Source organism: Amblyraja radiata, chromosome 21 (genome assembly GCF_010909765.2).
Source record: "Amblyraja radiata isolate CabotCenter1 chromosome 21, sAmbRad1.1.pri, whole genome shotgun sequence".
NCBI classification, from domain to species: Eukaryota; Metazoa; Chordata; class Chondrichthyes; order Rajiformes; family Rajidae; genus Amblyraja; species Amblyraja radiata.
Genome location: NC_045976.1, coordinates 37,826,163 through 37,970,341, shown reverse-complemented (window position 1 = coordinate 37,970,341; position 144,179 = coordinate 37,826,163). Strand labels below are relative to the sequence as shown.

Below are 144,179 nucleotides of genomic sequence, written 5' to 3'. Positions count from 1 at the left end.
GTTAGCTCTCCATCGGTTCATGAAAGTGATAAAATTTGCCGTGCATAGATTGGTTCGTGTATTCAACCTGAAACATTGTTTCTCTTTCTCTTCCCGCAGAGGCGCTCTGACCAGCTGAGTATTTCCTGCATTTTCTGTTTTTATTTCAGATGTCCAATGCCTGCAGAGTGCTGATTTTTCCATGTCTGAATACTTCATTGTCTGCAAAGTGTTCAGTGGCCTCCAGAGGTCATCAAAGGTACCGTATCAAGTTCAGTCTTTATCTTTCCAGTGACAATGGTTTATTTGATCTGTTTCAGAACCACTCGATGTGGCACTGCACAAACAGCTTGTGTAAAATCACAGTGGAAGCAAAGCTAGGCATGCATTTTTATTCACTGGCTTGCCAGAGTGTTTTGCAGCCACTGATGAAATATTGAACTGACGGCATTGTTGATAAAGATTTGTCTTTCGTTACATCTTCCTCCTCCTCCAGCATATTAAAATGTCAATGATGAATCTCTCTCTGCCTGCCTCTCTCTGCTTGTGTTGGAAGGAACTGCAGATGCTGGTTTAAACCGAAGATAGGCACAAAATGCTGGAGTAACTCAGCAGGACAGACACCTCTGGAGAGAAGAATGGGTGATGTTTCGGGTCGAGACCCTTCTTCAGACTGACAGTCACAAGAGAGGGAAACGAGAGATATAGAAGATGATGTCTCTGTTTGCTTTTCTGCCTGCCCGCCAATCTCTGCTCACCTCTCTCTGCCGTTTCTCTCTTCCCACCTCTCTCTCACCACCTCTGTCTTCCCACTTCTGTCTACCCACCTCTGTCTACCCACCTCGCTCTGTGCCTATTTGTCTGCCCATTTTACTCTGCCCACCTCTTGCTTGTTTTTCTCTCTGCCTGCCTCTCTCTGCCCAGCTCTCTCTCTGTCCGTTTCCCCCTCCGCCGATCTCTCTCTGCCCATCTCCACCACTCTCTCCGCCCACCACTAGGGTTGCCGACTTTCTCACTCCCAAATAAGGGACAAACGGTCAAAATAAGGGACAAATTCCTGACGGCAATTCGTTGACCGACTCGGCCGTGGCTGGGTGAATGATGAGTTGGCCCGGGTGCTGGACTGCACGCAAAGCCCAGCCGGCGGGCCAGCTGAGGAGTTTTGGCCCAGGCCGTGCGACGTCGCGCGGTAAAGTCCGGCACAATGATAGGCACAAAATGCTGGAGTAACTCAGCAGGTCAAGCAGCATCCCTGGAGAAAGGGAATAGGTGACATTTCGAGACTCAGGCTGAGAGTCTCAATCATGTGTAGTCTTTCAGCGGACTGGATAGAACACAACAAAAAAGCTTCTCACTCTACCTCGATACACCTGACATTACTAAATTAAACTAAACTAAACTAAGTTTGGATTTGCACAATGTTTCAGCAAATTTTTCCATCCATTACTTTAAATTGCAGCCATCGTGGTGTGGAGAGATATAAAGATTACTAGACCAAGTGCAGACCCGTTGGGTCTGTTCTCCCAACGTGCGGTTCTGGGGAGGGGAGGGCAGCATGTGGCGTCACCTGCGAATAGATAGCACAAAAAATGATGACATAGAATGTAACAGAGCCATAGCGACTGGTGTAAGCATTGGTTATCTGAGGCACAAGACTGGCTGGTGAAGTCTAGCTTTATTGGTTCAATGACTTCTACAAGGCTCGGCAAAAACAAAGTCTTCATTGTTTCCTCACTTGCTATAAATCCAAGGAGATAAGGTCTCAAACTCGGTTACTGGAAGGGTTTGTTCAAAGCCAAAGGCACAGACATGGGAAAACAAGAAGATATTTGGTGCCAGCACACTTGGGAGTGTTCACTGACCTCATGTTCAAATGAACAGCTTGTAACATTCTCTTACACGATGTCAAATGGATCTACATGAGCTCGGCTCTTAACATTGCAATCAATGCTGTTTGGCTCATGTTTATCTTTTTGAAGTACAAACATTGGAGAATGAGGACATAGGTGACCAGGGGATGTTTTCACAGTTCAACGGGTTATCCACATGGCCCAGTGGCGAGCTTGGTTAAAAAAATTCAACAGGGGCAGAATTAGGCCATTCGGCCCGTCCAGTTTACTCTGCCATTCATGTGGAACAGCATCCCTCTTCCCATCAGAACTGCCCCGTCCATCGACTCCTTTAAGTCGAGACTTAAGACTAATTTCTACTCCCAAGCCTTTCTTGACGCCCTCTGTATGTATGTAGTGATGTATTTAATCTATGAACCACTGTTGTATAACGTTAGTACCTCCACCAATGTAAAGGACTTTGGCCAACGAGAGTTGTTTTTTAAATGTGCAATATAAATAAAGGTGACTTGACTTGACGACTTCAATCATGGCTGATCTGTCTCTCCCTCCTAACCCCATTCTCCTGCCTTCTCCGCATAACCTCTGACACCCTTACTAATCAAGAATCTATCTATCTCTGCCTTAAAAATATCCATTGACTTGGCCTCCACAGCCATCTGCGGCAAAGAATTCCACAGATTCACCACCCTCTACCGAAATTCTTCCTCGTCTCATTCCTAAAGGAACGTCCTTAATTCTGAGACAATGGCCTCTGGTCCGAGACTCTCCCACTCATGGAGACACCCTCTCCACATCCACTCCATCCAGGCCTTTCACTATTCGGTAAGTTTCAATGAGGCGTTCCGTAATCTTGTTGCCTCTGTATTTTCTGTTGGTAGAGTCGGAAGGGGGGAGAGTTAGTCCAAATGCTCGGTATAGTGGATTCCCCATTTAGTACCCATCCTTCAAAATTCTGATGGGTTGAATGCAAAGTTCTGGAGTTGACCCCAGCAAGATTCTGAACCATGCATTTCCCATCTTTAAACTCTTGTTGTTGGCGTAAGTCCATCTTTAGTTTAGTTTAGAGATACAGCGTGGAAATAGGCGCTTCGGCTCACCGAATCCACACCGATTAACAATCGCCGACTGCGTACACCAGTTCTATCCTGGACGTTCTCGGGACAGAAGCCAATTAGCCTACAAACCCGCACGTCTTTGCAATGTGGGAGGAAACCGGAGCACCCGGAGAAAACTAACATGGTCACGGGGAGAACGTACAGACAAGCACCTGTAATAATAATAATAATGGATGGGATTTATATAGCGCCTTTCTAATACTCAAGGCGCTTTACATCGCATTATTCATTCACTCCTCAGTCACACTCGGTGGTGGTAAGCTACATCTGTAGCCACAGCTGCCCTGGGGCAGACTGACGGAAGCGTGGCTGCCAATCTGCGCCTACGGCCCCTCCGACCACCACCAATCACTCACACACATTCACACACATTCACACACAGGCAAAGGTGGGTGAAGTGTCTTGCCCAAGGACACAACGACAGTATGCACTCCAAGCGGGATTCGAACCGGCTACCTTCCGGTTGCCAGCCGAACACTTAGCCCATTGTGCCATCTGTCGTCCAAAGTCAGGATCGAACCCGGGTCTCCGGCGCTGTGGGGCAGCAACTCTTGAGAAAAACATTTTTCACACAGAGAGTGGTGAATCTCTGGAATTCTCTGCAACAGAAGGTAGTTGAGGCCAGTTCATTGGCTATATTTAAGAGGGAGTTAGATGTGACCCTTGTGGTTAAAGGGATCAGGGGGTAATGGAGGGAAGGCAGGTACGGGATACTGAGTTGGATGATCAGCCATGATCATATTGAATGGCGGTGCAGGCTCGAAGGGCCGAATGGCCTACCCCTGCACCTATTTTCTATGTTTCTATGTTTCTACCGCTGCACCACTGTGCCGCCCACTATTGTGATACCACAAAAACAAAAGCAAAAACATCTTTGAGCAGTGATGGTGCAGCATTGGTGTTGTCCTGTTTGGAGACGGGAGATGCTGTCCTGTTTCATCCAAGGTTGCTTTTCCTGCTGCGGCTGCCTAGGCCCATCCTTGACAGGCCGACCCACCCATGGTTTCCACAGCTGAAGCTTTCTCTGGTATCCTTGAGCAGACCGCAGACCAATAAGTGTGGCATGGGCTGCCTCTTGCCACAGTCTCATGTACTGTAGCAAAGTCTTACCTCACAGCATTGGCTCTTGATCATTTGGCTTGGGTACGGAATCAGCTGAGGGCCTTTCCAGCATCCATTATCCTCTGCCACTTCGGGAAGATCGCCTGCCTGCCCACGCTGACCCATGAAGAGCCATAGAGTCATACAGCATGGAAACAGACCGTCAGCCCAACTAGCCCACACTGACCAACATGTCCCAGCTACACTAGTCCCACCTGCCTGCATTTGGCCCATATCCCTCCAAACCTGTCCTATCCATGTACCGGCCTAATTGTTTCTTAAATGTTGGGATAGTCCCAGCCTCAGCTACCTCCTCTGGCAACTCGTTCCACACAACGACCACCCTTTGTGTGAAAAAGTTACCCCTCAGGTTCCCTTGGATCTTTCCCCCTTCACCTTAAACCTATGTCCTCTGGTTCTCGATTCCCCTACTCTGGGCAAGAGACTCTGTGCGTCTACCAGATCTATTCCTCTCATGATTTTACACACCTCTGTAAGATCAGTACAAGAGGTGAAATGTGCTGGTGATATCTGGCATTGGATAGTAATTCTGTGTGGATGGACTCCGATCCAACACAATGCAATGTCCTGGATCAAGCACAGACAGTCTCATCCGTGAGCGAAAGCTATTTTGTTGCGTGCTATCCAGTCAGTGAAAGACTATGCATGATTACAATCGGGCCGTCCACAGTGTACAGATACAGGATAAAGGGAATGACGTTTAGTGCAAGATACAATCCTGTAAACTCCATGGGTATTTCATGCCAGCTGGGGTCCAATGCTTGACAGTGGTGAGGGACTTTGAGGGTGAGGTACTGAGCCATCTTAGGTCCTACTTCAGCACGAACCTCTTGCAGAATGATCAGGTGAATGCTACCAGGATTCAAGTGCTCCTGTTCCCCTTGCCTCTGATATTTCCCTTTGTTTAAAGCCCCCCCCCACCCCCACCATCCCCCACTGTTTCTTAATAGGATTGCCATTTTAACATTGCTTTGGATGCAATTACTAGCACTGCTTAGACATTGCTTAATCTTGCAAATATGCTCCAATGTTCTCGGGGTGCTTGCCAAACCATTTCGTTCTTACTCAATCCATTCCTCAGATCTATTCCTCTCAGTCATGCTTAACTCATTGCCTTCCTCAGGCAATCCAACAGTCTTCGATGATCACTATTGCCAATCTATCCCCTTTCTATCTCATCTACTCTTGTGACATCAATCCTGATGAGCCCACTCAGAAGAGGCATGTATGATACATTGAGATTAACATTCACTCGTCCCAGCTCAATTGAGTGCAGGCTGAACATTAAATAACCCCTTGAGTAAATAACCCCGAAATTGTGTTCAGAACTCCTGTCGTGACCTCACCAGCAGCATAATCGAGGACGGGTCGCACCCAGGCCACTCCCTCTTCTCCCCTCTCCCATCCGGCAAGAGGTACAGAAGTGTGAAAACGCACACCTCCATATTCAGGGACAGTTTCTTCCCAGCTGTTATCAGGCAACGAAACCCATCCTACCGCAACCGGAGAGCAATCCTGAATTACCAACCACCTCACTGGTGACCCTCGAACCATCCTTGATCGGACTTTACTGGTTTACTTTGCACTAAATGTCATTCCCTTATCATGTATCTACAGTGTACTTTGTAAATGGCTGTTGGTGGTGGACACAGATACAACAGTGGGATTTAAGATGCTTTTAGATAGGCATGGGTAAATGCAGAAAATAGAGGGATATCGATCAAGTGCAGCCTGATTATCCTGCAATCGTGTTCGACACAGACATTGTGGACCGATGGGCCGGTCCTGCTCTATGTTCTACAGTATATTCTAATTGCTTGATTGTATATCTTGGAAATATTCATCACCTTGAGTAGTATGAAGATGTTGAATTTCTTTCCAGGTCAAAAGACATATAACTAGACTATGTGGGACCCATTGGGTCCCTCTCACACGGGAGGCCGGATCCCCCAACGCAACCCGTTCCCCCAACACAATATTCCACCACTCACCCATAGCCCCCAACTGCGCAGGCGCGGCTCATTTCCCCTCAATCGAAGCACTCTATCCCCCTCCTCTTCGCCCTCCCTCTTCTTTCCCCTCTCCTCCTCCCCATCCCAAATCCCTCCCTCTCCTTTCCCCTACCCACAGTCATTCCCTCCCTCCTTCCATAACTCCTCTCCCCTACCTACCCCCTCCTATCCCTCTATCCCCCTCTTCCCACATTCTCCCTCCTCACCTTCCCCATTTTCCCCTCCCTCTCCCTCCCTACCACCTCCTCTCCCTCAATTTCCCCACTCTCCCTCCTCACCTCCCCAGGATTGCCGCTCCTCTGACCGGAGGCCACGCCGGGCAACGCCGGGCAGAGGCAGGCGCTAACGGTGACTGATAGCGGACGTGGCCAATCAGTGCACCGATGGTGCAGGAAGGGGCGTCGCCATCCCTATAGGAGGAGGGGGAGGAGGAGGAGGACTCAACCAACACCAATCACCATCAGGGGCACTGAGGTGGAGGTGGTCGCCTACCACAGGTACCTTGGTGTGCAGCTTGACAGTGAGCTGGACTGGAAGAGTCATATGGAGGCGGTGTACAGGAAGGGACAAAGTCGACTGTATTTTTTAAGGAGGCTAAGGTCATTCAACATCTGCCAACCCCTGCTGTGCAGTGTCTACCATTCAGTGGTGGCCAGTGCTCTGTTTTTTGCTGTGGCCTGTTGGGGAGAAGGCGCCCGCATAGCGGACAAAAACAGACTGGACAAGCAGATCAGGAAGGCCGGCTCAGTGGTCGGCGCTGAGCAACTAACGGTCCAGCAGGTGGCAGAGGCCAGAACTCTGAACAAACTGGGTTCATTAATGACCAACCCCACTCACCCACTCCACGCCCTGACGGTGATCAAGAGCAGCACCTTCAGTCAGAGATTGATTGCACCAATGTGCAAAACTGAGAGATATAGGAAGTCTTGTATACCAGCTGCTATAAGGTTTTACAATGCACAAAAATAACTTTGCACTTTTTTAGTATTCATTCATTGTATTTTAACTTATTAAGTATGGAAGCTATCTGAGGAAATGTGTGGTGTTATGTCTGTCTTGAAGCTGTTGTGGCACTGTAATTTCCTGTAAAGGATTATTAAAGGATCTATCTATCTATCTATCTATCTATCTATCTATCTATCTATCTATCTATCTATCTATCTATCTATCTATCTATCTATCTATCTATCTATCTATCTATCTATCTATCGTGACTGACAGGAGAGGAGACCAATCTGCGCATGCGCGGTTTTTACGATTTTAAAACCTTAGTAACTTTTGAAATATACAACCGATCAGAACAAAACTTGGTGCATGGTAAGTAAGGTGGCGAAATATTGTAGCGCTATCTTGTACTGCTTATGTGCAGATGTTAAAACAACACAAACTGGAAGATAACAAGATGAGAGTTTTCGTCAAGTATATATAGATAGATTAGATAGATATGTCTTGTAGCCCCTGTTGAGATCAGGTCCTTCCATCATTGTCACTCATCTTTTCTATCATTTCAAGTTCTCCTTTTCCACTTCTTTGGTCAGAGGCTGGTGAATCTGTGGAATTCATTGATAATGTCCAGTGAAGCCAGATTATAGATAGTCCTAGCTTCTCCAGTGAGGTGGATGGAAACACAGCACTGCTCTCTGATGGTGAGAGGAGTAGGCAGGAGAATGGGGTTAAGAGGGAGAGATACATCAAGCATGATTGAATGGCGGAGTAGACGATGGGCCGAATGGCCTAATTCTGCTCCTATCACTTTTGAAGGACGGTTCAGTTGCCTGGAGCATGAACGACTTGCAGCGAGTCTCTGAGCTCTCAGAAACGCTAGCTTTCTCTGTGTACCACAGCTGGGTAACCACACATCAACCTGGATCTCAATGGCTGGACAGGTTGAAGAGGTCCCCCAGCCATGGGCTGTTTAAGGCTGCTTCCTTTCGAAGTAATTCAAAAGCAGGATGGACACAAAAAGCTGGAGTAACTCAGCGGGACAGGCAGCATCTCTGGAGAAGTCAAGTCAAGTCAAGTTTATTCGTCACATGCACATACGAGATGTGCAGTGAAATGAAAAGTGGCAATGCTTGCGGAAATATGCATATTACATATTTGTGGGAAGAAAAAGGGAAAAAACAGCCCTTTTAAAAAGACACCACTCAACAATAAAATGGTACAGTTAGTCCCTGGTGAGATAGGAGTTTACAGTTCTAACGGCCTCTGGGAAGAAACTCCTTCTCATTCTCTCCGTTTTCACAGCAGGGCAACGGAGGCGTTTGCCTGACCGTAGCAGCTGGAACAGTCCGTTGCTGGGGTGGAAGGGGTCTCCCATGATCTTGTTGGAATGAGTGACGTTTCGGGTCGAGACCCTTCTTGGCTTCAGCTCCCTGCTAATTCTTTCTTCAGTGCGAAAGATAATTTACAGGCATTGGACTTTGTGATAGTAACTTAAAAAAAAACCCCACATGGCATGTCATTTGTTGGCCGGCAGTCTTTGCCCTGATGCACATCATACAGAGGGGACATAGAACAAACTTTGGAAAGTTAAATCGTCGAATCACAAAGAGCCTAATAAAACTCGGTAATCGGATTTTAAATCAATTTCACTTGTGTGCGTACACAAAAGCAGTGTAGCATGTAAAAGAATGTTTGGCTTCTGCAGGAATGTATGCCTCAAGTGCTTCCAAATAACTGGAATGAATCTGTATCAGAGGAGTTAATAGTTGCTATGATCTTCCCCGCCACTGGCAATGGTAATTATAGACCATATTGAAAACTCATTGTGAAATTCCTTTGAGACCTTCATCAGGAATCTTTGCTGAGTGGATCTCCTTGAGTTTCACATTTCATAACAAGTCAGTCACCTGTAAGCTTCTTTGTGTGAACAGTCATCTAATTCTTTTGTGTTCTGGTTCACATACATCTCCCGAAGCCTTTTCTGGGAATAAATCAAGTTGTTTCTTGTGGGAAAGGAGATTTCTAGCCCTCTGCCACTACAGGTGCTAATTGCGAGCTGGTTTCTCTGCCCCGAATAAATGTTGTTGTTGTTGTATTGTTGTTGTTGTGAGTATAGAAGTTGGGATGTAATGTTAAAATTGTACAAGGCATTGGTGAGGCCAATTCTGGAGTATGGTGTACAATTTTGGTCGCCTAATTATAGGAAGGATGTCAACAAAATAGAGAGAGTACAGAGGAGATTTACAAGAATGTTGCCTGGGTTTCAGCAACTAAGTTACAGAGAAAGGTTGAACAAGTTAGGTCTTTATTCTTTGGAGCGCAGAAGGTTAAGGGGGGACTTGATAGAGGTCTTTAAAATGATGAGAGGGATAGACAGAGTTGACGTGGATAAGCTTTTCCCACTGAGAGTAGGGAAGATTCAAACAAGAGGACACGACTTGAGAATTAAGGGACAGAAGTTCAGGGGTAACATGAGGGGGAACTTCTTTACTCAGAGAGTGGTAGCTGTGTGGAATGAGCTTCCAGTGAAGGTGGTGGAGGCAGGTTCGATTTTATCATTTAAAAATAAATTGGATAGTTATATGGACGGGAAAGGAATGGAGGGTTATGGTCTGAGTGCAGGTAGAGGGGACTAGGGGAGAATACGTGTTCGGCATGGACTAGAAGGGCCGAGATGGCCTGTTTCCGTGCTGTAATTGTTATATGGTTATATGGTTGTATTCAATTCATTGTCATTATCTCATAAGAGACAACAAAATGGATTTTCCTTACAGTCAAGTAACACAAAAATAAATAATAAATAAATAAAACATATTAAAACGGCGATCCCCGGTGAGGCATCGCCCGTCCCGCGATGTATCCAGCGCTGCGCCGCTGCTGCTGCTGGAGCTCTGGTCGGTCCCAGCAGGAAAGGCCGCGCCAATCCAGTAGGTAGGCCGCGGGGGGGGGGGGGGGCGGGGACGCGACTCGAATAATAGTCACATCCTCACCAGGAAGCGACTGAAGGACGGTATCCCCCTTACCGTACTCCCTTCCCCCACATAAAGACATTTAAAAAAAACACAGAAAACGCTCTTCGACATAACAAAAAAACAAAAAGATACCGGACTGAAGGCGGAGGCAGCTAGCAATGGCGCCACCGGATATAAATGCCTGTTATATCACTTCACCTGTGGCCTGGATGATTGGCCTTGAGTTATTTAACCAGACCTATAAAGCAGGATGGTTTTGGTAATTATTGAGATTGCGTTGCCTGAATTTGTACAAAATAATACATTTGGGTTTGGCTTGAGTAAATGTTGGCAGCGTTTTGAAGCACAAGTTATAGCAGGATTTTTTTCTTATTCATCTGCTAGGCGGTAGAGTTGCTGCCTTACAGCGCCAGAGACACGGGTTCAATCCTGACTACGCGTGCTGTCGGTAAGGAGTTTACACGTTCTCCCCTTGACTGTGAGGGTTTTCTCCAGGAGCTCTGGTTTCCGCCCACACTCCAAAGACGAACAGGTTTGTAGGTTAATTGGCTTTGGTAAAAAAAAAATTGTAAATTGTCCCTAGTGTGTAGGATAGTGCTAGTGTAAATGGACCACTGGTTGGTGGGGACTCAATGGGCAGGAGTGCTTGATTCCGAGCTGTATCTCTAAACTAAACTAAACTAAACTAAACTAAAAATCTACAGATTAATCACTTGGGTCCCAACCCGAAAAGTCATCTATCCACGTTATCCGGAGATGCTACCTGACCTGCCGAGTTACCCCAGCACTTTGTGTCTTTTTTTTTTTATAAACCAGCATCTGCAGTTCCTTGTGTCTTAATAATTTTGCTCCTGAGTTATTTGTGCTATTAGGGTGAGAGGATTTATTAATGTTAATATGTTGTCTCAGATCAATAGAATCAACTAAATCATTGCCAATCAGGGATCGATAAGAAATATTGGCCTTGCCTTTGATGCCAAGATGAGGAAAAATGAATAAGAAGAAACTAATAGTTACCAGTGTGGCAAGGTCTTGTGATTGTTGCTTGATATATTAAAATCTCTTGTTCATATTCCCACATGGAGTTTTATATGATGTGGTGCAGAGGAGGATTAGCAGAATGGTGCCTGGATTAAGGGGATATTGGCCACAGGGTGGGATAGACTTGGATTGTTTTCTCTGAAACAGAGGAGGCTGAGTGGAGACTCGATAGAAGTTTGTAAAATTATGAGAGGCATAGATAGGGTCAGAACCTTTTTTTCCCAGAATGGAAATATCAAATACTAGAGCGCGCAGCTTTAAGAAGGGATGGCCATAGTTTAAAGGAGACAAGCATGGACCCGTTGAGTCCCCCCCCCCAAAGCAATATTCCACCACTCACCCATAGCCCCCAGCTGCGCAGGTGCAGCTGACGTGTTCCCGTTGTGACGCCAGAGATCCCCATTGTGAAGCGAGTCAAAATGGCAGCGGATCCGGCAACCCTCTCCCAACTGCGCACACGCGGATACCGGGCACGGCAACCCTCCCAGAACTGTGCAGGCGCGGCCAGCAAGTCGGAGCGCGACTGCCAGGTTTATTAGAGTTTAAAAAGTCAATAACTTGTAAAATATAACATCAATCTGAACGAAACTTGCTACTGCAGGACAATGGTGAGTAAGGTGGGCCTAAAATTGTCACGCTGTCGTGTGCCATTTTGGCTGTATTTCAGGAACAAATATGAGAGAGAGAGAGAGAGAGAGAGAGAAAGATTTTTTTACACAGAGGGTGGTGGGTGCGTGGAACATGCTGTTGGATGTTGTAGTGGAGGTGGACACAATAGTAGCATCTAAGAGGTGCTGTCTCTAATGGAGTTTGTACATTCTCCCCGTCACTGCGTGGGTTTTCGAAGGGCATGTTCCTGTTCTGTATTGTTCCATGATCAATGCTGACTGAAGTGATTATACCTTCTGAAATATGCATAACTGAATTTGTGACATCTGTTTTCTCTATTTCTGAATACTTTTGCACATGTCTCAAATCCTCTACACCAACATAAGTGTTGCTTGTGACACCTGCACGCTAAAAAGCATGAATTGTAATGGATTACCGACTCTTCCGAGATGAACTGATCAAATTAAAAGTCCTGGTGTTTTGTGAAGGATCCTCCCAGCTTCGTCCAGCTCAAAACCTGCTGGAAAATGAAAAAAACAGAATGTGTTCAATGTCTGCATATTCCTCAGACTCATCCTCAAACACTTCAAACGACACTACGGGTTCTTGTTGGGAAGAGTGTACATTTGATCCATGCTTTTTCCAGAGTAGATGGAAGATTATGTGTGGGTGTCAGGGATTCAGGGAACCCTTGTTACTGTCAAGGGGTTCTTTCTGAACTTGAAGTACATAATATGCCGTTATATGTATATGTAACTCTTCTCCAGCTGGAGCCTTAAGGGCCTGTCCCACGAGCATGTGACTCCATGCGGCAAGCGCGACCTAAAGGGCCTGTCCCACGAGCATGCGACTCCATGCGGCAAGCGCGACCTAAAGTGGTCGCATGAGCCGTACGGCCTCGCGGGGCCGGTCCCACTTCGATCGCTGGAGCCGTATGGAGTTGTGCGGAGCTGGTTCCGACATCGCGCGGGGCTCCGAAAAACTGACCGTGTTCAATAATTCCACACGGCAACGGCGTGCCGGCCCGCAGGCACCTTGACGCCGTACGTCACGCGCAAACTTCCCGCGGACTTCGCTCGAACTTCATGTCACTCACTCGACCTCCGCGCGGCCCCCGCTCTGGACAGGCCCTTTAGGTCGCGCTTGCCGCATGGAGTCACATGCTCGTGGGACAGGCCCTTTAGGCCACTAGTTATCCTTGTAATGCGAGTTAGAGCCATGAAGTCACACAACATGGAAACAGGCCCTTCAGCCCAACTTGCCCACCCCAACCAACAAGCTCCATCCACACTAGTTCAACCTGCCTGCGTTTGGCACCTGGAGAAAACCCACCCAGTCACAGAGAGAACGCACAAACTCCGTACAGACGGCACCCGTTGTCAGGATCTAACCCGAGTCTCTGGCGCTGTGAGGCAGCAACTCTACCGCTGCGCCACCGTGCTGCCCTGTGTGCATGTGTTCAAGAATGCAGCTCATCACCAACCTCACAAGAGCGATTAAGGGCTGGTATAAGTGCTGGGCTACCCAATGTTGCCCATATTCCCAAGATAAATAAATACGTCTTTTTAACATTAAGGACAGTGGAATGAAAATAGAACTTTCGGTCAATGAAAGGTCACAGATGAAATAAAGTGCAGCTGATTGAAGGTCTAAACCAAATGTTATTATTCCAATAAAATACCTTCTGAGGAAACCTCGTTGTGCAAATGATGATATTAAACGGAAACTTAAAAGAACAATAGAGCACTTGTATAACTTTTTTTAAGAACGACCAGAATGTAATTAAATTAAATCAATATTTTTTTCTTTAAAGTACTTACGACACATCTGACATTTTCAATATAATTTTTGAAGGGCTTTTTATTTAATTTGTCTAAGTGCTTGGCTTAGGGTGAACGAGCAGAGAGATGCATTATTTTATCTCCGGAAATTCGCCTAGTAAGTTCAAGAATAGCAACTTGAGAACAACCATCAGGCTCTTGAACACTACACAGTATGAACCTCAACAATGAAATATGGACTGCCTTTGGTTGCACTAAGGAGTTTGCAGTTTTTTGCACCAGTTCATAAGTTTGTAAGTGATAGGAGCAGAATCAGGCCGTTCAGCCCATCATGTCTATTGTGTGCAGTATTGGTCCCCTAATTTGAGGAAGGACATTCTTGCTATTGAGGGAGTGCAGTGTAGGTTTACAAGGTCGATTCCCCGAATGGCGGGACTGTCATATGCTTAGAGAATGGAGCGACTGGGGCCGTCACAGTTTGGCACCAGCGCTGTCGCAGGAGCTGCCAGAGCGAGGTTGTAGACAACGATGAACTGCCTTAGGGGCTTCGACTCCAGATTTTCTTGAGGTTTACTCCTGGAGCATTTTCCATGGCTGGATATGGCCACAAGGCAGTGGAGGTTTTAAATCAGAGTTTTCCCTCTCCTAGTTGGACTGCCTTCCCAGGCTGACGAGCCCCATCTGCCCGAGACTCGTGGGGGCAGGAGCGTCTACCTTCCCGTGCAGGTCTATAGCACCTGCCCACTGCCCATGTTGCCCTTAGTGGCTAAATCATTCATTCAACTAAATTAAATTAAAAGCTGCAAAACATAAATATTTAACATGAAAATATTCACAGCCGTTCGGTGTGACTCTGGTGCACAGTGGGTGCTTGTGAATCCATTTAAAAAAAGAAAGATAATTTATATTTTATATTAATTAATATCTTCTGCTTGTTTCATCATGAGCAGCGGGATTCAATGGCAAGGCTGTTACTTGATGCTCATTGCATCTTGCCATTGAATGGCAAGTGGCAAATTACCTTCTTTAACTACACTGTCCAACACCGCACCATGATCAGGAAACTTTTTGACATGACTGGTGACCTCGACCTGTGCCAAGTCAACAAAAGCCTTCTCAACAACAGGCGCTTCTTCGTTCAACTAAACGACAAGAAGAGCAAATGGAAAGCCCAAAAGAATGGCCTACCACAAGGCAGCGTACTGGCCCCCCTCCGCTTCAACATCTACATCAACGACCAACCACTTCCCTCACAATGCCGCCGCTTCATCTATGCTGATGACCTCTGCATCACCACCCAACAGGAGAACTTCCAGAAGATCGAGTCTGTCCTGGAAAGCGCCCTCCAAGAGATGACAACCTACTACAATAACAACCACCTGAAACCCAACCCATCAAAAACCCAACTATGCAGCTTCCATCTTAAAAATCGAGATGCAGGAAAACAGCTGAGCGTCTCATGGGATGGCCACAAATTCTCCAACCACTTCCACCCCGTGTACCTCGGAGTCACACTCGACAGGACACTCTCTTTCAAAACCCACCTTCAGAACACATAAGCCAAGGTCAACACTCGCAACAACATCCTGCGCAAACTGGTAAACTCAAAGTGGGGCGCTGATCCACCAACCATCCGTGCAACTGCCCTAGCCCTGTGCTTCTCCACAGCTGAATACGCGTGCTCAAGCTGGAGCCGCTCCCACCACACCAAACTGGTTGACACAGCCCTCAACGACACCTGCCGCATTATCACGGGATGCATAAAGACAACGCCAGTCCCGTGCCTCTACGCCCTAGCTGGTATTGCCCCCCCCCCCCATATCAGACGATCCATCGTCGCCCAAGACGAACGGAGAGCACAGGAGATCGATACCAGGCACCCCCTGCACAGACACACAGCACCTCCACCCCGACTGAAATCCAGAGCCAGTTTCTTGCAGACAGTCCCACCTCTCCAGACAACCAAAGAAACAGCAAGGACCAACATCTGGAAAGATGAATGGAACCAGCTCAACACACGAGCCCACGACTGGATGGAGAGAGGAATCACTCCGACTGAATGCCTCGCCAGCGGGCACGACCTCCCATGGCCAACCTGGAAGACCCTCAACAGATTACGAGTGGAGCAGGGGAGGTGCAAAGCACTTATGAAAGCATGGAACTACCAGGCAGAAGACACATGCAACTGTGGAGCAGTACAGACAATGTCCCACCTACTGGAGTGTGACGACGCCCCCCAATGCAGCCCCCAGGACCTGGCTGAACCGACCCGACCAGCTGTGACCTGCGCCAGATACTGGCAGAACGACATCTGAGATTGCAACGGACTCGAAGAAGAAACACAAATTATGCAGTTTGGTGCAACTAACTGAGCGACTGGGCCTTTGATCTGACCGTACTGGGTCCATGCACATAGAATGTAGAACATAGCAAGGTACAGCACAGGAACAGGCCCTTCTGCCCACAATGACTGTGCTGAACATGATGCCAAAATAAACTGACCTCATCTACCTGCACACGACTGAAGGGCCTGTTTCCACGCTGTATAACTCTATGACTCCAATGGGCCTGTCCCATGTAGACAGTCGACTGCTGGCGACTGTTATAGTCGTAGCAGGTCGCCAAAAAAATGGCGACTGGACCCCCTCCACGACAATGTCGACAACAACCTACCACCTAGTCGACGCCAAACTACGGCAAGCCACCGACAACCAGCGACCCATTAGGGCGTCCACCTACGACCACACATATGACAACCTAGGCCAACCTATGTCCACCCGCGACAAGCGAAGACAATTCAGTCACCGGTACCTGTCGCCGGTTGACGTAGGTAGTCGCCAATGGAATTCGCCGAAGTCAGCATCGGCGACAACCTACGTCATCCAGGTGACAACGTGCGACAGCATCTACGCCAGGAGAAGTCAAGCTACGCTCATTGGCATCAACGCAACTGTCCCCAAAATGTTTTGAACATTTCCAAATCCAGCGGCGACCAAAAAAACGCTACGATTCTTTAGGCGACTGAGGAGACGACTCACGACCATACTGGCGACACCCCGGCGACAGCCTAGTGTCCTGTAGTCGCCCAAAAAATTGCCTAAGTGGGATAGGGGCATAAGACTCGACGAGCCATATCTCACTATTTCCAGCATATCAGTGTACATATTTAAAAGCCTCTTAAGCACCGCTATTGTATCTGCCTCCACCAACACCACTGTCAACACGTTCCAGATGTAAAAGACTTCAAATTTTACCCCTCTCACCTTTAAGCTCTGCCTCCTAGTCTTTGACATTTCCACCCTGGGAAAAAGATTCCGACTCTCTATCCAATGCCTCCCATAATGTTACATACTTCTATCGCATCTCCTCCCAACCTCAAGTGTTTTAGCTTTAGTCTTTCCGTTTTAGAGATACAGCGGGGAAACAGACCGTTTGGCCCACCGAGTCTGCGCTGACCAACGATCACCCATACACCAGTTCTATGTTATCCCAGTTTTGCATCCTACATGCTCAGGGCAATTTACAGAACCCAATTGACCTACAAGCCTGCACGTATTTTTCAATGTGGTTTGAAACCGGAGCACCCGGAGAAAACCCACGCGGTCACAGAGAGATCGTACAGACACCGCCCGTGGTCAGTATCAAACCCAGGTCTCTGGCGCTGTGAAGCAGCAACTCTACCGCTGCACACTGTGACACACCTGAGAAAATAATCCAAGTCTGGCCAATCTCTCTTTATAAGTAATACCCTCTAATCCAGTCAGCATTCTGGTAAATCTCATCTGCACCCTCTCCAAAGCCTCCAACTTCTTCCAGCTATGGGGTGTCCAGAACTCTGCACAATACTCCAAATGCGGCCTAACCAAAGTCTTACAAAGGTTTTAAGCGCTGATGGAGAGCAGATTTACCCAATTTGAGAATCATCAGTGAGCAAGCTTGCTTTTTAACATCAACCTAGTTTCCAATGTCATGTTTATTGAATCAACTGAAAGTGGGAAAGTGGGAAACAATGTCTTGTTTTTTGGCAGTATAGAACTTATCTTTGTGGCGTTTGTCCGAGTCCAGGTGCCTGAGATGCTGCTGCAAGCAAGATTTTTCATTGTACCTGCACCTAACCATATATCACATTAAACTCGACTTGACTTGACAAGTATGTTGATATGCAAGATATAGACACCACCAAGGTAACAATGATTTTTACCGCGATAACATTCAGCGTTCAAATGTGTTGATGATGTGCTCAGTTGTGGTTTTGCTAGTCTGATCTGAAATTGTTTTCAACATGACAGCAATGATGAGTCTAGTCGTTGAAACATTATTCGCCTCATGTGGTTTTTTTGATGAAATGCAGATTTTTATGATTGTTTTAAAAGCTTATTTAGACTCCAGACTTTACAGTGCTGTAACAGGCCCTTCGGCCCACCGAGTCCGTGCTGACTAGTGATCGCCCCGTACATATAAGATTGTTAAGGGTTTGGACACGCTCGAGGCAGGAAGCATGTTCCCGATGTTGGGTGAGTCCAGAACTCGGGGCCACAGTTTAAGAATAAGGAGGAAGCCATTTAGAACGGAGACGAGGGAACACGGTTTCTCACAGAGGGTGGTGAGTCTGTGGAGGGCAGTGGAGGCGGGTTCTCTGGATGCTTTCAAGAGAGAGTTAGATAGGGCTCTTAAAAATAGCGGAGTCAGGGGATATGGGGAGACGGCAGAAACGGGGTACTGATTGGGGATGATCAGCCAGGATCACATTGAATGGCGGTGCTGGCTCGAAGGGTCGAATGGCCTACTCCTGCACCTATTGTCTATTGTATTGTATCGCCCCGTACACTAGCACTATCTTACACACTAGGGACAATTTACAATTTTACCGAAGCTAATTAACCTACAATCCCGTGCTTCTTTGGAGGGTGGGAGGAAACCGGAGCACCCGGAGAAAACCCTCGCTTTTAATCATGTCTTGTCTTTCTGCTGTATGGTTGGAACGCAAAAACAAAAAAATTTCACTGTACCTCGGTACATGTGACAATAACCTAAACTGAGCTGAAAACCCATGCGGTCACGGGGAGAACACACAAACTCCGCACAGGATCGAACCCGGGTCCCTGGGCCTGTAAGGCAGCAACTCACCCGCCACCCTATTCTTTGCTTGCCGGGAGCAATGCAACTGAAGAAGGGTCCCAACCTGAAACGTCGCCTGTCCAATCCCTCCACAGAGGCTGCCTGACCTGCTGAGTTACTCCATCACTTTGTGCTTTGCTCAAGATTCCAGCACCTGCAGTTCCTTGTATCTCCAGTGCAACTCCAGTGGTGTGACTTGGGTCCAATCAACTTGTAGTGTTTAATTGGTGCCCCCCCTTGTGGCCAAACAAAGTATAAAGTATTTGAATGGGCGGTTTACCAATAAACATGGAAAACACTTTAAACATTCCCAAATGCCACCCCTTCATCCTCAAAAGCTTCACAGTTTGCGATTCCTGCCTTTATCCTCTACCTACGAGTAGGAAATTACCTCACAAAGATTTTCAAATCATAATAAACACAAAATGTAAATCTGTAGAGGTTGTGGGTGAGACTGTTAATAATTTAGTTATTTTAGTTAATTTAATTTAGTTAATTTAGTTTAGTCTAGAGATACAGCACGGAAACAGGCCCTTCGGCCCGCTGAGCCTGCACAGACAAAGTGATCCCTGCATATTAACACGATCACACACACACACACACACACACACACACACACACACACACACACACACACACACAAAACACACACACACACACACACACACACACACACACACACACACACACACACACACACACACACACACACACACACACACACAACACACACAACACACACACACACACACACACACACACACACACACACACACACACACACACACACACACACACACACACACACCAAGGACAATCTTTTTACATTTACACCAATCCAATTAACGTCCAAGCCTGTGCGTCTGTGGAGTGTGGGAGGAAACCGAAGATCTTGGAGAAAACCCACGCAGGTCATGGGGAGAGCATACGAACCCCGTATAGACAAGCACCCTTAGTTAGGAACAATAGACAATAGGTGCAGGAGTAGGCCATTCGGCCCTTCGAGCCAGCACTACCATTCAATGTGATCATGGCTGCTCATCCACAATCAGTACCCCGTTCCTGCCTTCTCCCTATATCCCCTAACTATGCCATCTTTAAGATCGAAGGGAGAGAGAAGGGGGGGAGAAGGATTGGAGACACTTTTAAGAAGTTTAATAAAGTTTAGCGGGCATTTTATCTACTGGTAGGTCTTCCTTGGTCGTGAGACTCCAATGAGCCAATCAAAATGGCCAGTCAGCAAAGGAGATTGCCTACGGCTGCCCTCAACTGCCTGTAAGTAAATAGTGACCCCACTCCACTGCACTACGAGTGAAAAAGAACCATGCCGACCAAATTTTACTCGTGGAAAATTTTTCAATATGCTGAAAAGTTTTCCGCGACCTAGCTGAGGCGGCGAATATGCGGGAACCTCCCTCGAGCATAAAGGAGAGTTCCAGCGACCTCATACGACCTGCTTGGATCTCGTGTCGAGCATGCTGCGAGTTTGAGTCCAGTGCAAACTCTTCTATCTGCACCCATGTGGGACAGCCCCTTTAGGCAGTAGCTCCACCGCTGCGCCACCGTGCTGCACAATAAGAAATAAACTAGTACCAGTCTTTGCAATATTTCACAGCACTCAGATGAAGGATGAGGTATAATTAGGTTTTCAGTTACAGCTTGTTATAAAATTCAAACAGGAATTTTCATTGATCAGGATCAATGCTACAGTTTCAGTTACTGGAACATTAATTGCATTTGATTGCCTTCCTGGAATCCAATAATGACTTCCTGGGGCACCTTGGTCGCTTGGGCAGGCTGTGGAGAAGGGCCTGTTTCCGTGCTGTGTGGCTCTATGACTCTTAATTCCATTTTCTTTGTGCAGGAGAGAACGTGTCAGCAATGACTGAAAACTGGCGATTTAGGTCTTCAAAGGCATAAATCACAAAAGGTTAGCAGCCATGTCCAAGTAGTTTTGGGACGGGACGGTGGCGTAGTGGTAGAGTTGCTGCCTTACTGTACCAGAACCGGGGTTCGATCCCGACTACGGGTGCTGTCTGGCTGTACGGAGTTCGTACGTTCTCCCCGTGACCGTCGTGGGTTTTCTCCGATATCTTCAGTTTCCTCCCAAACTCCAAAGTCGTACAGGTTTGTAGGTTAACTGGCTTGGTATAAATGTAAAAAATGTCCCTAGTGTAGGATAGTGTTAATGTGTGGGGGTCGCTGGCCAGTCCGGCCTTGGTGGGCCGAAGGGCCTGTTTTCCTGCTGTATCTCTAAAACTAAAGTCTAAAACACAGGGAAACATAGAAACATAGAAAATAGGTGCAGGAGTAGGCCATTCGGCCCTTCGAGCCTGCACCGCCATTCAATATGATCATGGCTGATCATCCAACTCAGTATCCTGTACCTGCCTTCTCTCCAAAATTCAAAGACAAAGTTCTTTGCGCCTATTTTATTGTTAACAGGGAACTATTTCATGAACTTTTTCATGCAAGTATGCAGTGAGAAAATACAAAACAGAGGGAAGTAGAAACAAGGAACTGCAGATGCTGGTCTACAAAGAAAAAACAAAATATTATAGTCAGTCAGCGGGTCAGGCATCTCTGTAGAACAAGGATAGGTGCTGTTTTAGAAACATAGAAATTAGGTGCAGGAGTAGGCCATTCGGCCCTTCGAGCCTGCACCGCCATTCAATATGATCATGGCTGATCATCCAACTCAGTATCCCGTACCTGCCTTCTCTCCATACCCTCTGATCCCTTTAGCCACAAGGGCCACATCTAACTCCCTCTTACATATAGCCAATGAACAGGCCTCAACTACCTTCTGTGGCAGAGAATTCCACAGATTCACCACTCTCTGGGTGAAAAATGTTGTTCTCATCTCGGTCCTAAAGGATTTCCCCTTTATCCTTAAACTGTGACCCCTTGTCCTGGACTTCCCCAACATCGGGAACAATCTTCCTGCATCTAACCTGTCCAACCCCCTAAGAATTTTGTAAGTTTCTATAAGATCCCCCCTCAATCTTCTAAATTCTAGCGAGTACAAGCCGAGTCTATCCAGTCTTTCTTCATATGAAAGTCCTGACATCCCAGGAATCAGTCTGGTGAACCTTCTCTGTACTCCCTCTAAGGCAAGAATGTCTTTCCTCAATTTTGGAGACCAAAACTGTACACAATACTCCAGGTGTGGTCTCACCAATACCCTGTACAACTGCAGTAGAACCTCCCTGCTCCTATACTCAAATCCTTTTGCTATGAATGCTAACATAATATCTCACCAGAAGAGATAGTGAAACAAGAGGGCAGCATTAGGAGTCGTATTTATTTAATGGATGGAGGCATTTGAATGTCAATGTTACTAATCCACACCACTTGCATGAAGACTTGCACATTGGCTGTGTTTACAGTCAAGCTGCCCACAATTTTCCATCCATTAAAATTGAAATGAATGAGTGGAAAATCTTAACAAGCGTTGTTAAGATTCTCCAATATATATGTCTGACCTTCAAACTTCCCACTTAGTCCTGCAGGACCATTTCTTGACCTCCTAATGCGCAGTTCTTTTTATTTATCGCATGCTTGTCTTTTAGATTAGGCTATTCTGACCACTGGACATTTTCCACTGGCCACTGTGCATTGCCCTGAGTCTGTGGTTGGGTGGTAGACTCCCGGGAGGGTTGGAGTGAACGTGGGGAGCATAGAAATTGTGTTCATGTTGAATTACTGTAAACGGTTGGTCGGTCAGCTCGGACTTGATGGGCCCTTTTCCTTGCTGCATCGATCTGGGACTCAATTGCTGATGTCGGACCACAGGCCATAGCCTCAGAATAAAAGGATGTACCTTTAAAGCCCTGTCCCTCGGTACGAGTTCATTCCAAGAGTTCTCCCCAGTTTGCCCTGATTGGAACTCGGAGATTTACGGTAATGGCCGCTCGTCGGTACTCGGGGCTCTCGTGGGCATTTTTCAACGTGTTGAAAAGTCTTCACGAGTCTTCCCGAGCTTACCTGCCGTTAGCGAGTCTTCCCGAGTACCTGCCGTTAGCGTTACGAGCCGCTAAGAGGCGTCCCCGAGCTCCGACATACCCGCTACGTTCATTCTCCGTGCTTACCACGTGTTTAATTTTTTTTAACTCGGGAGAGCTCTTGGAATGAACTCGTACCGTGGGACAGGGCTATAAGAAAGGAGATGAGGAGGAATTTCTTTATCCAGAGGATGGTGAATCTGTGGACTTCATTGCCACAGATGGCTGTGGAGGCCAAGTCAATGGATATTTTTATGGGGGAGATTAATAGATTCTTGATGAGTACAGGTGTCAGGGGATTATGGGGAGAACGCAGGATAATGAGTTTAAGAGGGAAAGATAGATCAGCTATGATTGAATAGCAGAGTAGACTTGATGGGCCGAATGGCCTAATTCTGCTCCAATAACTTATGAGCTTATGATGTGAATGAGAAAGATACTTGGGAAGATAAATGTTGACAACTAAATGCATTAACAACTAATGAATAAAAAGCAAGCTGATGCTAAGAAGCACTTTGTCACGTGAAGAACAATCGATGCCTGGAGTCATTTCCTGAGTTTACTATTAGAGGCAAAAAAAAAAAAAAACCTTGAACTGTTCAAGGAACAGTCAAAGGACATGGTAGCACAAAAGGACACAAAGTGCTGGAGTAACTCAGCGGGTCAGGCAGCATCTCTGGAGAACATGGATAGGTGACATTTCGGGTTGGGACCCTTCTTCAGGCAGCAGAGATTAGAAAATAGCGTATGTGCAGAAAATGGTCTTGTGAGATATTTACTCTTCAATCAACACACCTTCACAGATGATCTGGTTATTTTCACATATATTGAGTATTGGCTATTATGTTTTCAACTTTGCAACAGCGGCTCAGAGCAATATTAATTTGACTGTAAAGCGGGTAATGTTAAAGACACTACTTCTCTTTCATTGATAGGAGGAGTATTACTAGCAGTGCAGAAACAAGGAACTGCAGATGCTGGTTTACAAAAAAAAGGCCACAAAATGCTGGAGTAACTCAGCGGGTCAAGCAGTATCTCTGGAGAACGTAGATAGGTGACGTTTCGGGTCGGAACTGTTCTTCACAGCAAGTGTAGTCACCACATTGCAATGAAATACTTAGTGATAATAACAATATTGTCCATTGTTGAGTCTTTATCACTGGTAGGATTTGCAGATGCTGGTTGACAAAAACAAAACACAAAGTGCTGATCGGTACTTATAGGCGACAACTGCGGCCGACTTCTGCGGCCGGTATCTCGGCTCACCAATGCCGTGACCTCTGTTGATCCGGCAACATTGATAATCCAGAAAGGCTCTGGAACCCATGGTGCCAGAAAATCAGTGGTAGACCTGTACCTGTGTACGAAAGAACTGCAGATGCTGATTTAAATCGAAGGTAGACACAAAATGCTGGAGAAACTCAGAGGGAGTAATTCTCTGCCTCAGAGGGCGGTGGAGGCAGGTTCTCTGGATGCTTTCAACAGAGAGCTAGATAGGGCTCTTAAAAATAGCGGAGTCAGGGGATATGGGGAGAAGGCAGGAACGGGGTACTGATTGTGGGATGATCAGCCATCATCACATTGAATGGCGGTGCTGGCTCGAAGGGCCAAATGGCCTACTCCTGCACCTATTGTCTATTGTCTATTGGTACAGGCAGCATCCTCTGGGGAGAAGGAATGGGTGACGTTTCGGGTTGAGACCCTTCTTCAGGCCAACTGTTGGAGCTGGGCAGAGGTAAGGAAGCATTGAGGTATTGGTGAGAGGGGGGCAGTGGGGTGGGGCGGAGGGGGGGTGGTGGTGGGACGGGACGGGGGAGGGGGGGTGTGGACAGATGGGGGGATGGGGGGTGGGGTGGGACAGGGAGTGAAGGTCAAGGTGAAGTCTGGGGGCAGTGATCAAGTAAGTGGCTGGGAGTGTAACGGATCAGGTCAGGTGTTAGGCGCTTCCCCCTCCTGGTGAATGCTATGTACTTACCTTTCTCTGTTTCTCTCCCAAGTGCAGGCCTCGTGGCTGTGAGTCTGGAATCGAGGGGTTAAAGGCTCCTGTACCCGATTGGCCAAGCTGCGTCAGGTGACGGGTGACTCATCTGAAGTATAAATACCAGAGCTTCACAGGATTCTCTCTCTTCTTCGTAGACCCTGACTGATGAGCAGACTGCTGGTGTGGGCCGAGGAAAGCCTGACCACATGGCATAGAACTTTGTGTACTTTCACCATTCCTTGTTAACAGAGATTGAATTGGGACGGATAAGGGCTGACCTTAGAGTTTTCGTGTATTTTGGTTTCAGGGTTATATCTCTTTAGGCAGGTTTTAGAGTCTCCGGTTCGATGGCCCATTACGTGGCTGGCTGGAGCATTGTTAAATTGTTTGTCAGTTTATCCATATCCCTGACTGGGTTGTTTAAAATCAGGTTTGGGTTTTGTGTTCCAATGAATAATTAAAACTGTTTTTGAACTTGAACCTGGTTTTTGACTTGTGTTACGCGGCTCTGAAGTACTTGCATTCGGGAGTCGGGTGTGGACAGATGGGGGGATGGGGGGTAGGGGTGGGACAGGGAGTGAAGGTCAAGGTGAAGTCTGGGGGCAGTGATCAAGTAAGTGGCTGGGAGTGTAACGGATCAGGTCAGGTCAGCCATCGAGATCGGGGTCTTGGCATGGCAGAGATGATCAGGTGTGGGGTGGATTGAAGAGCATGACTTTCATTGTAGTCTATTGTTGGCAGGGATAGTCTGTGTCATGACTGAGGTGAAGCAAATGGTAAAAAAGTGAGGAATTGCTATAAATGGGGTCCCAGCACAAGATCTTCTATCTACCTCATTGGACTCCTTTGAAATATCTTCTAGCTTGGTTTAGTTTAGAGATACAGCGCGGTACCAGACCCTTCGGCCCATCGAGCCCGCGCCAACCAACAATTTCTTTACACTAGCACTGTCCTACAGGCTCGGAACAAGTTACAATTTTTATCGAAGCCAATTAACCTTCCAACCTGTACGTCCTTGGCGTGTGGGTAGAAACCGGTGGACCCAGGGAAAACCCACACCATCTTGGGGAGAACGTACAAACTCCGCACAGGCAGCACCTGCAGCCTGGATCGCACCTGGGTCTCTGGTGCGTTAAGGCAGCAACTATACTGCCTCACCACTGTGCCTCCCCCCTTTAATTTAATCTTTCATTGGACTTTATTAGACCTGAATGTTAAATATGTGCACTTGTTGTTACTTGTGGTCGGAGCACCAAGGCAAATTCCTTGTATGTGAATACTTGGCCAATGAACTGACTTACTTACTTAAATGTTGTACCTACCCTTTAATCTTTATCCGTGCAGGCCTGATTGTACTTGTATGTAGTCTTTTCGTTGAATGGATAGGACGCAGACAAAAGCTTTTCGCTCTGCCTCGGTATACGTGACAATAATAAACTAAATAAAAATGTGGCTGCTTGCAGGATGTGTGAGTTTGTTTCACTCTCTGTGACCCAGCAGAAGAGCAGCGGGGGAGCAGGGAGGGAGAATGAAGGAGGAAACAAATGGAACTCACGCTGGGATGTGCTCAGCTGAATCTTGAGAGAGATGCCGGAGCGATCAATATCAAGTCTCGCTCTGTGGGAAGTACACGCTCAATTGCTTAAAGCTGAAATCAAGAGCACTGCACAATTTAATATCTACACTGTAGGTCACGTAGCTTTCAGGCAGCAGCAGCCTGCTTCTCCTGCACCACTTGATCGCTGACAGTCAACCCAAGGATGGCCACTGGGCAAGGTGGACTATCGCTGGCCATGACTCAGTGATAACTGCACCATGCACCCACCCGCACACGCATACATGCGCACGCATGCAGCATGCACATGGCGAACACCAAAGGACATGCGATAGCTCATTACCATCATAGAACACAGAGCAGTACAGCACAAGAGCAGGCCCTTCAGCCCACAATGTCTGTGCCGAACATGATGCTAAGACCATCTCGCATCTACCTGCACATAATCCATACACCCGGTCTGAAGAAGGGTTCCGACCCAAATCGTCACCTATTCCTTTTCTCCAAAGATGCTGCCTGACCCGCTGAGTTATTCCAGAATTTGTGTCTACCTTCAGTTCCAACCTGCACACTCCCTGTATATTCATGTGTCCAACCAGAAGTTTCTTAAATGCCTCCTTCAGGGAGCACCTTTTAATCTCATCTCCGTCGTATTTTCCACAGTGTCTTAGATTGTCCTCAAAGGGAAATATCCTCATCCCATTAACAGACACAAGGAACTGCAGATGCTGGTTTACACAGAAGGACACAAAGAGCTGGAGTAATTCATCCTCGACATAGGGGGGCTTTTGAGAGGTAGATGGTTAGAACAAAGGGCAGAAGGTGTGAGACGGGCAGATTGAAGAGTGGTAAATTGTGAAGCCAGAGGAAGGAATGGAGGTGGAGGGAGAGAGGGGAAATTGGTGCGAGTCTAGGTGGGCCACAGGGGAGGGGGTTCAAAGCATGGAATTCTCCAATTTAAGGTACCCTGAGCATTTTATGTTTCAGTCAAGCCTTCTCTCAGTTTTCCACTCCAGTGGATTGAATGACAGACTGGCCACTTTCCTTTTCAGACCACCCATCTTGAGCCTTGCAAACGTTCTCTGAATTGTTTCCATACATCTTTCCTCAAATAATTCTCCTTACCATTCTTAAATCGAATGATTTAATAGGAACCTGAGGGGTAGCTTTTTCACACAATGTTTGGTGGGTGTATGGAACGAGCTGCCAGATGAGGTAGTTGAGGCTGGGACTATCGCAATGTTTAAGAAACATTTAGACAGGTACATGGATAGAATAGGTTTAGAGGGACATAGGCCAATTGCAGGTAGGTGGGACTAGTGTAGATGGGATATATTGGCCGGCGTGGGCAGGTTGGGCCGAAGGGCCTGATTTCACATTATAAGACTCTATGACTATTCCTTCACACTGTTACATTTAGTTACTGTAGCAAGACTTTGGACAGTTTTTCTGTTTCTTTGTTAAAGTTACTGTCTACACTAGACAGTAACAGATAATGTTTTGTTACTATTAATGGGGGTAACATACTTGATCTATGTTACAATTTGGGCGCAACCTTGCTCGGTGGTGCTTCAATATTGCGTTATGGAATGGCTACTGTTCTCGTGTCAGTTAAATAAACACACAGAACTTTTGTTGGGCGATATTTTGGCAAGAGTTGCAAGGGTGATAAACAGAATAACATTTAACTAGTCTTCGAGTCTCTGAGGAGTTTCATTCATGGATTGATTTACACCTGTGAAGGCCAAAAATGTTTCATAAATGCTTCCAAAAACAAAAACTAAATCTCAAGGTTGGAGATGAGAGGCAGCTTTGCTCATGCACTTCACTCTTGTCCTCATGAGGATAACATTAGTGGTGGGACGGTGAAACTATTGTGCGTACAACAGTGCCTTCTCAAGTACACAAGCTTTTCTTGGCTGCCTGACTCTTTCAATGTGCCACTGCCACGAATTGTGGCCGAACAGAAAGGCTCAATTGTGTTTCCTATTCCCAAGGGATACAGGCAAAGAGACTGGTCATTCATTGTGGACAAGAAGTCACCATCCCCTCCTCATTTCTCATCCCCTCCCAGTTCGTGAAAACCATGTCTTATAGCCCTTGCCAGCAAATTTTCCATGACCAATCTCGACGAGAAATAGACGTTAGACTTCAGAGATACAGCGCGGCCCACTCACTCCGCGCCGACCAACGATCACCCCACACAGTAACCTACACACACACACTAGGGAAAATTTTACAACAGGTTACCAAAGCCAATTAACCCACAAACCTATACGTCTTTGGAGTGTCGGAGGAAACCGGAGCACCCGGGGGAAAACCGATGCGGTACAATTACAACTTATACATGATTACAATCAAGCCGTCCAGTGTACAGCTACAGGATAACCCTTCAATGTACAGGTTCGATGGTTAAATGGCTGTTGTACGTTATTTTCTGTGCCTTTACTTATTTCTAATCAAACCTCCAAATCTTGGCCAATGATTTGCTAAAAGTTGGAACAAAACCATATTTTGGAATAAATTAGGCTGAGGTTATTTATCACTGATCAGATTTTCTGGTGCAGAATGGATTTAAAGAATTTGCATCCCCCACCCCCCCCCCTCCACCCCCCCCGGGCTCTTGTCATCACATTTCTGAGTTCACAGCTTTTGTGAAAATAAAAATCTCTTCCAATTTGAAGTCTTGCCTGTTTTTTTATTTACTTTACTTTGCTATTCATAGTGTCAAGTCTATACCATTCTTACATCCACATAATGTGTCCTCAAAACATCTCAGAGATCAGTCACCCTTCCCCTAACTCTTCGTTTATCTGACGGGATTTTCTTGTTGTTAACCCTCTTTGTCATTCTTCGCTGAATGTTTGCCAATACTTTTTGCTTCTTTCTGACGAGAATCGCAGCTTGATAACGTCGCCTGCAACAAACCTGAAACTCACCCATAAAGAGAGCGCGATTGAGCAAGGGAAGAGCAGGAACCGAGTGGCGTTCATATCATTGTTTAATGATGTAATAACTGATATGGCAGCTTATCGTGTGCCAGGGCAAGGACACCGCTTGTACACTGTGACCCAACATAAATGTCAACCACTTGCAAGCCAGGTACAGCGTGCGGTCAATCTGATTTGAAGCAAAGTTTTGTTTCACCATTCTTCACAATGAAAACAGCCTCAATGTATATGGTGATCTTAATAATAATAATAATAATAATAATAATAATAATAATAATAATAATAATAATAATAATAATAATAATAATAATAATAATAATAATAAAAATAAGCCCATAGTCCAAAATATTGAACCAAAATCTGAGCCAGAAATTGAGATATTAATGCAGATGTTCCTCAAAACCATAGAAATGTAGAAACAAAGAACTGCCCAGGTATTTAGTTTGTTTTTAGTTTTAGTTTGGAGATACAGCGTGGAAACAGGCAATTTGGCTGACCGAGTCCGTGCCGACCAATGATCACCGTACACTAGTTCTTGCCTACACACTGTATTCTACTGCAGTTCTACTGCAGTTGTACAGGGTCTTGGTGAGACCACACCTGGAGTATTGCGTACAGTTTTGGTCTCCAAATCTGAGGAAGGACATTATTGCCATAGAGGGAGTGCAGAGAAGGTTCACCAGACTGATTCCTGGGATGTCAGGACTGTCTTATGAAGAAAGACTGGATAGACTTGGTTTATACTCTCTAGAATTTAGGAGATTGAGAGGGGATCTTATAGAAACTTACAAAATTCTTAAGGGGTTGGACAGGCTAGATGCAGGAAGATTGCTCCCGATGTTGGGGAAGTCCAGGACAAGGGGTCACAGCTTAAGGATAAGGGGGAAATCCTTTAAAACCGAGATGAGAACTTTTTTCACACAGAGAGTGGTGAATCTCTGGAACTCCCTGCCACAGAGGGTAGTCGAGGCCAGTTCATTGGCTATATTTAAGAGGGAGTTAGATGTGGCCCTTGTGGCTAAGGGGATCAGAGGGTATGGAGAGAAGGCAGGTACGGGATACTGAGTTGGATGATCAGCCATGATCATATTGAATGGCGGTGCAGGCTCGAAGGGCCGAATGGCCTACTCCTGCACCTATTGTCTATGTTTCTATGTTTCTATGACCCTATGAGGTTATAGGGAGAAGGAAACGTACAAACTCCATGCAGACAGCACCCGTAGTCTCTGGACACTGTAAGGCAGCAACAACACCGTGCCGCCCAAGTAAAGATACAGCATGGAAAACGGATCCTTTGACTGATTGAGTCCGCGCCGGCCAGTTATCCCTGCACACGAACGCTATCCTACACACATTTGGAACAATTTACAGAAGCCAATTAACCTATAAACCTGCAGGTCTTTGTCAGTGTGGGAGCAAAGCGGAGCACCCTGAGAAAACCCGCGCAGGTCACGGGGAGAATGCACAAAATCCATACAGACAGCACGCGTAGTCAGGATCGAACCCGGGTCTCTGGCGCTGTGACACTGTGCTGCCCAATGTATATGAAAGCTTCACAGTTAAGTGAAAGTGAAGAGGTGTTTTAGCAAACACAAGGTTCTGCAGATACTGGTGTAAAACACACAACACGCACACACGTATATGCACTCGCACACACATAACACACAACACACACACACACACACACACACACACACACACACACACACACACACACACACACACACACACACACACACACACACACACACACACACACACACACACACACACACACACACACACACACACACAGTGCTAGAGTAACTCAGCAGGTCAGGCAGCATCTCTGGAGAACATGGATAGGTGGTGTTTTGGTTACCTCACCTATGCATGTTCTCCGGGGATGCTGCCTGATCCACTGAGTTACACCAGCACTTTGTGTCCTTTCAAGTTGAATCGTAAATGGACATTCAAAAAGAGTTTAATGGAAGGTCATACATTTTTTGCAAAATGTAAGGCTTGGGTGTAAAGAGCCAGGAGTAACATGAATACAAAATTTGTGAAGAGAGATGAAATGGTGGCAATCACTTTTTTTTAGACTGGATGGAGATGTACATTGGAGTTCCCCCTTGGATGCAGTGTTTGGACAACTGTTTTTTTCAGATTCACTTGAAGTTGACTTGATTGCGATGGGAACAGGGAGTAATATACAGTTGGCACAAACCTGGATAGCTGTAAACAATGAGGAAAATTGTAGGCTACTTGAAAAAGACATCAAAATATGATGAGAATTAGAAGGTAGATGGAAGACAAAATTCAGTGCAATAAAATGTGGGAAGATGCGTTTTGAAAGAGGAAGGCGGTTGATAAATGCTACAGTTTTAAAGAGGGTGCGTACTTTGGAATGCTTGAATAGAAATTTTCAAAGTGGAAAAATTAGTGAACAAAACAATTATGAACCTCAGATAGACACAATATCAATAGACAATAGACAATAGGTGCAGGAGTAGGCCATTCGGCCCTTCGAGCCAGCACCGACATTCAATGTGATCATGGCTGATCATCCACAATCAGTACCCCGTTCCTGCCTTCTCCCCATATACCCTGACTCCGCTATCTTTAAGGGCTCTATCCAGCTCTCTCTTGAAAGCATCCAGGGAACCTGCCTCCACCACCCTCTGAGGCAGAGAATTCCACAGACTCACCACTCTCTGTGAGAAAAAGTGTTTCCTCGTCTCCGTTCTAAATGGCTTACCCCTTATTCTTAAACTGTGGCCACTGGTTCTGGACTTCCCCAACATCGGGAACATGTTTCCTGCCTCCAGCATGTCCAAACCCTTAACAATCTTATATGTTTCAATAAGATTCCCTCTCATCCTTCTAAACTCCAGAGTGTACAAGCCCAGCTGCTTCATTCTCTCAGCATATGACAGTCCCGCCATCCCGGGAATTAACCTTGTAAACCTACACTGCACTCCCTCAAAAGCAAGAACGTCCTTCCTCAAATTAGGGGACCAAAACTGCACACAATACTCCAGGTGTGGTCTCACTAGGGCCCTGTACAACTGCAGAAGGACCTTTTTGCTCCTATACTCGACTCCTCTTGTTATAAAGGCCAACATGTAATTCACTTTCTTCACTGCCTGCTGTACCTGCATGCTTACTTTCATAGACTGATGAACAAGGACCCCCAGATCCCGCTGTACTTCCCCTTTTCCCAACTTGTCGCCATTTAGATAGTAATCTGCCTTCCTGTTTTTGCTACCAAAGTGGATAACCTCACATTTCTCCACATTAAACGTCATCTGCCGTGCATCCGCCCACTCCCCCAACCTGTCCAAGTCACCCTGCATTCTCATAGCATCCTGGAGTAACTCAGCGGGTCAGGTGGCATCTCTGGTGAAAAAGAATAGGTGACACTTGGGTTGAGATCCTTCATCAGACTGAGAGTCAGGGAGTGGGATTCTGGTCACATGATCCTGGACTTCCTAAATGGAACAAAATGTTAGGAGGTTATGTCAAAACCCATTGAAACAATAGTTTGGTTTCTTCTGAGGTTTTGTTTCCACTTTAAGAAAGGACATGAAGTTTTGGGTGGTCCACAGAAGCGATTTACTCAGGGAAATTGTGCAATGGGATTGAGTCAAAGAGGAGATTTGGTTGAGGCATTTAAAATCACGAAGCGTTTTAAAGGAGGAAAATGCTTACGGTGGCGGGAGGGTCAATAAGGAAAGGTCACATATTTACGGTGCTTGGCAAAGGACCATGGCAGGAGGGTCATTCTCTTCACCCCCTTCTCCAGGAGGTTGTTGTGATCTCGAATGGACTCTATGATAGCCTGGTTGACACATGTTCAGAAGCAACCAACAAAAGATATTTGGATAAATATTTGAACACATGATGATCGGCTGAATATGGGGGAAAGAGCAGGGAGTGAAACTAACTGTTCTGGACTTTGAAATATTTGAGTACGATCCAAGTGAACTTCTGATGTTCTGCACCATTTCATGTGCCTGCAATAAGATATTTGGAGACCTCTTTTTATCCGTTCGTTGTGATCTCAAGTTTAATCTCCCTACTGAGTCTACGTTTATTTTATCAGTAACACAAACTAGATTTGCAATACAAAAATAATGTTTTGTTGATTAAGTATTTTACTTGAGGCAAGTTCCTTTCTTTTGTGATATCATGTTCACTGCACAAATATTCCCTGATCACCAAATGGATATTTACACTGGTTCTCCACAGTTCTGCTCCGGTCTACAGCTGTGAACGGACAATAATTCTTTACTCAACTTTATCAACTTGAAGTATATGATCTCTTCAGCCAATACCGATCAGTACATTTTGTGCAAAATATCTACTTAGTTCTCACTACCATGGAATTAATTGAACTACCTGCATTTACAGGGAAACAAGAGTCAAGAGTAGACACAAAATGCTGGAGTAATTCAGCGGGACAGGCAGCATCTCCTGAGAGAAGGAACGGGTGACGTTTTGGTTCGAGATCCTTCTTCAGATTCATATTCAGTCTTAAGAAGAGTCCTAATCCAAAACGTCACCTATTCACGTTCACCAGAGATGCTGTCTGACCCACTGAATTACTCCAGCACTTTGTGTCCTTTAGTCACTCGTCTTTTTAATATTCAAAAGCTAATGATCTGAGCCGGTGTATTTTATTTTAATTTTGGCGTTCACACCTGTGAGGTTCATCTTTTCTTCGTTTTAAGTGAAGAAATCCAAATTCATAGTTACCTCACACAAACTTTGTGACACTGTGTAAGTTTCCTTTCATTCTGTTACTGAATCTTACTGAAGAAGGGTCCCAGCCCAAAATATCACATATCCTTGTTCTCCAGGGATGTTGCCTGACCCGGTGGGTTATTCCGGGGTCTTGTGTCTTTTCTTGGTAAACCACCAGCTGCAGTACCTTCCTTGCTTCCACAATATATTACTCATTCACTCAATGGAATAATCCATGTGGTATGTGGATATTCATTGTTCTCTCCATTTAACTGGTCTCATTAAAGTTCAATTCAAATGCCTGTTTTGGGGATCACTGATGAGATTGTATTTAGGTGTATTTACTTAAAACCTGATTATTTTCTGCTTTCATTTTATAAATCTCATGAGAGCATTTTATCACAAGAGGAATAGACACACAAGGTCTCTTGCCCAGAGTAGTGAATCGAGAACCAGAGGGCATAGTTTTAAGGTGAGGGAGGAAAGATATAATGGGAATCTCAGGGGTAACTTTTTCTCATAAAGGATGGCGGGAATAAGGGGTAGGCTATTTAGAACAGAGATGAGGAAAACCATTTTCACCCAGAGAGTTGTGAATCTGTGGAATTCTCTACCTCAGAAGGCAGCAGAGGCAGAGAATCTTAAGGTAGAGCTCTTAAAGATAGCGTAGTCAAGGGATATGGGGAGAAGGCAGGAATGGGATACTGATTGTGGATGATCAGCCATGATCACAGTGAATAGCAGTGCTGGCTCGAAGGGCCTGATGGCCTGCTCCTGCACCTATTGACTATTGGGTATGGAACGGGCTGCTGGAGGAGGTAGTTGAGGCAGGGACTAGCGCAACGTTTAAGAAGCAAATAAACAGGTACATGGATAGGACAAGTTTGGAGGGATGTTGGTCATATGCAGGCAAGTGGGGTTGATATAGATGGGACATGTTGGTTGGCATGGCTAAGTTGGGCTGAAGGGCCTTTTTCCAAACTGTATGACTCTATGACAATTGCAATCACTATGGTGAAGAAATGCAAATGCTATTGACACACTGTACTCTATTTGTATCTGAAACAAAATGCCTTGGCAAGCTTCTTCAGACAAGATAGACCCCTGCAGCCATTATCACATAACTTGCTGTTGCATATATTTGTCATTTACTCTTTGCAAACGACACCCTTCAGGGAAGGTATAGTGTAAATTCCTAAGATTCATTATCTGTTTTTCTAATTTACTTTTGCGTGAATCAAATATGAAGTTTGCAGAGACGAAATATAAACCTAAAGTACATGCCAAAGCTATGTTTCAAGAATTTGTTAGCAGGAACCATTTGAACCTAATATTATCATCAACAGCCAAGGGAGGTTGGATGTTGTTCAGCTCTAATTATTCTTCTATTCCCTGTCAGCACATAGTTTATCTGTAAAAGCATGGAGTGCAGTTCTAAGTGGCATAATAGCATTTGGGATGGTAAATATGTGGGTATGTCACACTGATAAATGAAACACATGAACATTAATTATTGAGTTGAGGACTGTGCCGTCTCATACTCATCAACCACACCTTGAAGCCAGCCTGATTAAAGAAAGCATCCGAACCATAAGCATGAGAAAACAAAACCAAAATCTTTCAAGTACTGGGAATATGAAGTAAAACGACAATTGCTTGAAATACTTAGCAAGTTGGGCAAAATGCATGCAGCCAACAAATAAATACTATGCTCATTGCATCCAGATGCGTGTACCAGACCGTTTCCCTTCCCAAAGATACTGAATGATCTGTTGGGTATTTGTTTCTTGTTTTGCTTTGGGACTAATTATACTAAATCTGCTTAAGAAGGAACTGCAGATGCTGGAAAATCTAAGGTAGACGAAAATACTGGTGAAACTCAGCGGGTGAGGCAGCATCTATGGAGCGAAGGAAATAGGCGACGTTTCGGGTCGAGACCCTTCTTCAAGATACTCGATACTAAATCTGCTTATAGGTTCATAAGTGATAGGAGCAGAATTAGGCTATTTGGCCCATCAAGTCCACTCCGCCATTCAATCACGGCTGATCTAGCACTCCCTCCTAACCCAATTGTCCTGCCTTCTCCCCATAACCCCTGACACCTGTACTAATTAACACATTTTATTTTGTTATTAGTTATGATCCTTTACAATTTAATGATCTGGACCATTTATGCTGCATGGCTGTGTGCAGTGGAAATGGGCAGTAAGTGTCTGGACTGCATGTCTCTGTACAATGGAGTATAGGTTTGTATAATGAGTCTGCACTGTATGCCTGTGCAGTGGGGATGAGGAACACATCTGTGCACTAGGCAGCATGCCTCTGTGCAGTGGGGATGGGGAGTATGCCTGTATGCAATGAGTTTCATGTCTCTGTCTAATGGGTTAGATGCATGTTTTACTTGTCAGTGCTGCATGTCTGTGTGCAGTGGGGATGGGGAGTGTGCCTGTATGCAAAAGACTGCATGTCTCTCAGCAATGGGTTAGACGTCTGCTATACATGTCAGCGCTGCACGCCTCTATTGCAGTGCGGAGCTGCATGTTCCCATGCAGCGGGGATGGGGAGCATGTCTGTATGCAACGGGCTGCATGCCTGTGCAATGGGTTAGATGTCTGCATTACGTGTCAGTGCTGCATGCCTGTATGCAATGGGTTAGACGTCAGTTGTACATGTCAGCGCTGCACGCCTCTGTTGCAGGGGGGTGGGGGTGGGTGTGAGGTGCATGTTCCTCTGCAGCAGAGAGCATATCCATATGCAATGAGTCATAAGGCCACAAGTGATAGGGGCAGAATTAGGCCATTCGGCTTACTAAATCTACTCCGCCATTCAATCATGGCCGATCTATCTCTCCCTCCTAACCCCATTCTCCTGCCTTCTCCCCGTAACCACTGACACCCGTACTAATCAAGAATCTATCTACCTCTGCCTTGAAAATATCAATCGACTTGGCCTCCACAACCTTCTGTGGCGATGAATTCCACAAATTCAGCACCCTCTGACTAAAGAAATTCCTCCTCATCTCCTTCCTAAAGGAACGTCCTGTAATACTGAGGTTGTGCCCTCTAGTCCAAGACTCTCCCACTAGTGGAAACATCCTCTCCACATCCACTCTCTCTATGGCTTTCATTATCTGTAAGTTTCAATGAGGTCCCCCCCCCTCAACCTTCTTGTCCGAGACTCGCCCACTGGTGGAAACGTCTGAAGAGGGTCTCGACCTGAAACGTCACCCTTTCCTTCTCTCCAGAGATGCTGCCTGACCCACTGAGTTACTCCAGCATTTTGTGTCTACCTGCAAAAAAAAGTGACGATGATTTTGTCGGGTGAAAATGAGAAGCTTATGCGAATTGGGAGGGGGAGGGATAGAGAGAGAGAGAGAGAGAGATAAGGAATGCCAGGGCTACCTGAAGTGAGAGAAATCAAGACACTTACCACCAAAGTTCATAGATCTTACCATAGATCTTTGCTTACCACTGGGCCACCTACATTAAAAGTCTGTTTACACACCACACCACCTCCAGGTCCCTCAGATCGGCCGACTTGGGGTTACTGAACGGTCTAGGCATAAGTTCAGGGGCGACCGTGCCTTTGCAGTTGCAGCTCCTAGACTGTGGAACAGCATCCCTTTTCCCATCAGAACTGCCCCCTCCATCGACTCTTTTAAGTCGAGACTTAAAACTCATCTTTACTCTCAAGCCTTTCTTGACGTCCTCTGAGCGAGGGCTATATATATGTATTAATGTATGTACTTAATCTATGAACCACTGTTGTATAACGTTAGTACCTCCACCAATGTAAAGCACTTTGGTCAACGAGAGTTGTTTTTTTAAAAGGTTTTTTAAAATAGAAATGAAAGTGACTTGACTTGAAGGTAGACAAAAATGCTGGAGGAACTCCGCGGGTGCAGCAGCATCTATGGAGCGAAGGAAATAGACAACGTTTCGGGCCGAAACCCTTCTTCAGACGTTGCCTATTTCCTTCGCTCCATAGATGCTGCTGCACCCGCTGAGTTTCTCCAGCATTTTTGTGTACCTTCGATTTTCCAGCATCTGCAGTTCCTTCTTAAACACAAATGACTTGACTTGACTTTTTTTTTAACCTTTTTCTATGGTTTGTATGGAAACTTATTATTTATAGAAACATAGAAAATAGGTGCAGGAGTAGGCCATTCGGTCCTTCGAGCCTGCACCGCCATTCAATATGATCATGGCTGATCATCCAACTCAGTATCCTGTACCTGCCTCCTCTCCATACCCCCTGATCCCTTTAGCCACAAGGGCCACATCTAACTCCCATCTAACTCAAAATAACTGTAAAGCGCTTTGGTGTCAATGCGAGTTGACTTAAAACGTGCTATATAAATAAAACTTACTTACCTACTTGACTTGGGTACACAAAAATGCTGGAGAAACTCAGCGGGTGCAGCAGCATCTATGGAGCGAAGGAAATAGGTAACGTTTCGGGCCGAAACCCTTCTTCAGACTGCTTAGAGGGAGACAGAGGGAAGAGACAGAGACTTTAAGATTTTGCCTTCCACCACAGTGAGGAGGTGTTTGGTGAACTCACTGTGGTGGATGTTAAATTTGTGTTGATTGTGTGTTTTTGTCATTTTTTAAATTATATGTATGACTGCAGGGAAACAAAATTTCGTTCAGACCGAAAGGTCTGAATGACAATAAACGAATCTAATCTAATCTAATCTAATCACTTGGACTTGGGCTGTTTGTGAGTTGCCCAAGGGAAAGATGCGAGGCTGCTACTCTCTGCAGTGGCGCCGGTCGGCCTGCGTGGGGCAGCAGCGAGTCCGGGCCGGCGGGGGTCACGTGGTGCGGCCGCCGAGCGGAGCGGAGCCGCTGGTGTAAGATGGCGGCCGCGCTGCCCGAGCGGAGCGCGTTGACCTACTGCCTCCACAAATGGTCCAGCTACTCGTCTACCTACGTGCCCGAGTGAGTATCCAGCCCGCCGCGCTAAGCTGTGTCTCACCAAACCCGCACCGTCCCCTCTCCTCTCCTCCTCGCTCCGGCGCGGCCCAGATGCCGCCGAAGCCTCGGCCTCGAGTACCGCTGGAGGCCGCCCTGACCCCCCCCCCCCTCCGCCAGCCCCGGGTGGGACTGAACAAGGGTCCCTTCTGTAGAAGAAGAAAACGGCGCCAGAGACGCGGTCTGTCCCGCTGAGTTACTACAGCAGTGTGTGTGGTGTGTGTCTGTCTGTGTCTGTCTGTGTGTGTCTGTCTGTCTGTCTGTCTGTGTGTGTCTGTCTGTCTGTCTGTCTGTGTGGTGTGTGTCTCCACTCATCTCTTTCTTCACTCATCGCTTTCTCTCTTCACCATCTCTCTCTCTTCACCCCTTCTCTCTCTCTCTCTCTTCACCCCTTCTCTCCCTCTCTCTTCACCCCTTCTCTCTCTCTCTCTCTCTCTCCACCCCTTCTCTCTCTCTCTCTTCACCCTTCTCTCTCTCTCGCTTCCTCCTCTATTCTCGTCTCACCCCTTCTCCTCTCTCTCCTCTTCTCTCTCCTCTCCCTTTCACCCATTCTCCTCTCTCTCTTCACCCCTTCTCTCTCTCTCTCTCTCTCTTCACTCCTCTCTTCTCCTCTCTCTCTCGTCTCTCTCTCTCCCACCCCTGTCTCTCTCTCTGTCCTCTTTCTCTCTACTCTCGCTTGCCACCTTCTCTCTCTGCTCTCTTCTCACCAGTCTCTCCTCTCTCTTCACCCTTCTCTTTCTCTACACATCTCTTTCTCTCTCTCTCTCTCTCTTCACCCATCTCTCTCTTTTCACCCATCTTTCTCTCCATTCACTGTCTATATCTAGTACATCAGTGGAGTTTCTTGTACATCAGTGGAGCTGCACACTAAATCTCGTTGCACTGACGTGCAATGACAATAAAAGATATTATTATTATTATTATTATTATTAGTGACGTATTAAAGAGTAGAAACAAGAAATTTCAGATGCTGGTTTACAACAAATAAACACACAAAGAAAAATAAAGTTCAGCAGTCAGTGATGTACTCGAGCATTTTCATGCTTAGGAAGTTGTTCACTTTCTGCTGAGAGCATCATTGACGGGGCTGTAAGCCTCTGCCCACCTTTCTGTAGTTTTCATTTCAGTCCCCCCGCCCGCCCGCCCGCCCGTTCCCACAACACCACCAGCACTTGTGATACACTGCAACAGGCAATTTCTTGATTTGCTGCAATGACATGACCAAAACTTCTATACTTATCTGCTAGCCAAGTATGTATCTTAAAGCTTAACAGTCAAGTGAAAGTAAAGAGATGTATTAGTAGACACAGGAACTGCAGATGTTGCTTTACAAAATAAAAGAGAGAATGTGCTGGAGTAACTCAGTGGGCCAGGCACCATCTCTTGGGCACAGATATGCAATGTTTTGGGTCGGGACCCTTCTTCAGACTTTAGTGGTTTGAAATTGTGTGGTTTCTAGTCTTGAGCAAAAAGAGATTTGGAATCGGTTATCATTTGTTTTATTTTATCAGTGTATTGTGAGACAAGCTGAATGAATGATTTGTTTTATAATTGTTACAAGGAAGCCGTTTTATATATTTGTGGCTTGAAAATATAAGATGATGATATTTTTTTTTAAATTGAGCCTTGGATCAGTCTGGGGTACTTTGGTTACTTCATTGTGCTGTTGTAACACCATTGACAGGAGCGCAGAACTTTTCGTTGGAAAGTTTGTACTTGATACTACTGTTTGCACATGATCTTTGCAATGTGTCAAGTATCAGCAAATACTGTCATCCTCTTCAAATATTTGGGAATGTTGGATATGCAGTATCTTGTGGCAAATAAAGCCACGGCATTACTGTCAAACACAGGTTGTGAAATTATGTGGCTGGCAGATCCTTTCTTTGACATTATCAGCTGGACAAAGTTTGGCTTACAACTGCAGGGTCTGATTTTTGTCAACCTTCGATGTGGCTGAGATAAAACTCAATGGAATAGCAAAACTTAGCTGAGTGTTAATTAAAAAAATTGCTTTGGTTTGGTGCTGCCTCTTAAAAGAATAGTCCCACTTTGCCTGTAACTCCACAAGTTATTTTATTTTCAAGTATTCATTCAATTGCTTTTGAGTGCTACAGTAACTTTTGTATCCATCCACTGTGCAATGGATTCCTGATCATAAGTGAAATTTTGACGTGAAATTTTGACTGACTTTGTATTGACCATAGACCTTATTTAACTTATAGACAATGGGGACAGGAGTAGGCCATTCGGCCCTTCGAGCCAGCACTGCCATTCACTGTGATCATGGCTGATCATCCACACTCAGTACCCTGTTCCTGCCTTTTCCCCATATCCCTTGACTCCGCTATCTTGAATAGCTCTATCCAACCCTCTCCTGAAAGTATTGGCCTCCACTGCCTTCTGAGGCAGAGAATTCCACAAATTCCAGGGTATACAAGCCCAGCCGTTCCATTCTATCAACATATGATAGTCCCGCCATCCCTGGAATTAACCTCATGAACCTACGCTGCACTACCTCAATAGCAAGAATGTCCTCAAATTTGGAGACCAAAACTGCACACAATACTCCAGGTGTGGTATCACTAGGGCCCTGTACAACTGCAGAAGGACCTCTTTGCTCTGATACTCCTCTTTTACTACTCCTCTAAAACATTGGAATTATTTTGCTCTTTGTTACAACTGACCTATTTAGATTAACTGTCAATATTTGTCCATTTTTAATGTAAAAATATTGTTCCGTGTGATACAGAACACAGAACAGTGCAACAAAGGAGCAGGCCCTTTGGCCCATTCATACCCATGGTAGAGGTATCAAAAACAAGGCGATATAGGTTTAATGTGCAGGAAGGAACTGCAGATGCTGGTTTACATCGAAGATAGACACAAAATGCTGGAGTAACTCAGCGGGTCAGGCAGCATCACTGGAGAGAACGATTGGGTGACGTTTTGAAGGGTTGAGACTGAGCTCAGTCTGAAGAAGGGTCTCATCCAGAAACATCACCCATTCCTTCTCTCCAGTGATGCTGCCTTACCTGCTGAGTTACTTCATCATTTTGTGTCTATCTTAGGTCTGGGTTTATCTTAGGACTGGTTGATGAGAAAGAAGATTTTACATATGATCTTGGGAGGGAAAGTGTCAAAGCAAAATGAATTTATTGTGTGCAAATAGGATTAGTGTAGATGGGCATAAAGACTGGCATGTATGTCTTGGGCAGTAGGCCTGTTTCTGTGCTGTAGAATTCTGACTATGATAACTTAATGTTCTGGATTGAAACACTAGATTCTGGAGCTACCTCAATGCTTATTACAGTTGCTTTGAAAGTTGTCTAAGAGACAGATAGTAATAGTTTAAGACAGACCTTTTGCTTATAGGTCCCATTGCAATCTGAAATTAATAATCTGCTTATTTTTATGTTATTATAGTCATGAATTTATTGGCTTTTATATATATTATCTTGGAAGGCAAGAAATAACTTGCACCAATGCTTTGAGATAATTTTGAAATTATGTTTTAATACTGCTATTATGGAATGAAGGCAACTTGATTTACTGTGTGCTTTGTTTAATCTAAAGTTGCAAATGCTTCTGTGAAATCAATTATGCAGTAGAGCAAGTGCTGTTAATGTGATGGGAATTTCACATGCAGCATCATTCAGCGACCATCTGTGACGTGGAGTGAGAGAGAGAGTACTTTGGCTTTATTTCAAAGAATGCTTTAAAATCTTCATTAACTCACTCCAGTGATTTCTACACTAAATATGGTGAATTTCCAAGAAACTAAATACAGGTCGTCTGCTTATGTATACCTGACTTCTGTAAAGCACATCGATCAAAAGAGTTGTTGAGGAAAAATTATTACCCTCAATCTAATATGACAGAACATGTATATGGGGTGAAATAGATTGCTGCTTCAAATACTTCTGACTGGCATTCTCGCACCAGTGGTCTTATGGAAATAACTTTGTATAAATGCTTGTATTTGTACACAGGAATATGTGGATATTAGGGAGAGGAGTAGGCCATTTGTTCCCTGGTGCTATCCTATCATTTGATAAGATCATTGCTTTGGGGGCAATCACGTGATAAACGTCCTATTTGCCACAACTTGCAACAAACGGCAATGACTTTGGCATAAATTGGCAGAATAAAAACACAAAAAATGCCAAAAGACACTAGGTCAGGCCACATGTGTGGGAAGAGAAACAGTTAATGCTTTGGATGAGACCCAAGAAACTGCAGATGTTGTAATCTTGAGCAAAACACGCAGTGCAGGAGGGAATTAGCGGGTCAGGCAGCATCTGGGGAGGGAATGGACAGACATTTTGGGTTGGGACCTTTCAGTCTTAATAAAGGGTCCCCACCTGATCCTTCGTTTGTCCATTCCCTCCAAAGATGTTGTCTGACCCACTAAGTTCCTTCAGCACTTTGAGCAAACACAGTATATCTGGCATAGTGGCTGTGGCAGATATGACTTGACTTATTATTTCCAGAATTTTCTGTTTAATTTGGATTTCTGGCAACTGCAGTTTTTTTTTTTTTGATTTTCATTTGAGCTGAGAGAAATTTTTTTTTTAACATTATGTGAAGTAATGACGTGGAATCTTAATTTGCCTGCCAACCATTCAAATAGACAGACAGTTGCATAACTGCATAATATTTAAACTGACTTTCCAAGAAGGATATATGGTGCAGTTAAGACATTGAAGACATTTGTGCCCAAGTAATTTATTTTTCAGTCGTAACATGTGCTGAAACCTCTCAGGCACATGGGATATTGGAAGTGTGAAGCGATCAAGCAGCACCTATGAAAAGATAAATTGATTTCATGTTCCAGTTTGACCTTGCAGGAAAAATGGAAAATGTTATTGAGCTGAGGTTTTGAGCAGATATAAGAGAAGTGAACATTTGAGGGAACATCTGTATGGCAAGCACAAGTCACTAATTGACAGGCACAAGACGGTGATTGTTTATATAATATTTTCAATTCAGGGATGTGGATCAGATGAATCCCTCAACAGTTGGTCTTTTTAATGAACTTTTACACTGCACATTTTGAGAAGTGAGGCAAATGCAAAGTTGTTCCTGTCTGTTTTCTCAGCATGTATAATAATGATTATCTGTTTCAGTGCTGGACTAATAACTTGCATCTTTGACTCGAGGAGATAGACACAAAATTCTGCAGTAACTCAGCAGGACAGGCAGCATCTGTGGAGAGGAGGAATGTGTGACAGTATAATGTGGATAAATGTGAGGTTATCCACTTTGGTGGCAAAAACAGGAAAGTAGACTATTATCTAAATGGTGGCTGATTAGCAAAAGGGGAGATGCAACGAGACCTGGGTGTCATGGTACACCAGTCATTGAAAGTAGGCATGCAGGTGCAGCAGGCAGTGAAGAAAGCGAATGGTATGTTAGCATTCATAGCAAAAGGATTTGAGTATAGCAGCAGGGAGGTTCTACTGCAGTTGTACAGGGTCTTGGTGAGACCACACCTGGAGTATTGCGTACAGTTTTGCTCTCCAAATCTGAGGAAAGACATTATTGCCATAGAGGAAGTACAGAGAAGGTTCACCAGACTGATTCCTGGGATGTCAGGACTTCCAAATGAAGAAAGACTGGATAGACTCGGCTTGTACTCGCTAGAATTTAGAAGATTGAGGGGGGATCTTATAGAAACTTACAAAATTCTTAAGGGTTTGGACAGGCTAGATGCAGGAAGATTGTTCCCGATGTTGGGGAAGTCCAGGACAAGGGGTCACAGTTTAAGGATAAAGGGGAAGTCTTTTAGGACCGAGATGAGAAAAACATTTTTCACACAGAGAGTGGTGAATCTCTGGAATTCTCTGCCACAGAAGGTAGTTGAGGCCAGTTCATTGGCTATATTTAAGAGGGAGTTAGATGTGGCCATTGTGGCTAAAGGGATCAGGGGTAATGGAGAGAAGGCAGGTACAGGATACTGAGTTGGATGATCAGCCATGATCATGTTGAATGGCGGTGCAGGCTCGAAGGGCCGAATGGCCTACTCCTGCACCTATTTTCTGTGTTTCTATGCTCTGTTTCCAGAGCTGATCGCAGAACTTTAGTGTACTTTCCAAGGCCGCAGGAGGTGAGTTCGCAGACTGTTCACAGCCGTCAACTTTCCCCATCACCTTCCACTGTCGCCATCTAGATGCTGCAGTTTTTTTTAACTACAATATGCATTTTTAAAGCTGCAAAAAAGGATGAAGATATTGCAGTTTAAAATAGAGGTGTATAAAATTAATGATGTATAAATGCTGTTTAGTCGAAGGGTAGTTAATCTGTGGAACCCATTTGCACAGATGGCTGTGGAGGCCAAGTCAGTGGATATTTTTAAGACAGACATAGACAAATTCTTAATTAGAACGAGTGTCAAGGGTTATGGGGAGAAGGCAGGAAAATGGAATTAGGTGGCAGAGATCAGCCATGATTGAGGGAGTAGACTCGATGGGCCGTATGGCCTAATTCCACTATAACGTGGACTTGCGTAATTCCCTTTCAGTTTCCAAGCCAAATAAACTCTTATACAGAAGGATCCATTAGTAAGTGAATAAAACGAGTGAACGATGTGATGCAATAGTTGAGAAAGCTTTTTTTAAAGTAATTTGACTTGGAAGTAACAGCATGTACCAAACAATCGATAGATTAGAAAAATAAACAACTTTGAACTGCATAGGGCAATGTTGAGGTAACTTTATTTTGTAGTTGCATATTCACTGAGATCTGAGAGATTTTTTTACCCCGGAGAGTATTTTTCCTCAGTATTGGATTGGACGGATGTGTTAAGGACATAATCCTAACTTGCTGCATTACCATGTTCTTGGAAATGTTTTGTTTTAGTTATGCCACCACAAGTTCTTTTCTTTTGAATGAAAATCATGAGGATAAATGCACTATCTTTTGCCTTTTGTTTTGATTTCACTAATTTGTTTGTGTTGATGTATTGAATTTGGTTGAATCACCATCCCTTAGGCAGCACGAATAGATGTTCAAAATGGTTAAATGGATCCAGATGAGGTAGACTGTTTTGGCTTTGGTTATTTCATCCAGAGACTTGCTGCATTTCAGCATTTAATTTCTTGGATTCACAGATTTTGTTCTTTGCTACTGTTCCTGAAAACTTTTCCATTTGTTGAGTGTTTCTTGAGGAAAAATTCCCAATATTAGTCCTAAAGTTTTAAGATTTAAAATCTTTAAGATTAAATCTGTTTACTTACAACTCAAGTTAAATGGTTCTTGAATTGTCTTTGAGATTTCTAATACTTCTGCCAATGTTTTTCCAACAAGATTTGTCAAATATGTATTTGAGCTCTTTTGGTTTGTTCATATGTGTCAAGAACCCTTGTATAAGCTTGAGATCGTGGTAGCTCCAAGTCCAACAGGTGTTGTGCTTCCCTTTCCAGACAAGGAATTGGTTATATTTGTTTTCCATAGTATGTTCCATACACTAATGGAATTACCTTAACTATAAGCATTTTGGATTTTGGAAACCCATATGATACTGCTTTCTGTGTGCTTTGGACATAATTTTGTTTTAGTTGGTGCGGCAGGGTCTTTTTGCATATCAATCTACAATGATGACTCTCTGTTAGGTATGATCTTAATCAAATTTCTTGTGAATTGTAGTGCTTGTGTTCCATGTAAAATAATATACTGGATTGTCACTCACATGTATTTTTGTTTATTACGTGAATCTGCTGATATATACTGGTATTCCTTCATTGCTTGAATGTGTGACAGCCAAGAAGGCACACCAATTACCTCCGCTTTCTTAGGAGACAGAGCAAATTCGGCACGTGTCCAATGATTCATACAAACCTTTACATATATTCCTGAGTCTGGTGTGTGAACTTTCAACCTTCTGTACCTTTGGGTACCTTCTACCAAGGTCCAGAAGCTTGAAAGTACACACACCAGACTCAGGAACAGCTTCTTCCCCTCCATCAAGCTTGTGAATGGTCCAATTCATCTCTACCCCCATAGTGGACATTGAATTTTGTAAATGGAATTGGTGCGCCACTATGTTGAGAACTATACTCTGGAGTCTGCATCTTTTCCTCTGTTCACCCTATTGTACTTGAGTTTGACGATTATAGTTATGTATTGTATTATCTAATCTAATTGGATTGCATGCAAAGCAAAGTTTTTCATTTTACCTTGGCACAAATGACAACAATAAATTGATAGAAATTATTTTTTTGTGATTTAAGTACAATCAAGTAAAATCATACTATACTTTAGTTTAGTTTATTGTCACATGTACTGAGGTACCGTGAAAAGCTTTTGTTACGTGCTAACCAGTCAGCAGACAATACACAAGCTTAATCATAAGTACAAGAGGGCAATTATTGTAGTGTGAAAATAGTAGATTTCTGCCCAGTCAGTACACAGTCGCCACGTTTCTTGTGGCATCTTGTACCTTTCAAGTATCAAGGTCTCGGCAATAACTAGTCTTATCTTGGCGCTAAGGTCGGTGATGTAGGGTCGCCCTGGCCACTGGTTCTTCTGCCATTCAACTCTCCTTGCTGGATCCACTAACAACTTTCCTGCTCTTGCTTAATCCTTGCCCCACACCCCTTCCGACCCGCTACTTCATCTGTCTGCAGAATGATCTGAAATGCCACCTGTCCATTTCCCTCCACCGATGCTGCCTGACCCGCTGAGTTTTATAATAACATAAATATGCTAGGTTAATTCAGAGAAGGTTATTGCAGGGAATAAACTAACTGTAGGACAATGCTGTTCCTGTCAGTCGACATTGCAGATATTATTACTAAAGTTTTACAGAATCTCTTTGGTTGAAGTGCTACCATGTTCAATTCTAAGCAAAGCTTAAAAAAACTGCAGCTTGCTCCCTTACATGCCAGACAAAAATTTAGGAAAATGCTCTGCAATTTTAGCTGCTCATTCCAACTACAGCTAATCTTGTCATCAGGAGTTCATCCCACTCGCGTCATTAAGCTCCAGTGGGACAAGGTTCTTCCGACAGGATCAGATGACGTCAAAGCAGCTGATCCTCCAGCTAATCTGTCAATATTTCTGGCTGGTAGCAGGATAAAATCAGGTTGTTCGTGGACCACGTCAGGCTATGGTCTTCTTAGTGTCATTTTGACACTTAACGTATATACTGAGAACACTTACTCATAGAAGACGGAGGATTCTGGCTGGTGGTCTGACTGGCGGTATCCTGCAGGAATCTGTGTTGGGGCCGCTGTTGTTTGTGATATATATATAACTGACTTGGACGTAAATGGAGATGGGTTGGTCTTTAAGGAGACGCAAGGAACTGCATATGTTGAAATCTTGTGTAGAACACCGTGTTGGTCAGGCAGCATCTCTGGAGGACATGGGTAGACAATGTTTCGGGTCGGGATCCTTTTTCGAACTGAGCAGTAGTGGGGAGAAATCTCGTTGAGAGGAGGGGGCAGGACAAAGCCTGGCAGAACGTGGTCGAACAGCAGGAAAACAGCAGAAATCGCATGGGGTGCAGTGAGAGGGGCTCACAAGCTCCGTCAGAGAGAGGAGGTGAAATTCTTCCAAGTAAGCATTTAGTGTCATTGCGTATACCCTTCAATGAGTGCTCCAGTAGTTGAAACACATGAACATATTCCTTTGTTGAAATTTAATGTATGAAACTCCACGGATTTAAAACATACTCCCACATGCAATTGAACATACAGCTGTTATTCAAATTGACTTCACTGTCTCCAGAGTTCAATCATACAAGTGCTCCTGAGAGCACAATATACTCAATTTTCAATCATGTTTCCACAGTTAAAGCCATTTAAAAACACCAGTACTGTTTTCAGTATTAAGAGTAGCATGAGATGTTGAGCAGCTGCAAAGTTTTGAACTGCAACCTATTAACCTCAGTTGCTACCTTTCCTATCCTTTATAATGCGTATTAAAAAGGTTACGATGACCTGCAGCAACATTTCTCAGTAAATTCTTTACACTGTGTAACCGTACGACAGACTCTCACCACCCATAGCACCTATTATTCTGAGGAAAAATCAAATGATATAGAGAGCCCATCCATCAGTCAGAATCACCTTTCATGCACTGGAACAGTTCCCCATCAACTTTCTTTATCCCCCAATTGAGTGATGAAACTTAAATTAGCCACGTCAACTGCCTTTCACAATTAAATGGCCTTTTGCTCTCCTATGAGCTAAGTGAAACGACTCGCGCATCATTCTAGCCTGTAAATGTTTTTAACTTTGTGTAAAAATAATGATTTGAGGTGTTTTCTAGTAATTCCAATAAAAACAAGATGTATGCAAAAAGCTTGGATCAGAAATTAGATACAGTTTGAAAGCAAAAATGTGCATTGGTGCGTGTGCATATTTCAAGTTCGAAGCACAGTCAATGGGATTAGTGTAGAAGCGCAAAAGGAACAGCATGGATGTGGAGGACTGAATGGCCAATTTCAATGCTGTACAAACTCTTATTCATTGACACTATACACAGAGAAATCAAGATAACTGTCTCTATCTAACTGTCAGACATATCAGTGCTGAATTGGAATTAATTGGAAAAAATAAACCATAAATTTTCCTTGAAGCACACTTGCGCAACAACAAATTTAGCTGGATAAATTTAGTAGATTGAGCAGTGTCTGCGGATGGAAATGATTGGCCAATGTATCGGATTGAAACCCTGTATCAGGAGTGAGAGTGAAGACGGAAGATAGCTAACGAGGGGAGTGGCAAGACCGAAGCTGGTGTTGATATGAAGACCATGAATGGGTTCATGATAGACAATAGGTGCTGGAGTAACTCAGCCGGATCAGGCAGCATTTCTGGAGGACGTGAATAGGCGATGTTTTTGGCCGGCACCCTTGTTCTGACTGATTGTACCATGAGAGAGAAAGCTGGAAGTGGTGCAGAACATGCAGACTCTCTGCCTGTTTCCCAGAAGAGGGTCTGTTGTACTCGTGTATAGTACATTTTGAATGGATAACATGCAGAACAAGCATTCCCCTGTTCTCTGTACTTGTGACAATAAATTAACTAACTAATATATAGTAACAAGGAACTGCAGATGCTGGTTTATACCAATGATAGACACAAATTGCTGGAGTAACTCAGTGAGTCAGACAGTATTCCTGGAGAACATGGATATGCGATATTTCGGGTCTGAACCCTTCTTCAGACCAATTAACATACTTCAAGTTCCTTTGTGTAAATATCACCAGCAATTTGACCAAATCCAACCTCATCGATGATCCAGCCGAGAAAGCAAACCCACATGTCTACTTCCTCACAACACTGAAGAAATTTGTTGTGTCTTTAGTGTTTCTTACCAAATTCAACAAATGCACCACTGAAAGCATCCTCTTGGGATGCATCACAGTTTGATGTGACACTGTCTGCCTATGACCGCAAAACATTGCAGAGAATTGCTGACGCAGCCCGGCAAACCAACCTCCCCATGGATTCTGAATGTTTTCATGAGAGAGTTAGATTTAACTCTTTGGGCTAAAGGAATCGAGGGATATGGGAAAAGAGCAGGAAACGGGGTACTGATTTTGAATGATCAGCCATGATCATATTGAATGGCTCGAAATGCTGCATGGTCCATTCCCTCACCTATTTTCTATGTTTCTATTACATCGGTCCTTCTCGCTGCCTTGGGAAAACAGCTGACATAATCAATGACCACTCATAAACCATCATTCTCTCTTCTTCCCCTCTCCTGTTGGGCAGAAGATCCACATACGATACGATAAAATAGAACTTTATTTATCCCAGGAGGGAAATTGATCAACGGTGATAAAAACACAAAATACATGAAACGTGAAATTAAAGTGACGAGTGGGGGGGGGGGGTCAGTCTCAGTCTACCCCACGACAGAAGGGGGAGGAGTTGTACAGTTTGATAACCACAGGAAAGAAGGATCTCCTGTGGCATTCTTCCCTGCATCTTGGTGGAGCCAGTCTGTTGCTGAAGGTACTCCCCAGGCTGAGCAAGGTTTCTAGATCAGTTTATTGTCACATGTACCAATTAAGGTACGGTGAAATTCGATTTACCATACAGCCATACTTTAAAAAAAGCAACATGACACACAACTACATAAAAGTTAACATAAACATCCACCACAGCGGATTCCCCACGTTCCTCACTGTGATGGAAGGCAATAAAGCCCAATCTTCTTCCTATTTTATTCTCCCGTGGTCGGTGTAGTTGAACTATCCGCAGTCGGGGTGATCGAAGCTCCCGCAGCCGGCGGTCGAATGTGCCGCATCGAGGCGGTCGAAGCTCCCGCGGCTTGGAGTTCCCGAAGTCAGTCTTTAACCAGAGACCGAGATGTTAAAGTCTGCAGGCTCCCGCGGTTGGAGCCCCAAAGTCGATCATGAACAGGGATCGCGAACTCCGTGATGTTAAGTCCGCGGGTTCCTGCGGTTCGAAGTCAGTTTCCAGCAACTCCTCAATGTTAGGCCACAGTGCAGGCGGAGATACGATACGGAAAAAAATCGCATCTCCATCGAGGTAAGAGATTCGAAAAAGTTTCCCCCAACATACATTTAACACATGCAAACAAACAACAAAGAAGGAAGGAACCGACAGACTGTTGGTGAGGCAGCCATTGCTGCCGCCACCAGTGTGTCAGGATTGTCCAGGATGCTCCGCAGTTTAAGGAGCATGCTCATCTCCAAGACCACCTCCCATTAATCCAACTCCGCCCCCAGTATGGAGCCAGCCTTCCTAATGAGTTTGTTGATTCTAATGGTGTCCATGGCCATTCACCCTGCTGCCCCAGCACACGGCAACGAAGAAGAAGGCACTGGGTACCACAGATTGGTCGTATCTTACTGCAGACATTGAAGGAGCAGAGCCTTATCAAAAAGTACAGCCAGCTCTGTCCCTGCTTGTACAGGGCTTCAGCATTCCTGGAACAGTCCAGTTTACTGTCCAGGCGCACTCCAATGTATTTGTACTCCCTGGTAAACTGCACATCCACACCAATGATGCAGACAGGGGACAGGGGTGTTCTTCTCCTTCTAAAGTCCACCATTAATTCTTTAGCCTTGCCTGTGCTGAGCTGCAGGTGATTCAGCCCACAACACTCAACAAAGTCGTTGACTACACCTCTGTATTCAGCTTCCGTCCTCTCACTGATGCAGCCCACAGTTGCAGACTCATCTGAAAACTTCTGCAGGTGGCAGGAGTACGAGTTATATCTGAAGTCCGAGGTGTAGATGGTGAACAGGAAGAGAGAGAGGACAGTCTCCTGCGGGGCCCCTGTGTTGCTCACAACCATGTTCTGTAGCTTGACATATTGTGGTCAGATAGTTGGTGATCCAGGACACCAATGGAGCATCCACCCGCATCTTCCTCAGTTTGCTCCCTGGCAGTGTAGGCCGGATGGTGTTAAAAGTAATGGAGAAGTCAAAAAACATGACTCTCACAATGCTCTCACATACCACCAGATTGAAGAACCACTTCTTCCTCACTGTTAGCAGACTCTTGAATGAACTTCTATGGTAAAGAGGGATTCCCGATCTTCCAAGCTACCTTGTTGAGGCTTTTGCATTTTCTGCACTCTCCATGTACACCTAACACTTATCTACAGCCTGGTTATTCTCTCTTTTTGCACTACCTGTTGTACTTGTGCATGATGTGTTTGCACTCATACATGGTCTGATCCGCTCTATAGAGCAAACAATATCAGTTTTTCACTTTATCTCAATACATGTGACAATAATAAACCATTATCAATAAACTACTTATATTAGGGCCTGAACTACACTTAGAAATTGATTCAATGACTACACGTGTGACATTTCCAAGACAAAAATACAATGGACATCAGCCGATACTTCCATGAAATGTATATTCCAAACCTTTATCTATTCTGGGAATGCAGCATGACTTTGAGTACATCTGAAATATACATTTTATATTTGTGGTGACTGACGGAATATTGAGGAGGAAGAAAGGATAAAAGAAAAAAGATGAAATGCAATGAATTAGTAGAAATGCCATGTTCAGGGCAGTTAACAAACAGGGAGCAACATATTTCCAAGACCGTAATTCAAGTGGATTTCCCTAAAGAATCATAAAACAAAAAAAAGACACAGATGCTGGAATAACCCTGCTGAATTACTCCAGCACTTTGTGTCCTTTTTCCATCTACAGTTGCTTGTATCCTCATAAAACCAGTGGTTGGTAGCAAGAGGCTGTTGGAGGTAGAGGGGTGTCTAGCAAGTGGGAGGCTTTTAAAAGAGCTTTTCTGTTCGTGAAATGTGAGCCTGGCGGGATTAGGGAACTCCAGTTGACGAGGAATATTGAGGCAGGAAAAAGAACGTGTCAGTAAAAGGCAGTTACGATCAAGCGAATCCCTGGAGTATGAGATGTAGGGAGTACACTTGAGAGCAAAATCAGAAGGGCAAAAAGAGATGAGATGGCTTTTACAGTTAAGGTAAAGAAGAATCCTCAGATATTCTACAAATATATCAAGACTAAAAGTGTAGTTATCGAGATAAGTCCCCCAAAGGGCCAATGTGTGAAGCCACAAGAGATGGCATGGTTTTAAATTAATATTTCTCATTTGTATTTACCATGGCAAAGGTCATGGAACTAAGGAATAAAGGCAAATGAATATTGATGTTTTAAAATGTACCCACATTCCCTAATCAAGACGTAGAGAGCCCTACAAGTGAAAACACAACATTGGATTCCAATGAAGAAGGGCCTCGACCATTCCTTCTCTCCAGAGATGCTGCCTGTCCCGCTGAGTTACTCCAGCTTTTTGTGTCTATTATTGGATTTCACCTTGAGGAACGAGGCAGGGCAATTGACTGAAGTGTCAGTGGGGAGCACTTCACGGTCAAAGCAGGTGATGATCAAGGAACTGTAGACTGGGTCAATTGACGATCTGCCCCTCCGATGCTTCCTGCTCTCAGGTGGCGCAGCAGACCGCCCCCTGCCTCTGCCTTCAGGTGTCCTTCCGCGAGGTGGCCGACGATCACATTGAATGGGTGGGCTGTTTTCAAATAAAGGGTCGTCAGGCAAGTCTGAGTCATGTTTAGTATTTTGTTGCATATCCTTTGCATGCAATGACTGCTTGAAGTCTGCGATTCATGGACATCACCAGTTGCTGGGTGTCTTCTCTGGTGATGCTCTACTAGGCCTGTATTATAGCCATCTTTAGCTTATGCTTGTTTTGGGGGCTAGTCCCCTTCAGTTTTCTCTTCAGTATATAAAAGGCATGCTCAATTGGGTTCGGATCGGGTGATTAACTTGGCCACCAAGAATTGACCATCTTTTAGCTTTGAAAAACTTCTTTGTTGGGATCATTATCTTGCTGTAGAATGAACCGGCGGCCAATGAGTTTTGAGGCATTTGTTTAAACTTGAGCAGATAGGATGTGTCTATACACTTCAGAATTCATTATGCTACTGCCATCTGTAGTTGTATCATCAATGAAGATAAGTGGGCCTGTACCTTCAGCAGCCATACATGCCCAGGCCATAACACCCCCACCACAGTGTTTCACAGATGAGGTGGTATGCTTTGGATCTTGGGCAGTTCCTTCTCTCCTCCATACTTTGCTCTTGCCATCACTCTGATATAAGTTAATCTTCATCTCAGCTGTCCACAAGACCTTTTTCCAGAACTGTGATTGCTCTTTTAAGTACTTCTTGACAAACTGTAACCTGGCCATCCTATTTTTGCGGCTAACCAGTGATTTGCATCTTGTAGTGTAGCCTCTGTATTTCTGTTCATGAAGTCTTCTGCGGACAATGGTCATTGACAAATCCACACCTGACTCCTGAAGAATGTTTCTGATCTTTCGGACAGGTGTTTGGGGATTATAGATTATAGAGAGAATTCTTCTGTCATCTGCTGTGGAGGTCTCCCTTGGCCTGCCAGTCCCTTTGCGATTAGTAAGCTCACCAGTGCTCGCTTTCGTCTTAATGATGTTCCAAACAGTTGATTTTTGGTAAGCCTAAGGTTTGGCTGATGTCTCAAACAGTTTTATTCTTGTTTCTCAGTCCCATTATAGTCTCTTTGACTTTCATTGGCACAACTTTGGTCCTCATGTTGATAAACAGCAATAAAAGTTTCCAAAAGTGATGGAAAGACTGGAGGAAAGACTATGTGCTGAGAGCTCTCTTATACCTGCATTAAGGAGGCAATTAAACACACCTGAGCAATTCCAAACACCTGTGAAGCCACGTGTCCCAAACATTATGGTGCCCTGAAATGGAGGGGACTATGTATAAACACAGCTGTAATTTCTACATGGTGAAACCAACATGTATAAAAATACCCTTTAATATAACCTGACAATGTGCACTTTAACCACATGTGATTTTTTTTCTATTACCAAACTTCTATTCTCTACTCTGAGTTAAGAATTCCAGAGATCCACTGTTATTCACCTGAACAAATTTATCCTGCTCCTTACCCTGCGACTATGCCCCCGTTACTATGTTTAGGTTCTCCAGCTGAGAGAGACAATTATTTGACATCCACCCTGTCAGTCCCTCTCAAATGCTATACGTCTCAGTGACGACGTTTCTAGTATAACACCTAAAGATTTGGAATCCCAAAACTGCTTATTCTTCCAAGGGAGATGTCACTGGAAAACTTAAGATGGGCCTCTTTATTTTTGTATTCTAAGACAGTTACAAAGAATACAATGCTGTTTGTCTTCCTCAAAGCGTTGTTTACACTCTCTCACACTGAAAGTCATGCAGGACAGAAAAGCGTCCTTTGACATGTTGATGTTGACCATCGAGTACCCACCTGTGATAATCCCATATGCCTATATTTGCTATATAGCCAACCATGCCTGGACAATTCACGTGTTCATCTATATATCTTAATAATATGAGTACATTGCTCTACAGGCATTGTATACCACTCTCTGGGTGAAAAAAAATCATTCTCTGATTCCGTTAAAACTCACCCCCTTTTTTAACCCATATCAGGTCCCCTCCTTGACTCCTCAATTCCAAGGAAATTAAATCCAGTCACTCTCCTCATAACTGAAAGGCTCCATAACAGGACATTAGTGGTTTCTGACCTATAGGTCATTGAAGAGATTGTTGAACATATGCAGTGATTTTGCTCCCTGTGATGCATATTGTTGTCTCAGCAACCATTGTTTAATATCTTGTCTTCCTGCACTGTAGTTTATGTCCTGTGGATTTGTTTCATAAAATTTTTAGCATAAGATCATGGCAATTTTGCCTTGGACATTGTGGTTTAACTGTAATCATTGCAATAGACGTAATGTCTCTTTTATATTGTACTCAACAGATGCAAGAGCAAATAGATTGGTTGGTGCAGGATTAGACATGTTTAAGGAGTTAACATCTACTGAAGATGTAATGTGCTTGCCCATATATCACTTAGATTTGACTCGTGAAACAGTCTGCGGGACTCCTCATTCATTGTGTTACAATATTACCATCACATTACATATTGTTGATTTTAAACTTGGAGCTCCTGATCCAAAACTAACGTTGCTTTTCATGGAAGGTCAATGTACTCTGTAGACTGTTTAAAAAAAAAAAGATCTTGAATTGCTTGTTATAACTGATTGAACATTGACATTAAAGTGAATTTATCCGTCTTTTTAATGCAAACAAAATGGCAATGAACAGTCTTATCAACCGTGAAAATTTGTGTTTCATTTCTTTAATTTTGATGAGCAGTGAGCATTTTGATTTTTTTTCTGAAGTGCAGAAAACTTATCTCTGCTACAGATGGGAAATGCCCAATGCCAATTTGAATGATTGCTCTGCCTCTGGCTGAAGATTCATTTGCTGTAGCTGGGAACATAAGTCTATTATGATATATTTTTCTTAAGTAGAATCTAGATTTGGCATTGTGTAAATTACTGTGTATTGCACGTTGTCAGCATTGCTTGAACTTTATTTCTTGATGTCAGATGACACCTGCTTGAATTCTGCCTGGGTGGGGATTTTTATGCAATTGTCAGATCGTCCATTCTTGGAGGCTTGTGGCAAGTTAGCACTTGGTTAATCTCTGGCTTGTACCTGGACAAAAACCTGGGTATTCACTTGTTTGAACATAGCATGGGAGGAAAATAAGGATAATTATTCTCATTCTTTGTTTACTGGAATAATTTGCATCTCCTGGATTTTGTCTTAAACACAGCCATCTTATGCAGCAGGATTAAAAATTTATGTTTATATCTACAGCTTAATTCAAGAACATGTATTGTGTGCTATCTGCCAGGGCATTTGGATTGGCAGGTTAATAATTGATTATCCTCACACATTTGTGTATTAATTTTATGAGTTCCGTTTGCAGTACTTGTTTCTTATCCAATTAATATGTAAAGTGTTCATACTTGGAAAAATATTTCAAGAGCCCACATCACACAGAACATCCTCTTAAGGTTCCTGTTCAGTTTTAAAGCATTAACATTGCAGATGCCTTAGTAGTTATTCAAGAAATGTTTGGGGAGGAGTTGGTGGAGAATCATATTTATGCTTTAAGACAAGATTGTGGAACTACACCCAATCCTGCTTGTGGAAAAAAAAAAGTTTTGATATGAGAAACTAATGCTGGTGTTATTTCCTTCTAGGAATATTTTGGTGGATAAACCCAGCGATCAATCTTCGAGATGGTCCTCTGAAAGCAACTACCCACCCCAGGTAAAATAATTCTTATCTGTTCTTTTGGATTGGTCTTTTTGTGTCATCCCTTTCCTTGCATTGATTCTTGAGATACTTCATCTGTCTTGGTGCTGGGATCTGGGCCGGAATTGAATTTGAGCAAATGTGATGTGTTGCACTTTGGGAGGTTGAATGTAAGTGGAAAATACACAATTAATAGTAACACACTTAATAGCATTTGATATATAAAAGGCTCTAGGGGTCAAAGTCTATATCATCCTGAAAGTTGCAACACAAGTTGATAAAGTGATGAAGAGGGCATATGGTATGCTTGCCTTCATTGATAGGGGCACTGAGTATAAAAGGCCTGTCCCACGAGCATGCGACCTGCATGCGGCAAGCGCGACCAAACCGGAAGCGGGGGCCGCGCGAAGGTCGAGTGAGTGACGTGAAGTCCGCGGGAAGTTCGCGCATGACGTTTTGCGTCAAGACACTGCGCACGCCCGTCGAGGCGGCTGCGGGCCGGCAGGCCGTTGCCGCGTGGAATTTTTGAACATGGTAAGTTTTTCGGAGCCCCGCGCGATGTCGGGACCATCTCCGCACAACTCCATACGGCTCCGGTGATCGAAGTGGGACCGGCCCCGAGAGGCCTTACCGCTCAAGCGACCACGTTAGGTCGCGCTTACCGCATGAAGTCGCATTTTCGTGGGACAGGCCCTTACGAGTCAGGCAGTCATGATGCAGCTTTATAGGACTTTGGTTAGGCTGCATTTGGAGTATTGTGTGCAGTTCTGGTGCCCCGTTACAGGAAGGATGTGGAGGCTTTGAAAAGAGTGGGGAGCTGATTTACTTGAATGATTCCTGGATTAAGAGGTATTAACTACAGAGAGAGGTTGAACAAATTTGGGAAAGAAGGAACAGCAGATGCTATCTTGAACAGATTAGAATTGTTTTCTCTGGAACTCCAGAGAACGGCATTGGAGCATATAAAATTATGACGAGCAAGATAAGGTGGACAATCAGAACTATTTCGGGATGTTAAATTTAATTGATAAATATTACATTTTAGAGAAAATCCTTGAATGATATAAACTAAAAAAATGGATTTTCAGCTGCCAGTAGAATGTTGAATTCTTTGCTTGTTAGCTATAATGCAGAGAATGTATTAATAGAATATTTTAAGTGGCAGAAAAATATTTTTCTGGACAATTTGTATATTTATTTTTGCTTTTCTGTGCTTAGTACTTTTCCTTAAAGACCAGTTGGCAATTGTTTTACATTTTTTTCGCATCTTGTATTGGACAATTTAATTTGCTGTCACTAAAAATCAATATGTGCATACTGAAAAAAAGTGTTGATGGTATCATTCTGAATGTAGTCATAGAATGATACAGTGTGGAAACAGGCCCATCGGTCCAACTTGCCCACACGGCCCGACATGTCCCATCGAACCTTGTTCTACTTGCCTGCATTTGGCCCATATCCATCTAAACCTTAATAGTTTATTTAAATTCTGTTTGTTCTTTGCTTAAGATGTGTGAGGACAGATGAAATGTGTAGGAAGGAACTGCAGATACTGGTTTAAACCGAAGATAGACATAAAAAGCTGGATTAACTCAGCGGGACAGGCTGAATAATGAATAATGAATGATGAATAGTCAGCATTTTCAGTTTAAACAATTCATGTCCAATTGTCATTAAAAAGGGAAAAGTGGAGATACTGTGTGTACAGTTTACTTTATATTGATCATATAGTGGAAATTACCTTGAATGCAGGGCTACTGTATTCATTTAAAATCCTATTTTCTTGGTGATAATTACAGCAAGTGATGCTTCCATTTTCTATCTGCCTGCTCCCATTGCATACTGTTGCAAAGCTGCTAGCAGTTCAGTAAATTAACAGCAAACTTGGTCCTCAAAACATGCTGGATTGTAATAATCTTTCTAAGGGCAAATTCTGAGAAGGCGAATGTCTTTGTGAAACTATGCACATAACTCGTGGCTAGTCAGTACAAGATGTTTTACAAGTCAGTGAAGGTGTGGGAGGCCATTTGCAGGGTTTTATCCCTGTACTCACATTCGTCTGAGAAAGTTTAATCATTGCGTTTGGTTGGCGGCGCGACTCACCCGTTGCAGCGGCCCCTACAGCCTGTCTGTCTTTTTTTTATTTTTTGTCTAGTTAAATGTAGTGTTGGTGTTTTTTAATACTGGTTTTAAATGTGTATAGGGGGGGGGAGGGGGAAACTGTTAAAAATTTCTTCCCTGTCTGGGAGACCCGACCTTTTCCCTGTCGGGTCTCCGTTGTCGTTGGGGCCTAGCACCGTGGAGCGGCCTCCAACCTGAACGATCCGGGGCTCAGGAGACTGCGGAGCTGCGGACTACTCACCATCGTGGGGCAGGCTCCAGCAACGCAGCCACAGGTCCGGTGGACTGGGACATCGGGAGCTCACGGATCCGGGGGGAGAGACCGCTTCCCGGAGCTCCCGCAACGCGACTTCTCCAGCCCGTGTCGCGGGGTTGGAACGACCTGGAGCGGGGCCGTACATCGCCCGGCACGGCTTCATGGCCGTGGGACATTACAGCGCCCGCCGGGGGCTCCAACTTCGAGATTTCTAGACCGGGAGCCGGGCCGTATATCGCCCGGCACGGCCTAAAATGGCCGTGGGACTTATCATCGCCCGCCTGGGTCTTCGTCATCGGGAGAGACATGGAGAATAGGGGAGAGAAAAGACTTTGCCTTCCATCACAGTAGGTCCACTGTGATGGATGTTTGTGTGAACTAAATTGTGTGTATGTCTAGGAATTGTCTTTGTTTGTATGGCTGTGGAAACAGAATTTCGTTTGAGCCTCACTGAGGCTCAAATGACAATAAATTGTATTGCATTGTATTGTTTGTCTGAGCTTTGCAGTTTATAGCTTGAGCCTCATCTTAGCCATTCATTCCAGGCAAATATATGAACTTATCAAATTGATACGTATTGCTTTACATCATTGCATTAATGCTATCATGTTTAAGACAGTGCAGGCCCATCAATTAACATTAAGTGCTACTTGTTGCACTCTGACATTGTACTATCACTGATTTAAATGAGGTCAGCATCATATTCTTGTTAACTTGACCTCTACAGACCTGCTCACAGTATAGGTGCATTGCCATTGATTTCTGTGCACCTTCGTTTTTGGAAACCTGTCCCAAACATTGACAGTGTGATACTTGGTAATTTGAGTTGCATCTACCTCATTAAGAAATTATTGTGTTATATCCAAGAAAGTTCGTATTGCCATTGGGTTTATTTTGCTATCATTTTAATGGTTTCTGTTATTGGGAGTAGTTTTCCATTTGTTCTCAGAGTGATCTTTTTCCCTGTCTGAATGTTTTGTAGTTCCTAAAACAAATGGGCCTTTTCTCTTAATAAGCTTGACTTGTATTTTCAATGATGTTGTGCTAGTGCTCTTGAATATTATTACTCTCTTTGAATTGCTTTGTACTATTTTCCTGCAGTACTTGATTCTGAAACTTGAGAGGCCAGCAATAGTCCAGAGCATCACCTTTGGAAAATATGAGAAGACTCATGTTTGCAACCTGAAGAAGTTCAAAGTTTATGGGGGAATGAGCGAAGAGAACATGACTGAACTGCTGTCAAGGTGAGTGAGTAATAATGGCTGTTGATCGACATTGTCTTGGTTGTTAGCTTCCATCTGGAACCTTGACAAGGTTATGCTGGAGGTTTTGCATTCCACTTGATGGATCTGTCGATGGTTTGATTATGATCTGAAAGCCAAATTGAAGATTTTGCATCTTGGTTCCAGAATAAAAATTCATCTGAGTGCCATTACTTCCTAATTTAAAATTATTTTTGATATCTCTATGGCTAGCTTCTGATTTAGTATCACAACAATTTCTACAGTGCTGTCACCCTGCTTCACAACATCCAGATTATATTAGCGTATCTAATACCAGCTTTTTTTGTTATCTTCGTATTTAAATTTGAATGTGGAAAACAGTGATCAATGTTTGACTCGGGTGATATTTTGAAAGTTGGATCGAGATTAATTGAGCAACATTTAGCTATTTGAGATTTAATGTCTGATCAGCTAAGGCTGTGAATTGCACAAAATTCAGTGTTGATAAAATGTTTACTTCATAATAATAGACATCTTCATGGGTACAATTTTACTTGTGCAAATCAAAGCTATTCGCTTTTATACATGTCCAAGAATGAAATTGGTTGTTGTTTTCATGGGAAGGAAAGACGTTTAGAATAGGTTTAACAGCAAACTAATTTAAATTCTGTACAGAAAAGTGAACCCAAATGTACTTCATCTGTCTAGCTAGCAATGCCTAATGAGGAAAAATTTAAGTTGCAATAATTAGGGTATAGATGTGAAACACTATGGCAACAGTTATGGTGTTACCGTACAAGCTTCCAATTGCTATTCAGTGAGGAAATAAGATTAATCTCGAAGACACTGACGGACAGTAGAAAGAATGTCAGAAACGACAGGCAGGAAGAGTAGTAAAAACGAGTCTGAAAATTAGCATAGTAACAGAAAACTGGAATCTATTAACAACTAGACCAAGTGCAGACCCGTTGGGTCTGTTCCCCCAACGTGCGGTTGTGGAGGGGGAGGCGGCATGCAGTGTCACACACACTAACTATCTCCCCCCCCCCCCCCGCACTCACGCTAATTACCCCCCTTGATATTATATTAATATCATTAATTTGCTTCTTTTACCCCATAACCACCCTATCTACTGACGCATAGCCCCCAACTTGCAGTCACATCTAGAGAGGGGGGGGGGGGGGGTAGAGAGTGAGGGCAGATCGAGAAGGGGCAGAGACAGAGAGAGAGAGAGACAGAAACACAGAGAGAGGGGCAAGAGGGAGAGGGGGGTGGAGAGGAGGAAGGGTGGGTGAGGGGGGAAAGGTGGGGGAGGAGAGAGAGGGTGAAAGTGAGGGGGAGAGAGAGGGGGGTGCTGGGAGGGTGGGGAGCTGGGAGGAGGAGGGAGGGTGGAGGGAAGAGGGTAGGGGGTGTGGAGGGTAGGGGGTTTAGGGGAGGGGGTTTAGGGGAGGGAGGGAGGGTGGGGGAGGGGATGGAGGGGAGAGAGACGGGGAGAGAGAGAGGGGGGAGGAGAGAGGGGGAGGAGAGAGGGGGGAGGGGGTAGGGGGTGCGGGGAGGGGGTTTAGGGGAGGGAGGGAATGGAGAGGAGAGAGGGGGGGGGAGGGGTAGGGGGAGAGGGGGGAGCAGGGAGGGTGGAGGGAAGGGGGTAGGGGTGTGTGGAGGGGAGGGGGGTTTAGGGGAGGGACGGTGGGGGAGGGGATGAGGGGAGGAGGGGGAGAAAAAGAGGGGAGAGGAGAGGGGGGGGAGAGGAGAGGGGGGGGATGGGGGGGAGAGGAGAGGGAGAGGAGAGGAGGGGGGAAGAGGAGAGGGGGGGAGAGAGGAGAGGAGAGGGGGGGAGTGGAGGAGAGGGGGGGGAGAGGTGAGGAGAGGGGGGGGGAGAGGAGAGGAGAGGGGGGAGAGGAGAGGGGGGGGGGATGGGGAGAGAGGAAAAGAGACGGGGGAGAGAGAGAGGGATAGGGAGAGAGAGAGGGAGAGAGAGAGGTGGGGAGAGAGAGGAACCCAAACCCTCCAAACAACCATTTGCAGGCAGTGCTTTTTTATTTCAAACTAACCATATATTATTTTCAAACCACATTAAGGGTACTTACTCACAGGTGTGAAGAAATGTGTTCAGTGTCATTCAGAGCTCAGAGTGCCCTCCATGTTGCAGAGTGATTGAGGCACAGCACTTCCTGGTTTTATAGTCCCTCCCCCTCCCACCAGCAGGGGCAGCAGAGAGAATGGGGAATTGTGTAAAAACATTAATATCTCTGTCATTTTTCATCGACGGGAAAAATCCTCGGCACACATGCGGCGGAGGGGGGGCTCTGAGCGAGGTGGCCAAAAATGACGGCCGTAGGTGGCGGCGTTCTCTCGGAAATCGTAGCACAGAAGGCCAAAAGCGGTCAAGAACAGACTTTTAGTAATATAGATGGCAACAGTGATTAAAGAACATAGCAATGGTAAAGATACGCACTATGGCGCAGCGGTAGAGTTGCTGGCTTGCAGTGCCAGGGATCCGGGTACGATACTGACTACGGGTGCTGTCTGTACGGAGTTTGTACGTTCTCTCCATGACGACATGGGTTTTCTCCGGGTACTAATGTTTCCTCCCACATTCGTTTTTGGAATGTAAGGGTTGTAAGTTAATTGGGTTCAGTAAAGTTGTGAATTGACCCTAATGTGTAGGATAGTGTTGGCGTGTGGGGATCGCTGGTTGGTGCGGACTCGGTTGGCTGAACGGCCTGCTCCCGCGCTGTATCTCTAAACAAAACTAAAGATACAAGAGAAAATGTCATCAATCAGGTCATATAATGTAGATTATAAAATGTAACAATGTAGCATGGATGAGCGGTGAACAGTAGGAAAACCACTTGGTCTGAATAAATACCTTGTGAGAAAATCATTTAAGTTGGCAAGTAAGTAAAAATAAATTGAATACATAAAAACCTACATAACTATTTAAAAAACAACATTTCAGGTGTGGGAAAGGACACTGGAATAGGTTAATGAGAAAATCGTTCCGGAAGAGATGGAACTCCAGCAAGCCAAATGACTGCATTGTATTTTGATTTCCTTCTCAATGTAGAGTTCCGAGTTATTGTTGTTCAAAAATAGTCAAAAGTATTTAATGTTAAAAAATTATTACTCCACACAATAATTTGTATTTTGTAGAATGTCATGTCCCTAGCCTTCTGCCATTTGTGCATGTAAATAGATAATTGCTCTCAATGTATGTGAATAGGTTTAAGATATAGGAAACTGTAATTATCTAAATATTTAATCTTATCTCTTTGATTATTGCAATTAAAGCAATTTCTTCTCTATTCATCCATTGAAGGATAATATGGAATAATAGATTTAATAAAACTTTGACAAACTGTAACAAAGACACTCTTTCAACGACTATTAAAATACACAAAATTCTGGAATAATTCAGCGGGTCAGGCAACATCCCTGGAAAACATGGATAGGTGACGTTTCGGGTTGGGACTCTTGCTGAAGAAGTTCATACGTTCATAAGTGATAGGACCAGAATTGGGCTATTCGGCCCACCAAGTCCACTTCGCCATTTAATCATAGCTGATCTATCTCTTCCCCCTAACCCCATTCTCCTGGCTTCTCCCGAAACCCCTAACACGCATACTAATCAAGAAGAAGGGTCACGACCCAAAACATCACCAATCCATGTTCTCCAGGGATGCTGCCCGACCCGCTGAGTTACTGAATTCCATTTTGCATCTTTCCTTGGTAACCAGCATCTTCAGTTCCTAGTTTCTACCTTCAATCAGTATATTGTCTTCCCACTCTTTAAGACTATTAGCTTAATAAATCAGATGAGTGGGACATGCCATGCCGATGGGAAGAATTTTTCACCAGCATGTCTTCTTAGAACTCCAGTTTCTACCATCTGGGGTCATGTTTGAACCCTGCATCTTATGCAAGCCATTTGATTTGTGTATGAAAAAATGGGCTGCATTGTGGAATATGATCATTTGTGTTTGCAGTGAAGTGAAGTCATAGACTTGTACAGTGCGGAAACAGACCCTTCGGTCCAACTTGCCCAGGCTGACCAACATGCCCCGCCGTTTAGCCTATTTTCTGCTAAACCTATTCTATCCTAGTCATGCCAATAAACTAGTCTGTTTTGGCATGAGAACAGAAAGAAACTGCAAATAGAGCAAAATCAAACCAAATTGCTCTAAAACAAGGCAAAAATTCAAATGCTGTTAATATGTGAGAAACATCACCTATAAGGGCCTTGGTAGCCTTGGGATGCAATGTTGGCATCTTGGTTGTAATTTGAGGGTTTTGGAACAGTTGTTAGGGAAAAAAATACTTTCTGCTGGCAGATGAAGTGGAAACCTCGGGGCACAGATTTAAGATTGGCAAAATTCCCAGATGGAAAATGAATTTTGTTTGTTTTCTATGCAGCAAGATTTGCCACTATGTACTGCCTAAAACGGTGGCGTCTTTACTAATACTGTCTTTTTAAAGGGGAACCAGATATGTACTTGGAAACAATCTATTTGCAGGCTAGAGGGTAATGAAGGGGTAAATTGGTATGATTTGCTGGTTCTTTCAAAGTGCCAGCATGTTGGCATATTTGGCCAAATTTTCTCTTTCTATAACATGTGCTTGTATGTTTTCATGGTTACACTGTTTAAGCAAAGTTAATCAAGATGTAATTTAATGAGCCAAGATCTTAAAGTGTGTTGGGTAAATATTGGGCTGGGTAGATATTAAGACTTTAGAGAAGTACTTGACGACTTGCATGTTGGCTGAGGCTGTAAAAAAGAGACAAAGTTGATCTGGGACAGTGAATCCAAAATCTGACAACTTTCAGCTGCAGCTTAGTTACAAGGAGTTAGGCAAAATATATATGTATATTGACCTGCAATGATCTTCATGAACTGGAAATAAACAATTAGTTGGCTTCTTAGTGTTATCTTAAAATAGTTCCAAGATGGCGCCTAACCCAAGCGACTATTTGCGTGCTAGCCACAGAAGCAGATCTCATATTACAATCGCTCCACACTCTTAAATCTCCATTCCTGCAGCAACACTTCTTACTTTAACTATGATACGCTGTAAATGGCTCAGTTGTAATTATCTGGCAACTGAAGCTTCCCAGAATGGCTGGAAGACCAAGATTTTCCCTGTCGAAGTGGGATGCAAGGGATTTGTTGCTACACCTATGACCAGGCTATTAAAGACACTGGGGGTGAGGGGTCTCTCCCTCCATTAAGCAATCAAATGATTATCAAATTCTGCAGAAAAAAGCAGCAATTGGATTTGGATCAAAAGGAGAGACAACAATTGGGCTGCAAGATGAAGACAGGAGGGTATGGAATTGAGGGGGGTGTAACTGGGACGCCAGGTATCACCGTTGAGCCCTCTGGAGTTGTTGTGGGCTTATCAATGAAACGTTAAAGAAGGGGGGTGCCCACCTGATGACGTACCTCCCTACCTTTCACCACTACAATCCCACTGCAAATAGCAAGAGTGTCGACTTATTACAGGGATTGAAACATCAAGTAATTAGCTCTACTAATGTTTTGTCATTTGTTGACCGGTTAGCCTGCCACAAAAGCTTTTCCCTGTATTTCTGTACACTAAACTAAAGTGAACTGAATCTGTGATTTGGATTAAGATCCTTGTTCTTTCACCACTTGTGGACAGTGATATCAAGTAGAGAAACTTTTTTTTGACGACACAACATGCTTGCAATGGCCATTTGCATTGTCATTATTGTTTCATTTTCAGTCTGGAGGTCATTCCATTGACATGTGCTCCCGTTTCTAATTCACAGTGGCTTAAAGAATGATTACAACAAGGAGACTTTCACGTTGAAGCACAAAATTGATGATCAGATGTTCCCCTGTCGTTTCATTAAAATAGGTAAGATTTCTGAATGATTTGTTTTAATGGTCCTCGTAAGCTATTCAGTAGAGCAAGTGCATGTGTTTTTTGGCTGGTGATTCAGCAAGGAAATGGTTGAAGACTTGCCATTTAAATGGAACATGTCAGAATGTTACAATTGAAGGTGATAATGGATCAGTGGACAATGTATCTGAGTACTTTGATTCCTAGGAAGTTGTTCACACGCCCTTAATGAATTTTGCTGTATATGTTTCTGATTCTACTTCTTGCTTATGGTGTGCACAGCCTAAAGTTGTAAGTCAACTTGTTTTATTTGATTTCCGCAAAGACCGCTCCCTCCGCAACTCCCTCGTCAATTCTTCCCTTCCCTCCCGCACCACCCCCTCCCCGGGCACTTTCCGTTGCAACCGCAAGAAATGCAACACCTGTCCCTTCACCTCCCCCCTCGACTCCATTCAAGGTCCCAAGCAGTCGTTCCAGGTGCAACAAAGGTTCACCTGTATCTCCTCCAACCTCATCTACTGCATCCGCTGCTCTAGATGTCAGCTTATTTACATCGGTGAGACCAAGCGTAGGTTGGGCGACCGTTTCGCCGAACACCTCCGCTCAGTCCCCAATAACCTACCTGACCTCCCGGTGGCACAGCACTTCAACTCCCCCTCCCATTCCCAATCCGACCTCTGTCCTGGGTCTCCTCCATTGCCAGAGTGAGCAACAGCGGAAATTGGAGGAACAGCACCTCATATTCCGTCTGGGGTCCTTGCGTCCTTATGGCATCAACATTGAATTCCCCCAATTTGGCTAGCCTGTGCTGTCTCCTCCCCTTCCTTCACCCTCTAGCTGTCTCCTCCCACCCTCCCATCCGCCCGCCCTCGGGCTCCTCCTCCTCCTCCCTTTTTCCTTCTTTCTTTCCCCACCCCCCATCAGTCTGAAGAAGGGTTTCGGCCCGAAACGTCGCCTATTTCCTTCGCTCCATAGATGCTGCTGCACCCGCTGAGTTTCCCCAGCAATTTTGTGTACCTCCTGTTTTATTTGATCTATTTGTTTGTGCACATCGGGTTGATTGCATTAGTCGAAACAGGGTGGACCACGTGAAGGTTGCAATCTCCCACCCCCATATTTCTGATTGCATCATGACTTCACTCATAATGAGAGAATGGTCGACTGGGCTTGTATTCACTGGAATTTAGAAGGATGAGAGCGGATCTTATGGAAACATATAAAATTATTAAAGGATTGTACAGGGTAGATGCAGGAAAAATGTTCCTGATGTTGGGGGAGTCCAGAACCAGGGGTCACAGTAGGCCATTTAGGACTGAGATGAGGAAAAACTTCTTCACCCAGAGAGTTGTGAATCTGGAATTCTCTATCCTCACAGAAGGCAGGTGGCCAATTCACTGGATGTTTTCAAAAGAGTTAAATTTAGCTCTTAGGGCTAAAGGAATCATGGGATATGGGGAAAAAGCAGGAACGGGATACTGATTTTAGATGATCGGCCCATGATCATATTGAATGGTGGTGCTGGCTCGAAGAGCCGAATGGCCCACTCCTGCATCTATGTTTCTATGAAAGATTTTTAGCCCAAATGTAGTCTTCAGATGGGAGGTCTCTCCTTGCACCAAACTTGCCAATCGGTGATACTAATATACCTGTGAAATAAGAACTTCATCTTGTTCATTTGCTCCTGGGCTATATTTTACAGGGAAAGTTTATAATTTAATTGCTATCTTGAATGTTTAATGTTTCAATTTTCATACTAAAATTTAGGCTCTTTCATAGTATATTGAATTCTATGCATGTTGTAATTTGAGAATTTGGCTTTGGGCTTATGTAATTTTGATTATTGCATTAGATTCCAGGCAGAGCACTCCTAATATAATACATTAAGGTTAGTCAATTTAAGCTACTTGTTCAAACCAGCGAATAAGTCTGCAAGTTTGGATGAATGGTAACCATGAGCTAAAAGTGACTGGGAAGAGAAGTCAGCTGTAGTAGAAATTATAATGGAAGAAGAGCATTTAAAACTGAAAACTAGACAGTTGGCACAGGTTCTAAAAAGGAAGTAACAAATTTTCTGTAGAAAAAACAGGAGTAATGAATGCTCATCCCCTATAATTGAGTAAGGTCTTATCATTGTATGCATTTGAAACAAAGAACTGCAGATGTTGGTTAATATGCATAAGAACAAAGTGCTGAAGCAACTCAGCGGGTCAGGCAGGATCTCTGGAGAACATGGATATGTAACGCCAGGATCCTTCTTCAGACTGATTCAGTCTGCTGAGTTACTCCAGCACTTGGTATAATTTCACCTTAAAGCTAGGCTCCGATGCTGCTGGTTTGCACCAGTGAACCCTTCGCCAGCTGTTGACCGTACTGTTGATGCGACTGTTGTTGCGGCTCGGAAGTCAGAGCTGCAAGAGGCCAATGGTGGCATCAGCGGGTCCATCTGCTATAATCGATATTTGTTATAAGGGGTCCGTTAAAGCAAGACTTTACTGTATATTAAGCCTGAAGAAGGTTCAAGACCCGAAACGTCACCTATTCATGTTCCCCAGTGGTGCTACCTAACCTGCTGAGTTACTCTCGCACTTTCTGGCCTTAATATATTGGGCTCATGTTGCGCTTATGTTAATTTTCTAGAGAAGCGGTGGATTGCTGTAATTGATGTAGATGAGGTGGAGCTAAATGGCAGTAATTGTAGATTGGGTGAGGTATGGATACATCTAGGCGTGAGGTGGCACATTTTTGGTGGGAAGAGGAGGCTGCAAACTCTTGAGAAAATTAAATGTATGAAATGCAGCAATTAGGGGCCAGGAATACAGAAATATAGATCATTAACATTAACAACACTAATTGATAAGGCAATGCATAGAAATTGATTTCTGGAATGAATTAATCAAAAAGGAACAAGTATTTTAAACCGCGTCGATCCTTGATTAAAGCTTGGAAAACTCTTTTGGTTTTAATGTGTGTATATTATGATGGGTGTCGAAGCATTGAATAGCCTGCTGAAGAAAATTTACCGGAATGATACCTGATCCTCGTGTTACGAATGATTAAACAGATGGATTCACTTTTCAGATCAATACAATGATAAAGTTTGTGGCAATAAAGGCAAAATCTTGATCTGGTTGAGAAATTTTGCTGAAAGACACGATGGAGAGGACCGCAGTGGTGTACAATATGCAATCTATGGGCCTCAATCGGCCTATGCGATAGTTAACGCTGGACTTGGTGATATTTATAGAAAATTTGTCAAATGTATAATTTATGAAAATCTCAGTTAATTACACTTTTAAGTTGTGATCATCCATCATTCAATAAATGAATAAACACTTTTAAGCCTGAATAATTAGAATAGCATTTTCTGTCCGAATCCAGAACTTGATTACTCAACATTACTACTGTACTTGATGTTGGACGTGACCTTGTGTAATGCTGACAGGTGAAGCAAAACTAATGCAATTTCATTTTTAAGTCCCTGTTAAATTGGCTGATGGATCATAGCATTAGGTGGTTGTTTCCAGTCATTCATTTGCGGTAATGACCTGTTTTCATTATGTAGACTTTAAGTTAAAAATGGCACGAAGGACATTCTAAGGTTGATTTTTGCAGGATTATTTTACAAATAAAAAAAATAACAGCAGCAGTAGGTTGTCAATATAGGCCTTGGCATGGGAATTTCAGGTAATTAAAATGTATTTCAATCTCTAAATTTTGATTGCCCTACTTCCTGTATGTGGTACGTTCCACATTGAATGTTGTATTGTTTTCTTATATTACCTCTGTACTATTAAAATCAACTGCTTCCTTTCATTTATCCCACCCCCACCCCCACCATCTTTTTAACTTTATCATTGGAAAGAAGAAATTCCAATTGGTGATTTCAATGGTTACAATATAGTGAGAGATGTTGTGCATCATCTTTTGTCATTATACCTTTAATTCTGACCTTCCACAATATCTTTTTAAAACAAAAACAAGGTGAGATTCATTGCTTGTAATACCTCACTTGGGGTAGAGCATCACCTCGGTGAGAACTTCAAACTTTTGGTTTGGAAAGCATGCCCTTACACCATGGAGTTATTTGCTTGAAGCACAGTCAAACCTGCAATAGTAAAGCTTCAGTGCTCATAACCCAGAATTGCTATTTTTAAATTGATCAATGGAGAAAGAGTGTATCAATATATGATGAGTATCAAAATATTAATATCTTCAAAGAAGTAATACCAGGACAGAAATATGGGCAAATTACGCAAGGAAGATTTTATTTTTCATTTAGACATATTTATTGGAATCAATTGTTGCTCAGTGAATGACTGTGAAGCTTGCATTGTGGCTGACAGATTGCATTGTGTGGCACCCATGGCAGGTTAACTTGCTGTTTTCATTTTTGTGAAGACTTGTCTGATACCACGGGTGCAATTCTCTCTGAATTCTATTGTTCTATTCTGTTAATTGGTGAAGACTTAATGTAGTTTTGTAGATAGGTCCTGAAGTATTTTACAAGGCTCCAAGAATTCGTGTTTTAGAGATTAACCAGTTGGAGCATTGAGTATAAAAGTTACATGTTGAAGCTGTATGAAACATTTTGGTTAGGCATATTTTGTGCAGTTTTGGTTGTTGCATAAAATGAAGGTTGGGAAGCTTCTGGGAGGGTGCAGGAGGTCTTTTCAGATTTGAGAATATATTAGTTTTTAAGTGAGGTTGGACAGACTTTAATCGTTTTCTCTCGAGCATTGGAGCCTGAGGAGCAACCTGATTGAAGCATATCAAGTTATGAGAGGCTCAGACAGGGTAGATCGTCTTTTACTCAAAGTAGAAATATCAAATACTAGAGGGCATAGATTTTAGGTGAGATGTGGAATGTTTAAAGAAGATTTGTGAGGAAAGTTTCTTGAACAGAGAGTTGCTGGTGCCTGGAATGTCCTTTCAGGGAAAGTGATGGGAGCAGATTACAACAGCAAAGTTCATGAAGCATTTAGACAAGCACTTGGAACAGGCAGGAAATGGAAGGATATAAACCACGTACAGGCAAATGGGATTAATTTAAACTTGCAACGTGAGATATCGTGGCCTGAAGGGCCTGTTCCTGTGTTCTATGTTCTACAATTGCTACTGCTCATTTATAATTTCAACATTCAAATTTAAAATTGCTTCCTGATTTGATTAACCCTCATTAATAAACAAAGTTGCTTTTATTGTCCTGGTCAGTCATTAGTGAACACAGCATTATCTGCTTGAGAAATGGTTTCAATTAATTAGGTTCTTCTGAGCCAAGACGATGAATGTAAATAACGTGCTTTGATATAGACAAAAATATTGAATGAACAGAGTGCATTGCGTTTAGTCTTTTGTTTCTGAAACAAAATTAGCACCACCTCCAAATGTATGTTTTAAAAGTTCATAAGACGATATTAGGTTAATAATAAACACCGATTTATTGTACTCAGAAATGCCAGAAATCTTTTTACCTATTTTTAGTCTGACTGAAGAAATTTATTAATGTGCTTTATCTGCTATAAAGGTGCCTATTTAGAAATGTCTTTCTTCATAATGTGTGACTTCATAATGTAGAATTGGATTTGAACAGATGAAAATGAGGTGAATACTCATTAATGTATGTACTGTTGGCAAAAAACGATCTATATATTTGATGGTTTTTAATGCAAGTAAAACTTAATGTTTACTATTCTTTCCTAACTTTTATTGAACTACATATTTGTTTATTTTCCTTCTGTGCACTCTGCTGAATCCTATGTTTCGTTACTGCAAAATGTGTCTCAATGATTTGAATCAATATATTTGCCTCTTATTATTAACTACTCACTTATTTAATACAAATTATTAAATAAGTGAGTAAATGATGGGCAAATTTGTTATTTTAAGGTTATGTAAAACTACAACATATGGGCTTAAAACCTTTTTCCATTTTTGTCTTTACAGTTCCATTAATGTCTTGGGGTCCCAGCTTTAACTTCAGCATCTGGTATGTTGAAGTACATGGAATAGATGAACCAGATATTGTACAACCTTGCCTTAACTGGTACAGCAAGGTAGGAATAATCTATCTTGTTATATGTAAGACGTTCTCCCTCTTTCAAAGAAATTAAATTAAAATAAACTCACGTGTTTTGATTGAATTGTTTTAATAATTAGAATGAATTCACTGATGATTAGTTAATCTTCATGCCTCATGAATGATGTGTAGGTAGTGAGAGGAATTGGTTCTAAAGCTTATTAAAAACTGGAAAAATATCGATGCATATTTTAAGGTTATGCAAGAAGGAGTTTGATAAATACCTTTGTTCTGTAACAAGTCAAAAAAAAAGAAAAAAGTCAATTTGAATCCCGTTCTTAAGTTTCTGAAAGTCATTTTGAAGCAGAAAGCAAATGTTAGTGAATTATTGTAACCCATCTTGTCTAACTGATATTTTCTAGTTGGAATAGAAACATAGAAACCTAGAAAATAGGTGCAGGAGTAGGCCATTCGGCCCTTCGAGCCTGCACTGCCATTCAATATAATCATGACTGATCATCCAACTCAGTATCCCGTACCTGCCTTCTCTCCATACCCCCTGATCCCCTTAGCCACAAGGGCCACATCTAACTCCCTCTTAAATATAGCCATTGAACTGGCCTCAACTACCTTCTGTGGCAGAGAATTCCACAGATTCACCACTCTCTGTGTGAACAATGTTTTTCTTATCTCGGTCCTAAAAGACTTCCCCCTTATCCTTAAACTGTGACCCCTTGTTCTGGACTTCCCCAACATCGGGAACAATCTACCTGAGCTGGGCAATATTTTTTGACACATTGCCAATAGATGTGAGGCAATGTTTATTAAAACTTCTCAATTAAATTGCAGATAAATAATATTATTTGGGGATTTTTTTTTTTGGATTTTCTCATGATCAAAATCCTTGGTCTCCCAAGTGGAACTCTAAAAATTATGATGCTTTCACACTTCTACTAGGTCTCAAATTATGACAAACCAATGGACTGTGGTGAATATTGACAGACAAAGGCTAACTGATTACTATTTTGCTGAAACAAACTAGTGTTCATATTTCATATTTCATAACTTTTGTTCCCATTACTGGACACCTAGTATTTCATGGCATAAAAATGTTCTTCACTGTTTGCTTATGTTCCAGTAGTACCGTGAACAAGAAGCCATTAGGCTATGCTTGAAACACTTCCGCCAGCACAACTACACTGAGGCCTTTGAGTCACTGCAGAAGAAAACTAAGATTGCATTGGAGCACCCAATGTTAACTGAACTGCATGACAAGTTGGTTCTGAAAGGCGATTTTGATGCTTGTGAAGGACTGATTGAGAAAGCTGTCAGTGGTGAGTGTAATTTTCCTGATGCTTTCTTGTGTGTAATGAAGTGAGAAAGAGCCATTGGTAATGATACCTGTATCCATAAATAAATGTATCCATAAATAACATGGGCTTGGAGTCCATGGTAATAACTACCAAGGTGAGAGTATTTTCCCACGGGCAACATGATCATAGTTTCCAAAATAAGACAAGCCTGGGATTTTATTTATGCAATGGGAAGGAAATAATCAAAGGCCAGAGTCGCCCCAGTCACTCCCACTTCTTCCCTCTTCCATCAGGGACTGGGTACAGAAGTTTGAAAACTCGTATCTCCCAGATTTAGGGACAGTTTCTTCCCAGTTGTTTTCTGACAGCATAGCAGCACCTCCGAACCTGCGTCAAAATACAGCCATTTATATTCCACTTGGAAGTGTCATCTTTCATGCATGAGTTTTATCCCAAACCAAATGTCACTTGCTTTCCAACAAATTCCTGAGGAGTTATGCAATAATCTTGAAATTAAGACCCAAAAAATTATTGCTCCAACATGTTACAGTAAATAAACTACGATTTACAAAATGGCTCGGGTGATTTTTTTTTAAAAATTCTGATGGATTGGGAATACATGAATAATCTGAGGCCCACTTGTTAATGGTATTGGAAAAAATAATGCGACAGTAACATTTCAAAAAGGCTACTTCATCTACTACATTTAGCTTTCAATACCCGAGCAGATGCCAGTGGGCCAAGTGTACATCTGGTTTTACCAATGTAGATAGAGGTGATCATATTAGATTGGAAGTAGTGCCTGGGTAAAAAGGGGACTGGTTGGTGGAGACTGAAGAGCAGATTAAGGAATTGCAAAGGGAACAGGGTGTCTAGTGATGGAATCTCATATGGTGGTGGAAATTGTCAATGCGGGGGCTGGTGGGCTGGAAATGAGGACCGGGGAACTAGATCATTCCACTGTACTGTACAGGATAAAAAGATGGAAGCAGTGCAGGAAATAGCGGAGATGTGGTCACCAACTCTGTAAACCATATTGAAGGGGACTTTGCAACTTAAACTAAACCGTTTTCTCTTTCTGTATTATTTTCAACATCGAGGAACATCTTTGTTTAGGTCTTGAGTCAATTCTTTTCTGGATGCAAAAGAGGTAAAAGTGCTCATAGTGATCAGCAGTAAAAATATTTTTTGGAGACCTTAATCTACTAACGTGTCTTCTGTCTTCCCAAAGAGTGCCTTTTACAATTTTGAAACTAAACTTCAGATCATTCTCAGTCTGTGACCGTCACAGGTTGTTTGAACCCATTTTGTATGACAAAAGTGATCTCATTGTTTTCACCAGACGGTTGAAGTTCGAACGCAAAAAAAAAAAATGATGAGTGGGCAAAGACTATATTAAAGAAATAGGCAAGTAACATTTTGTAGCAGCATCCCAAAAATGTTTCCTTTTAATTGCAGATGGTTTGTTTAATCAGTACATTAGTCAACAAGAATACAAGCCCCGGTGGACACAGATCATCCCTCAAAGCAACAAAGGTATGGAATATGTGGAATGTGATAATGTTGATTTTATAGACTTTCTATTTTGTTAAGATTAATTGGGTTGGTTTGAAAGTGTCCCCCTCCCCAACCTCATCGTCCCCCCTGTTGTATTTAATGAAGTTTGTGTCCAAACTTTTCTGAAAGATATTTATAGTCTGTTCATCAAACAGCATGTAGGTGCGAAGAAGTTCAAGCATGTAAGGAAACATCATTTTACCTTGGGGGACAGTAAGTCTTGTGCATGTCTAAGACTCCCATGTAGTGGAGCGCTTAATTTTACCATTATCATTGCTGTACAAAGGTTCAGTGTTCCAGGTGAAACGGAGGGAGATTGTTATTCTGCATGAATATTTGAGGAGCATCTTATATTATTTATGGAATTATTCTAGAGACTAGGGTAAAGTGCTGTTATGCACAAAATCGGAAGGATCCCTTAATGTATCTTATCCCTCATCCCATTTTGGTGAGGCTTCATGAAGTGATAGATGCAGTTGCTTTTGATGTAGGGAAACGTGGCAGGTATTTTTCATAGTTCATATTCAGCAGTAAAATAGCTTCTGTTTCGATGATATTAGCTGGATTTTAAAATCTGGTCTAACTCCATGTTCAGTTGCGCATATTGGAGGAACAGCACCTGATATTTCGCTGAGGCAGCTTACACCCCAGCGGAAGAATATTGACCTCTAACTTCAAGTAACCCATGCGTTCCCTCTCTCCATCCCTCCCCCTTCCGTGTGCTCCGACCATCCTGACTGTCTCCTTGATTACATTTTTATCTCTGTATGCTTCGTTATCACCTTCTCCTAGCTAAGAATGATCCATCCATTGTACATTTTCCTTGGCCCTCGTCTCCTTCGATGTCTTGCTTTCACACTTTGCCCTTCTTTATCTCAGTGTCTCCCTCTCCCCTAACTCTCAGTCTGAAGAAGGGTCTCGACCCGAAACGTCACCCATTCCTTCTATCCAGAGATACTACCAGTCTCGCTGAGTTACTCCAGCATTTTGTGTTTAGCCATGTTTGGTTAGATCTTGTCTTAAAACATCCGTAGAAAGGACAAACAAGTTATCTTGCATTTCACGAAAATATAATTTTGGAAACAATAGTATAAGCTTCAGTAATTTTCAGTATCTTTACATTGCAATCAAGTAAGGCAGACAGTTTATTCACACTGTTCACTTTTTGTTTCGTACAAATTACTGACAAATGCATTGGCCAATGTTAAAATCTGTTGGAAGAGATGCCAAACATATAACCTGGTGTCTGTGGAAGGAGCTTCACCTCGTGATAAAAAATTACAACATTGAGTCTGCAGAGGTTGGGTCAAACTGTTTCTTTCTTGGTTGGAGTACATTTCCACAAAAGCCCACCTCCTGCATTTTTTCTTTGGAACGATCACACTTGAGTTCTGTTTTTAACTTTAAAATATTTTTAAATAGTTTAAATAATTCACAGTGTTGCCCATTATGTATTGCAGAATTGGAAAGCTCTGCTCTAAATTCACAATATTCACTTTTAAATTTGTTTTGAATTTACACATGACATGAGAACTCACAGTGCTCAAAGATTGAAGTGATTTATTAATGCATGTTCATGGTGTTACCTTAAAACAACAGAGCAGTGAACTTCTCTGCTTGATTATCTGTCTGCCTTACTTTGATTACAATATAATAATAATAATAATAATAATATATATTTTATTGTCATTGCACGTCAGTGCAACGAGATTTAGTGTGCAGCTCCACTGATGTACAAGAAGGTAAATAAATACAATACATAAATAAGCAAGCTGAATTGATTGACGTGACCATCTGAGGGAGACTGTCCAAAGGGAGGGGGGGGCACTCATTAGGGCCGGTTCAGAGCCGCTATAGCTCTTGGGATAAAACTGTTCCTGAGTCTAGAGGTTCGGGCGTAGAAGGCCTTGTAACGTCTGCCGGAGGGAAGTAGTTAAAATAGACCGTGGCAGGGGTGTGATGAGTCCTTATGGATGCTGAGGGCCTTCCTGAGGCACCGCGTGTGGTAGATGCCCTCCAAGGCTGGTAGCTCTGTCCCGATGATCCGCTGCGCTCTGTTGACGACGCGCTGAAGAGCTCTCCTCTCCGCCTCCGTGCAGCTGAGATACCACACAGAGATGCCATACGTTAGTATGCTCTCTGTGATGCAGCGGTAGAACGTTGTCAGCAGCTGTTGGGGCAGACCAGTCTTTTTTAATGTCCTCAGGAAGAACAGTCGTTGCTGTGCCATCTTGACCAGCGCGGCGGTGTTTGTGGACCATGTGAGGTCTTCTGAAATGTGAGTGCCCAGAAACTTAAAGCTGGACACTCTCTCCACACTTTCCCCGTAAATGGAGATTGGGGCGTATTCTCCAGAATGGGACCTCCTGAAGTCAATAATCAGCTCCTTGGTCTTGGAGGTGTTTAGTGCCAAGTTGTTATTGGCGCACCAGTCCGCCAGGTTCTGCACCTCCGCTCTGTAGTTTGTTTCATCACCGTTGGTGATCAGCCCAATCACTGTTGTGTCGTCTGCAAACTTCACGATGGTGTTGGTGTCGAATGCAGGGACACAGTCGTGAGTGAAGAGGGAGTAGAGCATGGGGCTTAGCAATGTAAAGATACTGAAAATTACTGAAGCAATTGAGTAGCGATCCATTCAAATTAACATACAAAGTGATTTCAGGTAAGTTTTTTTTTTAAAGGTCCAATAATACATGGAGGATCGCAATTTTGAAGAATAAATTTACTGCTTCTATTCCCTCGTAAATGTGATTTAAACACAATAAAGTGGGAAAGGAAAAGGATTTTTTTTTGGAGGGGGGGGGGGGCGGGTGATTTCCATTCAGTGGTATTGCACACTTCACAAATGTTCAATTTTTGTTCCAATGGAGGCTGCTGCAGCTTGCTTGGTTTCTAATCCAGAATAAAAATAATTCTGAGTCGAGGAGTTGGCTTGCCACTTCAAAGCAAGAGTGATGTCACTTGATTCATTCATGCTTGTCTTTGAAAAAGCCTTTAGTTACATAAACAATCCTATGTACACAGCAGTTCCATTGGCCGGCAGTCAAGCTAAAGGAATTCTGTTTATTTTTAATGTTAGGTGATGGTGAAGACAATCGACCTGGAATGCGGGGAGGCCATCAGATGGTGATCGATGTACAAACAGGTAAGATAACTACACTGAACCCGAGTGTTAAAATGGCACAAGCTTAGTTTAAACAATGAAATAAAAACAAGTGCAAATAAAAAATATTTTAATTCGAGGGACTTGGCTAGAGAAGTTCCTTGGGGGAGTGTTCTGTGTCCAACTCCCTGTGATTGAATTTCCCTCCATCATAAGATCAGAAGAGAGGATGTTCAATGGTTATTTACTTTCATTCGCCACTCAATGTAACAGCCTGTGCCTTCTGGTAGCAATGCTTGAAGGTGACGAGTAACACATGTGCCAGGTGATGATCATTTCTAGCAAGAGAGAACCTAACCACGTCACATTGATATTCAACTTCATTACCATTATTATGGTTTTCACCACCAATGTTCCAGGGTTCAGCGCCTGCAACCAGTCTGAAGAATGATCCCAACCCAAAACGTCATCCGTCCTTTTTCTCAGGAGATGCTGCCTGACCCGCTGAGTTACTCCAGAACTATGTCTATCCTTGGACTCACAGTTATCTAGAAATTTAACCAAATAAGCCATATAAATACGTCTGAAGAAGGGTCTCGTCCCGAAAACGTCGCCTGATTCCTTCGCTCCATAGATGCTGCCTCACCCGCTGAGTTTCTCCAGCATTTTTGTCTACTATATAAATATTACGTGTTGGTTAAAGGCAAGGCATCTTCAAGTAAATAATTTACCTACTGACCACTTAGGTCTTTACACTGTCAACATGGCGCAGTCCAGAACTATTAGGGAGAAATGGGAAGGGGACAAAGTGCTGGTGTAATTCTCTGGAGAACATGGATAGGTGACGTTTCAGGTCAGGATCCTTCTTTAGACTGCAGATTTTATATTGCAGATACTTGTTTAATGTGGATAAATGTGAGGTTATCCACTTTGGTGGCAAAAACAGGAAGGCAGATTATTATCTGAATGGTGTCAAGTTGGGAAAAGGGGAAGTACAATGAGATCTGGGGGTCCTTGTCCATCAGTCACTGAAAGTAAGCATGCAGGTACAGCAGGCAGTGAAGAAAGCGAAGGGCATGTTGGCCATTCATAACCAGAGGAGTTAAGTACAGGAGCAAAGAGGTCCTTCTGCAGTTGTACAGGGCCCTAGTGAGACCACACCTGGAGTATTGTGTGCAGTTTGGTCTCCAGATTTGAGGAAGGACATTCTTGCTATTGAGGGAGTGCAGTGTAGGTTCACAAGGTTAATTCCCAGGATGGCGTGACTGTCATTTGTTGACAGAATGGAGCGGCTGGGCTTGTACACTCTGGAATTTAGAAGGATGAGAGGGGATCTTACTGAAACATATAAGATTATTGAGGATTTGGACATGCTAGAGGCAGGAAACATGTTCCCGATGTTGGGGGAGTCCAGAACCAGGGGCTACAGTTTAAGAATAAGGGGTAAGCCATTTAGAACAGAGATGAGGAAAAACGTTTTCACACAGAAGGTTGTGAATCTGTGGAATTCTCTGCCTCAGAAGGCAGTGGAGGCCAATTCTCTGGATGCTTTCAAGAGAGAGTTAGATAGAGCTCTGAAAGATATGGGGAGAAGGCAGGAACGGGGTACTGATTATGAATGATCAGCCATGATCACAGTGAATGGTGGTGCTGGTTCGAAGGGCAGAATGGCCTACTCCTGCACCTATTGTCTGTTGTCAATTTTCGAGGGAGAATGCTTCCATTTTGCTGCATGAATGTAGCTTCAATAACGTCAGGTTTCTTGATCGTCATCTTAAACAAAGCTTTCCTCCCAACCTTCCACCCCAAATGATTCACTCTTAGCTCTAGTATAACGTCACTGCAGCGTGTGGCATCTACAAAATGCAATGGTGCATAACAACTCGCAAACTGTTACGATCTTTTACAGCATCTATCAAACATAAGGAGATAGTTACGGCAAACATACGGAATGCTACCACTTGCTGGTTGTCCTTCAAATTATATGTCAGACTGACCTACAAAATAAATTGCCATCCCTTCATGGTCACTGTCAAAATATGTGGATTTGCCACCAAATTCCTTTATCACACATAATTTTATCGCAATGTGCAGCAGTTCAAGACAACAGCTTATATCATCTTCACAAGGGCACTAACAGTGGGCATTAAATAATGGCCTTCACATTGATGCCCTCTTGTCATAAAGTGATATTTTACACATTTCTACTGGTACAATCTGTCCTTTTTATTTAACACTCAGAGTGTAGATATTGTAGTGATTAAACTCTACTGCACTCGTTCCAAAGTTTGTATTTTATCCCCAAGATTTCTCCAGAACTGCTTAAAGTGTTTGTGTTGTTGTGGATTAAGTTCAGCAACCTCCCCTTGGTCTTCCACGGTTCAGATTCCAATTCCTTGGCCTTATTGATAGATTTCTGCACTCAATGGTTTGTGTATATGGACCCACTCCCTGCGTCTTTAGACTGTCCACGACTGCTTTGAACTACTCTTAGTTTAGGAGTAAGCTACTTTATCCTTTTTGGAAGGCACACAAAATTGCTGGGGAAACTCAGCGGGTGCAGCAGCATCTATGGAGCGAAGGAAATAGGCGACGTTTCGGGCCGAAACCCTTCTTCAGACTGATGGGGGGTGGGGGGGGGGGAGAAGGATGGAAAAGGGGAGGAGGAGGAGGAGCCCGAGGGCGGGCGGATGGGAGGGTGGGAGGAGACAGCTAGAGGGTTAAGGAAGGGGAGGAGACAGCAAGGGCTAGCAAAATTGGGTAAATTCAATGTTAATGCCATCCGGACGCAAGGTCCCCAGACGGAATATGAGGTGCTGTTCCTCCAATTTCCGCTGTTGCTCACTCTGGCAATGGAGGAGACCCAGGACAGAGAGGTCGGATTGGGAATGGGAGGGGGAGTTGAAGTGCTGAGCCACCGGGAGTTCAGGTAGGTTATTGCGGACTGAGCGGAGGTGTTCGGCGAAACGATCGCCCAACCTACGCTTAGTCTCCCCGATGTAAATCAGCTGACATCTAGAGCAGCGGATGCAGTAGATGAGGTTGGAGGAGATACAGGTGAACCTTTGTCGCACCTGGAACGACTGCTTGGGTCCTTGAATGGAGTCGAGGGGGGAGGTGAAGGGACAGGTGTTGCATGTGTGTGTGTCCGTACATTGCCTGCGGCAATATCTATTTGCCGCCCCAGTTTTGCTCTTTGTTTTTTATATTTAATGTTGTATCTCCATCAGTTCTCTATCATCAAACCTAGATCCGCGACTGTCTTTCCTATTGTCAAGTGTTTTATAAATATGATGAACAATAGAAACTTCATCCAGATTTTTGGAAATGATGCTGTTTGTATCCTGCCGATTTGAGTACCTAACTGTTTCTATACATTCTTGCTCCTTCCCTCACAGCCAAAGATATTGTTAAATTGCTGTTAATTCTGAAAGGTTCAACAAGCAGCTGCTTTTCAATTGTAACACATTTTAAGTGGCAAATCTGCTTTATATAATTTTTTGAAATATTGGGAAGATTAGTGTGCTCGCGTTGTTCTGCCGAAGGCTTTTTTAAATTCCTTGTTTTAACTCATTTGTGTGCTTGTTAGACCATTTATTATTCATGTCTTGAGTTGCAGGACTTGTTAGATTATTTGAGATGTCAACTATTTTGGGAAATTTGAGTTACAAATGGGTCAGATTGATGAGGAAAGCAGATTTCCTACACTGAAAGCCACAGAACGCGATATAATTATCTGACAATCTGGCAGTTTCAAGATCACCATTACAAATATTAGCTGTCTTTCAAATTCTATGTTTAATTATTTTGAAAGTACATTTCTAAGTTGCTAGTTAACTCTCGCATGCATTGTCACCTTGGTTTTAGTGTCACTCCTAGCTCAATTCTTTGCACTTTTGCCTGCTATTTCTTTCATTTTTAAGCTATCCCATTGCTCGTCATTTTTGGATTATTGGGCATATAAAAAGCTTTAGGACATAAACGAATGTGACCCGAATTAGTTCATTTTTAAACTCCTGCTAATCTTTCATTGTTTTAATCACTGCCTCATTGCCTTGTCCAAAATGGCCTTCATAGAGTCATTCAGCATGGAAACAGGCCCCTCAGCCCAACTTGCCCATACCGGCCAACATGTCCCAGCTGCACTTGTTCCACCTGCCTGTGTTTGGATCATATCTCTCCAAATCTGTCCTATCTATGTACCTGTCTAGCTGTTTCTTAAACCTTGCGATAGTCCCTGCCTTGACTACCTCATCTGGCAGCTCATTCCATACACCCACCACCCTATATGTGAAAAACCTGTCCCTCATTCCTATTCAATCTTTTCCTCTTCACCTTAAACCTCGATTCCCTTACTCTGGGCAAGCGACTGTGTGCATCTACCCAATCTCTTCCTCTCATGATTTTCCTGATGTTTCTTCTGGTCTCTTTCTTTGACTAGAAAAATGAGAATACAAGTGAGTTTTAAGTTCTAGAAAGATGGAGGGTTGGAAAGAGGAGAACATTTTGGGAGGTTGTAGACCAAATTTTGAGTTACCAGCTTTTCTCATGTTCACATTGGGTATGGTTGGAACACAATACGAGTCCCAAGACACAGCTCCATGTGGGACTAGGGTAGGGATTAAAATGCCAGCTGACTGGAAGCACAGGCTGCTGTGGTGACCTTCTCTGTCCTGCTCCCTCCTATATATATATATATATATATATATATATATATCACACTCGCTTTCTCTCTCTCTCTCCCCATTTCTCTTTCTTTCTCTCTTTCTTTCTTTCTTTAAATTGGGGCGTCCAAATGTGGAAACTTCATATTAACTTTTATTTTTGAGTTTCATGATAATTGCTATATATTGCATTTTTCTGTGCACAAGATTAGATACGACTGGCGCCTTGTTGATTCCAGGGTAAACTGTGCAAATAAATAATGATCTTGCTCAAAGTAACTTGCTGTCCTTTTTGACAAGTAACGTCAGTCTAATCTCTGTATTCATGATCTTTCACAGTTCATGTACATCAGAAAATTGTTTCATATATGTAAAATAATTTTGTATGCATCTATCCACAATTTTAGTTTGAGGATTTTTTGCTGGATGTGTGGTTAGTCAGGGCTGCAAGTTTCGTTGTGAAGGTGGCGTGAAATAGATGAACTGTGTAAATTTGACTAGTTCACTTCACTGCATTTAGGCTCAATTGACAGTTTAGTCATTGCCACACCAATCGATACTCAAGAAGATGGAATAAGGTAAATGGCTGGTGATTGTAAAAAGTTCACAATACAAAGGAGAGTTCTGACTTATTCAGAGGTTTTTATTCCATCTCCCTCTGAATTGCTGAATTGAAGCCATAATCTTAAAAGCTGAAAGGAGTTTTTTAACCAGGTACTATGTTGAATTGATTTTCTGATATTTTTTGTTCCTCTCGTGTGGAATTCAAAGGCTTTTGCCACAGAAATAAGTTTGATATGAGGTTTTATTTGGATGGATACATTTGTTTTGATTCAAAACCTTTTTGTCTTTCTGCTGGATATTTTGAGTATTAAGATCTCTGGAATCACTTCAAACAAGCTAGACTGCTGCCAATAGCAACAATAGCATTAGTTACTGACGTCACACAGCGCACTGGGGAGCGAATACTCAGTCAGTAGCTATATATTATAATGGCAGGCACCAGTATGGATGATTTTTAGGTCACAAACTATGCAAAGCAAAAAGCGCCCACGAATGTGCTTTCTTAGAATTTGTACAGGAATGCTGGTTAGAATTGGGTTATGTACCAAGTTAACCACCTGTGCCTGGATAAGGGGATAAGGCAAAATATCTAGTTTAATAGGGAAAGCTCTTAGAATACAAACGTTCAACAAACATGTTTGTGATGATTACAATTCACCATAATCTTCACCTATTGATTCTGCGTATCAATAATGAAATGTCTTTATCTGGCTTGGGTTTTATTGCTGTCATTTCTCGACAGATCTATAACATTATTAACGCGGTTACTGAAACACAATGGTCTGGGTGATCTGAATTTAATATGTTTTAAATGAGAACTGAGAATTATCTAGTAAAGTTTAAGACATTGGTAAAGTAAGGATTGAATATTTGCCTTAATTACAAGGGAATGGATTGCAATAGTATGGAATTCTTGCTGTAACCAGCACAGAGCTTTACAACTATATCAGGAGTACTGAATGCAGTTTTGATCATGGAGGATAGATTTGTTATTTTCATGATGCAGCTAACCTGAATCACCTGATTTCTGGGATTGGGTGGTGATTTCTTCTGAGAAAGGTTTGAACCAAATGTCTTCATTCACAACCCAAGAAGAATGAAGTGTGATATTACTAAAACTCCAGTTTTTGAGGGGATTTAATCAGGCAGATGCAATGGGATTGTTTCCTTTATGGGGTCGTTTTGAGATCGGAGGGAGAGCTTCAGAGAAAAACAGATGCGTTTATTCTGAGGGTTGTGGCTCTGGAATTCTGCATCCCACAGAACTGTATACAGCTAGACACTATGTTCAAACTAAACAGATTTTTGAGCCTCCAGGATGGATGGCCGGTCAATTCCTGTAGCAGGTTCATGTTAATTTTTTTGGTGTGACGGTTGGTAAGCTTGCAAGGAGGATGTGGAAGACTAAAGAGTGGATTACTACTGAGTCTATTCAATGCCAGAGAGCCCCCACATCCCCTTCACATGAACTGAAAATGGACAGCTGGAAGAAGAGTGTTGCACTGGAGTTGCAAGGTCCAAGAGAATTTGCCATTGGTCAACACAGAACTTGGAGGAAGGGGCCCGAATAATGCGCTTCCACAAAGACTCGCAGTTGATTCCAAATTGAAATGACACACAGCCTGAGCAGGGGTGGGGGGGGGGGGGGGAGGGGGGAGAGTTGTTGCCTGCTGGCCTTTCAGAATTTGCCGCAGTCCTGCATAAGGAAGTGGAAAATTATGCCAGATTTGTGTTCAATAAGACTGTTGTGATGTTACTGCAAATGTATGAACATTGAAGGCCTTTCCTCAATTGAAACACTCAGCATGTTGTTGAAGGGCATAGTTGTAGTTAATGAACTATTGTAACTTGCTTTAAAAACACATTTTTCCTTATTCTTTTCCCCGCCCCCTGCCCTCTTCTGAGTTGCTTAGTGAGGAAATGGAAAACATCATGTGAAAGCGCAAATATAAATTGGCCGTAGCCTTTAATTACAAATCTTGTTGGCACATACTATGTTATTCCCTCCTCCCTCTTCTGAAATAACCTGCAGTCACGTTGCTCTGAATTTGAGAACTGGGAGGGGGGGGGGGGGGGGGGTCATCTATTTATAGTGGTCTCCATACTGCATGCACTGTGTTACATTTATTTCTGGAAGCATTGAACGCATGGTTATATGCAGTTAATTGCCTTCTCTTCATTCAGTTAATCTTGTTTGGAAATGGTAGTTTGTGTCAAAGGAGAATAAGGCTCCGTTTTGCAATAATTTAGCAGTTTTCTCTTTTTTAAGTGTTTCAGTACTTTCCTTGATCTTCGTGAAATATCAACCATTCAGTGCTTTTTGAGTTGCAATTTTATCTCCTATTTTAGACAGTTGTATTCACTCCCTCTTCCCCTGATTCTAGAGATGAAATTAAGTAAAACAAATATATTTCAGTTTGACCGTGACCTACTCTATTCTTGAAAATGAACCAGGTTTGGTGATTTAAAGCATTTTCCGATGCCAACTGCGACAAAGCGTTTTTGAATATGTGACGTGAGGCATGCCACATTAGTGCTGTGGCCTTTAAACATGCGTGACTTTGTGTAACTTTGTTTTCAACCACGTTTTCTTTGCAGAAACAGTCTATTTATTTGGTGGTTGGGATGGAACGCAGGATTTGGCAGATTTCTGGGCCTACAGTGTTAAAGAAAACCAGTGGACTTTTATATCTAGAGATACTGAGAAAGAGGTAAGTGTTTTGTATTAGAAAATACTACCAGATAGGAATATAAGTAGAATAAGGTTTATCTGTCATTGAGCACTTATGATGGTAATTAGATACCTCCGAGCTACATATCAAGATTCATTGATGGAGTTGTGCTGTGTTTAAGAGGGTGTAATTGTAACTCAATTCATACTTGCAGGGCTACTTACTTTAGTGGTGAGATAATGCAGTTGTCCCATCAGCTCGGTCTGATTATCAATATTTTCCACTGTATTCACACTTCCTTGCAAACTATGCTCCTGCACTCTTCTCTTTTCAATACCCTCGAGTTTCAGTGCGTTTCAATAATTTGTTTTTTCTTATTCTTACTTCATTTACCCTTTGATCTTCACCCCTGTCGAGAAAAATGTTAGTAAGCACTTCCAATAGAGTTGAGGCACGTACTATAATAACATTTATAATATATTTGGGCAGGTACATGGATAGGAAGGGTTTCGTGGGATATGGGCCAAACGTGGGCAGGTGGGACAAGTGTAGATAGCGCATCTTTGTCAGCATGAACCAGTTGGTCCGTAGGGCCTGTTTCCCTGCTGTGTGACTATGATTCTCTGAGAAGTGGATCAATCATCCTTTGTTCAGAATTTTGTGCTCCACACAAACATTGTTGATCGAGTTCATGAGCCCTGTTGATCCTGATGCCGGCGAGAATAAAACGATTGAAGGATGTTGATACCTCTGCTTCAATAATTCAAGATACCTGCCTTGAGTTCTGCAATATTCTGCGTTACTGCATTCAAATTCTTATTCAGCCCAAGATGTTTAGAACGAGAGACTTCCCATTGAATCTTTTGTGTGCATCAGAAATTCCTTCTTGCCAAGAACACAATCAATCTGGAAAAATAAATTAATCTGTTTTGCATTTGTGCTGCCTGCTTTGTATCTTCATAATGGAAGCAAAATTAAACATGAATCGGTTCTTGCACAAAAAAAATGAAATGTGTATTTAACCACCTGCTGAGTTCAGAATAACATGTACTTCCTGTTACTCAATTAAACTTGTTTTCACAGAACCATTCTAGTTCCATAAGGTCATAACTGATAGGAGGAGAATTAGGCCATTTGGCCCATCAAGTCCACTCCAACATTCAATCATGGCTGATCTATCCCACCCCCTATCCCCATTCTCCTGCCTTCTCCCCATAACCCCTGACACCCGTGCTAATCAAGAATTTATCTACCTCTGCCTTAAAAATATCCATTGACTTGGCCTCCACAGCCTTCTGTGGCAAAGAATTCCACAGATTCACCACCCTCTGACTAAAGAAATTCCACCTTCTGAAAGGTGCATCCTTTAATTCTGATCTAGTCCTAGACTCTCCCACTAGTGGAAACATCCTCTCCACATCCACTCTATCCAAGCCTTTCACTATTCAATATGTTTCAATGGGGTCCCCCCTCGTTCTTCTAAACTCCAGCGAGTACGGGCTCAGTGCTGTCAAATGCTCATCATATGTTAACCCACTCATTCCTGGGATCATTCTCATAAACATCCTCTGGATCCTCTCCGCAGCCAGCACATCCGTCCTCAGATATGGTGCCCAAAATTGCACACAATACCCCAAATGCGGCCTGACCAGCGCCTTGTAGAGCCTCAGCATTACATCCCTGTTTTTGTATTTTAGCCCTCTTGAAATAAGTGCTCACATTCCATCTGCAGAAGATTGCTCATGCTGCAATTGGCTCACTACCCCACCTACAGATTGGACTGACCTGATTTTATTTTCATCTGAGTTGCTTATTTTTGCCATAGGTGCTATAAAAATATTTCATATTTGCTCCTGCTGCACTGACGGTACTTGGAGATAAGTTTACTTGCACTTCTCCTGCACTTCCAGCAAGGAAATAAAGAAGGTCATGGGTATCTTCTATCAAGTGACTTTTAATAATTAGTGTTCAACTTTAAACCTCAAAATAAGTGATGCAAATTTAGTCGGCTGAAGTGACAAAACGGCTGAAGTGTTTTGGGTTAATACCCAGATTAATTATGCAAGTAATTTTTTAATTAAAAATAAGTGGTTTGCATCGGACGAGAGATGAGAAAAAAATAGTTTCTACTGCTGGGGTTATCTAATCAAAGGTTCACATATCATTTCTATCAAATCTATGTAAAGTTACGTTTTAGCTATTTCTATGAAACCCCCAAACCTAGTGATTAGATTCCAAACAAGTTGATTTATATATTTCTGGGATTTTTGTTTGTACTTACAGTAATACATCATATTATGAAGCTCCACATAGACAAAAGTTCCTTCCTGGAACAGTCTTTTCCTTTTATATCTTCTACATTTTTTTTTGTTTTGTTAATTGATATTGTTTGTATTTATATATACATTTAATTCTTTGACAAACTTCTGTATGATAAATTGGTTTTCAGTAAAAGCAATGAGATATTCCCATACTCGACTAGCACACTTTTGTTTTATGTTTCAACAATTCAGTGGTCCCTGGACTGATGTATAAAAGATTTTTCTCACTGGTAAATGATGATGATTTAACAAAGGAACTTTTAAAATTATTGCTCTTTTTATGTTACTACTGAGACCAGTGAGCATCCGCAAGTTCGTAGGACTCACGGAAACATATATTTAGACAATATTGTACATGATAGTAATGTGTTAAAGGGTTGAGAAAAATTGTGCACTGAGATGAGGAAGCTTGAGGAAGTTGGAGATGGAGTACAGACAGATCTTCAATGTTAAATTGGTATTTGAAAGATCTCTTACTGTGAGGAAAATTATCGGTGGCTTCTGTGATCAAATTAGTCGCCCATATGGTTTCCACCTACATTCTATCTTTGTCCCTGACATCAGTCTGAAGAAGGGTCTCAACCCAAAACGTCACCCATTCCTTCTCCCCTGAGATGCTGCCTCATCCCGCTGAGTTACTCCAGCATTTTGTGTCTGCCTTCGATTTAAACCAGCATCTGGAGTTCTTTTTTACACACTAAATTTATTTCACTCCACTTCAGACAGGCTGTCGGTTCCAATAATGGGTTGTGGGCGTGAAATATGTAGCTCCAAATTAGTAAACAATTAAATGTAAATGATGTGTGTATATTGTTATCTTTTTGAATGTTGAAGGTGAATTTGACCCAATCATTCTATCAGTAATGGGTCCGTCAGTCAGAAATTGATTCGGTGTCTTTGAATATCATGAGAAAATTTCCTCCCATTGTTTCATCTGTTCACTTTTTTATACGTTATAAAGGTTTATGTTGCATGTTGTGTAGACTCAACCATACCTCCCAAATTATCACATTAAATGTCGGCATTTTTTGACCTGTCCCAAAAGACTCTCGAGGTAAATCCTTGAATTATTGCAAAAGAACTCTAGTGAAGATGGTCCCACAATACTTGGTACTTATGATCCAGCCATCAGGCACATTGAGGACATTTGATCACAAATGCTGTTACCATGAGTCTGAAACTGCATATATATATATATGGCTGTGAATGATAGATTTGGTAGATAGATACAAAATCCTGGAGTAATTCAGGGGTCAGGCAGCTTCTCTGGAGAAAAGGAATAGGTAACGTTTCGGATTGGGAGTCTTTTTCCATTCTGAGATTTTCCTGAAAGATAAGATTCTGGTTGGTGAAATGAAGGTTCAACCATGGCTGGTCTGGTAGATTCAAGATGACATTTCACAAACCAGTATATTCATTTTCCTAGATACGAGAGTGGGATTTGAATTTCTTACTAGTTAATAAAATGATGTTGTTGCAGGATTCTGTTTCAAATTCTCCAGCTCTAGGTAATTAGCACACTCTTTCTTAATATGAAAAAAAGGCCAATCTTTTTGTCAACCGTTCCTTATTTCCTTTTGTTTTCCTTGTGGTCTGCTCAGCATAATATAACAACATGTTCCATAGATCACAAAGCTTACGCTGATTTTAACTTTTGCTTAATTGCCGCATTATTTCACGCTGCATTTCCATTTGTTCCACTCATTACCCCACCCCACCTTTTTGAGACCAAGACTAACTTGCTTCGCTCTTTCTTAATTACAACAGGATTCTGGACCTTGTTTCTCTTTCCTTAAATGTTGCCTGACTTGATTTTTTTTCTCCAGTATTTTCTATTTTTATTTTGGAAAATATTGCAGGGCCCACTTAAGATTTCTGAATGCTGTTTGAAATTTAGCCAGTGATCGAAAATTGTTCTTAGGCAATGAATTTCAAAGCCTTTACATTAGCCCTAGGCTCTTTCCTGCTCGTAAATATCTGGGGGGGGGGGGGGGGAGAAAGCAACTGGTATTTATATCAGTGCCATATGTACTGAAGAAACCCAAGTTTTAATAATAAAATGCTATTTGAAGGTGTTATATAATGGATAGTGCATTATATGACAGGCAATTTGAATTGCCATGGTCTTGGAAACAATAATTAGTTTATTGACCAACTAGTTTGTGTTACTGGATTATTTTAAATTTCTCCTGGAATATCAAATGCCTTTATAAATGGACAAAACTGAAAAAGAACACCTTGAGTAGACAGTGCTTCTTCTGAACTGTCACACGAGTTTATCTGCAGCAATATTGGCGCAGAACTTCAGAGTTAGGTGTGGTGTTAATAGAGAGACTCGGTGTTTTGATCAGAGTAAAGGACCATTTCTGTGCCTGTTCACATAGACCATAGAAGAATACAGCATAGCAAAAGGCCCTTTTGTCCATAATGTCTGAGCTGAATCTATTCTCCTCTGCCTGCATGTGATCCATATTCCTTCATACCAAGCATATCAATGTGCCTATCCAAACGCGCTGCGCAGAAGGGAGCACCTGATGGATGCTGCACAGCCTTGCTGGACCAGGCCCAGCTGCCGGTGTGGAGCCGACCAGGCCCATTCTCCGGCAGAGCAGGGAGAGACACACCGGATGCGCATCGGGTGTATCGCGAGGAACGCTGTGGCCAGTAGACTGAGGACCAGCTCGGAAGGTCCAGCTGGCCCGCCGGAGTCCCGGGACTTGCCCGCCCAAACCGGCGGCCTACCCGTCACAGACGGAGGACCCACACCACAGACCCGGAACCCGCCCGGAAGGCCCGGCTCGCCCGCTGCAGATCGAGGAGCCCAAGATCCCGCCCGGGGGACACCACGGCTACTCTTGGACAGGCCGAGCCTGCAACGCCACCAGGACAACAGATCTTCACGTTCGGATCAAGATCCCTGCACTTATTACAACTAAGACGTGAAAATGCTGACAAACTGGCAACTCTGTATACTGTCTCAGTGTATTGCTGCTATCCACTTGAACAGTATCTGAGATGCTTATCTAATATGTATCTAAGTTCTTATATAGAGTGATACTTTTACTGAACAGTATACAAAAATGAATTTCATTGTACCTCTGTACATGTGACGAAGAAAGTACAAAATCATACCAAATGTCCCTATCATATCTGCTTCCACCATCTCTGGAAGCGCGTTCCATATACCCATGATACGCTGTAAAAATAAAACATGTTTCCTTGAAGCTGCTTCTCTCACCTTGAAGCTACGCCCCAAGTCTTTGACATTTACACACAGGAAAATAGGTTCAGACTCATAATTTTATATACTTCTATTGGGTCTCGCCTCAGGTTCTGATGCTCCAGAGAAAACCATCTAAGTTTGTTCATTTAAAACAAAAAATGTATGCTGTAAATGAAGATGTCCAGCAGGGTCAGATTCTTGGACAGAACTGGTAACATAGTGCAAATCTTTAATGGAGCTCAATACGCCAGCCTCGTTGCCAGGATGGGGCTGTGAACTTAAGTGTAGGTTTTTTTCTGTTTGTCACTTGGACCATGGAAAAAGTAATAACTTTTCTGGGAGATGAGCAGTGGACACAAATCCAGCAAAATAATGTGGGCGATGTTCAAAACCAGTGAATCATCCAAAGGAAGAAAATATCATGAATCTATTTAAAATGGATGCCAACAAAGATGAAAACAAGATTACACATGTATTGAAAATTAAAGAGTTCCAACACTTCAAGAGCGATCCTTTGGTGGCGAGCTCCCTGGTCAATTTGTCCCTTCCCTTCCGAGCCACCCCCTCTCCGGGCACTTTACCTTGCAACCGCAAGAAATGCTACACTTGTCGATTTACCTCCCTCCTTGATTCCATTCAAGGACCCAAGCAGTCTTTCCAGGTGCGGCATAGGTTCACCTGCACCTCAGTAACTCTAGAGTAACACAGTAACGCTAAGACTTTTGCCTCCATCACAGTGAGGAGGTGCTTGGTGAACTCACTGTGGTGGATGTAAATTTGTGTTTATTGTGTGTTGTTATTATTACATGTATGGCTGCAGGCAACAACACTTCGTTCAGACCGAAAGGTCTGAATGACAAATAAAGGATTCAATTCAATTCAATTCAATTCCAACCTCATCTATTGCATCCGCTACTCTAGATGTCAGCTGCTCTACATCGGTGAGACCAAGCATAAGCTTGCCGACCGCTTCGCCGAACACCTCTGCTCGGTTCGCAATAACCAAGCTGATCTCCCGGTGGCTCAGCACTTCAACTTCCCCTCCCATTCCGAATCCGACCTTTCTGTCCTGGGCCTCCTCCATGGCCAGAGTGAGGACCACCGTAAATTGGAGGAGCAGCACCTCATATTTCGCTTGGGCAGTCTGCACCTCAGCTGTATGAACATTGATTTCTCTAAGTTCAGATAGCCCCTACTTTCTCCTCCCCATCTCAGCTCTCCCTCAGCCCACTAGCTCCTCCTCTTCCTTTCTTCTTCCCGACACCCCCCCCCCCCCCCCACCCTCGCATCAGTCTGAAGGAGGGTTTCGACCCGAAACGTTGCCTATTTCCTTCGCTCCATAGATGCTGCCTCACCCGCTGAGTTTCTCCAGCATTTTTGTCTACCCTAGTAATATATGGCTATAGGTTCTTGACAACATTTTAGAGAGAGTGAAATTTGTAGCTATGTTCTGGCCAATATTTAACCATTAACAAACATAGGTAAATGTGTTTGTGGTCATTATTACATTTGTAGCATCTTGTGAGCAAGTTATTATTGACTTACCCACATTGTGAAACCAGCTGTTTATTGGCTTGCGATTGGGAGAAGTGCTAAATGAGTTTTGTTTTGTCTTTGCACATCACTTGGACACGTCAAATTTTCCTTAAAGTTAAGTCATTGCTTTGGGAGAGAGAGAGACAGAGAGAAGAAATGAATACATAATTGATCAATATAATAGCCTTCCTACCACTATGTTGGGTTTATCCTAGGCTGGTTTTTGTGAATTTGGAATAAAAATGTGTTAATGTTCAAGCAAGAATTTACCTGGTTTGGCAGCAATTATGTGTGAATGTAAACATTTTGCCCAGACCGGTGTGAATCTTTGTAGAATTGCATAACCCTATGGAGCTTTATTTTTTGTGTGGAAGTCCAGCCAGTGAATAGAGTGCTTGCTGTGCGGCATCAGCGATGATTACAATTTCTAACAACCATGTTCACTCACCACGAGTTGGTAATTAGTATCTGTGGCAGGATTACTGGTTAGTCCTTTTCCTCCCAATTCCTATCACTTGCCAAACTGGAAACCGGGCAATGTCATTACTAGTTAATATATCAGAGATTAAATTGGATTTTGTTTTAGTATGAAAACGAAAGACACAAAGTGCTTCAGTATGAAGAAGGGTCCTGACCCACTGTTCCCGATGTTGGGGAAGTCCAGGACAAGGGGTAACAGCTTAAGGATAAGGGGGAAATCCTTTAAAACCGAGATGAGAAAAACCTTTTTCACACAGAGAGTGGTGAATCTCTGGAACTCTCTGCCACAGAGGGTAGTTGAGGCCAGTTCATTGGCTATATTTAAGAGGGAGTTAGATGTGGCCCTTGTGGCTAAAGGGATCAGAGGGTATGGAGAGAAGGCAGGTACGGGATACTGAGTTGGATGATCAGCCATGATCATATTGAATGGCGGTGCAGGCTCGAAGGGCCGAATGGCCTACTCCTGCACCTAATTTCTATGTTTATATGTTTCTAAAACAGCACCTATCCTTGTTCTCCAGAGATGCCTGACCCGCTGACTGACTATAATATTTTGTTTTTTCTTTGTAGACCAGCATCTGCAGTTCCTTGTTTCTACTTCCCTCTGTTTGTATTTTCTCACTGCATACTTGCATGAAAAAGTTCATGAAATAGTTCCCTGTTAACAATAAAATAGGCACAAAGAACTTTGTCTTTGAATTTGGGTGACTTTTTGAGGGAATATCTGTTTCAGCCTTATCTTGTTTTCGAAAAGAAATCCATTTTAATAGAAAGGCAGCATTCACACTCCTACATACCTCAAACAATCCGACATTTTCCAATATTTTCAAAAGAAGGCTCTGAAAGATTGAGTAGCTCCTTATGTTTATACAGTGGCCTCAATAACATTTGAGACAAAGACCCATCATCTATTTATTTGCTTCTGTACTCCACAATTTGAGATTTGTAATAGAAAAAAATCACATGTGGTTAAAGTGCACATTGTCAGATTTTATTAAAGGGTATTTTTATACATTTTGGTTTCAACATGTAGAAATTACAGCTGTGTTTATACGTGCCCCCCCCCCCCCCCCCCCCCCCCACCATTGTGTTTGGGACACATGGCTTCAAAGGTGTTTGGAATTGCTCAGGTGTGTTTAATTGCAGGTATAAGATAGCTCTCAGTACCTAGTCTTTCCTCCAGTCTTTCCATCACCTGTGGAAACTTTTATTGCTGTTTATCAACATCAGGACCAAAGTTGTGCCAATGAAAGTCAACAAAGCCATTATGAGACTGAGAAACAAGAATAAAACTGTTGGAGAGACATCAGCCAAACCTAACGCTTACCAAAATCAACTGTTTGGAACATCATTAAGAAGAAAGAGAGCACCGGTGAGCTTACTAATCGCAAAGGGACTGGCAGGCCAAGGAAGACCTCCACAGCTGATGACAGAAGAATTCTCTCTATAATAAAGGAAAAACCCCAAACACCTGGCCGACAGATCAGAAACATTCTTCAGGAGTCAGGTGTGGATTTGTCAATGACCACTGTCTGCAGAAGACTTCATGAACAGAAATACAGAGGCTACACTGCAAGATGCAAACCACTGGTTAGCCGCAAAAATAGGATGGTCTGGTTACAGTTTGTCAAGAAGTACTTAAAAGAGCAACCACAGTTCTCGAAAAATGTCTTGTGGACAGCTGAGACGAATATTAACTTATATCAGAGTGATGGCAAGAGCAAAGTATGGAGGAGAGAAGGAACTGCCCAAGATCCAAAGCATACCACCTCATCTGTGAAACACTGTGGTGGGGGTGTTATGGCCTGGGCATGTATGGCTGCTGAAGGTACTGGCTCACTTATCTTCATTGATGATACAACTGCAAATAGCAGTGGCATAATGAATTCTGAAATGTATAGACACATCCTATCTGCTCAAGTTTAAACAAATGCCTCAAAACTCATTGGCCGGCGGTTCATTCTACAGCAAGACAATGATCCTAAAAATACTGCTGAAGCAACAAAGGAGTTTTTCAAAGCTTAAAAAATGGTCAATTCTTGAGTGGCCAAGGTAATCACCTGATCTGAACCCAATTGAGCATGCCTTTTATATGCTGAAGAGAAATCTGAAGGGGATTACCCCCCAAAACAAGCATAAGCTAAAGATGGTTGTAATACTGGCCTGGCAGAGCATCATCAGAGAAGACACCCAGCAACAAGTCTCCATAAATCGCAGACTTCAAGCAGTCAAAGGATATGCATCAAAAGACTAAACATGACTACTTTCATTCACATGACATTGCTGTGTCCCAAACATTATATGGTGCCCTGAAATGGGGGGACTATGTATAAACACAGCTGTAAACTCTACATGCTGAAACCAAAAATGTATAAAAATGGCCTTTATTAAAATCTGACAATGTGCACTTTAACCACGTGATTTTTTTCTATTACAGATCTCAAATTGTGGAGAACAGAGGCAAATAAATAAATGACGGGACTTTGTCCCAAACATTATGCAGGGCACTGTATAACCCCCAGGAAATTCTTTAGAACATATTCTATATATATTTTTTGCCGTACCTTTGTAGGATAATTATGTGAAAACCTTGTACGCCTTGTTTCCCCATGGAGCTAGCTTTTGAGTAAAAGGAGTTCTTAGTTTCCTTGCCTGAGAAAGTTAGAAAGGACAATTAGCACTTCCAGTGTCAAATCCTGATCATATTTCGCCCCCTAGTGGCTAGAGGAATGCATTATTGCCAGTGTTTTTTCTTGGCAGCATTCATGAGCAGTTAAAATGTTCAAAGATAGTCAGCTGGTGTGGCCTGTGAAATGTTAAAGGAATTGTAAACATGGAAGTTATTTCTTTCCCCCCCCCCCATCCGCTCTCATTTGATCATCCTTCTGTCTTGAGATTTTTGACCGGCAACTTGGTAGTATAGATTCCTAAGCTGTCAACACTACTATATATATATATAGATTTCTTGCCTGGCTTCCCCATTCAATCACAAGTCATATTATGTGTCAGGGCCCGTTACACTGCAGTGACTTTCACTGGTGGCTGCGGAGGTTGTGAAACTCTGCTTTCAGACAACCGGTGCTGTTTTGGTACAAACTGGGGTTTCATTCTGGGCTCTGATTCATTTGGCACAATGGCTGCACCAGTTTACCGCAAATGTTAGGGGCTTTTTGGATAGCGCCATCTGGCCTGATGCGCCACAGTCCAGAGCAGCAGATGTTGGTTAGAAAATATTTTTTGTGCGATCTTAAAAATACTAGGATTGAGTCTGGACATAATTCCTACAAGAGTAATAATTTTAAAACAACATTGAACGTTAAAGAAAGCACTTGAATTTTTGCAGACTTTTATATCTTTAGGACTACACAGCTGAAACACTTGCAGTATTGTTACAGTTGTGGGAAATGTGACCTGCCAGTTTTCAAGATTATACAAGCAGCAGTGAGTTCATGATCAGATTTTCAGTCACAGGTTGAATACCGATTTTCCAGCACCATCAGTTCCAGAACCTTTGTGGATTATCTGCTTTTCCAAGCCAACAGAAGACGCGTCATAATGAAACGACAATGAAACGACCTCTGGCCCGCTAATGATACCCCTCCCGTTTCTCTAAAGCACCATTGAGTGCCAGGAACTTTAAAAAAACAAAAACAAATATAAAATGTACCCATCATCTCCCCGGCCGTTTAGAGCCTCTGCTTCTGATTCCACTCCTGCCTTGCAAGGTCCATCAGCGAGCCTCTCTCACCTGCTGCTGTGTCTTGCTGTCCCTCCTCCCTGGAGCCGCCGACATACTCCACCTTGGAGGTGATGGCAGGTATAGAGGGGAGGGAGCACCACGGTGACTGAGCCTAGTTTTAAAGTGAAACGACACGCAGCTCTGGAGTAACTCAACCAATTGAATCAGTCTGAGGAAAGGTCCCGATGATTTGGGGATAGACAAAATGTCTCCCAGCTTATTAAAAGAAGCAAGGATGGAATTGTGCAGGTTCTGACCTTCATTTCTAATCTGCGTTGGCTATTAGAGTGGCAATGAGTCGGAAGACTACTAAACTTGCACAATTAATTAAAAAGAGATGGAGGGAGAATAGCAATTTTAATAATTAGAGGCTAGCCAATTCTAAGGGGCATTATAAACTTTAGAATTAAGGATGAGTCAAGTTGAATCATTTGACAATCTTTTTTGAGGTAATGTGGAGAGCCAATATTGCGCCCCCCCCCCCCTCCCCCATAGGCTGGTCAAAAAACAGTCCATGGTTTCCAAGGAAGTGGGGAATTTGAATCTTAAACTCAATTGGTTAATGGAATCAAAGAGCAACCGTGTCAGTATTTTGTGTCTCGAAGGCTTTCTTTTGGCATTCTACAAAATTTGGTACTCAATCCCTTGCTGCTTTAAGTATTTATTAATTAGACAAACTTAGGAGTTATGATGGAGGATTGCACAAACAGGTCCACCAATGATTGGTTGGTTCCAGAGCCTTTCTGAATTATTCGTTTTGCTGGACCATAAGAAGGCATGGCCTCGGCGAGGAGTGGAAAGGTATCGGAATGGTCTGACTATGCTGCCCACCGGTTAGTCGGCCTCTGAAGTCGGCAATTGGAATGGATCTGCTGGCTCTGGCCGGGCTGGAGGTCCCGAGCCCCGGCCGCAGGGGGCCAATTCGACCCGCCGATCAGTGCAGAAGGTGGAGATTTGGTGCTGGGCGACACATTTTCAGGGGGACATCCGGGAGGGAGGGATTTTGAGTGCGTTTTCATCATTTTGTCTGGATTAAAGGCGGTGGTGGACCGCCAGTTGCTGGAAAATTGGTGGTAGACCTGTGATATAAAAGTTGGCTTTGTGGTTGTAAAGAAGAGAGGTTTAGAAAGGGTGTACATTGATGGAGTGGCCAATTTGACAGAGAAGTGATGATGGAATTCAGTCCCAAGTAGTGTGAAGTGATGCATTTGGGAAGGTACAGCAAGGCAAGATCATGTGCATTAATAGTTAGATAATGAATACTCTAGAGAATGCATGTTCACAGATCCATCAAAGTAGCAGCACCGATCAGTAGGGTGGTTAAAAAGGCACACAAGCGGTTTTGATTTATTAGCTGAGGCATGGAATATGAGCAACGAGGTTATGTTGGAACTGAAAATGTCCTTGGTTAGACCACAGATTGGTTTCTGTGCATTTTTGGTCACTACACTGCAGGAGAGATGTGGTTTCATTAGAGAGGTCGTACAAGTAGTTTCATCGGACTGGAAACTAACTATGAGCAAGAAACTTTATATAAACTGGAGGAGGATGCTTTGAAACAGAGTAGCCCGCAGAAAAGTTTCATGTGCATATATAACAATTATGAAAGGCCTGGACGAGGGAAATCGGAAGGATCTAATTCTCTTAGTAGAGGGATTAAAAAATGGGCAATGGATTAAAGCTATTTGGCAGAAAGGTTAGAGGGAAATTGAGGATGTTTTGTGAACTGAGAGTGATAGGGGGTCTGGAACTCGATACGGAAGGGTGGTTGGGGATACAAGCTGTGTTACATTTACATTTAAGAATTACATTTAACAGCCTATCTTCTGATACCTCTTTACGTGTAAATCCAAGTCTTAAAATGCGATATTAAGCCAGATAGTTATTTTTCAATGGGTACACATGCACACAATAAACAAACATTGTTTTCCTGTTCTTTGGCAACCTGCTTGCTTTCAATTAAGATGGCAGTGAATTTTCTTTCCTTCCCAGAGTGCTGTAAACAAGGTCACTGTCTTCTGTTTTAGCAGTTAATGAAAATGGTTTCTGCACCTTCAATTGGATTTGAGATCCTATTTATTTGCACAGTTTTTGTTTGGGATATATTTATTATGTTGAATAAAGTTCATTTTTTTTAAATTAAAAAATCAGCGTGGTGAATTTCAAGCGCTGACGGAAGACCATCAATTCTTTGAAAGACAATCTTGGTCTGCCTGAAATTTGTCAGCCTTCCAGCAAGGTGTCCATCAGGGAATGTTGCCGACTGGCCCATTCCAGACTGCAGGAGTACATGCTGCGGGCACTGAAGCATGGTGCGGCAAATGTGAAAGCTCTGTCGGAGAGGACCACTTTCTAGGGTCCTTCCGCTGCTGGAATATTGAGGGGCAGAGTCCTGTGGGTCACCCCTCAAATAAGGGAAGGAATATATCACTGCAGGGGGCCACAGAAGTGGCAAGGGTGTTTTTTTGTTTTGTTTTTAAAGATGGATGTACACACAATGAAAATGTAGGAAGAGTATTTGCAAATTCAGTGTATCTATTTTTTAAATTTGAAATAAAGTTCATTTTTGAATTAAACCGCCCCCCTATCTATGTCAGTATAATGCTCTTGCTCTGATTCCAAAAGTGGTTGATTTGTCCAATTAGATGAACCATTGGGGGTTTGTACCCAGTAAGCCGCTAATGTATATCCCTTAATTGATATGCCAAAAACTGACCTGGTCATTATCGCAGTGATGTTTCGGGGAGTTACTTGTGTGTAAATTGATTAGCATTTTTTTTTCTACATACAAGTTCCCAAGAGATTTTAATTGGATCCACTGTGCTTTCGCTAACCAAAGATTGTGTAAAATATAATTTCAAGGTTTTTTGTGCATTCCAATGTTGGTTTCCCAAATTAAAATTGACTTTTTTTTTGTTTTTTAATTCCACATGGCTGGTTGTTGCGTGAAATGAATAAATTGACCACACTTGTGTATAATTTAGTTTTGGGAGATGATTTGAGCCTGGAGATTTACCTTGTAGCTGCTTACAATTCCCTGATCTGTGCTTGAATTGTGCTGTGAGACAAATTTGAGCATTTATTCTTTGGCATTAAGATTTTCTGTGCAGAGACCGATGGGTATAAAAAGGTACAAATCTAGTCCATTGTTGCTGTGTGAATTTAAGCCAGCTCGAATGCTAGGGGTTGTATTATTATTATTCTATTGTGTATTTGAATCATTGGAGTAAAAAAAGCAACCCAGGGGTACAATTATCTATTCTTCACTGAAATTTGTTTAATGGTCAAATGGTACTTTATTGACACGTGTACTTAAGTACAGTGAATTTTTTTTGCCTACAGTTCCATGACAATCCTATACTTTAGGCACAATCAATCTGAGTACATGAGTATAAGAAAATAGACCACACTTGAGTCTGTACACAAAAGTCGCCATGTTTTAGGCGCCATCTCGTATCCTTCAAGTCCAAGTTTTAAAAAAATGTTAGAGTCTCAACTTGGCCATAAAGGCCCATTGTCCTGGCTCATTATATCTGAAGAGCAGATTGAACATTGGGCACGAAAATGAATTATGTGGCTATACATTTCCCAGATTAGCCGTGGGAATAAAAGAAGACCTCAGTGTTGGAAAAGATCATACCATTATTGGTTCTGGGATCATGAAAGTATACTTCTCTCTGAAGCTATATCTATTTTTTTCAAATATAAGTAGAGAATGTATGATTTAGCTTGAGATCTAATTCTATGTTCAAGCCAAATTTATAATTTGTTGTATTGAGATGCAGGGCTATAGCATTGTGTTGAATATTGAGGATATGCAAGTTTTGCGTCTCATCATTTCCAACAAGGTGAAATCAGGGGGCAGCTCACCAACAGCGAAGCATCACCCAGATGAGCTCAATGCGTCCTATGCCTGCTTTGTTTGGAATTCTGTTGTGCCTTCCCAGCCCCCCATAGCCCCGGATGGTATTACACTCTCAGTCACAGAGGCTGACGTCAGAAGGTCCAACAGGAAGGAGGGTGAACCCTCAAAGCGACCGGACCTGATGGTATACCTGGTCGTGTTCTTAACATTTGTGCAGACCAACTGGCTGGAGTTTTTGTCGACATCATAATGCGCCCACAACTGAGGTCTGAGGTTCCCACCTGCTTTAAAAGGGCATCGCTAATACCGGTGCTCAATAAGAGTAAGGTGACGTGCCTCAATGACTACCGACTGGTGGCATTAACATCCCTGGTGATGAAATGTTTTGAGAGGTTGGTTATGGTGCATATCAACTCCTACCTCAACAAGAACCTCAACAATTTGCCTACCGCCCCAACAGGTCAACGAAGGACGCAATCTCACTGGCTCTTCACTCTGCACTGGACCACTTGGACAATAAAAACCCATATGTCAGGCTGTGTAGGAAGAAAATGCAGATGCCGGTTTACACCAAAGATAGACAAAAAATGCTGGAGTAACTCAGCAGTACAGTCTTGACCTGAAACATCACCCATTTCTTCTATCCAGAGATGCTGCCTATCGTGATGAGTTACTCCAGCATTTGTGTGTCTACACACGCTAGGCTGTTGTTCATAGCTCACCCTTTACATATCTCTGAAGATCTGTCCTGGACCCAGCACATGGATGCAATCATAAAGAAAGCCCAGCACCTCTACTTCCTTAGAGGATTGAGGAGATTTATTATGTCAACGAATACTCTGCAGGTGTACAGTAGGCAGCATTTAGACTGGTTGCACCACAACATGGTTCGGCAACTCGAACGTCCAGGAACGAAAAAGATTGTAAAAATTGGTGAACGTTGCCCAGTCCATCACGGGTACATCCTCAACATCGAAGGGATCTACAAGCGTCACTGCCTCAAAAAGGCAGCCAGCATCATCGGAGACCCACACCACCATGGCTACACTAGTTTCACACCTGCCATCGGGAAGAAGGTATTAGCCTGAAAACTAACGTCCAGATTCAGGAGCAGCTTCTTCCGTGCAGCTGTCAGGCTATTAAGCAATGCAATCTCTCAAATAAGCTCCAAGCTACTTAGACTTGGACCATCACTTTTTACTTTGCACTAATACTGTTTATGTATTTGTCCGTTTTTCTAAGTTTACATATTTGTTATGCTGCTGCAAGTAAGAATTTAATTGTTCTGTTTTGGGCCATACGACAATAAAACACTCTTGACTCTAGTATCTCTTTAGTAACTGGTTAAGTTGCAATATGCTGTATTATCCCTATGCACCTTTGGAGATTGATGTGGTTGTGCGAGAGACAATGACAATAATTTCTAACTTGGTTGTTCAGTGTCCCATTCAGCTGTAAAGCCATGTTTGCCACTAAGGCTGCATGGTTATATAAAATGTCTTCTTCAGTCTCATGCTGGGAGGACATGGAAGTGATCCTTTGGAGATGCCTTTATTACTTGCTTTTAACGCTGTGGAATTGAATGCTACTTTGAAGAAAAACAAATATGCTATATCGTCCAAATGTAAAGAGCCTTGACACAGCATTAGCGTTTGTCTCTCTCTGTGGATATTGGCTGATCTGATTATTTCCAGCAATTTTTTTTTTTAAATACTAAGTGCTCAGACATGTCTATCAGCGGGGCACATGGCATGTATTTCAGAAATTAATCAGTTTCAACTTTTGTGCAGCTTTTGATATTTTTCTCTGAAAATGTACTTTGACTTTCTTGGAAATGGATTTGTCAACCCTGCACAAAACATAATGACGTGGATCCTGGTTCCATCTGAGCAACATAAAAAAGTTGCCTTCTAGTTTGTTCTGTTATCTCTCGAGTTATTTGTTCCCCCAAAATAAACTTTATTCTGAATAAAATATATGCAAACCAAATGTTGTGCATAATCTCCTCGGACATTCTCAGCGTCGAAACACACATTTGGCAGTGTTCGCACCTATCTTTAAACAAAACAACACACCTTTGCACACTCATGAGGCCCCCTGGGGTGATATCCCCTCCCTCGTTTGATTGGTGTCCCCACTGGACTCTGCCCATGTCAGAACTGGGCAACTGTTGGACTCGCCTTTCACTCAGGTACTGAAGTAGAAATGCATTGTCCGTGCTTCTGACTTTTATGATGAGGTTTCATAGTTTTATTTACATCTCCAAGTACTTGTTCCTTCAGGACAATTTGATAAGGAACTTTTTTAGTCTTGGGTGAGACATGCCCTTTTTGCATCCCTTCTATACCCCCTGTAGTGTTTTATCTTCACTCTGCATTGTCCAGTAGAGCTCCAGGCCCGAGGCCCGTCGTCCTTTTGCTGTTTTTCATTTTGTGTAAGCTGAATAATTGTGTTACTTACTTACCATGGCATAGAAACATAGAAAATAGGTGCAGGAGGAGGCCATTTTGGCCCTTTGAGCCAGCGCCACCATTCATTGTGATCATGGCTGATTGTCCCCTATCAATAACCCGTGCCTGCCTTCTACCCATATCCCTTGACTCCACTAGCCCCTAGAGCTCTATCTAACTCTATCTAAAATCTAACTATCTAATTGTTGACCTGGATTTGAGGGGGATTTATACTTTGAAGTTTCCAGTTGCTTGGTGCTGGAGAATCCTCAACCAGAGCAGAAACAACTTGAAATGTCATTGTTTTAACTTTTTATTTAAAATAGGTTGTGCTCTTAATTGCAGTTCTTGTTGATGCAACTGAAATGTGTGCATTCAAATAATGGCACAGGAGGCATTTTGATACTGTTAACTCACAGTAAAATAACCTCACCAAATTCTATGTGTAGGAAGGACCTGCAGATGCTGGTTTACACCAAGGACAGACACAAATTGCTGGAGTAACGCGGCGGGACAGGCAGAATCTCTGGAGAGAAGGAATGGGTGACATTTTGGGTTGAGACACTTCTTCACACTGAGTCGAATTGAGGCTGCTCCTCAATTCTATTCCTCTTTGCCTTAATTGCCTGTGTCCCTTGCACTTTTTCTCTCCTATGTTTATCAGTTGCTTCTCTCACCGCTCATCTACATTAAGTAGCTACTTAACCTGCCAGCACATCTTTGGATATGGCAGTAAATCAACACACTAGTGGAAAGCAGCAAAGTCACAGGAAGAACGTGCAATCCCCACAGTGACATCCCTCAAGATCAGAATCAAACCGGGTACCTGGAGCTGTTTGGCAGCACAGCTAACTGCTGTGACCACCTTGTTGCCTTGTCATTGTAACCTTCGCTATATTTCATATTCATAATAATAATCATAATAATAGTATATTAGCCAAGTATGTTTTGCAATATACGAGGAATTTGATTTGCCATACAGTCATACCAATAAAAAGGAACAGAACACACAAAATACATTTTAACATAAACATCCACCACAGTGACTCCTCCTACCACTTGGTATTTTAGTTCCATCTGTTTAAATATCTGTTGGAATTAATAACTGCATTTCATTTATAATTGCATCATTGTTGACCTGGATTTGAGGGGGATTTATACTTTGAAGTTCCCAGTTGCTTGGTGCTGGAGAATCCTCAACCAGAGCAGAAACAACTTGAAATTACATTGTTTTAACATTTTATTCAAAATGGGTTGTGCTCTTAATTGCAGTTCTGTTGATGCAACTGAAATGTGTGCATTCAAATAATTGAAAGTGAGCGAGTGGAGTCTGTGTGGAAATTGCACATCTCTGTGTGCTTGTTTCAACTGATGCTCCGATTTACTCCCACATCCAATGATTTGTCGGTGTCAAATGTCCTTGAGTTTCTTTATGTAGCTGCGTTGAGGGAGAAATGTGCATCAAGGCAAATAATTCATAGTGCTCAATGGAAAATGGTTTGAACTCTCACCACTGTCCTTGTATCGCATTAAATAAAAAATAGGTGTTGTCTTCAGCACACCAAAATTACTGAACACCTTCCATTTTGCCCGTAAATTCACTGTCAGCAAAACATCTGAAGATTGTCACAAAATGCTGGAGTAACTTTCTCAGAAGGGTTCCGGCCCGAAACGTCACCTATTCCTTTTCTCCAGAGATGCTGCCTGGCCCGCTGAGTTACTCAAGCATTTTGTGTCCCATCTTAGGTATAGACCAACATCTGCAGTTCCTTCCTACGCAGTTAAATAACTGAGTTCTTGCTGCATCTTCTAGAATCTCACCTGAAACTGCACCAGAAGAATTTGTAGTTGAAACTTTTTGTTTGGTTAAATGACATGTTTGTCGTATTGGAATTTGAAAAATGTCTGAAAGCAGTTCATTTTATTCTTGCATGCTACTGCTCTGCAATCTTTTCCCATCAAGTCAAGTGGGCTTTATGTCATACGTCTTGAAACAGAACAATAAAATTATTGCTACAGTGCACCAGGTTGTAATCACAGTACTCAATAGGTAATATAATAAACAAAAATATATTTTTAAAAAACAAGAAAAAAATATAGTGTATAAACCAAAGAAAGCAGCCCAAAGTCCGTAGTGTGACCCAGGCAGTTAGTAGTTTGGAGTTTAGTTGGAGTTCGTAGTGATCAATAGCCTGATGGTTGTTGGGAAGAAACAGTTCCTGAACCAGGATGCTACAGTTTTCAGACTCCTCTGCCTTCTTCCTGATGCAGGAGTGAAGTGAGAGCGTGGCCAGGTTGGTGTAGGCCTCTGATGCTGGCTACCTCTTTGAGATAATACATCTTATAGATCCCTTTGATGGTGGGATGGCCAGTACCCATGATGGACTGGGCAGCGTTCATTGCTTTTTGTCATCTCCTTTGTTCCTGGGTGTTCAAGTTGCCGAACCAGGCTGTGATGCAACTAGTCAATATGTTCTCTACCGTACATCTGTAAAAGTTCAAGAGACTATTTGTCGACATAACATATCCAACACTTAACCTTTCAATTAGAGCAGTATCTAATGCAGTGCAGCTTTTATGCAGCACTTCACTGAATACGGAGGCTAACTTTTATGAAATTGGATCTTGAAATTGAACACTAAAGCAAGGTTGTAAACAGTGCAATGCTAACACTGAGTTATAATAAATCAAGCTGTTGCACGATCGTGTAGACTTCTTCAGAAAACGCTCATGGCTTTATCTTAAATCATGTGTTCAAAATTGTGTGGCAGTAGAATTGGGTAACTTCATTTTGCACTCTCATATTGTGGTGGTTTGATTTCTTATATGGAAGCAGCTTGTTTGATAGATAATGATATCATGTCATATGCAGGTGTCTTCTGTCAAATTTTGATTGTGCCCAACATTGCAGGACCACGGTTTATCGAATGGAAGGAGCCTAATTGGACTCTTGAATCCAGTCGAGCTCCATGCAAGAGCAAAGCAGTTTGTCCTGTTCCCCATCATTTTATGGAATTAATACAAAAAGTGAATGAGAAGATTGAGCAAAGCAGAGGAATAGGAGTCGGTCTAGCTGGATTGATCTTGCAAATAGCCGTCATACATTGAGTAGTTCAGTGGTGAGATTCCATACAATAGTCTTTAATTGGGTGTAGATTCTGCTCGAGTACTTGTCCAGCTTCCATTTGATTAACGCACTGACTCTATTTCCACTATTATTCCTGACAGTGCATTATGACTCTAACTATTTTGTTTAGTTTAGTTTGAGATACAGCGCACAAATTAATCGTGTGCAAATTAAGCTTTTCCTCGCTTCATTTGTTTTGCCAACCAGCTTTGTCTTCAGCCGATGGGAATAGGTTCATTCTATCTACTGTCTTGACCTTTTGTGATTTTAAACATTTCTATAAGGTTTCTTCTCAACCTCCTCTGTTCCAAGAAGAAAAATACTATCTTCACCAATCATGCATACATGGCCCTTCTTTCTGCAGTCGTTCTGCTAAGAGAACAGTGAGCATGGCCCAGTCCGTCATCAGCTTGTCATTTCCTTCTATTCCGATCCCATCTTCCTGGCGTGTTGCATCAGGAAGGCTGGAAGTATCATCAAATAATAATAATAATAATACATTTTATTTATGGGCGCCTTTCAAGAGTCTCAAGGACACCTTACAAAAATTTAGCAGGTAGAGGAAAAACATGTAAGGGGAATGAAATAAATAGTAGAGACATGACTAGTACACAAAGTAAAGACAGAATTCAATTCAAAACACAATACGAGGCAATTAATGCACAGATGAAAAGGGAGGGGGACGTGGGGCTAAGGATAGGCAGAGGTGAAGAGATGGGTCTTGAGGCGGGACTGGAAGATGGTGAGGGACACGGAATTGCGGATCAAAGATGCTTGCCACCTTGGCTTTTCCAAGTTCTCTCTCCCACCTTTTGGGAGAAGGTACAGGAGCGAGAAAGCTTGGACACCCAGAATGAATTAGGGCAGAAAGTGCTGGAGTAAATCACCGGGTCAAGCAGCATCCCAGGAGAACGTGGATTGGCGACATACCGGGTCAGAACCCTTCTTCAGACCCTAGACTCTACCCCAAAGCTATCGGGCTCCTGAACCAAATATCTCTTTCACACTCTCTTCCTGGAGGGGCTGCCATGTACTCTTAACTCTACATTATTTGTTTATTCCTCTTTGGCACTTTAGCTTTTTATTGCACTACCTCAGATTGCCTAAAATCTTTGCACCATTTTGCTGTTCGCCATTTATTGTTGCATTTATCATTACCATGTCTACTGTTTTCTCTGAGCCACTGCAATAAGAAATTTTGCTGCACCTGCAATAAACTAATCTGAATTAGAAATTAAATCTCCAAGGCACTTCCGAGCCGTTGCATCATTCCTCAAAGGCGGTGCGTACAATGAGATGCGATAACTCAGTTGTGGCTGAATAAATGTTTTATAAAGGCTCTAGGCTTCATTACTCTTGCACTTTATGCCATTAATTGTGAAGTCCAGGGTCCATATGCTTTTCTTTACCAACCTGCCTCATCAATTTGTGATTTATTTATTTGTACCCTCCAATCTCTTCCTCTCTTGTACCCTTTTGATTTGTGCCCTGAAGTTAATATTGTTTCTTACCATTGAAATACAACACTTATGCAGTTTTGCCATTAAATGTTATTTGCTTACCAGTTTTTTGTATTCTATTGAAGAATTATATTCCCTTGGTTTGTCATTAGAATCGCTCCTCCATTTATACTCAATAAACCTTTTGTTCTCTCTATAAAATCCTGTCATCATAATATGTGCTGGGAAATTAGCATGTGATTTTTGTCCTACATTCTTAATCACAAGATGGTTTTCTGTCCACCTTCTCCCCCCCCCCCCTCCCACCTCTCACCCACTCCCAAAACCAATACTACCACTTCTGCATTTATGAAAGGATTACAAATCAGCTTGAAATGGAGGCCATCCTTTATGCAGTATACACAATGAGCACATGAGCGCCCTTTTTCATGTTTGTGTTACAAAACGGCATTTTGTAATTATCCACTGTAACTTGTTTTCCTTCCAGAGTGGCCCAAGTGCTCGATCTTGCCACAAGATGTGTATTGACACAACTCGGAGACAGATATATACACTAGGGCGTTATTTGGATTCTTCTGTGAGGAATAGCAAGTCTCTGAAGAGTGACTTCTATCGCTATGATATAGATACCAATGAATGGTCATTGTTAAGTGAAGACACAGCAAATGATGGTGGACCAAAGTTGGTGTTTGATCATCAGGTAAGATGCACTTGTCCCCTGAAACTCTGGTCATGAGCAACTGTTACCCAATTTCTGTAACGTGTTTGTCCAAGGGCCTTTTCTACTTTAAATTTTCTTGCAAAAGTATCGTCAAATGCATATAAATTGTAAACAAACAAGTAATATTTGCTGTTTCTGATCAAAAACGCAGTCAGAAACGGGTGAATTGATCATGGGGAACAAGGACATGGCAGACCAATTGAATAACTACTTTGGTTCTGTCTTCACTAAGGAAGACATAAATAATCTGCCGGAAACTGCAGGGGACCGGGGGTCAAATGAGATGGAGGAACTGAGTGAAATCCAGGTTAGCCGGGAAGTGGTGTTAGGTAAATTGAATGGATTAAAGGCCGATAAATCCCCAGGGCCAGATAGGCTGCATCCCAGAGTACTTAAGGAAGTAGCCCCAGAAATAGTGGATGCATTAGTGATAATTTTTCAAAACTCTTTAGATTCTGTAGTAGTTCCTGAGGATTGGAGGGTAGCTAATGTAACACCACTTTTTAAAAAGGGAGGGAGAGAGAAAACGGGGAATTACAGACCAGTTAGTCTAACGTCGGTAGTGGGGAAACTGCTAGAATCAGTTATTAAAGATGGGATAGCAGCACATTTGGAAAGTGGTGAAATCATTGGACAAAGTCAGCATGGATTTATGAAGGGTAAATCATGTCTGACGAATCTTATAGAATTTTTCGAGGATGTAACTAGTAGAGTGGATAAGGGAGAACCAGTGGATGTGTTATATCTGGACTTTCAGAAGGCTTTCGACAAGGTCCCACATAAGAGATTAGTATACAAACTTAAAGCACACGGTATTGGGGGTTCAGTATTGATGTGGATAGAGAACTGGTTGACAGACAGGAAGCAAAGAGTAGGAGTAAACGGGTCCTTTTCACAATGGCAGGCAGTGACTAGTGGGGTACCGCAAGGCTCAGTTCTGGGACCCCAGCTATTTACGATATATATTAATGATTTGGACGAGGGAATTGAATGCAACATCTCCAAGTTTGCGGATGACACGAAGCTGGGGGGCAGTATTAGCTGTGAGGAGGATGCTAGGAGGCTGCAAGGTGACTTGGATAGGCTAGGTGAGTGGGCAAATGCATGGCAGATGCAGTATAATGTGGATAAATGTGAGGTTATCCACTTTGGTGGCAAAAACAGGAAAGTAGATTATTATCTGAATGGTGGCCGATTAGGAAAGGGGGAGATGCAACGAGACCTGGGTGTCGTGGTACACCAGTCATTAAAAGTAGGCATGCAGGTGCAGCAGGCAGTGAAGAAGGCGAATGGTATGTTAGCATTCATAGCAAAAGGATTTGAGTATAGGAGCAGGGAGGTTCTACTGCAGTTGTACAGGGTCTTGGTGAGACCACACCTGGAGTATTGCGTACAGTTTTGGTCTCCTAATCTGAGGAAAGACATTCTTGCCATAGAGGGAGTACAGAGAAGGTTCACCAGACTGATTCCTGGGATGTCAGGACTTTCATATGAAGAAAGACTGGATAGACTCGGTTTGTACTCGCTAGAATTTAGAAGATTGAGGGGGGATCTTATAGAAACGTACAAAATTCTTAAGGGGTTGGACAGGCTAGATGCAGGAAGATTGTTCCCGATGTTGGGGAAGTCCAGAACAAGGGGTCACAGTTTAAGGATAAAGGGGAAATCTTTTAGGACCGAGATGAGGAAAACTTTTTTCACACAGAGAGTGGTGAATCTCTGGAATTCTCTCCCACAGAAGGTAGTTGAGGCCAGTTCATTGGCTATATTTAAGAGGGAGTTAGATGTGGCCCTTGTGGCTAAAGGGATCAGGGGGTATGGAGAGAAGGCAGGTACAGGATACTGAGTTGGATGATCAGCCATGATCATATTGAATGGCGGTGCAGGCTCGAAGGGCCGAATGGCCTACTCCTGCACCTATTTTCTATGTTTCTATGTATGGTTGCTGTAGTTCAAAATGGCAATTTTCATTTCTGTACTCCTTAAAATCTTAAACTGATGTTGTGGCGTTCCTTCTGCATAGGCAGGTTAAAACAATGTACAGTTTCCCCTGTTTTGATTCCCATTTGATCTTTTTTTATTGCTATAAAGCTAACTTCAAAATAAATTTATTTCTCTTAGATGTGTATGGATTCTGAAAAGCACATGATTTACACATTTGGTGGAAGGATATTAACCTGCAATGGAAATGTTGATGACACTCGAGCTAACGAACCACAGTTCAGTGGACTCTTTGCTTATCATTGTCTCTCTAACACTTGGAAGCTACTTCGAGAAGACTCTTGCAATGCTGGACCTGAAGATGTGCAGTCTCGGATTGGGCACTGCATGCTCTTCCATACAGTGAGTATTTGAATGTTCTGTTAAGTTTGTATAGTGTTTCATTACAAGGGGTATGGAGTGCTATTATCTTGACGAATGTTATTGAGTATGTGCACTGTTACATTTAAACATTCTCTTAATATCTGAAATAACTACTTGGTTCTCAATAGCTTTATCTTGCCAGAAGTAATTAGCAGTATCGCTGACAGTGATGCCCCATGAATGCATTTGTTTTTAGTGGAAAACTATTTTCCAGGTATCATCCATGTAGCTATGGAAGTAAAATCTATGTGAAATGATGCATGACAGAGCTAGGGAGAGTAGCTCAATCTGAGTGAGAGAGGTACGAGAAGGCTATGGAATAATTATCAGTATTGAAAATGAAGTGGTTCAGTGGTTCAAAGGTGGTTTTATTGTCATATGTGCGACGTGCAAAAGCAGAGTGAAATTATTTTCCTACAAGCAGACCAGTAGAGTATTGCTATACCCGAGCACATCACCGATTAGCAAGAGTTCAGGAATAGTCTATGATCCCGCATGCAAATGTGGAGTCTTTTTATGTTCCTTGGTACCATCATCCCCAAGGACCTGAAATGGGGGGGGGGGCCACCATCAACTCCACAGTCAAAAAGGCCCAACAGAGGATGTACTTCCTGCGGCAACTGAGGAAGCACAATCTGCCACAGGCAATGATGGTCCAATTCTTTACTGCCATCGTAGAGTCTGTCCTCACCTCTCCATCATGGGCTGGTTTGACTCGGCCACCAAGCACGATATCCGGAGGCTGCAGCGAGTCGTCCGATCAGCTGAGAAGGTTGTTGGCTGCATCCTTCCCCCCATTGACAAACTGTACACTGCAAGGGCCAGGAAGTGAGCGGGTAAGATCGTGTCTGACCCCTCTCATCCTGGCCACAGATTCTTTGAAGCGCTTCCCTCTGGAAGGCAACTCCAGACCGTCAAAGCCACCACAGCCAGACATAAAAAGAGAGGGCAAAAGCTGTAGTGTCGTTGCTTTGGCATCACACATTGAGGAGTTGTGTGTAAAATAAGTAATTGGTGATTAATGATGTGTGATGAGTGACAAATGAGTGCTTTGTGTGAATGAAGCAATGAGAAGTGGTTTTGCTATTGTAGATGGAAAAAATGTTGAAGAACAAATGATGGTTTCAAAAGTTTTAATATTAATTTTAATCTAGTACAGTAAACAGTACGGTGAGACTGTTGCTGAGGTTCAAGTAGAAATGAAAGTATTTCCTGAACTCGAGTTTGTTTTAAATTTTCACTGAAATAGGCAATCATTTCACCTGTCGCATTAAAAGCACATCACTTCCTTGATCTGAAGAAGGGTCTCGACCCGAAACGTCACCCATTCCTTCTCTCCAGAGATGCTGCCTGTCCTGCTGAGTTATTCCAGCATTTTGTGTCCATCTTCACTTCCCTGGGACAGCTGTGGGGCACCAGTCTTCATCACAAGCTTAACCACATGATCTGGCATATAGATGCTTGTAGAAAAATGTGCTTCACTAGAGAATAGAATGTAGTGAACTAAAATTCCTTACTGTGGGATATAATTTTGCAGAAGGACATTGGTTAATGGCTTTCAGATAAGATATGGTTTATTCAATGTCCTGAAATTGTATTGTTGCCTTATTTGAAATGGTAGCTTTAAATAATACATGCGGTGTGGTACACTCCATGTCTGACTACAAATTGAACTTCAATCTGTTCAAAGTGAAATATTGTGGAGCTGAACAACATGGTAAGACTGACTACTGTATTCTGGAATGTACACAAAAAAGCTGGAGAAACTCAGCGGGTGCAGCAGCATCTATGGAGCGAAGGAAAAAGGCAACGTTTCGGGTCAAAACCCTTCTTCAGACTGATCGGGGGGGGGGGTGGCGGGGAGAAGAAAGGAAAAAGGAGGAGGAGCTCGAAGGATGCAGACTCCCCAAGCAGAATATGAGGTGCTGTTCCTCCAATTTCTGGTGTTGCTCGCTCTGGCCATGGAGGAGACCCAGGACAGAGATGTCGGATACGGAGTGGGAGGGGGAGTTGAAGTGTTGAGCCACTGGGAGGTCAGGTTGGTTATTGCGGACTGAGCGGAGGTGTTCGGCGAAACGATCGCCCAACCTCCGCTCGGTCTCACCGATATAGATCTACTTGGGAGTCTGCATCCTGGGGGCATGAACATTGAATTCTCCCAATTTTGTTACTCCTTGCTGTCTCCTCTCCTTCCTCAGCCCTCCTGCTGTCTCCTCCCATCCCCCAGCCTTCGAGCTCCTCCTCCTTTTTCCTTTCTTCTCCGCGCTCCCCCACCCCCGATCAGTCTGAAGAAGGGTTTCGGCCCGAAACGGTGCCCTTTTCCTTCGCTCCATAGATGCTGCTGCACCCGCTGAGTTTCTCCAGCTTTTTTGTGTACCTTCGATTTTCCAGCATCTGCAGTTCCTACTTAAACACTCTATTCTGGAAAATGTTTTGTGACTCGAATGATTACCAAAGTTGTTAAAACCCCCTTTGGCTAGAAAAGTTGAGGTTGGTTGAAAATCTATGGAACTCGTGTTTAATTTTCTAACATTGCCTATGTAAATAGGGGCAAGCTGATATGAACCTTGCATTATAGTAATATTGTACACAGATCAGAGACCAGCTGCAATATAAATAAATTATTTAATAACTACTGAGAATTGGCAAATTGGCAAATTTGAAGTGCCCAACAGAGATGTATAGATCTGATGTAGTGAATTTTAGTGAAATCTTCAAATGGAATTTTGACATCCTGTTTTCAGATCATTGGAAATTATTATGTAACTTCACAAATAATTCCAAGCTGGTGCCAAAATTATTCCCCAACTATATCTTATGCATGCACTAAAATCCGTCATCCAGTACCACGGAGGGTTTTGAAGAATTAAGGTATACAAGGCAGTGATAATAGATTTAACGAAATCAAAGAATATGTGGTTTTGCAGGAATGTGATGATGCAGAGAAGTTTTGTTTTAATTTTGCATATGTGGCAGAAGGCTTTACTGGAAGGTTGAATATTTGTTACTAAGAAACGAGAATAAACAGTCTTTCAGCAGCAGGCGGTGTGAGAGAGGGTTTGAGTTTGGCGATGTTACGGAGATGAAAGAAGGAGATTTTAATGGATAATAAGTCCATTAAAACCTCCTTCTTTCATCTCCGCAACATCGCCAAACTCAGACCCTCTCTCACACCGCCTGCGGCTGAAAGACTCACATGCCTTCATCTCCTCCCGACTGGACTAATTGCAACTCACTTCTCCTTGGCATCAGCTCCACCTACATCAACCGACTCCAACTGGTCCAGAACGCAGCCGCCCGACTCATCACCCACACCAAATCCTGGCATCACATCACTCCAGTCCTCAAAAAACTTCACTGGCTTCCCATCTCCCACCGGATCACCTACAAAATCCTGGTCCTCACCTACAAAGCCCTCCACCATCTGGCCCCCCCATATCTCACTGACCTCCTCTCCCCCTACCAACCCTCACGGTCCCTCAGATCCACATCAGCCGGTCTCCTCTCCATCCACAAGTCCAACCTCCGCAGTTTTGGGGACAGAGCCTTCTCCAGGGCAGCTCCCAGGCTCTGGAACTCCCTCCCCCAATTGATCTGCAATTCCGTGTCCCTCACCATCTTCCAGTCCCGCCTCAAGACCCATCTCTTCACCTCTGCCTATCCTTAGCCCCACGTCCCCGTCCCTTTTCATCTGTGCATTAATTGCCTCATACTGTGTTTTGTATTGAATTCTGTCTTTACTTTGTGTACTAGTCATGTCTCTACTATTTATTTCATTCCCCTTACATGTTTTTCCTCTACATGCTCAATTTTTGTAAGGTATCCTTGAGACTCTTGAAAGGCGCCCATAAATAAAATTTATTATTATTATTATTATTGTTATGGAAATGTATTTGTAACGTAATGTCGGTAATTGGCAACTGCACCTTATTGCGCAAGGGTAATCTATGGAATGAATACGGGTTTTTGAGGCTGCTTGACATAGCTGTAGGATATCATCGTTAGAGGTCACGGTTTGGCATCCTTGACCCAATCAACTGGTTCATCACGTTCATTTCCCTTTATCTCAGAGGGGATAAAACATGTAATTACACATTTTTTTCTCTCAAGAGGTAACATTATTATCGCAAAACTAACGTGATAAACTCCAGTCCAACTTCCCAATCCTCAGTGCTATCGGTATAATTACAACAGGATCTAGATGAACTGGAGGGGTGGGCCAAGGAATAACAGATGGAATTTAATTTGGCCAAGTGCAAGGTGTTGCATTTTGGTAAGTTAAACCGGGGCAGGACTTGCACAGTAAACGGTAAGACTCTGGACAGCGTTGTACAACAGAGACGCCTAGAGGTGCAGGGACTTTGTTGCCTGAAAGTAACGGCATGGGTGGATAAGGTGGTGAAGAAGGCGACTGGCATGCTTGCCTTCATGGTCAGGGCATTGAGCACAGGAGTTGGGATGTCACATTGCAACTGTACCAGTTGTCAGTGAAACCTCACTTGGAGCACTGACAACGATTCTGGTTGCCCAGTTACAGGGTCAAGTCAAGTTTCTTTGTCACATACGCATACGAGATGTGCAGTGAAATGAAAAGTGGTAATGCTTGCGGATTGTGCAAAAAAAACAAAAAAAACAGTATGGATCAGAATCAGTAATTACACATTTGTGGGAGAAAAAAGAAGAAGAAAAACAGCAATTTTAAAAAGACACCACACAACAGTAAATTGGTACAGTAAAGTTAGTCCCTGGTAAGATAGGAGTTTACAGTCCTAACGGCCTCTGTGAAGAAACTCCTTCTCATCCGCTCTGTTTTCACAGCATGGCAACGGAGGCGTTTGCCTGACCGTAGCAGCTGGAACAGTCTGTTGCTGGGGTGGAAGGGGTCCCCCATGATCTTGTTGGAGGATGTCATTCAGCTGCAAAGGGTATTGAAACATTTCATGAGGATGTTACTAGAACTGGAGGTTTGAGTTATTGGGGCGAGACCAGATAAACTGGGACTTTTTCCCTCGAGCCTTGGAGGTTGAGGGTGGAGGTACAGGTTTATAAAACCATGAGGGACATGAATAAGTTGAATGATCAGAATATTTTTCCCAGGATAGGGGAGTCTAAATTTGAAGAGCATGGAATAGAGGTTAGAAAAGAAAGATATAATAGAAACCTGAAGGTCAGCTTTTTCTGGTGGTTATATGGAACAAACTGCCAGAGGAAGCTGTGGAGGAGGGTACAATTACAATGTTTAAAATACATTTGAACAGATACATGGATAGAAGAGGTTTGGCGGGATACTGACCTAATGCAGGCAAATGGGACTAGCTCGGATAGATATCTTGGTTGGCATGGTTGTTAGGCCGATGGGCCTGTTTCTGTGCTGAGTAAATCTATGACTCTATAATTAACTTTGCTTATTGACTTGTTGGAAGGCATCTCTGCTAAGAAACCTGTTTGAACCAGCTCCGTCACTGTCAGAGAGATTATGAAACATGTTCTCCAGTGAATGACTTTTGTCCTAATCACTCTGCCTCTGCTCTTGACCAACTCTGGTTAGTGATGTGGTGGGATGCATGTCATGTCACCTAGTGTACAGCTGAATCGATGCCTGTGATGAACTGCGGCATTTCAGTCCATCTGTTATGGCGGCAGGATCAGCTACCTAATGCTGCAAATGGCTGAACTTGCTGTTGTAGGGGCCACCACCAGCTTCAGACTGCTCTGCTACATATAATCCTGACTTGGATGTATATTTGCCTTGCTGAGCTAAAATCCAGGAATTCATGACTTCTCGCCACGGAGAATATAAGCAGCCCAAAGACTTAAAAAGAGAGTCTAGTGCCACCTTAAGGCAGTGGTGTGCCTCAGCGCATACCCTAGGAGAATTCTTTTAATATATTTTTTGAGCAGACCATTTGATGTCTTGAAATGAAAGGAAACAGCGAGGAAAAGGTAGGGATTTTGACAGGCATGTACCAGAAAATTGCCCTAGGAGAGGGCAAGATTTGAAGTGCAGATGTACAATTCTCCAGTATTTTAGCTTTATTTTCTTTCAAGAGAAGATAATTTCAGTGTACATATGGGTCCTATCAATCTGTCTTTTGATCTGTGCTATAAATGGGCGTCCAAACAGTGATTAGAACTTGGCCTGAGAATTTTGAATATTGAAGAACGTTACCAAGATGAGAATTTCAACTTCAACACTGTGCACCTTTTCTAATTGATCTTGTTTTTATAAAAGAAAATTCAATTTTCTATTTCAGAAAAATCGGTGCCTTTATGTTTTTGGTGGGCAGAGGTCAAAAACGTATTTGAATGATTTCTTCAGTTACGATGTGGACCACGACCACATGGAAATAATATCAGACGGGACAAAGAAGGACTCTGGTATGGGTAAGACATAGGTCTGCATTCCCCACATGCCATATAACCGTGGGTTGCCGATGATAATAAACTGAGAAAGAGAAGAACTTACTTATTATATATTGCCTTTAACAATATTCCAAAGGTTTTTGCAATATAGCCAATTGTAAGAAATGCACCTTCCAATTTATTTACTTCAAGTTCCCACAAAGTGTTACGTCATGGCAGATTTGTTTTTGTAATGTGGGTTGATGGATACGCGTGCGCACACACACACACACACACACACACACACACACACACACACACACACACACACACACACACACACACACACACACACACACACACACACACACATCATCTGAACGATGTCATGGGAATTACACTTGCTCTTCAGATGATTGCAGTTGAACAGCTCATTGGAAATTTTGCACCTTTGACAATGCAGTTCTTCTTAATTGTGAGACTCTCGCTCAAATTGTTGGAGTGTGTCTTGAATCTGGCTCAGAGGTAACAATGATATCTAGAAATGCAATTCAGTCTGATTTAATAAACCACGGGCCAGGTTGTCGCAGGATCCCGATGATTGGTACAATGTGGAAGTTTGGCCTTCAACCATGAAAGAAGATGGAAGACTAATCCTTTCTCCAGTAATTGCCAATGCAATTACTTTGATTGAACTCATTGCTGTTCAATCAGATTTTCTTTGTCATATTGAGGATGCAGAAGGTCAGAGAGAAAAGCAGCAACGCCAACTTTCCTGTTCTAGTTGTGATCAACTTTATTAAACTTTAGGTTTTAGAGCCGAGGCAATTGCATGCAGTGAACTCAACTTTGCCTTAATACTAGTTTGAACAGCATGGTGTTCACCAAAGTCATTTTAACCTTCAGTCTCTTGAATAATGAATTGCTGACTATATGGCACTGGGAGTACTTCTGGACTTTTCCAGGAAGCGAGATTGTTAAAACTATCTCATGTGAAAGTACTTTTAAAGATGAATTTGATATTGGCTTATTATTCTCATTTGTACTGAGATTGTGGAAAAAGCTCAACTGAAGAGAGAAATATTGTGTATTTTGCTTTTACCCTGTCTTCATTATGGTTTAGAAACATAGAAACATAGAAAATAGGTGCAGGAGTAGGCCATTCGGCCCTTCGCGCCTGCACCGCCATTCGATATGATCAGGGCTGATCATCCAACTCAGTATCCCATCCCTGCCTTCTCTCCATACCCCCTGATCCCTTTAGCCACAAGGGCCACATCTAACTCCCTCTTAAATATAGCCAATGAACTGGCCTCAACTACCTTCTGTGGCAGAGAATTTCACAGATTCACCACTCTGTAAAAAATGACTTTCTCATCTCGGTCCTAAAAGACTTCCCTCTCATCCTTGAACTGTGACCCCTAGTTCTGGTTTAAGGCTTGAGTGCTGATTATAGAGCAAGGCCACATGGTTAGGCAAGGAATGGTCTTTTGACAACTTTTATTGCCCCTGCAACTATTATAGCCCTGACATTTACAATTTCTAACACTTCTTTCAGAATGTAGATTCCTCAGAAATTGTAGCATAAGTTAGACTCCTGGATTTCTTTTGATCTATCCCATTTTTTTTAACACTTCAACCTTGTTAGCTAATCTGGCAACTTGAGGCTGGATGTGATCTGATAATGGGAGTGTAAAGTATAGGTTCATGTACCAGGTGTGACATAAAGCACTCGAGTTAGGTTATTGTTGAAACTGTCAAAACACTTCCTTTATTATTCTGTGGAGGAAAGAACTGCACGTATTAAAGTAAGTCCAAGGGCCCTGATCTGAAACGTCACCTATCCACATTCTCCAGAGATGCTGCCTGACCCGCTGAGTTACTCTCGCACTTTGTGTCTTTCTTTTTGTAAACCAGCATCTGCAGTTCCTTGTTTCTCCAAGTCTGACTTTAGCTGTGCTTGAACCTGCTACATTAAGAATTAAAATATTATTTACATTCCTAATTCTAGGAATTGTATTGCCCCGATCATCCCTTCTTCTTCCTGATCCTGTTGGGCAAAAGCTTGAATGCACACACCAGCAGACTCGGGGACAGCTTCTTCCCCTCTGCTAAATGGCTTCGGAACGGTCCTTCCGTACGCTAAGATACTGTCCGATTCACCTCAACCACATTGCGGACATTGGAACTGGTGTGCTGCTATGCTGAGAACTATATTCTGCACTCTGCATCTTCCTCTTTGCTCTACCTATTGTACTTGAGTTTGACTTGATTGTATTTATGTATAGTATTATCTAATCTGTTTGGATAGCATGTAAAACAAAGCTTTTCACTGCACCTTGGTACACATGACAATAATAAGCCTAAAACTAATAGCTATTTGTTGGAATTGTAGTTACAAATAAGCCAGACTGAAAGGAGTGGTAGCAATTTTGGTATAGTTAATAGATGTCGTCTTGCAGGGCAGATGTTCTTCTGGCAAAGATCACTTTCAAAGATTGTATGTTTACAATAACTCGAGTCACAAATCGAAATCTTTTGCTCAAATCAAAGATTCTGATTTTGTGTAGCAATTTTATCCCAGCTGAGTCCCAAAGCACTTTGCGTGCAGTGAATTGCTTTGAAGTGCAGTACCCTGTTGTGACACACAAAACCATATGCCACCCTGCACACAATTCCGTTGTGCAACAATGTTTAAAAAAATCAACCCTTTTCTTCATATTGTGTATATAAGAGACTGCAGATTCTGGAATCTGGAGCATAAACCAAATTGCTGGAGGATTGAGTGGTCAAGCAGCAACATTTTGGGCCAGGACCCTGCATCGAGCCAGGGACATTCCGATGCAGATTCCTGACCCAAAATGCCGTCTATTCCTTTCTTTCCACAAATGCTGCCTGACTCATCAAGTTCATCCTGCTGTTTGTTTTTTTGTCTTTCCTTTGGGTTTTGGCTGAGTGCTGTATAATGAGCTTCATCAGACGTAATCACTATTCTGTGGGATTTGTTTACATTTGGGTGGGTCTATGGAACGAGCTGCCAGAGGAGGTAGTTTAGGCAAGTACTATAACATTTAAAATACATTTTCACAGGTTCATGGATAGGAAAGGTTTCAAGGGATATGGACCAAATATGGGCAGGTGGGACTGGTATAGATGGGGCAAGTTGGGCCGAAGAGCCTGTTTCCGTGTTGTATGACTCTATGACACTTGTTAAAGCACATCGTGATTCATTGGTTGTACATGATCAATATCCCTCCATTCCCTGCATATTTATTCTAAAACCTTTTTAAATACAACTATCATATCTGCTTCCACCAACATCACCGGCGTCACGTTCCAGGTGCATACGACTATGTTTTAAAAAAATAGTCCTGCACATCTCCTTCATCTTCCCCCTCCTTCCTGAACCACACTGACTGTCCCTGTTAAGTCTATTTCAAGTTTATCTAAGTCTTTTCCCGATGCTAATAGGTCCTATCCATGAGATTCTTCTCTAATAACTTTCCTACTCCTGATGTAAAGCTCACTGGCCTATAATTTCCCGATTTGTCTTATGATGTGGATTTCTCAGCAATGGGATAATCAACTGCACTTTCGGTGAAGATTTGATGGAACACCTTGCGTTTCTTGGATCCTTTTCAGATGCCTGTCTCTTCAAATCTGAATTCTGCTCTGGCCCCTCTGCTTTCAGCTTCCAGCACTGATTCAGTGAAGCATGAGGCAGGCTTGAAACATCTTCCGACAGAAGTGTGAGTGCGCTGTTCATCATGTAGCATGTGTGTGAGGACGGAAACATTCAACGTCTTGTGTTGATAACTTTTCCTCAGCACCTTGTCTTCTGACTAGGCACATTAAAACCTTTCCAAGTCAGAGCTGAATTCATCATTTCGAATAGGCAGTTAATCCAGCCTTAAATTTCATGATTCCAGCATTATATATATTTCTTTCTCTTGGTAGAAATATTTTTCATATCCTAACCACCTCTCAAGAGTACAGCCGGATCTGCTGAATGAAGATGAATATACCAACAACTTCATTTTATGCAAAGGATTATGAAATCTCTTTGGTGTTTTTGACAGTTTTTGTTTTGTTACCTCACTGCATGTTCAAGTTTAATGTGTAAGTATTGTAAGCCTCTAGTATGCAGAATGTATTTGAGCAATATTAAGCACATATGCCCATTGATGTTGGTTAGGATATAAATGCTGGTTTTGAATAGAGATGGCAGTCTGATTGGAAAAGCAATCAGAATTAGACAATAGGTGCAGGACTAGGCCATTCGGCCTTTCGAGCCAGCACCACCATTCACTGCGATCATGGCTGATCATCCACAATCCGCAAGTACCCCGTTCCTGCCTTCTCCCCTGACCTATCTTTAAGAGCTCTATTTAACTATCCCTTGAAAGCATCCAGAGAATTGGCCTCTACTACTGAGGCAGAGAATTCCACAGATTCACTACTCTCTGGGTGAAAAAGTTTTTCCTCATCTCTGTTCTAAATGGCCTACCGCTTATTCTTAAACTGTGGCCCCTGGTTCTGGACTCCCCCAACATCGGGAACAAGTTTCCTGCCTCTAACGTGTACAATCCCTTAATAATCTTATATGTTTCAATAAGATGCCCTCTCATCCTTCTAAATTCCAGAGTTCCATTCTATCCACATATGATAGTCCCACCATCCTAGGAATTAACCTTGTGAACATACGCTGCACTCCCTCAATAGCAAGAATTTCCTTCCTCAAGTTTGGAGATCAAAACTGCACACAATACTCTAGGTGTGGTCTCACAAGGGCCCTATACAACTGTTGAGAGGGGCAACCAGAGCAGATGGCGTGAGAGAGACAACTGTTTCTTTTCTATTTTTGTTTCTCTTCATCTCCCACTCCTGACAACTCTTAACCCATCAACTCTATATTTCATCAAAATGTGACCTGTGAAAATACGAGGTATAATTTAGATCTTGGATCAATATTCAGGTTGCCAGCAGGATCTTGTTGCTTTTGCTGTGTCATTGCCCTGTTCTCACAGGCGGATATAACATGAAGCTGATAAGTATTATCTATCCTTTGACATGTTAAAATATGTTTGTGCTCATGATTTTGTTGGTGAAAGTAAAACATTATATCTTAGGCATACATTATTAACTGGCATTGAATTAATCACCAGATTAATACTGTAGATTTAAGTATCCGTACAAAACTGACGCTCATTTTGTAATCACCTTTCAGCCCCAGCATCCCACCACAATACCTCCCCGTGCCTCCATCCACCCCTCTGCCCCCTCTCATCCCAACCTTCACCATGTCATGTTTGTACTATCTCCTCCCCCCCCCCCCCCCGACCTCCCTCTTTCGGATTTAGATCAATCGACCTTAACTGAGACCGTACCTTTTTTTAATTTAAAAAACGTTTGAAGAAGGGTCTCGACCCGAAACGTATGTAGTTTGTTTGTTTATACTATTCTTATAACAAATGTAAAGCACTTTGGCCAACGAGAGTTGTTTTTTAATTGTGCTATATAAATAAATGTGACTTGACTTGACTATTCATGTTCTAGAGAGATGCTGCCTGACTCTCTGAGTTACTCCAGAGCACTCTTTGTCCTTGTGTGCAAACCAGCACCTGCAGTTCCTTGTTTCCTCGTTTTACAATTGGTGGCATTTTGTAACCTTTTAAAATAATCGTAGTTTAAAATATTGTTTAAAAAAAATAATATATATATTGTTTCCTGAGTGGTTGTGCTCCTTAGTTCCAATGACAGGTTTCACTCAGAGGGCTACAATCGACCCGGAGCTGAATGAGATTCATGTCCTGTCAGGCCTCAGTAAAGACAAGGATAAACGGGACGAGAATGTTCGCAATTCCTTCTGGATTTATGACATTGCCCGAAACAGCTGGTAAGAAAAGCCGTACCTGACCACACATAATAAATGCTCTAGTCATTGGTGAATCGTGATAGCTTTATTGTTTGATATGCAAGGGGAATATTTTTGTTCACAGCACTTATATTCCGGAAACCTGCAGTAATTATAAGTACACATGTACGTTGTCATTCCAACCAAGTCATTTTTGAGTCGGGGGAGGTGGGTTAAAATATGCTTGTACATTTTTGAATTATTAGTTTCAATATGTCCACTTCTCTTTTCTTAATCAAAAAAACCCCTCTTCTTTGCAATATCTTGTTTGGTAGTTTCTGGATTGTGTGTGGATAGGGTAATAGCCTTTATTGATCTCATAATTTGCCTAATTCTCTGGAAATATTTTGTCTGAATCACTGTCTTAGCTTCCATTTGTTTTGTATCATCTTTTGGTAGTGGCATTGACAATTTTCTGAAATGCAAGTTGATAAGTTGAAATATTTGAATTTATAATTCCAGAATAGATGTATAGTACTATGGTATAGGCACCTTGCGTTGTGCACATGTTTGATTATGTATTTTTAAAATAATGAGCTTATTCATTTAATACCAAGGCCATATTTTTTGAATAACACAAATTTACACCTAGCAGCATAGTTGCCTCTATGTTTAATTTATACATTTTTGAATAAAGCGCTGCTTTTCAAGAACATAATCCCCATGTAAAACATGAGGTGGCTGTATTACAGTTTTGCTGGCAGAATTGGTATTTTGAGATGACTTGGCCTTTTATATCCTATTTATTGAAGGGCAAGAAGAAAGCAGAGACTGTATAGAGTACCAGTTATAGTTTGCAAGTCATAGTCATGGAATGATACATTGTGGAAACAGGCTCTTCAACCCAACTTGCCCACACCGACCAACATGTCCCAGCTACACTACCCCACCTGCTTGTGTTTGGTCCTTATCCCTCCAAACCTGTCCTATTCATGTATCTGTCAAATTGCTTCTTAAATGTTGGAATAGTCTCAACTACCTCCTCTGGCAGCTTGTTCCATACACCCACCACCCATTGTGTGAAAAAGTTACCCCTCAGATTCCTGTTAAATCTTTTCCCCTTCACCTTAAACCTATATTTTCTGGTCCTTAATTCACCTACTCTGGGCATGAGACTCTGAGCATCTACCTGATCTATTCCTCTCATGATTTTATACACCTCAATAGGATCACCCCTCATCCTCCTGTGCTCCAGGGAATACATTCCCAGCCTACCCAACCTCTCCATATACTCAGACCCTCTAGCCCTGGTGATCTTTGTAAATCTTCTCTGTACCCTTTCCAGATGACAACATCTTTCCTACAACACGGGGCTCGGAACTGAACACAATACTCTAAATGCGGCCTCGCCAACGTCTTATACAACCGCAACATGACCTTCCAATCATTCATGTTGCACCTATTCTCATAGAAGTGTCACACATCTGTGTTTTACCTTCCTTGGAGTATAGAAATAAGATTGTAAGTCTGAAGTATTCCAAATTCCTTTTGTTGTTGGCCAGGTGTTGGAATATTCAGACTTCACTTGCTGAGTTAGTGGGGATGTTAAACTACCTCACTGAGTTGCAAGCTCCTGAAATGAAAAGAGCAGTTTAGCTTTCCTGATCCATTTGCTGATTGTGGATAATGAGTTGGCAGTGCAAGCTTCAAACCTGTTTTGCCGCAGTCTTTACTGATTACTCTGACCTTGACAGTGGAGGATTGAGTAAATGATGTATTTGTTGAATTGATTTGTACAAATGCCAGTAATGTTCTCTGCTTGTAGATTGCACCAGAAAGAGGCACAATTTTAAAATGCAGAACACTGATGAATTCCCATTGATATGGGTCAATGCTGTGGTGGTATTTTGGACCCTTCTGTGTGTTATTACACAGAATTGTCCTTGTTCGAAATCAATGAGCCTTTTCATAGTTTGTTAACATGAGAGTTGTGGTTTTTAGCTATGTTTCCTTCACAATGTTTTTTTTTCTGTGCTGCAGGTCTTGTGTTTACAAGAACGATCAGTCTCTAAAAGACAATCCTAATAAGAGCCTTCAAGAGGAGGAGCCTTGTCCTCGATTTGCTCACCAGCTTGTATATGATGATATGCACAAGGTAATGTGCCTTTATGGCGTGTCTTCAACTTTTTCCTGTTGCATCATTCTTGTCCATTTCTTTCCCTTCGGCAACTTGCGCTTCCAGAACTTTATGCCCCAAACAAAGAGAAAAGTCGAGGTCTTGCCTGCCAGAGGAGGTAGTTGAGGCAGGTACTATCACAGCGTTTAAGAAACATTTCGACAGGTACATGGATAGGACAGGTTTGGAGGGATATATGGGCCAAATGCAGGCAGGTGGGACCAGTGTAGATGGGACATGTTGGTCCGTGTGGGCCAATTGTGACTAATTGTGAAGAAAAGTCGGTGGATTTTGCACCTTGAAAGATGATTTCTGTCCTTGTGTCATCTTGGAGCATAGAAAGGTACAGCGCAGAAATGTCTATGCCGAACATGATACCAAAATGTTGCAACTTTACTGGACTTTGGTTGGGCCCCATTTGGACTAGGCAACCCGTTTACGTCTATACAGAAGAAATCCCAGCACAGATCCCTGTGGAACAGCCATGGGCACAGACCTCAAGCCGGAACCACACCTGTCCACTGCTGTCCTCTCTCTACTATGGATGAGTCAGTTCTGAATCCAAACAGCCAAGTCACCATGGACCCCATGCATCTTAATCTTCTGGATCAGCTTACCGTGAGAGACTATCAAGTACCTTGCCCTTACAGTGAATTTACTGTTTCATTTGGACTCTGGGCCTCTGGATGATGGGTTAGAGTCATCGATACAGTGTGCCAGCATTTGGTCTATATCCGTCCAAACCTGTCCTATCCATGTACCTGTCTAACTGTTTCTTAAATGTTGGGATAGTCCCAGCCTCAACTACCTCCTTTAGGTTAGTTTAGTTTAGAGATACAGCGCGGATACAGGCCCTTTGGCCCACCGGGTCCTGCCGACCGGCAATCCCCGCACATTAACACTATCCTACACCCACTAGGGACAATATTTACATTTACCAAGCCAATTAACCTAAAAACCTGTACATCTTTGGAGTGTGGGAGGAAACCGAAGATCTCAGGTGAAAACCCACACGGGTCACGGGGAGAATGTACAAACTCCGTACAGACAGCGGCCATAGTCGGGATCGAACCCGGGCCTCCGGTGCTGCATTTGCTGTAAGGCAGCAACTCTACCACTGCGTCACTGTGACACTCCGCTGGCAGGTTGTTCCATACACACAACACCCTTTGTGTGAAAAAGTAACCCCTCAGATTCCTATTAAATCTTCTCCCCTTCACCTTGAACCTATGTCCTCTGGTCCTCGATTCACGTACTCTGGTAAGAGATTAAAAAAAGTGATACATAGCAAGAACCCACAAGCAGCATTATAAGTTCAATTGGATCTGTTTTTGATACTGGTTGAGGGTAAAATAGCATGGGCTTGAGTGGTAACTTGCATCTGACAAGACTGCATCCATCTGAGATTTAGACAGATTTAGCCTAACATCAGAAATTAGCACCTTCATCAGTACTGGACTATTAGTACAGTATGTAGTACTCGTATCTCTGTAGTGGAATTTAGCCCAGCAACCATATTGGGGTGAAAATGTTACCCATTTAGCCGCTATTGAGAATTTCAGTTCAAAATAATCAAATAATTGTTATCTTGAGGTATGCTAACTCATTTATAGCTTTCATTAGTTTTATTACTAATTAAGGTAAAGCCAAAATCTGAAATTCTCAATGATAGATGCAAAATGCTAGAGTAACTCAGTGGGTCATGCGGCATCTCTGCAGAAAATGGATAGGTGAAATTTCGGGTCGAGACCCTTCTTCGGACTGATTGTAAGGGAAGGGAAATTGAAAACCTCACTCTTTTTTATCATTGATTTAGTGGTGGAAAAATAAACATAAGGCCTTTTGTGATTTCTGGATGTTTCAAAAGTGCTGTGAAGTGGATTTGCTGATGTGTTGAGGGAAGCATGGAGCTAATTTATGCACAGCCAATTCTCACAGCTGGCGGTGTGATAATGATCAGATAATCCGTTTTAATTATCACCATTTTACATCCAAGAAAATTAATGCTTTATGCAGACGCAACCTCCTTGTCCTACTTCCCTGGAGGCTATCCTGAACAATTTCATGAGTGAAACAGATCTGGTTTAAGTATCTTTAAGTCCTTGACATCCCTTCCCCTTCTCCACACCCAGCACCAGCTTAATCTATAAGTGTTGATGCTGAATCAACCCTATTTGAAGATGGGTCTCGACGAGGATGTTAGGAGGTTGCAGGGTGACCTGGACAGGTTGAGTGAATGGGCAGATGCGTGGCAGATGCAATATAATATAGATAAATGTGAGGGTATCCACTTTGGTGGTAAAAACAAGGGGGCAGATTATTATCTCAATGGGGTTAGGTTATGTTAGGGGGAGGTATAGCGAGACCTGGGTGTCCTTGTACACCGGTCACTGAAAGTTGGCGTGCAGGTACAGCAGGCAGTGAAGAAAGCTAATGGAATGTTGGCCTTCATAACAAGAGGATTTTATTATAGGAGTAGAGAGGTTCTTCTGCAGTTGTATAGGGCTCTGGTAAGACCACATCTGGAGTATTGCGTACTGTTTTGGTCTCCTAATTTGAGGAAGGACATGTGATTGAGGCAGTGCAGCGTAGGTTCACAAGATTGATCCCTGGGATGGCGGGACTGTCATATGAGGAAAGATTGAAGAGACTAGGCTTGTATTCACTGGGGTTTAGAAGGATGAGGGGAATCTTATAAAAACATATACAATTATAAAAGGACTGGACAAGCTAGATGTTGGGCGAGTCCAGAACCAGGGGCTACAGTCTTAGAATAAAGGGGAGGACATTTAAGACTGAGGTGAGAAAAAACTTTTTCACACAGAGAGTTGTGAATTTGTGGAATTCCCTGCCACAGAGGGCAGTGGAGGCCAAATCACTGGATGGATTTAAGGGAGAGTTAGATAGAGCTCCAGTGGGCTAGTGGAATCAAGGGATATGGGGAGAAGGCAGGCACGGGTTATGGATTGGGGACGATCAGACATGATCACAATGAATGGCGGTGCTGGCTCGAAGGGCCGAATGGCCTCTTCCTGCACCTTTTTTCTCTGTTTCTATGTTTCGACCCGAAATGTCGCCATTTCCTTCTCTCCATAGATGCTGCCTCGCCCGCTGCGTTTCTCCAGCATTTTTTGTCTACTAATTTGATGCAAACTGTTTTGAGCAATCTGTTCAAGTGTTTTTACATAGTGTGTGTGTTTCTGACAAACTTGCTTTTAGAATGATTGCCCCATGCTTTATGTTTTTGCTGAATGCATTAAGTGAGGCTATACATTTGCTATAAGATTCAAGATTTAAGGGGTTTATCGTCATGCCAGTTCCATACATGGTACAATCTTGTGTGAAAATCTTCCGCTAGAGGATTCAGTACAGTAAATTTAACATGAGGCCGGTCACAGTGCTAACTCCATCTTCAAGTTCGCCGACGACACCACCATTGTTGGACGAATTACAGATGGTGATGAGTCAGTATCGAAGTGAGATCAACCGATTGTCCAAATGGTGCCAGCACAACAACCTGGCTCTCAATATCAGTAAAACCAATGAACTGATTGTGGACTTTGGAAGAGGAAAGATGAGGACCCACAATCCTGTTTATATCACATTGACTGGTGGAGAGGGTCAAAATTTCAAATTCCTGGGCATGCTAGATCTTTCCTGGACCCAGCACACTGATACAATTATAAATAAAGCCCATCAACGCCACTACTTCCTGAGAAGATTACGGAGATTCGATATGTTAGAGAGGATTCTCTTGAACTTCTACAGGTGTACAGTAGAGAGCACATTGACTGGTTGCCTCATGGCCTGGTTCGGCAACTTGAACGTCCAGGAACGGAAATGAACTGCAAAAAGTTGTGAACACTGCCCAGTCTACACCAGCTCTGACCTCCCCACCATCGAAGGGATCTATCAGAGTTGCTGCCTCAAAAAGGCAACCAGCATCATCAGAGACCCACACTATCCTGGTCACACACTCATTTCACCCTTGCCATCAGGAAGTGGCATAGGAGCCTGAAAACTAACGTTCAGGAACAGCTTCGTCCCTACTGCCATGAGGCTGTTAAACACTGCAACCTCAAATAAGTTCTGAGCTTCAATAGACTATTATTATTATTATTATTATTACACTACTATTTGTTTTTTGATTATGTATGTGTATGTATATATATCTGTGGAAAAAAAATAATATATATATATATATATATATATATATATATGTGTGTGAAGGTACACAAAATTGCTGGAGGAACTCAGCGGGTGCAGCAGCATCTATGGAGCGAAGGAAATAGGCGACGTTTCGGGCCGAAACCCTTCATGTGTGTGTGTGTGTTTGTGTCATTGTGGTTATGTATATATACACACAACCTTTTTTTCGCTCTTGTTTATCATATTGTTTCCAGTGTACTATGTTTACATATTCTGTTGTGCTGCAGCGAGTAAGAATGTCCTTGTTCTATCTGGGACACATGACAATAAAACACTCTTGACTGTCTTGACATTTCTGGGTGCAGGTTCACTACTTGTTTGGTGGAAATCCCGGGAAGTCATGCTCACCGAAGATGAGACTGGACGACTTTTGGTCATTGAAGCTTTGCCGCCCTTCCAAGGACTACCTCCTGAGACATTGCAGATACCTCATCAGGAAGCACAGGTAAGAGCAGAGCTCCAAAACTCTTTGCACTAATACTCCAAGATAATTAAACACAACACCTAAGCCTCTGGTGAAAATTATAAAAGCTGGGGGAAAAAAAACTCTGCTCTTGTGCTGATGCATTAATCATTGGTTGTTTACCATTACTTCATCTGAACTGACAGAAGACATTGAAAGCGTGTTTAGTGCTTATTGGCCTGTGAGTCATACGCGCATCATCTGAAGTAATTTTCCTGGAATCTTTGAAAAGCTGAAGAATGTAGCCATGAGAAAATGTTTATTTTCCATTACCATGCATGTTCTGTTTTATCTGCCCATTCTGCATTTGTACATCAATTCATGTTTCCAAATCCTCTACGGGTTGCTTTTTACTGCCGAGAGTCATGTGAAGGGGGTTAACTGACTAATTCCGGGAGGTCAGAAAGACATAGTGTGTGAACACAATTCTAGCCCGCCGTAGAAACAAGGAAGTGTGGAGGCTGGTTTACACAAAAGGAGTAACTCAACAGGTCAGGCAGCATCTCTGGAGGATGTGAATAGTTGATGTTTCCGATCTGGGCCCAACCTGAAATGTCACCTATCCATGTTCTCCAGAGCCGCAGCCTGACCCGCTAAGTTACTCCAGCACTTTGTGTCATTTTCTAGCCAGAAGCATATGATTGATTATTATTATTTTCTTGGGTTTTCTGTTTGTTGTTATCTGCCCAAAATGTTAGAAATGGATAATTGTTAATATAAACTGGGATGATATAATTTATGTAATTGATTAGTATGGGTGTCAAGGGATATGGGGAGAAGGCAGGAGTTAGGAAGGGGAGATAGATCAGCCATGATTGATTGGCGGAGTATACTCAGCCTAATTCTGCTCCTATCACTTTAGACCTTATGTTATGGAGTTTGCATTCGCTACTGTGAAAAACTGTGAAAACCGATTGATACATTTCAAATAGAAGACAGGAGCATTTTATTGTCAGATTTTGTGATGAATGATTTGCAAGGCTGAGCTTTTAATTGTATCTCTTCCTATTGCTTTGGCCTCTTGGTTTTGCAAATAATCCCAAGTTAAGCTGGTAGGTATGCCTATGGACAGACACAAAATGCTGGAGTAACTGAGCAGGTCGAATATCATCGCTGGTGAAAATGGATAGGTGACATTTTGGGTTGGGACCCTTCTCCAGGCATATTGAATCCATATGGAATCCTGACTGCACAACTTTGCAGTGGCCACAAGGGGGAGTAGTGAAACAGGTTTATAGTTCTTCCATGACCCTCTCCTGTTCTGCTCCAAAAAAATAACAAGCTTCCAAACTTCACTTTGTTCCCACAAATGAATTTGATCCCTCGGCTATAAATAATAGTTTCATGGATGAGATCTGACTTTGCCCCCCTGTGATTGACCTGTTATTTGATACACTTCCAATTTTTTTTGTAGATTTGAGGAGAAAGCTCGAGCAGATCCTTTGACTGCTTTAAAATACTTACAGAATGATTTGTATGTGACTGTGGATCATTCGGATCCAGAAGAAACTAAAGAGGTAGGTCCAAGCACTTTCTACTTGTCCTCTGATCATTCAGTTGCTGCTGCTTGCATCATTTGTGGTATTAAATGATAACATTAGGATTAGAGGCTGCAGTTTGTTGCATTTTCATACCAAAAACAATGCATGTACACAACACATTTGAAGCAAGTTATACTACAATTGAATTTCAAACCTGTTTTATGGTATGGATTCCAACTTCAGATGATGTAAGGTGAAGAAGAGATAGGCATTGGATTTCATAAGTTATTTAGCTGAATTTAGATTGCTGGACAAATTTTCGAATGGATTGCCTAATGCTGTTACATTTTCCTGTGCTGTTTTGCTTTCTGGTGAACCCCTATCGTAGAGCCTATAATTTTGGTTAGATGGGCACAGGGTGTTGGATAAACAGCTCTTCTTTCATTTCTCCTAAACATTCTTGATAATCATCAGGTCTCATATTACTTTCTGAACTCTCCATCCATCACTGGGCACCTCTTAAGTACTTCTCACACGAGGAACTTGCTTCCTCAATAGGGCTGACTTTGCTGCTGTGATTTTATATTGATGTAGACTTCATATTACCATCCATCGATGTCTATTTTCATCACGTGTTATCTTTAAAAGGTTTCTAATCTTTTTTTTTTAAGCAGCTGGGATTGTGCATTGACAGGGAGATGGATTTGATGGCCTATAGTGTTCTATTTATTATGAGCTTGCTATTGAGTATTTTAACAATAACTATTTCAATTGCCTGTATTTATTTGTAATTAATTTGTTATTTTATTCCCAAGTTTCAGTTATTGGCTCAAGCACTCTTCCGATCTGGTTCAGATTTTATCCCATTGGGTAAGTTTTATGAAAATGTTTTCATTGTCTGCATGGGATACTTTTTATAATTTGGGTGCATGGTGAGATCATATAATTTGTTAGTGTGTCATATTGAAGAGCATATGTGAATATGTTAATGAAGAGCATACTTTAATTTGGTGGACGCCTGCTGGTGTAAATGAAAATTAAAAACTGCAGAAACCTGGGGAAAAAACAGTGCAGGAAACACTTAGAGCTGGCACCAACTGTAACAGTTGACACTTTGGGTGAAAACCCTTCACTAGAACTGAGGCATATTGATCGCGATGTGAAGTGTCGCTGAGCTAGATCCTCCAGAGATGTTGCCTGATCCGCCGAGTTACTCCAGCACTTTGCGTTCTTACGTCACCTTTAGAACTGGGCTGGTTAAACTTATTGCAAGCTTGATCCAATTTCCTATATTTTATTTTCATTTAATGCTTGCAAAATTTTGGATGAACGCATAACATTGCCAAAGAATGTTATAATTGCTCCCTCTGCTGGATCGTTTCTGTATCAAGTTGGGATGTGGCAGAATCTGGATCGTTCTGCTTCATTCATGGAGACACCAGGAGTCCCATTAGTCAATCAAATCCAGAATTACAAACTGTACTTAGCAAATCGGGCAGCACCTGTGGAATGAGAAACCAAAAGAAAACATTTGAATTGATTTCTTTTCATTGACATTGACAAAAGATTAGATCAAATCTGATCATCATAAGGCAATTTTACTGCAACATTGGACAGCAGCACTGGGTCCCATCCCCAGGCTTTAGAACCAGCAGGAATTTAATTGAAGGATGAAAATCTTTCGAAGGACATATTTTGCTGTGCTGTTGACTTCTAATTTATACTTTTTATTGAAAAGGTAAAGGATTTGCTTTCATTCAGCTGATTAACAATTTCATGAGTTTCAGCTGGATGTGATTTCACTGGGGTTTATCGCAGGCTTAGAATTTTAATTTAATTTAAATTGGTTTATGATACTGCTCCTATAAGTTTTAAAACATGTAATTTCTCGTTTTGGACATGTTCTTAGGTTGGAGTCAGTAATTAATGCAGAATACAGCAATAACCATTAACAATCTATTAAGAGCAAATCAATATTTTGCCTTTATCTGTGCCATCCCATTTAAACTATGCCCAGCTTTTATCTTGATTATTCTTGTATTTCTGTTTAGAGCTGTGTTTAGTTGCTGTTGTGGAACTATCTCTTGATCTTGAAATTTTACAAAATGAAATCACTGTTGTAGCTCATGAGTCCTTTCTTTTATTTCTATCCCAACAGGTTTTTCAGATGTCGATCAGAATTATGCCCAGAGGACTGTGTTGTTTGATACACTGGTAAACTTCTTTCCTGACAGCATGACACCACCAAAAGGCAATCTGGTTGATCTCATCACACTGTAGCTGGATAGCATTTGCTGGATTCTGGCCGAAGAGAAAGTCGATCACATCTTTTATACTTTGCTAGATTGGATTATGATTTTGGTTGGCAAAGGTGGTTTATGTAATACCCCGTCTTCTTTCTAGTTTTGATTTGAGTATCCAATTTTGGTGGCGTTCCCATGCCACCTAAAAACTGGGTTGGAACTGATGCTGGCTTTGTGAATATGGGTTTGCTTCCCACACGTGTTCAGTCCTTTGCTGCATTGGTAAATATTTAAAACTATTTTGAGATGAAATATTAAATCCTGCCATGTGACTGTCGATATAAACACACAGTTGGAATTCTTAATGTCTGGGCTGCTTCCTGGAATAATACTGCAGTGATCGCAACTGACTTTCATCAGTGGTATTTCTGTCCAATTTCATTGTCAATTTCTCAATCCAACTGACCCATCAAATTCAGGTGTTGTTTTAACATCTGCTGTTCTCGTTCTCTTTGACCTTTAAAGCAATATTAATAACTGCTTCAAAAAGTTGTAGCTATTTTTTTACATTGAATAAATGTGAGTGCTGTGCATCATGTTCCCTGTGGGGCAGCTGACTCTGGAAATCTCAGCGGGCAGACAATAATTGCTGCCATTTGGATGTGTTTTGACTTCAGAATAATTCCATTCTACTGTTCACTTCTTTGTTTGCACTTCAAAGTTCCAGTCATATTTATAGTGGAACTAACTTTATTCTCCCTGTTTCCCAGCTTTTGATTCAGCTTTCCAGAGAGCTTCAGTTGAACTGGCTGGATTAAAAGTGTGAAAGATCCAGTCTAGCCTTTTCTTCTTGTCAAGATATGATTGCCAAACAATGGCTAACAAAAATAAAGTTGTTCTATTTTCACTCATTTTGCAGCAGTATGATGCCCAGTCTTCAGTTTCCAAAGATTTATTTGGAAGGAATGGTGGGGCAGTGTTACTTTTAAGGAAGAGCTTTAATGCAACGACTGATTTAAAAAAAATATTTTTTTACCTCTTGTGTTGTTGGGCGCTGAAAAATATGTGGCAACGATCACTTTGCCTCTGGGGTCAGGGGTATGCCCATTTAAAAAGAAGTAGTTACAGAAGAAAAACGCTTTGCTACAGAAGTTCAGTGACAGAGTACATTTCCCCATTATGTTTCAGAATCCATGCCATTCATTTTTACTAAATTGAAAGAGAATGCCATGGATGCTCCTTTCAAAACATCCACAAAGTCTTTCATGTTGAATTATAGATGTACCAGAGGGAAAAAATACACTTGCTTTATTTTGATAATTGTTAATTTGTCTGGATTCTTAAGATTGTTACCTTCATACTGCAGAGGCTCTGGTTAAGCTAATTTAATTATAGTTAATATCTATTTGTCCAGTGATTTCTTGCTCCCTATGTTCTTTCTTGTAACCTTTCTTCGTAGCGTCAGGCGTAAAGTTTAGTCATTTCTTAATAACGTTGGTTTCTGAAATATGTGATACTAATGCCTTGAAGTATGTTGTGCATTTAAAATCCAGCCACTACCAATTGCCACAGCCAATTTGCAATAACTGCCCATCACCTTTTCAATAAGTCTGAAGAAGGGTTTCGCCCCGAAACGTCACCTATTTCCTTCGCTCCATAGATGCTGCTGCACCCGCTGAGTTTCTCCAGCATTTTTGTGTACCTTTTCAATAACCATTAGTGAGAATGTCCATGAAGCTAAAATGCACGTGAGATTGACATGAAAAAGGCCAATATATTAACAATATACATAGACGTAGGTGAACATTTCAGAAACTTACTTTAGTGCAAAAAAAAATCTTTCATCAATTCTGTTATAGCAACAAATGTAGACTGTGTGATTAGATTCTTGAAGATGTAAAAAAAAAAAATAGAAGCTTATTAAGAATTAAAATACTGTGACCAGATCCCCATTTCCACACAAAGGTAAGTTACTGAAATTTTCCCATTTGTACAATATGTATATATTATTAATATATTGGCCTTTTACATTTCAATTTAACATACATTTTAGCTTCATGTACATTTAAACTTCTCACGGATGGTTATCACAAAGGTGATGGGCGGTCATTGCAAATTGGCAGGGGCGATCTATCTTAAAGGTTTTCTTCTCTTACAAAAACACATTTGATCAAGGTACTTTACCTCAGTGATTGGATTGCTGTCTCAATGCTGCTTGTGTGCTGAAGTACTTCGTTCTCCTTATGTGAAAGGTTGTTTCACATTTTTCTTTTTATTTAAAAGATTGAAAAATATCTTTCGTTCTTCTTATACAAAAGGTTGTTCCACATTTATTTTTCCCTCAAATGTGCCAATATACCCACCTGTAGGAAATATTTTAGAGATAAACAAGCTGAATGATGATTTCTCTCCGACATATTGCACCATTGTAAAAATTCGCAATTCCCCCTATCCATTAGAAGACCATTAGCAAGGCATAATGTTGATGACAATGCTACTGATGGCCGATTAACTTGGAAGTATCCCTGCAGAGAATAAAGTTGTTTCATTTTAATTCTTCAATCTCAGCCGTAGAGATATTCAGTGTAAGATTGTGGTTTTAAGGCTGTTGGAAGTAGAATAAAAATAAAATGTCCCCTTGCTATTAAGATAATACATTCTAGATTGTAAGACAAAATCTGTAGGCGCGCTCATTGCTTGCTTTCTCCCAGCTTGTAAAACAAGGCTATTTGCTATACCAGTCATTGCAATTCTTTTCCTATCAAGTATTCAGTAAAGTATTTACAATATATCCTGGCATTCCCACTCTTCTGGTGGAATTAATATTAAGAAAAAATGTATAACGTTCAATCTTGCAACTTCTTTATTGGTCAAAGCCCATTAAGTATTCTTGCAACTGAACAAATCATTTTAACCAAAGCATATTCTCTTGTATTTCTGCTTTGAACAGATTAATCTAATCTTAATGCCCTTTTCTAGAGACTAAATAATAATTAGAACACATAAATATATAATTAGAACACATAAATATATTGATAGACATACGGACAGGAAGAGTCTGAAGAAGGGGCTTGACCTGAAACGTCACCCATTCCTTCTCTCCAGAGATGCTGCCTGTCCCGCTGAGGTACTCCAGCATTTTATGTCTATCTTTGGAAGAAACATTCACTCTATTCAGTTGATCCTAATAATCACACTGGTGACTCTGAAGCTGAATTGCTAAGTATTGTTGACAGTTCTGATGACATAACCTTCTTGAGTGCTGCACCACATTAAAAATACATCCACAACTTGGAGGAGGAGAGGGGTGGTAGTGAGGGGATGTTTAAGAATTGTACTCTTAATTTAACTCTTCTGACTACACTATTTTACCACTAGATTTATGGAGAAGGGTCTTGTCCCGAAACGTTACCTTTTCCTTCGCTCCATAGATGCTGCCTCACCCGCTGAGTTTCTCCAGCATTTTTATCTACTAGATTTATGGAGGGGTTTTGTAACTCAAAATGTGTATTTTCTCAAACTCCTTCATAATTATTGGCGAATCCAATTGTTAATGTGGATAAACTATGTCATTTTATGTATTTAGAAAATTGGGAATGATGAGCAGGAATGAAAATCTCATAGCAAAGCCTTAATGATCAGAACCAAAATCACTGGCGTTAACCAAAGAATTTAAATATTTTGTATAATAGTCCTGGCCCGCTCAGAACAAAAGTTGGAAATTGAGCGTGTCGTTTGGAAATTAGAGTTGTCTCAAATAGTTTCACAGTGAAAGTGGAGTGGTAGGTTGTACACATGGACACAAAAATGCTGGAGTAACTCAGCGGGGCAGGCAGCAACTCTGGCGAGAAGGAATGGGTGACGTTTCAGGGTTGAGACTACTTCAGACTTCAAAGATGCTGCCTGTCCTGGAGTTACTCCAGCATTTTGTGTCTATCTTCAATTTAAGCCAGCATCTGCAGTTCTTTCCTGCACATTTTGTGCACATGGGCCATGCATTGTACCCGCTGAACTTATGTTTCAATTATAACAAATGCTACGAGCGTGCAACCTTTAGATCTGACAAGATGAATGTTGATTTTAGACATCAAAGTTGAAACCGAAGCATTCAGCAGCTCATTCTTGCTATTTTGTATTAAGTATCCAAAATTATTATTTTTATTATTCTGATTTCCTTTATTTTGACATTTTGTGAATTGCTGTTTATTGTAAGGTTCATGAAACTAAACATTATCGGTTACAAATGGCCCCGAGCTTATGGAAACTGCAGATGGTTTATACGGCATGCATTACGTGTCTATTACTGTTCTGCATTATAGTTTGGTGACACAAAGGGTTTAGTGGGTTTAGTTCGCTCCTTTTTATTCTAGACTGTATTTAAAGCTAGCAACAGACATTTTTTATATCTCAGATACACCACTTACTGTCTCAACCAATTTTTCACTTAGTTGATGTTTTAATTAACTAGCTGAAATAAAATGAGCAAACCTTTAAGTGTAAAAGAAGCCTGGGTGATTCATTCAGATTTTTCAGTTGTAATTAACGGGCTAGCTCAGCTTGTAACTGGCTCTGAGCAAGATTGGCTTTGCGTTGTTTTGAAGGTAGGAATGTAACTTAAGGTATTTGTTCCTCTTATCATAGAACAAAGACCCTACAGCGAGCAAGAGAGATCACTCGACGAAAAAGACGTAGTACGGTCACGGGCAGATTCATGGGTAATTTTCGGCCCCATTTCCGTAACCGGCTTCCGTCTCCGCACCAAAGATCCAGATAACCAGCGCGGAGACGGAAGCCGGTTATGGAAGCATCCTCGTAAAAGTAAAAGTTATTTGGTAAAAATCTTCTCCTCATTTTCAGAATTATAATTTATTAACACAAACTGTCCCCCCGCAACGTTGATTACACTGCGGGTCGGGTCGGGTTACTGAAATGGATGAAAAAAAGGCCCACGTTCCGCTCCGTTGCGTACTACACGTCAGCCCATTGCATTTAGCAGGAGTGGTCTACCTTGCTCCGCTATAGGATCTTTGTCAAAGATCAACCATTGTATTGGCAGGAAATCAGTTACACTACAGGCTCATGAGGTGCAATGCTTCAAAACTCAAAGCAGGATTTTGTTAACTCACTTAGGAGAGTTTGGTACGATAATACATCTAATTATAACTATCACAGGCACTGTACTAAACCTAAAATTTAAAGTGAATGTACTGGAGGATATGGAAAAAACAGGGAATTACTAAGGGGGAATAAATCACCTTCTGCTTTAATCTTTGGGAGATTATTAAATTGACATGAAATTCACACATTAAAATCTAGTTGAGGAATAGGTGTACACATTTATTTTGTTCAATCTGATAGGATACTGCGTGGTATTTGTGCTGTTGCATTTGTGTGGCTTGGTCTTTTCTGGATATATTGTGAGTGATCTGGTTAGGAATGTAGTATCATTTCCACTTTGGCCTTCTGACCCAGTCCCCAACACCCACCCTTGGCATCATCACCTAAAATGTGTTAAGCGCTTATTTATTGTCTCAAACCCTGTGGCTTTGCAGTTTGCAAATTAGCAGTTGTGTCATTGTTTGTTGCTTATTCAAAAAAGGTAGATAATTAATGGCAAAGTATTTTTGGAGGGCCGCAAAGATAATATGCAGATATTTTTCTTTCTTAAATAGTCACTTTATTTTTAGGTCGACAAAATTGCTGGAGAAACTCAGCGGGTGCAGCAGCATCTATGGAGCGAAGGAAATAGGCAACGTTTCGGCCAGAAACGTTGCCTATTTCCTTCGCTCCATAGATGCTACTGTACCCGCTGAGTTTCTCCAGCATTTTTGTCTACCTTCGATTTTCCAGCATCTGCAGTTCCTTCTTAAACAATTTATTTTAATTTTATTTTACATTTTATTTTAATGCATTCTAAGTCTCTAGTTTCCATGAAACCTTGAGGAAATTATTAACTGTATTATGTGGAACGATTCTATGACCCAGATCGAATGCAGAATTAATGTTATCTCCTTGAACATTTTAACACTTTTCCAAAAACTCCAAGCCCACTCAACGGGAAAAGTATTGCTATTTTTTTTAAATTTGATTGGCTGAAATGATAGTGGCGCAAAACTAAAATATCTTGCTGTCGCTCGAGCTCTTGCAGCGTAGATTTAGAAGACGACAGATAAATCTAACAGTCAAACCTACTTTGGTTGTAAAATAATAGTCGGAAGGCTTGACCATCTTACCCGTCCATTGTCAACTCTGATATCTTCATTGTACACATCGTGAAATTTGTGTAAGGCAGATCTAAGGAGAAATAGCATGGTTATCTGTTTAGGATTCCAAGTTGAAGTGTCAGAGCAACTGCAATCTAATGAAATAGTTGAATGAATTTGAGAGCAGAATTCCTCATATTTATAATGGTGGTAGAAAACCAGCATTGGCTAAATGCTTTTGTGGATATCGTGTAGAATTCATATTTTCTATGGTGGGCCCACACCCTGCCTTTTGTTTTAACTCCATTAAGTCCATGTTTGAATAGATGCTTTGCATTTATAAAATGTCGAGAACCTGAAGTAGGATGGATGAGAAGCAAGAAAACTAAAGCAAAATCAAGACTGAAATAATGCTTTGTTGACAAGAAATTGGAGAGGTCTTGAATTCAAGCTCCCAACCGTTGGTTGACAAACCCTTAAAAACAAAATGCTGTTGCCAATCTCAAAATGGAAAATAATTGAGCGAATTGGACTAGCTTTTTTTAATCTCCAAGTGAGAGTAAAAGGCTCATTTTTGTGAGCCTGTAAAAATGAAAATAATCAAGTGGTATTAAATGATTTCAAGGTATTCTGCTGATTTAGACGAATCCTTGGAAATGTGATGATGATCACATGTGTTCTATAGAGTCTTAAAACTCCTTAAAATATAAAACATTGTTTACAAAGTTCGGGCACCATTTTCATAAGAAAACTACGGTGCTGCACATATTCAGTACGTTACTGATGTTTCCATTTTCTGGTGCCTTTTAAAAAGAAATTCCCTGATATTGTGGGATAAGACATCAATTAATAAAAGGACCTCAAAATTGACCTCATTTACTGAGGTGGCAGGAAATGTGTTCGATATTAAAAAATAAGTAATTCATTGCATTGTGGTGTGGAGTGTATGGAATCATATGATTTGTACCAGCAGTCAAAATTCCAGAAACTACCCATGCAAAATATTCCTCATTCCTTTGCAAAGTTATAGAAGTGTGTTTATGGGGCATTATTGATGAATTGAGTATATTGGAAGCCAAAATAAGTCTTTTGTATTTCTAAATATGTCTTGTAATGTTTATTGCTGTTTCAAATAACTAATTGTGAGTGGCATAGTAGTTGTACACCTCCTGGACTGGAAATGGAGAGTTGATTGTTGTCACATCGGTATTATTAATCACTTGATTGGCAATAAATAAAAATAGTCTAAATTGGCAAATCTTGTTAATAGTTAGAAAGAAAATGAGCATTGGTGTCATTGCTGAAGTTAAAATAACACATATTGGAATAGAGGTTTTTTTTTTCCCCTTTGAATTCTGCAATACTAGGCTTGGATGCGTGCAAAATATTGTGTGTGTCTCAAGCGCGTCTATTCATCACAATATTAAAATGCAAAATATTAATTTAACGTTTCAGACTAATGATACTAAATGCTCCATTGTTTTATCTCAAATGTTCTTGCCTTTTACGTTGAGCCGAGAATGAAATCCCAAAGAGAGCTACTACTTGTTTAATTGTTCCCACTTTCACACAGAAATAAAGCTCAGGGCAGTAATGAGCCAGGCAGGCATGTAGATTGTAGAAAATAAACTCTATAGATGCTGGGGATTGGAAATAGAAATAAGGAAAAAATGCTTTACTAAATATTTTGATAATGAAGTCTGCGCCAGACATTCCAATGACACCTCCGTCCAAATATCAGCCTGTTCAGCCTTTTGAAGTAGCTTTGGACTTCACCTGTGGTCAAATGTGCATAATTAACAGAGGGGGGAAAAATCATAAATATTACACAACAAAAATCTCTCTTAATTACCCAATTGACTAAAATGACCATTTTTAAGAAGGCAAATATCTTAAATTGCTCCTGGCAGTTCCACGCTAATGCGATGAGATGTTAAATCCAAACGGCATCAAATTCCCCTCCTATATTCTGGCTGATGTAATGGGGATTGTACAATTTTGTACTCAGCGGTACACATGAGCTATTGTTTAATATAGCAAGATTTCGCAGCTAGGATCTGATCAAGCAGTTTACCAGTCATTTTCTTTGAGATGAGGGTAATGTTCTGCCAGATGTCATTCCCTGCTCAGCCAAATGTGTTTCCTGGAACCTTGCCCTTGCTCAGACGCGAGAAATCATCTACATTTTCCATCGGCATTGATGCACCTCTTTTTCTATTGTGACTCGGCTTTTGTATCAAATTACAACGTAAATTCGTGCCTGGTTAATACTTTCACTTCTTTTCTGTTTTCTTTGATAAAATAGGACTGATAATCTCATTCAATATTTTACGTGAAGCTGAACATAAATGATTTTGAAGTGACATTAATATAAAATTTCTGGCCACAAACACCAGGTCTAAGATGGTGTCATTGCTGAAGTTAAAATGTTTAAGATTTTAACTTCTATTTAAGATTTTGCTTTTCCCAAAGAATTAAAAATGGGTGAGCAGCATTTCCATTTTGCAGAATAGTGCAACAGGAGCAATTAAATGAATGGGTTTGGTTTGGTTTGGTTTGTACAATTGATCTTCATTGCAACCCATTAATTATTGTTATTTTCTGTCCTTTTTCTTCACCCACCCCATCACCACACCCCACCCCATGTGTACCAGATTTAAATGTATTTAATTTCTGTGACTAGCACAGTAAATATTGCTATTGTGGATATTGATGTACCCAAGATCATTGCTTACATGCGCTTTAATATGTATTCGATTGCCTCTTGTAACCTCAACTTTTGTTTTCAAATTTGATTTCAATAATGGATTTTCTACCAAGTCTACTCATGTCAGACAGTTCCCGAGTGATTTTAAAAATAAAATAAAAAATTATGAATGCCAATTGCTACATGGGAAAGAGAATTTAATATTTCTCGGCATTTCATACAGACTGTTGAGCAGTTTAAAATTATCCTGTTCTACCTGTCTGGTGTTAATGTTGTGGTCGCTTCATGAGACTGCTGTGCTTGTCCAGAGGTTTTTAGTGCAATATGGACCTCCACTGTCCGACCCTAATCTCTTCAGTTGAGTTTCCATCATTTTGCTGCCTTGATCCAACTTGGCATACAGTCAACATCGGTGACTAAAATTTGGGCAATGTTTTTGTTTTAAAATTCATTAAACAAGACTGATAGCAGCCCTT

The 144,179-nt window shown here is 42.4% G+C and overlaps 1 protein-coding gene and 1 long non-coding RNA gene across 3 annotated transcripts; both read left to right on the top strand.

Annotated features, from left to right (window-relative positions):
- The first annotated feature begins 38,583 nt into the window (after positions 1 to 38,583).
- On the top strand, positions 38,584 to 135,704 carry mkln1 (muskelin 1). 2 transcript variants are annotated; one of them, XM_033040104.1, is made up of 18 exons: positions 38,584 to 38,706; positions 57,331 to 57,400; positions 60,864 to 61,006; positions 66,777 to 66,865; positions 72,794 to 72,903; positions 74,008 to 74,200; positions 75,638 to 75,715; positions 78,816 to 78,881; positions 86,666 to 86,778; positions 109,428 to 109,640; positions 111,783 to 112,004; positions 118,280 to 118,403; positions 124,116 to 124,263; positions 126,262 to 126,376; positions 130,912 to 131,051; positions 132,484 to 132,586; positions 133,366 to 133,420; positions 134,709 to 135,704. In XM_033040104.1, the coding sequence occupies exons 1-18, from the start codon at positions 38,624 to 38,626 to the stop codon at positions 134,828 to 134,830; spliced, it is 2,187 nt and encodes a 728-aa protein (XP_032895995.1). In that variant the 5' UTR covers positions 38,584 to 38,623; the 3' UTR covers positions 134,831 to 135,704. The 2 variants fall into 2 exon arrangements, with proteins under 2 accessions (XP_032895995.1, XP_032895994.1); XM_033040103.1 differs by having other exon boundaries at positions 118,280 to 118,409.
- A 790-nt stretch (positions 135,705 to 136,494) lies between these two features.
- LOC116985357 lies at positions 136,495 to 139,041 on the top strand. The gene is made up of 2 exons (XR_004415252.1): positions 136,495 to 137,045; positions 137,112 to 139,041. It is a non-coding gene; the product is annotated as an uncharacterized LOC116985357 (long non-coding RNA).
- The last annotated feature ends 5,138 nt before the right edge of the window (positions 139,042 to 144,179 follow it).

Coding starts and splice junctions, on each gene's coding strand:
- mkln1 (XM_033040103.1), top strand. CDS start 38,624: ATGGCGGCCGCGCTGCCCGAGCGGAGCGCGTTGACCTACTGCCTCCAC. Junction 109,641..111,782: donor AGTTGGTGTTTGATCATCAG/GTAAGATGCACT, acceptor TATTTCTCTTAG/ATGTGTATGGATTCTGAAAA. Junction 133,421..134,708: donor TTCAGATTTTATCCCATTGG/GTAAGTTTTATG, acceptor CTATCCCAACAG/GTTTTTCAGATGTCGATCAG.